General features: G+C 37.5%; 2 protein-coding genes and 1 long non-coding RNA gene across 3 annotated transcripts; 2 read left to right on the top strand and 1 right to left on the bottom strand.

Moving 5' to 3' along the window:
- Positions 1-26,468: 26,468 nt before the first annotated feature.
- GABRG1 (gamma-aminobutyric acid type A receptor subunit gamma1) lies at positions 26,469-84,217 on the top strand. The gene is made up of 9 exons (XM_086889393.1): positions 26,469-26,752; positions 43,584-43,732; positions 50,990-51,057; positions 67,339-67,559; positions 70,307-70,389; positions 71,593-71,730; positions 71,858-72,010; positions 75,101-75,312; positions 80,226-84,217. The coding sequence occupies exons 1-9, from the start codon at positions 26,661-26,663 to the stop codon at positions 80,502-80,504; spliced, it is 1,395 nt and encodes a 464-aa protein (XP_086745519.1). The 5' UTR covers positions 26,469-26,660; the 3' UTR covers positions 80,505-84,217.
- Positions 84,218-107,505: 23,288 nt separating this feature from the next.
- On the bottom strand, positions 107,506-111,881 carry LOC111928053 (uncharacterized). Its single transcript, XR_002863892.2, has 4 exons — positions 111,714-111,881; positions 111,087-111,169; positions 108,377-108,599; positions 107,506-107,701 (listed from the first exon to the last, which is right to left on the bottom strand). It is a non-coding gene; the product is annotated as an uncharacterized LOC111928053 (long non-coding RNA).
- A 45-nt stretch (positions 111,882-111,926) lies between these two features.
- On the top strand, positions 111,927-114,817 carry LOC147652987 (uncharacterized). Its single transcript, XM_086890410.1, has 2 exons — positions 111,927-112,367; positions 114,396-114,817. Exons 1-2 carry the CDS (start codon positions 112,098-112,100, stop codon positions 114,624-114,626), a joined length of 501 nt encoding a protein of 166 aa, XP_086746536.1. The 5' UTR covers positions 111,927-112,097; the 3' UTR covers positions 114,627-114,817.
- The last annotated feature ends 23,637 nt before the right edge of the window (positions 114,818-138,454 follow it).

Genomic DNA, 138,454 nt, shown 5'->3' with positions numbered 1-138,454 from the left:
TGAAGTGTTATATTTGTTTTCCAATACTTTATCCATCAAACTATGCTGTTGAGGATGGGTGGAAGTAGTGAATGGAATAAGATATTACTTTGAACAACTGCTTTTGATATTCTTTATTAGATGTTCATTTTGGCTGAATTTATCAGTTTATAGGCTACTGTAGCTTAGCAATAGCACGGAATGCAATGTAGTACTTTACATCTATTAGAATACATATGCACCGTATCTATAAACTGTTAAAATGTCAGTTCCTAAACTGCACCCCTTCACCTTCTCCCCTCCAAATAGTCACTTTATTAGGAAAAATTTGAAGGCACTTTAATTTTAATGGAAGTGATTACACTAAATGTTGTTATACTTGATTAAAAAAAAAATAGTTAAAATAAAGTGGTCTCTGATTCATACATGGTTTGCAATTTCTCAGCTGGGCTGGAGTCAGAAAACATTTATGCATTGTATGACAAATCTACTTTAGTGAGTCACTTAGGTGTGAAAATGTATAGGACTTGGAAAATAGGCACTCCCAGTATAATAAAAAGAAATAAGGGAATGGGAAGAATGAAACCAATAATTTTGAAATTAAACACCAATCAAATATGCACAGTAAGAAACTGCATGATTAATGTAAGTATACTTAACCTTGAACATCAATGTCATATAAAATCTTCTGGGTGACAGTTTACTTATTTAGTAGGTTTCATAGTTATAAATAATTAAAGAAGATGATAATATTCTGTAATTTGTGACCTTGTTTTAACTGGGAAAATTGTTACTTTTCTAAAATGTAAAAGAAATAACTGGATTTATGTTTGAATGTGTCACTGCTTGCTGTTGAAGAATATTTATTAACCACATGCAAAATATTGCTTAACATTATCTTTTTGTACTTCTTATTAAAGTTAATTTAAATATAGCACATTTTGTATTTTTGTTTTTAATGCTTTGACAGGACAAATATTTAATTCCCTTCATGCCTTTTCTCTTGGGACCTGTGTGTGGGTTTTTAATTTTCTTGCTTTTAAACAACCCATTACGGCCTCTATGAAGGTGCTTTTTTATTAAAGACAGTATTTCCCAAAGGAAACAAACAATATATTGGAAAGAAAATATTCCTCATCTTCGTGAGAGTTTAGCAGATGCCCTATTTGTATAATGAGTAATATAATAACATGAGGTATATAAATATCATGTATTCATATTACAAATGGCAATGTTTCATATTTTCTGAAGGTTATAAAGCATGTTGCTGCTGGGTATACAGTAACAACCGAATGATGTGGAGCATAAGAAACCTCCTACCAATTTAATTAGTCAGTGGGAGTATATGGGGTAACAAAGCTTACTTAGAAGCAAACAAAAGACTATACTGTTAGTAAGGTGTGGGTTTGGGTTTGGTTTTTTGTTTTAAAATGAGCCTTCTGATTCCAAGTCTTTCAGTGGAAAAGCTATAGATTTTTCTGGGATGACCCTTTCTTTTCCTGTAAAGTTGCATGGTCTCACAAGAAACAAATAAATGTTCTTCATGGATGATGAAGAACATGACATCCTTCTGTCCAAACTGGAGAGACATGGATTTGAGACTTGGTATGGGTAAGGAATTGGCTGGATGGACACAGACAGAGAATTGTAATGGCTCAATATCCAAGTGGAGGGTGGTGACAAGAGGTGTCCTTCAAGGCTCTGTTTTGGGATTGATGCCCTTCAATACCTTTATCAGGGACACAGACAATGAGATCCATGCACCTTCAGCAAGTTTACCAATGACACAAAGCTGAGCAGTTCAGGTGACACAACAGAGGTAAGGCATGCCATTCAGGGGACCTGGACACACTTGGGAAATGGGCCCATGAGTTTCAGCAAGTCCAGGTGCAATGTGATGCTCCTGGGTTGGGGCAGTCCCAGACATGAGCCCAGACTGAGGGAAGGTGCCATTGACAGCAGCCCTGCAGAGAAAGGCTTGGGGGTTCTCATGGGTGAAAATATGGCCATGACCCATCAGTGTGCTCTCACAGCCCAGATGGCCAATGGCATCCTGGGCTGCATCAAAAGCAGCTTGAGGGAGGTGATTCTCCCCCTGTGCTCTGCCCTGGTGAGACCCCACCTGAAGTACTGTGTCCAGGTCAGGGGTCCTCAGCAAAGGAAAGACACAGACGTATTAGAGCAGGTCCAGAGGAGGCCATAAAGATGCTCAGAGGGCTGGGACACCTCCTGTGAAGGCAGGCTGAGAGACCTGGGTTGTTCAGCCTGGAGAAGGGAAGGCTATGGGGAGATCTCATAGTGGCCTTTCAGTACTTAAAGGGGACTTATAAAAAGAGGAAGAGGGACTTTTTACATGGGCAAATAGGGGTAGGAAAAGGGGCAATGGTTTTAAACTAAAAGACGAGATTTAAATTAGGTACTAGAAAGAAATTTTTTTACTCTGAGAGGGGTGAGGAACTGGCACAAGTTTCCCAAAGAAGTAGTGGATGCCCCACCCCTGGAAGCCTTCAAAGCCGGGTTGGATGGGACTTTGAGTAACCTGATCTAGTGGAAGGTGTCCTTCCTTGCCTATGACAATTTATGGAGTGCTGAGGGATTAACAGCAATGCAAAAAATCATCTAAAATGTAGTATATTTTTTTCAGGAAACTCTTAATCTAAAACTCAGACTGTAATGAATAAGGATGTAGTTTCAACAATGTGTTTTATGTATGGATGAGAAGCAAACAGGGACCTAAGTAATATTTGCAGAGTAGACAAATCATATGGGAGAAAAGAACCATTTAAGTAAATCCAGCACGGAAAACATTTTGAACATTTTGTCCTGTGCATTTGCAGTGGGTAGGAGTCAGACTAAAAGTGAAAGATGAATATTCATAACATTTTAAGCATTGAAAAGCAACTCTGCTTTCAAGTTTTTTGCAGATCTTTTGAGACCCTGGTAAAACTTATTGAAGGGGAAGGAATGTGATGTCTCTTCAACTTTCCCAAGATTAGCAGCACTTTTTGCTAATGTTGAACATGAGTGACAAATGCAAAGAATGTGACAGTTTTATGAAGATTATTGATTTTTAAGAGCAACATATTTAACTGCTGCAGTCCCTCCCCACCACCCGACTTCCCAAATCAATTGTTAGTATTGGAGGTAGTAAGAACCAGCAGTAAAAATTGCCCTCAAGTTGTGGCTTGACACGGTGCTCTTAAACCTTTCTGATGGAACACATTTTCCTTCCTTCTTTCTGTTATTCCTTTCTACCACTGCCACCTGACACTAAACAGGTTAGTGTTCTCAGAAGTGACAGTGGTGGGAGTTTAGAGTCAACCATTCTCTCTCTCTCTCTCTCTCTCTCTGTATATATATATATATGTATCTCTCTCTCTCTCTGTATATATATATATATATGTATAAGGTCACTATAGGTAGATTTCAGCTAATTCCATTCACAGGCCCAAGCAGCTGAAGTGTAGGCTTGAGAGAGTCCCTTGGTAGTTGATTCTGGAGAGAAAAGAGGTCCAGAGCATTGATTTTTCAAATACATCCTTCTCCAACCTCAGGCAAAGTCCAACTTGGCAAACAAGTCAAGCCAAGGTGGCAGGAGGCCTGTATAGATAAGTTGGCCTTGACTAAACTCAAATATAAAAAGGTGGAAGCAGGGCTGGATGACCTGGGCAGAATATAGAGATACTCTGAGTTTTTAGAGAGAGTCACAGGAAAATAAAAGTCTGAGGATGGGAAGAAAGCAAATATTACTCCCACCTTCAAAAAGGCGTAGAAGAAGGATCAGGTGACCTACAGGTCATCTTTACCTTAATTCTTGATTGGTGTCTTTGTAATGAAACAAATACTCTTGGAAAACATTTTCAAATGTCAAATCTTACAGACAGCATTGAACTCCATGTGTGTGACATTGCAGGTGAAATTCTGGTATCAAGGAGTGTATGTTTTCCAGCAGGACTGGTAGTATAACATTACTGTTAGGGTGCTAGGATTTTTTCTGATTCTGCAGAAGCCTTTTTCCTACATTAAGGAGATTAGGAAAAATTAGCTGTATCTCTTGCATTCCCACAAAAGACAACACAGTAGGCAACCCTTTGCCATTGCCCCCTTTCTTACCTTGTATGCTGATGTCTCATTTTGCCTCAAAACAACAGTTTCTGTTCCTTGCAGCTACAAAGAAAGCCTCTGAAGTGTAAGCTCAACATCAAAAGATACAGCACTCCCTGAATCTGCAGACAATCTGACTCAATAGATCACTTCTGAGAAGTGCCATTTTAGTGTGTTGTGGAAAAATCAGTTAATCATTTAATTGGTACTCCAATTAAGACAATTTAAGTAATTTGAGCATGGAAGAGGGTTTGTTTCCTCTGCTAGGCTACAAATACATATTTTTAACTTTAGTGCTTAGGAGATGGGAAAGAGGAAATCATAAAATAAGAGCCAACTGAGATGTATGCAGTGCTACACTATAATGAATCCAGAAGAACTGAATTTTGAAGGTTGTAAGGCAAGGAAGGACTTATTTAGAAGTACATTCCAAAGTTATAAAGCTATAACTCATATTAACAGTACAAACACCTGCCCTTTAATAAGGACTTTTTCCCATGGTAGAACACATGCTAGAATTGTAGGCCCATTTTGGTGTGGTTAAGGACAACTCTTTTGCCCATCACAGAAAACCAGTGTATGAGAAGACTTTTCATGTGTTTCATGACTTTAGTAATTTCTTCTGCATTGAATGACTAGGTCTCTTATAAAAGTTTGGTATCTTTCGTTTATGACTCTAAAAGTGCATGAAACAGTCCTTTTAATGCTAAGATGCTGCAACTGAATCAATGTTTTTCCTGCTCTGCATTCTCCATTTTCACAATGAAAATGTTGAAATTGTCCTTTCACTTCTGTGGACAATTCATGGCAACAAGACAATTTCTATTTATTGTGAGCTAATCACAATGTCATAAAGAGATGACTACTTAAAATTATTGCTTTTCTCTCTACTCACACATCACACTTGTTGTTAAAGCCTAAGTATTTATGTCTGAAGTGTAATTGCTTTGTTGACAAATTATAATAATGGCAAAACTTTCAAGACCTTTGAGCATGATGCACATATCAATATTGTTGTAATTATTTCAGTGTTGATGAAATCATGATAATCAATGATAAATGAATAACCATAATGAAATGAGAATCTGATATGAATATATAATATTTTGTTAATTTTAGCAGTAGATTTGTGTTATGCCAAGAAATATGTCTCAGCTTGATTTCCCTCACTAACTCCCATTGCAGATCTTCTTTCTTTCCACTCAGAGTTTCTACCTGGTTTTATTGACAGGATTTTTGTTTTTAATAAAGATGATTAAACTATTCCCTTTCCACATAGAATTATTATTTCTGACATTTATTTTTTCTATATGTGTCAGCATTTAATTTCTCGCTGCAGTAAATATTCCTGAATCCCTTACACCTGCTCAAGCACCAATTACTATATACTTGCATTGAATTCTATTTTTCAGTTACAGTTAACTTTTTTCATCATGCTAAGTGTTGCAATCACAGACTAATACTACTGTTCAGAACATTTGTAAGTGTCCTTCATCAGAATTAATTTTGATCCATGGTGAAGGAATCTTATAAGTTCCGAATCTCTGATTAGTAAATGATACATATATTATTCACAATGATTAATGGTTTAATTTGCAAGTTCATTTATTGATTAGAATTTCTAAAATGTAGACCACATGTAAAATCTGAAACAAAAGCCTATCTGCCTAAAGATTTCTTCAGTAGGGTAGTGGGTCATGGCATATCATAATTATGTATCTACATTAGAAAGAATTACTACTGAGATGATGAAGTCTGCTTCCTGTCTGTTCCTTGAAGAAAACCATAGCATTTGAGCAGGAAATTAAGCGCAGCATTCTATTGCAAACAAGCAAGAGGGCTGGAGTGGCACAGGGAAGTAAGCATTTTTGACCTGGTGAGCACCTGACCTTGTGATATATGCGATGCTCCCATTTTTAATAGTCTACACGTTAAATTTCATTTAGAGAAAAGATCCAATCAAACATTATTAAGTACTAATCCTTCACCTTGTGTCTTTTTAGCTCAGACCTTTGCTTGTATTGCAGAGCAAGCCCTCCCAGGTTGAAGGAGCCTGGTGTGGGTGGTATTCCTTCTGAACTTCAGAGGCTTCCTGTCATGGAGCACGTCAGTGACCAGAATACCATCCTGTTCCCTAGGGAAGGCCCTAGGTAACCCACATTTGTTAATGGTGCAGTGACACAAATGCAGAATGGGATTCTGTTGAAGCAAAACCCCTTGGTACTTGCGTCACTTCTGATTTGCCCTCCTGCCCATATGGTGGTGTCTTTCCTCAGGTAATCCTGTTTAAATTAATGGACCTCTTCAAAAGCACTTTCCTGCTTGGTGGGCTGTGATGGCAGGTCTGCTCTGCATGAGTTGAATGAGAGTCTCATGCTCTGTATATCCCTGATGCTCACCCTCTCCTGGTACAGCTGCACCAGGGGAAGGCCCATAGTTGTCTGCTATCTGATCTGCTCTTTCATAAGCTTAATTGCAGTCCCAAAGGAAGCACAATGGCATGCAGACAGGATGAGGCCAGTGCTCTGTCCTCCCATTGGAGTGGTCCATAGCAGGGTCTTGTGGCAGCAAAGAGGATGACTTTCCATAGATGTTGTAACAAGAATTGTTTTCAAACTACTTAATCCGGGATCAATGCCAGCAGTTAAGCCTGAAGGCATTATCTAACCTTCAAGGACCATTATTTTTTATATTTTGCATAAAAGCTTTTAAAATATAAAGAAATGTTGGGGCCATAAAATAACCTGGGTATCTGTTAGCAGCCCTTTGACATGGTATCTCAGTGAATTCTCTTACCCCATGCACCATTCTCTCCCCACCCCCACCAAATGGATTATTTTAAAGAGCAAGAAGCTATAACACATCTGTTGTGTGGAACAGTACCACAGGGATTAAAAGAAAATGAGATATGCAAAGCATCTAAAAAAATAATTACTTTAATTGAGAAATAATTGGAAGGAGAGAAATTGTTCAAGTAGAATACTTCAGGATAATGACTCACACTATTTTTGTAGCAAATTACAGAAAGAAATCTTGGCAATTTGGCATATTATTTGTATGTATGAATATTATGAAGAGATTTTAAAATTAAAATCCTAGAAAACATTTGTGTTTCTAATCCAAACTGCCTCCCAGTCTGACTTACCTTTAAAGAATTGATGTCTATAATTTTCTTTTGCACTTCAGAAAATCTGACACCATAAAGGAACATGATTTATCCATACATCTGTTTTAAAAAGCAGTTCAGCAAAAAGCACAACAGACATATTTCTTGCCAAGCTAGAAATATGGTCATTTCAATAAAGTCTTAGATTAGGGTTAAAAATGTAGTTTGCACAAAGCACATCGTATACACAAGCATGGGAACTAAGTTTCTCATTCACGGGGAGCACCTATAATAAAAATAAGTGAGTTAAGTCTTCCATGAGGGAGATCACTGGTTTTCTCAGGGCAACTTTTGAAGTAATCATCCTTGATATTTAGAAAAATACTGAGAAAACCTGTATAAGTTTTCCATCTCACCTGCTCATGCAACTGAGTAATACTCTTTAAAGAATAAAAATATTTAACAGGCACCTGGATTTCAATAAATGTTTTGTGGGATAGGAGTATGTATTTTCATTTCATGGACTATTTCCCTCATTGTGAGTCAGAAACACAGTCTAGGTAATTGTCATTAGTTAGATAATTGGGGAGTAAGTCAAAGTTATCTGACACAGAAAGCATCAGAATGTGAATATCAGTACCTGTACTATTTGTGAATAATTTAAAATTAGTAGATAAGTGTTTAGGAAAAGTTACTGCTATTTTCAACAGGCAATATTTTGAAGTGACTCATATCCTAATGCAATCTCTGAATAAAAAGACCCTTGACTTAATATCTTTCCTCAGGCATATGAAGGTGCAGATGTGCAGCTCCAACCTGAGCATGTTTCCCTCTGATAGAGGCCTGCATAAGAAAGAAGTGCAGATTTTTTTCAGAATTAATGAAAAAAACCACTTTTTGTGAGTTTCTCTTCTTCTATACTGTTTTCTTCCCCAAAACATTAATACTTGGATGTGTTTTTTATTTGGAAGCTATCCCATTGAGATTTTGGAAGAGGGGGCTGTAGCAGATTTGACTTCATACGTAATAGGGAGCTCGTGTTGCAGATGGGTTTTAGAAAATCTTCCTCTACTTAAAGTGTCTCCCTTACCTCTCAAGGTGACATGTTCAAGATAAAGGCACTTGTTATTGTGTTTCAGCTCTTTGTAATTCATGCGCAAGGCAAGGAGGGTTTTATCAAAAGAAAAATATTTTAGTTTTGTGCTTTTTTTTCTCATAGCAGAAAGTCAGACAAACAGAGAGGTATTCAACTTGTATTTTTTCAAAGCAAACTCGCTGAACACTTGAGGAAGATTACCTTTTTACAAAACCATTTTGTTCAGATTCCATTTGGTTTAGGGGTTTCTGTTTGCTTTTGTTTTTTCCTAACACAGTTCATCCCACTGAATTTTTCTTTAGTTTAGTTGAAAAGAATTTTTCTTTAGGATCAGACTTTCCCAATTTTTTATACCTTCAAACTTTTCTGAAAATAATTTGCTTAAATTCCATTCATTTTGTGTTTGGGGGGTTGTTTTCTATTAGATTTTGTTGGTGTTTTCCTGGCACGTTTCATTCTAGTGAATTCCTTCTTAGTGAGATTAATTTTTCCTTGTATTCAATACAGCACCTCATGTTTCTTTCTGTAAAAGTGTGAGAGCTTACAAGAGCATTTCTGAGTCTCCTATCTCCCCTCAAGCCCAAGGAAGATTAGATTCAATGCACCTCTTATTCCTGAGGCACAGGACTCTGGGGAAGTAACATTTTTGTTTACAGAGACTTCTGCATGCGTCAGAGAGAAGTCAGGCAAAACAACAGGCAAACCTCAACTACATAATACCCTCTGCAGATGGTTTGAAGGTATGAAGGCGTAAGCATTTATAATATATGTAAAGCCATAATCCTTTCCTTAGCTTTCCTGAATCATCTGAGAAATTCTGCCTGGTTCCTGTAGGCTGGCTCAGCCACTGGCTCAGGGAGAGGATATTTAGAGGTTTTTGGAGCTGCAGATGGGTGCAAACAGCAGGTGACCCTCCTGTTCCTAAAGGGCAGGGAGGGAACTGCCAGCTGCCAGGGTGTTTGCTGTCTCCTCTCTTTCCCTTGCAAACTGATTTAACCTGTGCAGGACAGGATGCAGGGTAGTGTGACCCCTCCTTTTGCAGCAGAAGAGAGAGCTTGAGTAAGATGAAATAGCAGCAACTATCCAAAAATCCATGAATTACGGTGAGTTTGCTGGAGACAGTGGGAGAACTTACCAAGACATGAAAGAAAACATGCAGTTGGGTCAAGAAGATCCATATCATTAGATGTTTCTTCCTACAGAAACCAAAATTTGCTCAGAAAGGGCCTAGAGACAATTCAAACCTTTATTCATTCCCAGAAAATCCCACATTAGCACTCTATAATAAAAATGATGGAACACATTTGTTGTGTTAATAATATAGCCAGGTGCATTAGAAGCACTTTTGGGAATAAAATTCCCTCTAGATGCATCAGATGGAAGCAATCACTTTACTTGGTGTATTTTGGCGAAGTAGCTTGCTGTATTTTTTCCATTGAGAGGCAAGTGAGATTGTTTAAGTATTGGAATAATGTGGGAGAAAATTAGAATTGTAACAAGTGTTAAATATCCCTAAAGGAACTTCACGGCTCAATAAACTCACAATATTTTTATAAGGGGTATTTAACTTAAATTTATTTAAGATATTTTTTACCTCTTCCAACTTGCATGGTGTCTCAAATTATTACTGAAATATTGTGTGGGAGTGTAAAATAATTCTTGCATATTGGACTGATCTCCAGGGAATTCTCTTAAAGCAGATCACATTGTAGCTCTTGATAAAGTACAGCTCAGAGTTTTACAATTTTCTTTCCTTCAGTATTTCCATTCCCACTTCAGTTAGTATGAATTGCATGAAAAATAATTTTATCTTGTTTGCCCTTTACCTTGCCTCACAAGAACTCTTCCCACTTATTTTGCATGCACAAAGAACACCTCTGTACTTTCTTGTCTGAGCAGGAAGAGTGAAATGGTCCTATCACTTCCTTCTCTAGAAATAATAGCAAAGAAAGGTCAACCTCAAAGTCTCATTTCCTCAGACACCTCTTCTTAAGTTTGATTTTGAGATTTATGAAGCTTTTGCTAACCCAAGAGGCTCTTTCCTCCAACATTATAAACCTCTTAGGACCATGCAGTGCCCTGCTGCCTGTACTGCAGCCATGGAAGAATAATTGCAGGGGTACTGTGTCACAAACATAATTCCTCAGTTCTGTTACATGTTTGTATTGTTAGTAAATGTACTAATGTGCTGATGTTAGTAAATTTACCTACACTACTTGCTTGAATTTTAGTTGTGTTTTCACTGGCATGATCATTTTATATTTATTGGCAAAATAACATTTCTAGCTCATTGTCTGTAAACAGTTGTTTTGTTGGAATGTTGGGGCTGCTGCACAATATCCAGTCATCACAGCATCTTCAAGATATTATGTTTAAAGCCCAGCTGGTAACTTTGCAATTAATTTTAAGTGAGAATGGTTTGTTTTCCATTAGAGAGGCCTTTACACAGCAACAGGTGGAGTTGGGAGATGACTAAGCATTGGCTAAACCCAGTGCTGGGTACTGTAAACGATAAGGGAGCACAAGCAGCTTTTCTTATCCCAGACACTTTCATTCAGTGTAGAAAAATGGCTTGAGACATAGATTCATACCCAGGTAGTGACTTTGCTCTGCAAGTGCTGTCTTAAAGTACTTATCTGTCTACTACAGAATCCAGGAGTTATTTTTTTCCTAAAAGGACTTCTCACACTTAGATGTCATTTTAGTCTTGAAGAACTGCTACTTTAATCTGCTGAATGCTGGATCATCCCTAAGGGATTTCAGGACACCACTTAAAGTCAGCTTTTATAGGTCTTTGATTCTTTATGACTAAGAGAGTATTTTGAAGTAGAAAGAATGTCTACAAAGTAGATAAAGGGAAAAAAATTAAACATTATGCTTAGGCAATTCAGAATGGGGAAAGTAACAAACACATTAATAATTTGCAATATTTAATCACAAGCTACTGAGTTACTCCTTTTGAAAGAAATTTCCTGAAGATATTCTCGTTAAAAATTATTGATTTATGTTAGGATGCAGATTATTTAAGAACTGTGCAAAGGAGTCAGACACATCAGACAGGTAAAACGACGTGAATTCTCTGGAAAGGGCTTTTGAAAGGGTTATGTATTCAAGGGAGGCTGCTATATATTATTAAAAGAAGTGTTGTGGTATACAAAATTGTTTGTTTTTTAGTAAGTCTGTATTGGTCTGACTTGCTATGATTTTTACATGGGATTCCAAAAGTTCATTTCATTAACATTTATCACTAATTTATAAATACTCGTTTTATGTAGTATGCCTCTGTTAGTGAAAAATTATAATTATACTCAAACAAACATCAAAGACATAAGGAACATTCTTTCAGTGCGATTTCCTCACAGAAAAGTCTCAGAAATGTTGTAATTTTAGACAGAAGTCTTCTGCAGACAGGAGAAAGTAGGACTTTCTGTGCAAAGGGAAGAGTTTTATCTCAGGTCTTTTACAGGAGCATTTGAAGAGAAACTGTGAGTGGAAAAGACAAAACATCCAGCCAGGCTTGCACCAAGATGGGATTACATATTCTTCAGCACTTGCAGCAGCTGGAGCGTGCAGGCATTCCAGAGATGGACAGGACGTCAAACTGTGTCTGTATGAGTGAACTGAGGATATGGGTAACGTCTCAGTGTGGGACACAGGGCTTTAGGGTTTAGCGTGTAATTTGGAAAATAGTGTGATTTGGGACCTACCCTCAGTGCTGGCAGCTAGCTAGTGCTGTGAAGGCTTGTGTCCCTCCCTTGATGTAGCTTGTGGCCTTACCCTATCCCTGCTTGTTTCCAGAGAGTCAGGAGTCCTAGGACAGCCTGTGGCAGAATTCCCACTGTTCCCATTCTGATTGCTGTGGCATCAGAAGTGATGAAACATACCTACTCACAGTACGTGCCTTCATATATGCACAGCCTTTTGTTAAAAGAAAAGCTGTCCTATTAATTTGTCTATCATTACATTGGATGAACACGTAAGGAAGAATAAATAATACATGAGATATGATACATAACTTCAAAGATCAGTGCATTCAAATTACAATTAAGGGTAAGGTAGAAGTCCAAATGCTTTGTGTAGTGTGTCTGCTCTATTGAAACACATACCTCATGCAAACTCAGGAATTTATAGTTAGTCCAATTAAAGTATTAGAAATCTAATCACAAAATTATTTTAATCTAACTACAGTGATGCTTGCACATACAGTTGAAATTAGCCAATTACAACAATTTCCCATTTAAAATAAAGTTGTTGAACACAGATTTCCTAGTCTCTTTTACACACCCCTCTATTTTCCTGGGTCAGTAGATAGAGGGAGTTACAATTAAGCAAAATATAATAGGGGAGAGTAACTGTACTGTAGATCCAACATCTGAGGTGCTTCACTGACAGGAAAATGGTGGTTATAGTAGGACTTCCTCCTCATCATTTCTGGTTTCACTTGGTGTGATATTTATGTGTTTGGTAACAAACTTATTTGCTCTTTCTTCAGTGGTCTGAAATTTCCATGTTATCATTGGGTTTTAGTATATATAGTGTTTTCCATGTCTTAGATACTTAACTTTTGCTGCCTTTGTTACCTCTACATCCAGTACTACCCTGATCTGCAGCCCTAAGAGTTCTGATGCCATCCTGCTCTTACACTTTTAAGGCCCATTCTGCATCTTGTCCTTGAATTTTTGGAGACCAATTTCTTCAAAAGTCTTCTTTTTCTTCAAAAGCTGTTCTTTCCCAGTAACGTAACATTATATTAGCAAATCCAGTCAAGTGCACAGCCTCATTTAAGGGTAACTCAAGGGTTCATGTCACAAAGAGGAATGCTCTCTGTAAGGGCACACCTATTTGTGTACTGATATGTTTTGGTAATTACTTGTTATTAATGCCTATTAGTTATGGCAGTATCACTGCTATGGAAATTGCTTTACCAGAGGAGGAATTTAGTCACTAGAAATGGAGTAGCAATTTAAAAAGTTTACAGTGTGTTACTTTTGCTGTTTATGACTTGTCAGCATGAGTTAGTAGCTTCTAGAGCTAAGGGCAGATTTGAACAGTTGAACTCAAATCCTCAGTGCACTTTGCACATTGTCAAAACTGTGTAGGATTAACTGTGGAGTAATTCCTTTGGAGTGCATTGCATGTAAAAAATTCATTGGTAGGTAGGACTGGGGTGCTAATTCTAACTCACTGATTCCAGCTTGTTGTTATTATAACCATGATTTAATTCTGGTCAAAAACTTTTGTTGATTCAATCCATTTATGTTTTGCATACCGTGGTAAATACAAAGCAACTGCGCTTAATCTCTGCGTTGCTTGGAATTTTTCACAGCTTTTTCAGACTTGGTGAGGACATGGTGTACTTTCAAGTTTGTATGCTTTCTCCAGCTATTTCAGCTGCTCTAATAGAGTATCTTACATTTGTTTCCCTCCAAAAAGACATAAATTGATACAACAGATGTGTTTCTGCTATCCTGCGTGGTAGAGCTATATGGGGATAAGGATGAAGAATCTGCATGCAACATAAGGTTTCAGGCCTGCAAGCCCAAGCAATAGTTTGGGATCCCACATAAAAGCAGAAATCTGAAATTTAAAGCAAGACAAAAGTTATTGAAAAGTCACCATTATTTAGAGATATGAGGGCCATAAATATTTCTGTAGCCAAGGATAAAGGACTAAAATGGAAATAGCTCATGAGTGGAGTGTTGCAATGGATAGCTACATGCTCTTCAGAAGGGACAGACAAGGAAGGAGAGCTGGTGGAGTACCTTGTATGTTAGGAAATGTTTTAATTTTGTACTATTTCAGTGATGGTAATCACAGAATTGAGTGTTTATGGGAAAGAATCAGGGGAAGGTTAACAACGCAGATGTCCTGGTGGGAATCTGTTATAAACTACCAGGGTGAAGAGGCAGGTGAAGTATTCTGTGAGCAGCTGGCTGATGTTTCATGATTGCTAGCCCTTGTTCTTGTAAGGGACTTTTAACGTGCTGGAAGTCTTCTGGAAACTCAACACAGAGGAGAGGAGGCAGCCTAGGAGGTTCCTGGAGTGTGTAGAAGGTAATTTCCTGACACAGCTGGTGAACAAGCCAACTGGGGCAGGACCCCATTAGACCTGCTGTCTACAGGCAGAGAAGGGCTGGTGGGAGATGTGGTGGTTGGAGGCTGTATTGGACACAGGGACCATGAAATAAGAGGGTTCTTAATTTTTGAAGTAAGAGAAGTGGTCAGCAGAACCTCTATACTTCCACAGGGTGGTCACTGGCCTGTTGAGGTCTCTGGTTCAGAGAGTCCCTTGGGAAACAGACATTAACAACAAAGAGATCCAGGAAGGTGGGACATACTTTGAAAAGGAAATCTTAAAGGTGCAGGAGCAGGCTATGTGCTGAAACACAAACCATTGTGGAAGACTGGCCTGTCTGAACAGAGGGCTTTTGCTGGAACTCAAGGGAAAAAAAGAGAATTTATGACCTTTGGAAGAAGGGGCAGGCAACCCAGGAAGAGTACAAGGATGTTGCTAGGTCACATAGAGAGAAAATTAGAAAGACGAAAGCTCAGCTAGAACTCAATCTGGCCACTGCTGTGAAAGATAATAAAAAATGGTTTTATAAATATATTAACAACAAAAGAAGGGAAAATGAGTATCTACATTTTTTATTGGATGTGGAGAGCAGCACTGTCACAAGGATGAGGAAAAGACATGAGGTACTTAGGTACGCCATCAGCAAGGATGTATAATGCCTTCTTTACCTCAGTCTTTAACAGAAAGGCCAGTTATCCTCAGGACAACATCTTTCTCGGTTGGTAGAAAGGGGACAAGGATCTCCCACAACCCAGAAGGAAGTAGTTAGTGACCTGGGCTTCTACCCAGACACAAATCTATGGGGCTGCATGGAATTCACCTGAGGTTACTGAGGGTGCTGGCAATATGATTTTCTCTTACTCAATAGGAAAATTACTGTTAAAAGGCACCACCACAATTTACAATGTGGGAGTAGTGCTTGTGTGCATTGAAGTGACTACTTTTTCTGACCCATTCATTCCAAAAGCACTCCAGCAGTGCAGTCATGACTCTGTACTTAGAGCTGAGAGAACAGGACCACTGCAACAGAGTGCTAAGGCATATGTGTTAATAAAGAAATGTGGTAGCTTGAATAATTTAGGATAATACATACAATTCAATTTTAGATTAGCACTTGGTTACTGAAACAAATTTTCCTGATCTCAGAAGCATCTTTCAATTTGTAGACATTGATATTACTGAGGTAGTGCCAGCCTGAAGATAATCTATAACTTTGACTTAAGCACTTTGCTTTCCAAACACACCTACCAGTAAACTATACAGATGAATTTTAAAAACTTTACTTTTTTTTTTTCCTAGATATAGATTACAAAAGCGAGACTGTTTCAGAATAGTGATTTTTTTTTTTTACCAGACTGCTTCTCAAAGGAAAATTTGACATTATTTCAGGGAGCATTGCACTCTTATGGGATAAAGCTTATTGTGCTATCTTGAAACACCTCTAAACAACAATAATAATAATAAAAATAACCAACCGTTAACAGATGTAAGGTAAGATGATATTAGGTACATCTAATAACACATCCTGCCATTTTGTATTATACAAACTCTATTTAGATGAAATTTAATATTTGGATTTATTTTCAATAAATTCTTAATCATCAGTGGCTTGAACAGGATTATTAACTCATCTGTCCTCAACAGCTGCAGTGTGCTAGGTCACAAGTTGTCACAAGTCTTGAAGAGCTGTACAGTTGTGATTAGGCAACTTATTCTGAGTCCAAACAAGAAATAGGTGCTCCTGTTTAACAAATTCACATGAGATTCCAGCCAGAATACTTACTGCTAGAAAAAGTCTCCATCATCCTGAAAGTGCTAGTTGCTTTAATTCTTAAAGACAATTAGTGTTTAATCACCATAACAAAACTGTTCTGTGGTACCAAATTTGACAAGGGACTACACCACTGCTGCTCAAGAGTATTTTGCATTTGCAGTAGGCTCTGGCAATCCTTGTTTTTTGTACAGGTATGAATCACTTTATCTGGGCTTGCTGCTTGGCTGTGACTGTGACCCAAAGCCAAGAAGCAGCAGGAATATGTGTTTTCCATCGGTGCAACATTCATGTCTTGGGTCTGGCCAGGATGGGGTTAAATTTTTTCAGTAGCTGGGACGGGGCATGGCCAGGGCCAGAAGTGTTTTGATACCACATCACCTTGCTGCCCCAGGTGAAAGGGACTCTCTCTTCCCAGGAGAAAGGGATCCTCCTGCTTGAGTAAACTGTGTGGTGGATGGAGTGGTCTGGTGTTTGTTTATTGGTGGGAGCTTTCCATGGAAATTGTTTATTTTTCTTATGCCTTTTATTGTTTTTCTTGTTGCTGTTACTGTTTGCTTTCTCATCTCCTTACTGTTTCCAGTAAATTGTTCTTAGGTCATGAAAGGGGTGGAAAGGGAAGCAGTACGTGGATTTAGTGAGAATGCTGAATTGGAGAATACCATTCCTAATAAACAATCATTTATTACAAGGGGCAGATCCTATTTACTTATTAACCCAGTATGTGGAGCTACAACAAAGATGAGAAAAAGAAAAGTCTCCCATTCTTGCCATGATTTCCCAAGAGAGCACAGCTGGACTTCAGGTAATGCTCACAATCAGGCTATAAATGTCAAAACCTGGAGGCAGGACTTTATCAGATGAAAATGTAACAATCTACTGGAAGAAATTTATGGAATAAGCAAAGCCAAGCAAGGTTCATGATGGACACAGGTTCTGCAGAATGACAACACTGAAAAGAATGGCTGCCTTTATATCTTCCTTTCTTTTTTTGTCTTTTCATATGATTTTCCATTCAAACCCTACACTTTCGACTAAGTGGACTTTGTGCAACTAGCTCAGAAATTTAATGAGGTAGTTTAAGAAATGATACAAAGTCTCTGATACTACAGTGGCTACTTTGAAAAATGTCTGGGGTGAAAAAGGTTCAAGTTGGAAAAATGGAAGTAGGGGTATAGTCCTATAATGAAAATAATCTTTTCGTAGCAGAAACATTGTGATGCAGGAAGAATTGCAAATTCTGCTGTAAATAGGCATCCAGATCCTGGTGTTGATCTGGAAGGAAGTAGGAACTGTCATAGAATTTTGAGTTGGAAGGGACCCACAAAGAGCATCGAGTCCAACTCCTGGCCCTGCAGAGGGCATCCCCAAAAGTGCCATGTGCCTGAGAGAATTGGTCAAACACTTCTTGAACTCTGTCAGGCTGCTGCTGTGACCACTTGCCTGGGGAGCCTGTTGCAGTGCCCAACATTCTCTGGGTGAAGAAGCTTTTCCTGTTAGCTGAGCTAATTTTCCCTTGACTCAGCTTCAGGTCATTCCCTCAGGTCCTGTCACTGGTCACCACAGAGAAGAGATCAGTGCCTGCCCCTCCTCTTTTCCTGTGAGGAAGTTGTAGGCTGCAACGAGGTCTCCCCTCAGTCTCCTCCAGACTGAACAGACCAAGTGACCTCATCCACTCCTCATATGGCTTCCTCTCCAGACCCTTCATCATCCTCATGGCCGTGCTTTGATGTTCTCTAATAGCTTTATATCTTTTTTATATTGTGGTGCCCAAAACTGCATGCTATGATAAAGATATATGGAAGATAGATCATGGAAATTCCTCAGCTCTAGGACACTGTCAAACTCTGCACAAATGGCAGCTTCTGCTCTACACTTGTCATAAACCTGTGGCACGCTGAGACTGGCAACTATTAACTTACTGCAGCCTTTGCAATACTTTCTAAAAAGTAAAAGTGTGTGTCTGGGTGGACAATGTTTTTCCAGGAGCTAATGATAATTCAATGAGAAAAAAAATATTAGCAGTTTAAAATAAATATTTTAAAGGAGATATGAAACAAAAGAGACAAGAAAATTAAATTATATTTTATTTCATTAATCAGACTAAATTAGAATGATTTTTATAAGACTTAAATTCATGAGCTTAAATAAAGCTGTTTTACATGGTTAATACAGTGTGATCACTGAGGTGAAGCTTCACAAAAACATGCAATGCTTTTAACAGCTATTAGGGAAATCAAAGACTCTGATATACAGAGTGTCATTTGCAACACAGCTGAAGCAGAAGATAATATAAGTATCACCAATCTTGTCAGTGGTATTATTTTAAGAGATGCTTTCAAGAGAACGGTTGATTTACTCCAGAGAAGGATCATTCTTAAGAATAGTCATCAATAATGCAAACCAAAGCAGCTATTTCATCAGTCTCCAATCAAAAGGGTGAATTGGTATTGATAGTCATAACTGATAATGGCCTTCCTTAGAGCATATGATAAACCACAGGAAAATTTGTCCACTTTCAAAAATAGTTGATTTCTCTGTTATTCACTAAAATTATCTCTGCACAGCAACATATTTTTGTCATGCTAGAATAATGAATTTTCATCATATGCAAATGCTAAAATATGCAAGTTGGTGATTAAAGACAACCACAGAAAAAAAGAGTTTGTCTAGGAGCAGCAGACCTAAGACTAAGGGTCTTCTAGTCCTATTTTCTGGTATTGTTTGAGAGAGAAAATTATTCTTTTTTTGGGACATATTTAAAAAAAATATAAAAACCAAAGCACTTTCATACTGAGGATGCACTGAAATAGTTTTGAAAACATACCATGAAATATGTATTTAAGATATTGGCAGACTTCTGCATTATGACACAGTGGGATATGCATATATTCTTTAACCTCCATGATATCCCAGTGCTATTGAATGTTTATATTTATATATAACATAAATATATATAAATTTATATATAATAATGCTCATGTTGATATTATCCACAAATTATTTTTGATAATCAACAGTATTTACCTTATACAGTCCAGTGAGGACCTGTCATAATAGACTAGTTTTCCTTCAGTAATTAAACTTGGGAGAAATGCTGATTTTACATGATGTATTCTGACCCACACCTACAAATGTAGATAAATCTATTGACCTGACAACTGAGTTTACACCAAGGTGTATATTGTAGGACAGTTCTATCTGATTGTGTAGTGAATATTCAATAACAAATATAATAATCTGAAGCTCAGCCAGATCTCTGTTTATTTCTGTGGTAAGCACAGGAGATACTTACGGCTGTGATATGTTGAATCGGTTTATTAAACCAATTTTGTTTCACAAAGTGTAGCATAGTAACCAATAATTGGAAGATGGAAAAGGGATCTTAAGAAAAATGGAGATGTAAAAGAACAAATTAAGTTCAACTTTATAGACTGGAAAAGGAAGCAAAATACAATCTAATATACCAAAAAGAAATCTCTAAATATCTGAGACTTTTGTTAGAATTGAGAGACTAGAGGTCAATTAATAGCAATTGCAGAAGTTCTGCAAGCGACATAATATATTGCAGACAGAGTGCTAATGTTCTGGCCAGAATGATTTCACCCTTCCTTTAGATTGCTATGGGATACTGTTACCAAGAGTTTAAATTGTCATTCTGGAGAAAATGTTTTCCAATTATCAGACAGACCAGCCTTTTTATCTCTTGTGCTTTGCAGATTAAAAAACTTATACTCTAAGGAGGATTGCTCAGGATAGGGTATACTGAAAAGCCACTTTCAACTTTCAACAAAGGCTGAGCCAAGTATCAGCTGAATCTTTTTGAAACTGGAAAAAGTACAGACCATGGTCTTTGCCTGCCCCATTATTTTTCATTTTCACATGTCTTTGTCCTCCTGATCTGGCTGGAACAGTAAGTGCTCACAGAAGTCAGGTACAACAGCTGCCCTGTTAGCCTCTAACAAAATAAGACCAGACAGATAATCAAATAGTATTCTCCCAAGAGCATCCTATAAGATGTGAAATTATTTTTATTCTTAAACATTTGAAGTGAATTTTCATCGTAGCTGGAGACAAGAGGAAGCAGCAAAAAGAAAAGATTTCTTTGCTATGGGATTTCAAAGTATGGGTGAAGATACATCAAACATACATTGGCACGCTGTTTTGCCATGATTCATGCCAGGGTCCTAGTCCTCTAACAATTCACTGTGGCTTTGGCAAATACTGGAGTGAAATAGAAGCAGATCTTCAGAGACAATCTGTTGGTACTGAGAACCCAGCAGCCACAGCAAGTGTGGTTTGGAAGGGATTTACTTTAGACTAGCACCAATCTAGTTCCATAGACAGAGGACTCATTAGTGCTGGAGCACAGTATATTCCAGCAGTCCTGGTAAGCACATCCAGAAAAATGCTGCAATCATTCTCATGTACCTCATGGCCCACTTTTGAATTGAACCCTCCTCATTTGCATTGAAGTGCCAATGTAAACCATGCAATCCCTGTACATTTGTGCCACTGGGATCTACTGGGTTGAACTGTGTCACTCCCTTGACAGGGAAAATGGAGCACAGACTGGAGAAGAGTTTGAATAGTGCTCACCTCCTGCACATGACCTTGGGTCTATCCAAGCTGGATTCAACTTCCTAAAGTAACTAGAGTGCACCTTGTTGTGCTAGTCCTCTGTAAGACTCCTTGCCTTGTCTGCACATACATGTGCCTCACGCTTGGAGTACCCCTCCTCTCACCAGTCACCATGTTCCCTACCAAGGTCAGCTGCCCTCGAGGATGTGTCTTGAGAGATGGTAAATCCAGGCTCCTGAGAAATTCAGGGTCCTAGTCTCTGTTTACTGGGAAAATGTCTGATAGGTGAGGGAGAAGCAAAGTTAAAATTGTGCTCTTAGGGTGAAGAAGAGTTAGGGACTGTGGACTTCTGCCTTGTGAAACAGGAAAGATCAAAATGTATTTATTTGCTTTTTGCTGGCTCATGTTGAAAATAATTGAAAGTCGAGTGAAAAGCAATAGTGGCAGACCAAAGGGATGTTTGTGGTTTGAAGTTATCTTTCTGTACCTAAGCACTCCAGCCTAGTTACCATAGACCTGTCTACAATTCAATTTGTTTTTCATTTCATCCTCACTTAAATGGAGAGGAAGTGTAACATTCTAAATGTAAAGGAATATCATCTTATATGCTGTAACACTCATCCTGGATGAAAAGATAGGTGCAATCTTCTTTCTTCATCAGTTTTTCTCTACTTGAGATTACCTCCCTTGCCTAATTTTTAAGTGCAGCTGAAGATGTGTGTGTGTTAGTAATCATTTTAATGAGTAATGTGAGTGAGCAGTTAAATCAATATATTTGAGATGAAATCCTAATTAAAATAGTATTTAGTTATGAAAAGTGAGAATTTTATAATTTATTTTCTATTAAGATGTTGATTGTTTCACTGAAAGCAATTATTTTGTGATTCAAATCACAGGATAAAAGCTGCACTGAAGTTACATTTCTGCGTCTTTCTATTCTCCTCCTGTGGATATCAAACCACCCTCAAGTTTAAAGCCCCTTTTAAATAGACCAGTACCAAGATGTTTGCATTAGTTTTCTTTATTTTTGTGATGTTTTTTACATTTATTGTAGCACTATGCTACTATGCTGTTTAAGATTGCTTTTTTAATTTATATTAAACATTCAGGTAGGATCAACCATGATGATGCACATTTAAAACCACATTTTCTGAACTTCTGTAAGAAGAATAGAACTGTTTTCATTTGGGTTACGGGTTCCAAATAGCATGCATTTGACTCTGTTATTATGTTTGTGTTTACTCAAATGCAAGCACACAAATGATATGTGTGTACTTTTTGAAAGTGTCCCTGCCCATGACAGGGAGATTGGACTAGATTACCCTTAAAGGTCTTTTCCAACCTAAAGTGTTCTTTGATTCTATAAATCTAAGTTGTGAGGTGCACAGAGGAAATTGTTTTGTGAATACACAATTAAGGTCTACATATGCAATTTTGTGAAAATATCGCTGTGTAAACTTATCCTTTTGAAGACATGACTGCAGTGATCCTTGAGCTCTTGCTGTTCTATATGCTTATTTTTGGAGGACAGAAAACCATAATAATTTGTTCTTCCATCTCCACATGCTGGATAACTTTGCTCTCAGCAGGGTAAGTGCTCCTTGCAGAACCTCATGAGAACCATTAACTTCCCTCAAGCACAGTGAATGAAGATGGGCCATCCACTAAGTCTAAGTTTTCAAAGCTCTTATGTGCTCAAAATGGTATGCAGGCAAACAAATCTGGCATCAATTCTCATATGTTCCTGTCAGGGAAGTAGCTGTATCCAAGAGAAATACAGCAGATGTAGGATGTCAGCTATGCAAAATTAAATATGAGTGTTTTAAAGTTTCTCTGTGGTCCTGAGAAATTGAATTGTGAAGAATCAAAATGTTCTTCAATACTAAGTGTGAAGCCTCCCAGGTGAAAAATACAGTGATATTTGCTCTTTTTATATTAATGTGGCAGATTTTTTCATCTTCCCTCTATTTGGATTTCAGTTTTAAGCATGAAAAATCTTTTCTATGTCCTTTTAGATGAATCACAGATTGTAGGTACCTTGTGGTTGAATAGGTGGCTTCCAGACTGCAAATCAAGAGCTTGTGCTAAGTGCCTTTGCTCCTTTTGTAGTGCATGAGATGAGGTATATTACTATGGAATCCAAATTAATAATTACACTTTTAAGAAATTAAAGAATTGGTGATCTAGCCTGGCTGTGTTTTAGAGGCCTTTTACTTTGGGTTATCCTATTTTGCACTCCTTAAATGTGAAGAGTAGAGAAAGTTTTCCAGTGAGCTTGGGCAGCATTTAGGTGCTGAGCTGCTCAAATTAGTGTTCCTCCTGTTTGTATTGGTACTCCTCTACAGTCCTGGAGAAATTTCAGTTAAGTCTGAATACATGTCTTCTCTGGATTTTCCACTGCTAGGCAGTAGCAGAGCTGACAACTGAGATGTGATTTTACATTTAGGTACCTACAATCTTAACCAAATTCAACCCATGAATTATTTTTCTTTTTTTCATTTGTCAGCATGTTATCACTTCCCATTTTATAATTTACATTCTACACTGTGATGATTTAACTATATATTCACTTTTTTTCTATAGACTTCACCAATCTGAAACTCTCATCTGCAAATTTTTGTATTTCTTCTCTTTGAAACCATTAGTGCAGTAAGTAATCAGTTAAATGCAATAATCTCAAGAATAGATCTGTAAGAACTCAACTTTTTAACATGGAAATTTAATTGCTGACAGTAGTCTCAAGCAGTTTCTGAAAGATGGCCTTACTTTTCTACTGACTCCAGAACTATTCAGCTACTTTAACAAATTCCTGATAGACTTAAAATGGTTTTGAAAGACAGTGAATTATGAAGCTCTGTTCTTCTATTGATAGACTCATTAAATATGACTGAAGAAGATAGAGACATGGTTTTTTACAGAAGCCATTCTGGCTTGTTCCTCCTTAATAATAGCAGTGATTTGAATCCCACAGTTTTGCTTAACTTTGGTCAATTTGACATTTCTGAAATGATGTCTAGCAGGTCTGAAGTGTTATGATTGACTCCTTTCTTCACCTTGGTGGGTTTTTTTAAAAGATGATCTTCTTACTTCCAGCATCAGAAGGTGTTTTTAACTGGGAATTTAAATACTGTTTTTAAGTTAGCTCTGCCAGTACCAAGCAGAAGAGAAATATCTACAGGCCTTAGTAACTAACTCACTATCTTTTAGTGTATTGTAGTATATTGTAGTATTAGTATATCTAATAGTGTATTGTCCTGTATCATTATCTCCTTCTTTTGACACTCAGCTAGGCAATTTTCCCAGGTTTTCCTTGATATTCCCTTTTTTATTTTGCAATTTCCATTTATTGCTTCTTTTATTTTTGTTAGGAATACACACCATCTGAGTTAATTTCTTTCCCTTCATGTTTTCTTCTGAGAAAAAGTAAAAGATGTTTTTGTTATTTTCTGTTCCCTGTTTGCTTTTCAAAACTTTTATACCTGTTTCCCATCTAGTATTTTACTTAATCATGGAATAATTTCTTCTCTAGTTTTTAGAGGGATGGATTTCTAATTGTTTACATGAAAGTACAAGAAAAATTCAGATTTGGGACTATCTGAAAGCAGCTTGTCCTGTAGTCATCCTTAGTTTCATGTCATTTGAGAAACATCATTGGTGCTGATTTTTATTTTAAATTTAAAAATAATTTAAATTTTAATTTATTTTTATTTTTTTTAAATAGTACTTCTATGTGCCTTAGTGTTCTCAACCCTGAAATCAAACGAAAATTTCTATTTCTCACTATTTATGCTACATGTTATTTTAGCTGTGATCTTCACTCTTTCACTGCTAGCAAGCTGCTGATCTACACAGGGGTGAAATTAAGATTTTTGAATAGATGCTCCAAACTGCTCATGTAGAAAGAAGATGTCTTGGAATCCTGTAAGTATATTTAAACTTCTTATGTCAAATTTTCACATTAGTCACTTTAATTGCATATCTTTTAGTGTCAGGGTGGAATTTTATTGACTGGTAAAGAGCTTTAATGATTCCATAAACATCAGAATGCAAAGACATAGGCATTCGTTGCATATTTTGCAAAACACAGTCAATTTGACAGATCAATTTATAATAAACCTAAGGACCACGGCCATTTTCAGGGCAGAGGGACTTCCCAGAGAGAAAGGGACTTGGGGGTGGGCTGTGCTCATTGCCTTGCTGAGGGGGACAGCAATCCTGCTTGGAGCTAGTGCCACCAGCTGCAGCAGAGGAGCTGCTTCTGCACTTTGTAATGAGTGCGTGTGCTCTCCTCTGAGCTCATGCCTTTGCCACCGCGCTAGGATGCTGCCTGCTGTGTTAATCCACCAGTGAAGAGACCTCAGGTCACGCAGTAATATGTGCCTTTACCGTCTGCTAGTACCCCCAGGTCTGCCTATTAATTTTCAAGTCGCTGAATTTTCATTTAATGTACTGCAGCTCTCTGAAGCATGGTGAGCTTCTTTAACCATTAAAGCAGTAAACTGTATATATAAAATAATAACCAGATGATGATGATATGTTAGGAAGACAAAACATTGCCTTTCATAGGAATAACCACTGGATGGGTGATTATTTACATTTCTGTGCAGTGACAACTTGCCTCGAATGAGGATGATGATGATGATGATGATGTGAAACGGTTTGCTACTTCCACCGAGAACCCTGTGCACAGGTTACTCCGTAACTGCCCTATAGAGAGCTGCAAACAAGGGCATCTCCGGGGCCAGGGATTTGGGTTGGTGACAGCCTGGATCCGAGAGAAGAAATACGCGTTATCTTAGGGCTGGTCCCTCCGGGACGTGCCCAGCGGTGCCCAGGGCCGGTCAAAGGCTGCGAGGGCGGAACTCTGGTCCCCGCCGCTGCCGCGGTGCTTTTGCTGCCTCGGGTTGTGTGTGAGTGTGTGTGTGTGTGTGAGTGTGTGTGTGTGTGTATGTGTGTGTATGGGTGTGTGTGTGTGTATGGGTGTGTGTGCGGGGTTGCTGGGGGGCATGTCTGGCTACTTTCCCGCCTACGTCTCCCGAGCAGCCGAGAGGAGACAAGAAGGAAAAAATAAGATAAAACGCCGTAGCCTGGCGTTTCGCACGCCCTGGCGCATTTCCCGGCGCGGCACCGCGCATCGGCCGCCTCCCCCCGCCGGCGCCGGGCGCTCCGCGGCCGCGCAGAGCCGCCTGCAGCCGCCGAGCCTGCGCCGCGCAATTCCCGCGGCTGCCCTTGCGCGTCCGCCTGCCTGCCTCCAGCACGGCTCTGGGGACTGCGGCTGGAGGGGGGTGCTCCCTCTCCGGGGGACGAACGAGGGGATGGCGGATGCCCCCTTCTCCGCGGCTAGGGCCGCCCCCCTCAAAATCTCCGTCCTGCCAGCCGTAGAGACGCGCAGTGGCCGCGGGTGTCCGCGCACATCCCCCGGCGCTCCCGCTCCCGGCTGCGGGGCTCCGCTCGGCTGGGCGGACCGGCTGCCTCTCGGAGAGTCGCCCTCTGAGTAGCTTCAAAAATAGAAATATTTAAATGCATATGTGCAGCTTTAAACACATATTAAACATTTTATACATTTCGCCTATTTATATTTATATGTATATATATATATATAAGGTCTATTTCATTTCCCTCTTTGGAGAAAAACACCAAATCAATGCCACCCTTTCTCCCAGGCATGTTTCCCTTCTAGTAAAGGAGGCTCCACCTCTGCTAGGGATTGATTCGTCCAGCAGTTTTTAGGATAATTTATGAAGCAACCTGATGAGCCTATTGGGCGACTTGCTCCGTCCTTGCAGAGTGGGTTTCTACCTGTTTGGGTGTTTTATTTTATTTTTTTTCCCCCCTTCCCCTCCCCTCCCTCTCCCTGCCGTGTGCCGGGGGGTGGTGGGATTGGTAGGGTCGCTATTTCCCAGCCTCTCCAGAGAAAACTCGGCCAAGGGAGAGCGCCTTCAAGCTCATGGATGCATGGGGGGGCCCCGCGCCCCGCTGGATCCGCCGCCGCGGGGCCCGGCTGCTGCTGCTGCTGCTGACCGTGCGGCTGGGGAGCGGGTGAGTACGGCGGGCACCCCGCACTGCCCCCGCCGCCACTCGCTACCTGCGCATCGCTCCCCAGCCTGGGCTGGGCGCTCCGGCCGGGGCAGGGGCAGGGGCAGGGGCCGGGGCAGGGGCAGGGGCAGGGGGCAGGGGCAGGGGCAGGGGCAGAGGCAGGGGCAGGGGCAGGGGCAGGGGGCAGGGGCAGGGGCCGGGGCAGGGGCAGGGGGCAGGGGCAGGGGGCAGGGGCAGGGGCCGGGGCAGGGGCAGGGGCAGGGGCAGGGGGCAGGGGCAGGGGGCAGGGGCAGAGGGCAGGGGCAGGGGAGGCGGCGTGTTGCGCGGCCAAACTTCAAGCAAAATAGGTGTCGGTGCTGCCGCTGTGGCTCCCGCGGGCGGCTGCGGCGGGAGCCGGCGCCGGCAAAGTAAAACTTCAGCCGCATCCCACTTGTTCGCTGGGCGGGTTGTTGAGGCCAGGCTCGGCTCGGTGCTGGGAAAGGTCCCCCCCGTGCCGAGGGCGGCCCGGCGCACGGAGCTCCCCGCGCCGTGCCGCCCGTCCGCGGCGGCGGCTGCGGGCAGGGAGAGGGGCAGGAGCGCGGCTGGCGCTGCCGCTGTGCCGCCGCTGCTGCGGGGCCCCTCCGCCACAGCGGGACCCGTGCCCGGCCTCCCGCACCGCCCCGGCTCCCGCTCCGGCCCCTGCGGCGCTCGGGAGCGGATCGGGCTCACGGGTGGGATGGAGCAGGGCAGCCGCTCAAGTCCCAGAAGTTGGAAACGCGCGTTTTAAGGGAGAGTTGGAAAATTGAGCTGCAGACCTCTGAAGAAACAACAGTTTGGTACAGCTGTGTACGTATGTTGTTAGTACCCATAACAACGAAAAGCAATGTGATAATTCAACTCCATTAATAACGCAGAGCTAATGTGCACCATTCCACAGGTTACACTCAGGAAATTCACAAAGCAGCACTTTAGGTATAAATAAAGGGTATTTGACTGTTGCTCAGTGTGTGTTTCTTTTAAATGAAAGACGAAGTTATCATTCTAGAGGATATAAAAATGTAAAGTGTAAAGGCTGGCAAAAAAAAAAAAAAAAAAAAAAAAGGAAAAATGCTATTAAACATTTTTTTAAAGTCTGTCATTCTCTTGTCCCCTTCCCCATACTGAATGATGATTTATCAGTCTCTGTGAGGTATGTTCTCGTCACATCTCTCATCTTCAGAAGGCTGCTGTGTTGTCCTAGTAGAAACACCACTGATTATACTTTTCTTAACCTGCATCTTTTAAAACCTTGATAAATTATGGAAATATTTTTCAAAGGCATTGATGAAAATGATACCAGTGCAGCTGTGCATCTTCAGAATGTTTCTTAATGATCATAGTGTACCTCAGGTGTGAAAGAAATTATCAAGTGGTTTGAGAGAAAAGAATATGCATGCTAATTTATCAGTTCAAAGACTTAGTTACAAAGGAGGACGACTAGCTAAAAAAACCAATTTATTTTGCTTGCTTTTCAGACTGTGGTTAGGATTATAAAACTAGATGTAGATTATTATGTATGCATCTCATTAACATTACTATTTATAAATAAGTTGATAAGAAGTGAGAAAAAGAGGTAACTTACATTCATTGTTTTGTTCTGTGTTCCAGGACATCTCAGATAAAAGAGAACCTTTGGTATGAATATCCATGTATCTGAATCAACTATTTTCAGCCTTGACTTTTTTTCAGAGGCTACATGGAAAAATGGTTTGAAAGAATTTCCATTCCCCACCCCCCCACCCCTTTTTCTCTCTTTCTTAAAGTGACCTGAAATGGACATGTGTTGCAGATCATGATTCTCTGGTATGTAGTGCATTGCAATTCATGGGTGTTTGTGGGGAGCTCAGTCTGGTGCTCTTTAACAGACTGCCACAAAATATGATGGAAATACTATTTTTCTGCTTCTTTGGATGCCTCTCTATATTTTCAGCCCAAGATTTTCCTTGAAGCTCAAACTAAAACACAGGAGTAATGTTTTTTCTCAAGAATAGACCAGGCTGCACCAACTCTGCCAGTTTTTCTAAAACTGTCTTGCAGGAGCCAGTCTGCCTTTTCAACACATACTTTTAAAAGGATGCAAATGGCATCATTTTTAGTATGCATGTATACACAAAGTGCTTTGTGCTGAGTATGAGTAAAGTTGCTTCAGCTGTAATGAATGGAGCTAAAGCTTATGCAAGGGCACTGGAGGTTGAGCCCAACCAAGAGTTTATTCTTTTAAGATACTACCCCAAAAGCTGTTCCATGACATGACACCAAACTTTCCACACCAAAGTGTGGGAACTTTCTCCCATAAAGCAGTTGTTTACTCCCAGTTCATCATCTTCAGCACTAACAGATCAGAATGGCCAATGCACTTGATTTAATTTCATGAGTTGGTATTTTGAAGGACTACTTTTGTCCATAGCAGATATCTCTTTGGTAGCAGAAATTGGGCTGTGAGCCTTTCTACAAGATGTGTGCAGGGAAAGAGTACTTACCCAGCAGTCACTGCAGCCCTAAATGTTAGGCAAACCCATTATTTTTTGTTGAATTCAAATAAACAGATAATTGATAGGCAGAGCATAAGAACTGACAATATAATTAATGTTATTTTCTTAGTTCTAGCCATAGAGGTGCACCATAACAGTAACATTTCTTCTAATTTATACTTCTTTAAATGGTATGTGCTGGTCAGCATGCCTTAAAGTATATTGTAAGCTTAACTTAATTTTGGCCATATCTTCCCTTTCGTTTTGTAATCTGATGTTTTAAGAGCAATTATAAATGCTCTATTGAAATGCAACTGTCAGCAGGTACAAATGCCAACTAATATTTTCTTTTCAAAGTATCTGGTAGGAAGATATATAATACAGCCTACATTTTCTTCTCATATAAACTCCCGGATCAGAGTTAAGCCTGTCATAACAATGTTGGTTTCTTAGTGCTTGATAATAGTGATTTACTGTTTCATTTGAATATCTGTGATGTTTATTCATTATTATCCTAACTCTTGTGTGCTTTGTTCATAATGTGGCAACAAAGAACTTGTTATTCAGCAGTCCCAGTGGTTTAAGATACAGTTTATTTTATTGAAAGTTTGTTAATATTTTCTTTTGTTGATATAAAGTTTAAAGAGACATAAATATTGAGAAATATATTCTTTGCACATAATCTTCTTACAGTGATTTCAAGGAAACCTTCAAACTATGTCAGTCTGTTAAATAAAAAAAGGCTCCCAGGAAATTGGAACAAATTTTCATTTACTTTTAACTTTCTGTTTGTTAAATATGTCTGATATTAAAAATGCACCTTTGGCACAAATTCAAGCCTTTTTGAGCTGGACAGAAAAGGTTACAGGTGAGCACTTGTTGCGCTTCTTCAACTTCTTTTTCTAAATACATTAAGTCTGTCTACAGAGTAGATTACTAGGGGATCAGGGGAACAGGTGATTTTTCTTTGAAGCTCTTGAAGAATTGTGCTAATCTGGGTTGAACAGAACACCTAGTAGGTAGGACCACTTAAATGGACTAGGTATAAGCACTGTTTGAAAGCTTGGTTTGGGCTATCATATATGTAAACTAAGAGTCAAGTATGTTGAATTCACAGAAAACCAAAAACGATCATCTCAAATCCCATTTTTGTAGTACCATTTATGACAGAAGAGAGCAGCACTTTTTGAATTACCTGCATAACTCACTCTTGCACTGCATCTTAAATTGATCATGTGCATGAGTAAAATAATGATATCATAACATACTAGGTAAAGAGCAGCAGAGACAAGTACTAATTATAAATGACTGTAACACACTGACAGCCTTTCAAAGGCTGGTCGATGACAGTGACACTAACTTTTATTTCTTAACAATTTCTCTGAACAGTAATAATTTGTACAGAATAATTCAGATGCAATTGAATTAATCTGAAGATGACACAGAAGTCCTGATTTTACATTTTTACATGTGCAAACATATTTTAAGACTGAAAATAGTGTGATGAATTCAGTGGCCTACAGGCCTATGTAAAAAATGGGTTCTATATGTATATATACATATAAACCCAAAATGGTAAGTCATGGAGCAACATTGAACTAATAGAGGTAATTACAGAGACTAGGAAGGTCATCAGGAGTTCATCAGAACAGAACTTATTTCAAAGGAGAGGGAAATTTCAGTGATATGGATATGATAGAAATAAATAGTTTCTAAAATATGCTTTAATTGGAGATTTTCCAGTCAGTAGGATCTGTTGAGATAATCTGCTCTTATATAAGGATGTATAAGAGGCTAAATAAAACTGGGGAATTTACCCTGGCTTCCCTGTCAGGTTTGCTCCTTCAGTTTAACCAATTCCCTGCATACAGACTTGATGAGTAGGAATCTGATGAAATATTATACAGTAATCTCTAGTCTGAGGTTTCTCTGGTTTCCAGCCAGTGGATCTCCCGTTCCCAGTGCAACCTGCTACACCTGGCTCAACCACTGGATTCCCATGTCCATCTCTTTGAAGGGGAAATGCAGGTCTTCTTTGATACTCTGGTTCTGCAGGGTAGCCTCAAGGTATAGACCAATGGCTGCAGCTGCTCTACAGGAACAGAGTGTGGTCTGCATCCGTCTGCTCTTCAACAGGAAAACCAGTCATCAAGGCTCTTCCTTGCTCTGATTGCCTCTGACAAGTTTTGCCCCGACAAGAACACAGAGCATCTCAAGTGAATCTTGAAAATTCTTAAAGGAATCATCATTTTGGTCAGAAGACATCCTGGTGCCTTTCTCTTTCCAGCCTAGTCTTTCATGGTATGTTGTAGAAACCTCCTCACCTCTGGGTGACAGGAAGCTCCAGTGCAGTTAAATTCCAAGTAGTTGTAGCAGGATGAATGATCTAGTCCAAAAAATAAAAGTTCTATACAAATGTGTCACAACTGGAGACACTCTCTGCAGAGTGGAAATTTCCACAGAATTGGATTTACTCATGCTACAGTCACATGAACTAATCTTCGAAGCACATCCCTGGTATATGTAGTTTAAGAGACAACTTGGTAGCCTCTTACATTTTCCTCTCACATAGCAAAAATGAGATATCTACATTTCTTCCAAAGATATTTAATTATTTGCTTAACCAGTTTAAGCCCTTTCTATTTTTTTTTTTGTCTGAAAAAGAGATACATACAGAATATTGCTTCACTACTACTTCATACTGCTCAGATACTCTTTCACAGGATTAACTCCAATACTGTTCAGGTGTAACTCATGTTCTTTTTGCTTTCTGCTTTGGTTGTCAAATCCCTTTCTGTGTCACTACACTAATTTCTGGTAAGGTGTGAATTGCTGATTCTGTGTTTCTAAATTTATATGCAGCAATTTTTCTTTGTTTTTGGGAAGACAGACAGACATAGTGGATAGGAAAAATCTGAGGTAGAATGAGATACATCCCCTTTAGATTAAACGATTTGATGTCTCAAATTGTTAATAGTTTTAATATGGTTTTCTTCTTGTTTAAGGCAGTATGAGGTATGAAGTATTATTATAAGTAGTAATGTAGTAGTATTGTCCAGTTTTTCTTTCTGAATAAAGTTCAGCTGGATAGAATTTCTATTAGTAAAATTTTGTAGCATCAAGTGCCCATTTCTTAGGTGGTAAACTGTCAATGTAAGTCAGTACATTTTTTTCTAATTTCATTGTCCAGTGTTAAATTTGTGTGACAGAATAAATTATGCAGATGTTTTTTAAAATAAAGTGTCCTCAGTGTTTTCTCTGGAGGAGAACAGTTGCCATATCTCACCATACAGCAATTGGATATGTACTGTGTTGTCCTAGACATGCTGCAGGTGACCTATCGACCTGTACCTTAGGTTCTTGCTTGGCCAGGGAGGGCCATCCAACTGATGGCCTGTGGGTTGTGTCCAGCAGGGACAACTCTGACTACCATAAATTTTAGTTGCCATCTAACAGGAGGTGTAATCCTCCTGTTTTAACGATAGCTGTGGTGTGTAATACACAGTAAGTTACATCACAGAAGACATAATTCTGTGCATAGAGAGAGAGAGAACACAAGCTTTTGGTTACATGGTTTAGGTATTTCCATTAGTCCTTACAGAGCATATTTACCTTTTTGTACAATTATTCATTAACTTAACTGACCTTTGGTTTAGTCCATAATTGCCTAATTTTACACTAAAATTTCAGTAGAACCTATTCATTGTATTTCTACTGGGGACACATTGTCATTGCCTAATTATTGTAGTTGTATGGCTTTTTCTGTAATTTCAAGCCAGATTTACTTATATGCAGCAAATACATTGTGCAATTCAATGCAAGTCTCTGATTCTGTTGCTGCTTCAGTCTGTGCATATTTCTTTGGCTCTTGTGGGAGGAGGATGGTACCTGCTCACATGTCTACTAGAATTTGGGACTATTTCAAATAAGTTTGGTTTTTTGAAGGGTTGCAGTAGATTTCTTGTCACCTGAAGATTTTGAAGCAAATATGCGATGAACTGTGTTAGAATAAATGTTCAAATGGATGTGTTGAAATAGCATCAGCTTAAATGACTGAAAATGCCTTATAAAGGATTGCTCATTTGATATATCCTTTGAGATGCTGGTGATATTTTAAGGTGGAAAATTGACTTTGCAATTTGCTGCATTTTATAGTTAGTGTGGGATGGCATTTAATTAGGTTAACTGCTTTTTATTGAGGTTATGGTTCTCAGCATTCATTTATCAAAGGTTTGTTTTAAGCCTAGTTTCACTATGGAAAGTGTATCTTTGATCAAAGCACTTAGCCCATCAACAGTGTATCTGATCATTTTGAACTTGATGGCAATTTACCTTTCATCAGCCAAGTGTAGATAGTGTGTGAATGGTGTGATGATCTGTGGCACATGGATTTATATGTGCCTGTCTTTGTGTCTTTGTGTGATGATCAGTCTGAAACTGCCAGGAGATCTGTTACTGCTAAGGTTAGTACATGTTTCACATACCCAGAGAAGTTACCAATGCTGTGTCCTTCCTTAGCAGTTTGGGGATATTTTGACCTTTATTTAATACCTGTTGTCTCTCTTCAGTTACCTACTTAGGTTCTAGAGTTTGTTTTGGTTATCATCTTACCTTCTGTTAAAGTTTTCATTTGCTTCCTGCTGTTTGATCTAGATGACCAGTGGAATATGGCTGTTTACATTTTAATTAATTGATTGCATGGTATGGCCAAAACCCACACCAGTGAAGAAAATAAGATTGCACCTCAAGTCCCATGTTCATTGTTGAGCCCCTCATTACAAGAAAAGCATTGAGGTGTTGTTGGAGTGTGTTCAAAGAAGGGCAATGGAGTTGGTGAAAGGTTTGGAGGTTAAGTCCTAGGAGGAGTGGCTGAGGGAGCTGGGGCTGTTTAGGCTGGAGAAAAGGAGGCTCAGGGGGGCCCTCGTCACTCTCTACAACTACCTGAAAGGAGGTTGTAAAGCTGGGAGTCTACCTCTTTTCTCAGGCAACTAGAGACAGGACAAGAGGAAATTGTCTCAAACTGTGCTAGGGGAGGTTCAGGCTGGACATTGGGATGAATTTTGTGACAGAATCCTATAAATTCTGTGAATTTGTTCCCAGAAAGGGTTGTTAAGCATTGGAAGGGGCTGCGCTGGGAGGTGGTAGAGTCACTATCCCTGGAGGTGTTGAAGAAACGACTCTGTGGCACTTAGTACTATGATCTAGTTGACAAGGCGGTGATCAGTTAAAGTTGGACTTGATGATCTCAGAGATCTTTTCCAAACTAAACAATTCCATGATTCTGTGAAAAGACATCATACAGCATGTTCTGCAAGTGTGTAGTCAGAAGATGAAATAATTGCTGCAAGAAAAGTGAGAAGTGTATCCTCTTTCTTCCTTTTTCTGGGGTGGAACAAGAACTGCTCAGAGCATCAGGAATAATGATTTTAACATAATGTTTCTTGCAATTTTTTTTCCATCTTGAAATATTACTTTTTTTACCAAGTTCATATGTTTGCAGACAGGACTGCCGTTCTGAGGGAGCAGGAGAGCCTGGGGAAATGGGTTGACAGGAACATTATAAAATTCATCAAAGATGAGTGCTAAAGTCCTGCACCTGAATGGAAGGTCTTCCTCAGCAGGACTGGAGCTAGCTGGTTGGGGAGGAGCTGTTCCAAGAGGACCTGGAGTTGCTGCTGGAGAGCATGGCACCTTGGCAGTGAGAGGGCCAGCAGATTCCTGGGCTGTGGGAGCAGGTACACATCCTAGAAATTGAGGAAAGTGGCTGTCTCCTTCTGCTCAACACCTGTGGAACTGCATGTAGATACTGCATCCAGTTTGGAGTTTAAACTGCAGGGAGCTCAGGAGTGGGCTACCAAGCCTGTCAAGCAGGAGCCTGGACCTGCCCTAAGGGGCAAGGGCTGATCTAAATGGAGAAAAGATGATTTTGTGTGGGTTCAGCATCAGCCCCCAGCATTTACAGGAAGACAATCCAGAAAACAGAGGTAGGCACTTCCTAGTGGTGCATGGTAAGAGAATGAGAAACAATGGTGATGAATTGCAACAGGGAAATATCAACTAGGAGAATAATTAAACAGCAGAACAAGATGCCCAGTGAAGTTTTTGGATGTCTTTCCATGGAATTTTATATACCAGCTGGATTAGGCAAGCAACCTGGTCTAAATTCAGTATCAGCCCTTCTTTGACTAGAAGTAAACTTCTCAAGATCCCTTCTAAATTTTATGTAAAAACTAAAAATTTCTCTGGAAAATTGCAGGAATCAGCTTATGCTTTTTGTTTTGTTTTGTTGCTTATGCAAAGTGCTTGCTCTCTATTGTGTAGGGGGTTGTAGAAAAAGGTAGTTTTCTGCCTCAGGTCTACGAAACTGAATATTTCTTCATCACATATGGAGGTAAAGAGATGGTCAAAGTATGATTGGTATACTAATCAAGCTGAATATGTTTGAGAATCCAGCAGCTCTGAAGTGATGTGGAGAATTACCTGTACTTGGCTAGACAGATGTGAGAAAAATTGTCAATTGATTTCTGGAGTGCGGCTTGATAGGAGTAGTTATACTGGTCTGAGCATATCAGTGTTTGGATGAACTTTCAAGGGGAGAAGATAAACCTTGTATTATGAGAGAAGACTGACGGATAAAAAATATCTGAGATGCTTCGAGTCTTTATGATAAGTTTCTGAGAGCTGTAGAATCCATTTGAATTAATAGCATTTGACCAGTGTAATTTCAAACAGTATGCAGCATTATGTGAAAATTGACTTGGAGAAGAACAATTTGTGTCGATCTCAGAACAAAATTGTTCTCCTGGAAGATAGCTTTAATAGTGTCTGTTGTTCTTATTGTTGAAAATTCACATTTCTATAAATATTCTTTGCAGTCAGATTGTGTCTTTATTAAGTGCTCAGAGCTAAGTCTGGTTGTACTGTTCAGCAGTTTTGGATTAGTTTTTAGTACATAAGTGTCACAAAGATGTTGAAGATTTTATGAGAAACGTGATAATGCTTTTAAGTGCATGTATTACTGGGATTAAAATTAGTTGGACGGTAGTTGTTGTGTGTTGGAGAAAATGTTTCATATCTTTCAGGATGTGCTTCAAGGATGTAATGACTCAAAAGATCTTAATCACCTGATACTTGTGATATGAATTCAGATATCACAAGGTTAATAGTCTAAGCACTCAGACTCATAGGCAACAAGTTTTGTTACAGGGAGTGAACACCATAGGTACATGTTTTTATTCTGTTACTGCTATGATAATTTTTTTTTTTCCAACAAAGCTTATTTAATGTAAGCTGTGTAGTTTATACTTCTAATCTAGTGTTCAAATGTTTCTGCATAGGAATTCCTATTATTTTTTCCACGCTTTTCCCTGATAATTAATGTCCAAATTAATCCCTTCACTAAACACTAAGTAAGAAGAAGGGAAAGGAGATGCAGGGCAGGGAATTATAAACAGCCAGACAAATATAAAATAACGCAAAGAGCACAAAGCACTGTGTGTACTCATTAGAAGAATCAACCTAACAGTAAGTGGTCAGTGTACAGGAAAAAAGATGCAGGGAATAAGTAAAATATATTTCAGTGGGAGAGACAAATACATTTTGACACACAAAAAAATATGCCCAAGTCTGGAAAGGCAGAAAGGGTGAGAAATTGTTGAGAACGTCGGATATGGAGTGGACGGGGGGGAAAGAGACTTTTGCCAAAAGACTGTCTAAACCAGTTTAGGAAGGATAAAGAGGAAGGACTACAACATCAGTGGCTCTATATCCCACAGGACTGAGAGGAGTAAGTAATGCTTTCTGGAGACATATTTTTAGTAGCTGTATTTTTTTGCTTGCAGTTATGTTTATTTTCCCAGAAATTTTCTGCAACACATAAAGCATATCAGTGAAGATAGTGATGGTGAAATGCAAAAGAGTTCACTTCCACAGAATCGTAATGGAACTGATGACTATGAAGTCAGCCATAAAGTCTGAAAGATAAGTCTTGAGAGATGTTTAAAACATTCACTACTGACAGCTATCAGTGATAGTGAGCTTTCAAGGAAGTCTTTTGTAGAAAAATGAAATTGAGTTTTATTTCAGCAGTCATGACTATGTGGTCCTGCTTGTTTTTGCTACTTGAGAGTAGTATTTGAATCCATGAAGGAGTCCCAGTAATTTCTCAGCTTCTGAGGATACTACAAATCTATCTGATGTCCATGTTTTATCTTAAAAAGATTCAAGAACATATTCAATTATGTAATTTAAATTGCTGACATGAGAGTAATTACTCATTGCTTCCATGTTGAAGTCACATTTTTCTCTATATTTACGGAATTTTGCTCTGTTCCAGGCATTTCTTAAACTTATCATCCCTACAGAGTTCAGATTTTCATCTAGACCTGGTCCTATGCCTTTTCTCATTCACATGACACATGACTAAATACTTGCTTTTTTATCTTCTGAACTAGAATCTTCACCAGCCTCTGTACAAATGTCTGACTCTGTGTCAGTGACCATGTTTAGTTTTCAGCAGAGCTTTAGCTGTTTTTTCATGTGTGAATTTGGCTAGGTCAGGTGAGCTCTGACCTCTCATTGATGGCACCATGGAATATACTTTATCACACACAAGCATATAGTGCTTGGTGTTCTGGAGCAAGCTAGTGTCTGGTTAGATGATCTGTTGGAAAACTTTGTGGGAACCTTACCTGTCTTGACTGACTTGTTATGAAGGCCAGACTGGTTAAATGCACTATTTTGACAAACCTGTGAACCACTATTGTTGCTAACAAAGTAATCTGTCATATTTACACTTCAAGAAACATTACCATTTTTCTGAAAGCTGAGAGAAATAGTTTGGTTTGTGGTTTGTGGGTTTTTGTTAGGTTTTTTTAACTCTTTTTTTTTTTTTAAGTAATAGAAAATAAAGGTTAAATTGTATTATACTTAGACAAGGGACATACCCTGGGGAGCACAGCCAGTACATAACAGCTGTTTTACAACATTTTTCATCATTTAGGTAAGTGTCACTGTGCCCTACCCCTTTGTTGGTAAAACTCCTGAAACAACTGAAGATCTTCAGGTAAATGAAGTAGCACAACTAGCCTTACTGTCTTCATTCACATATGTAAGGCAACTAGGAAAAAAGTGTGTTTATTTTAGCTCTTTCATCATGGAAACACTCACTTTCCTCCTTTTTTGCTTATGTATTAAATAATCATCAGAGTATTCCTTGTGCAGAAGGATCACTATCTCCAAACAGACAAGGGCCACTATGAAGGCTGTCTAAAACTCACACATACCAAGAGCTTGATTGAGTTGCCTGTGCACAGACCTGAAACTTCAGCACAGATAACTCAGGTTCCCTGACAAGTATCTGCTTTTCCAGAGGTCCACAGGTTCCCCATAAATCAACTGGATATCCTTTTGTGTGTTGGATAGGAATAGGAGCCTGGGAATGGACAGCTAAATTGATGCTTAGCTATGTTTAGATATTCTCACTATACCTGTACTTCTGTGTGTTATTACTTTGACAAGCATAATGCAAATAGCAGTCAGAACACTTTCACTATATTAATTTTTCTTCCAGTTAATTGCATAACTTGACAGATGTTAATTGCAACACAAAGCTCACCTAACTGATTTTTCTCATATTTAAAGGAGAACAAAAACCTATGACGTGAATATCTAAAGTTGCCTGATGTTAAAAAGACTTTCTTAGTTCTTAGTCACTTGTGCCCAAAGATTTATTAGCCATGGTGAAGTCTTCAATTAGTGTAAGAACAGAGAGCATAATGGGGGCACATTTCACCTAGTTGCTGTTAGCTGTGTACATGCAGTTTACTGTTGAGTTTATGAGGGTAGCTGAAGTGTTACAAGAAGCATCTTAAGAAGTGAGGTTTCTTCCTTATTTATAAAATCATCAAGATCAGAATTAGCACCTGCATTAATAGATATAAAGTAGCACTGTGCAATGGAACAGAAATGTCTTAATGTTTGATGATGTCTTCTTGTCTAAAATCATTATCTCTCCAGACATTCTGAAAAAGACAGTGAGTGAACCTAGCTGGAACAAATATATTTTACAGTAAATGGAGAGATGATCAAGTATTATGTTCTGTATATAGTGAAATAACCTTTATATGAACTTGGAAAGGAAAAGAATTCCTCTTTAATTAAGTTTGCCTTTCTTCTTGGGGTTGTGAAGGAGACGGGAAAGTGCCACCGTTAAAGTGGGAGTGGAGTTAATTGACATTAATCTTCATAGGTTTCTTAGATTTATTTTAATGGCAAAGAAGTAAAAAGGCCCTCAACCTAAGGTAACAGTCACTAAATAATTGAATGACATACCTGAATTTAACATTTTATTTTCTGGTTTAGAATGAAGTTTTCTGCCTTCTGTCATTCCTTCTATCCCATTCCAAACCATGGAGAAAATGTTGGAGATGCACAGAAACATGATAAAAGATTAACAGTTTTCACTGTTAATCTAACAGTGTTAGATTTCAGTGATTTCTAAAGTGAGTGTTTCTTAATAGAGCATGGTCTAGTGAGCTGGATTAGATCACGATAACGCCATCTCAACTGATTCTGCCGACTTGGTACATCTCAAGGGATCTCTATCTTTAAATCAAAAGAATTCAAATCTGTTTAGCATGACAAATATTGATAATTCAGATTCCTGGAAGTGAATATGTATACAGTACCTGTCCTGTTGCCTCCACATGACTAGGTGCTCTTTTGAGAGAGCTTTGTGCAACTTCCCCCAAACCAACTGGACTGACAATTCAAGTTGGCAGGTGGTGTGCTCTGCTTCACTGGAGAGTACAAAAGACTTTCTATATATTCTGGTCACTTCCTTCTTCCATCCAGCATCATTCTTTCTTACCACAGTCTTGTTGCTGCACATCAGTGGCAGTGGCTTAGGAATCAAATCTGTAGAACTGGGTGCCATCAGCATTTCAGAGATATTATAGTCTTTTTTACACATTTGGTCATCTTGGGCACATTTTAAAGAAGAATTAAAAAGATGGTATTCAGGTACCAGGTATTCAGTGAGATGGGTTAATCTCAGTCAAAAAACTTCTTTTCAGAAGTTTTCGCTTCTGAAAAGGCCAGTAAGATAGGAATAGAGTAAGAATAGCTGTTTTCACCATGTAGAACAGCGATAATTCAGGTCTTCTGCACTTGGTTGCATTATTACCTGATTCATGTTGGTTTGTTTGCCAGTTTAGCAAATGGGTTAGTGAATCACAAGTTCTTGTTGGCCTTGTGTACTAGTATAAAAATCAATTGTGTTTCTTTTCTAGCAGTTGGCACTTTTGTCAGTGTACAGTATTTCCTAGCTAAAATCAAATAGTTCCGTGTACATGGTCAGAAATGCACATTTTAAACCAAGACTTGTCAGACACTAAGTGAAGAAATGTTGTCTCTAATGAAACTGACTTCTTAAATGGATTTATTTACTAGTGTCTGGAAAATTGCTCTGATGTTGGGATGGAATTTTTGCCTCTCTCTCTGGAATTGCATTAATAGCTTTCTGTAACCTGCCATTGTATACCTATTTGTAGTTCAGAGTTTCAAAATTGGAGGAGGAGCAGAGGTCCTCCAATAAAATAAGAGAGAAAGTAAAAAAAATTAAAATGAAAATTTTGAGTGTGGGTTTTTTTTTTTTCACTTTTCTTCTTGTTAATTTCAAGATTATTTAAATACAGTAAATAGTAGGAAAGAGCCAAGTGGAGATCAGGTTGCTCAGAGAGGTTGTGCAGCTTCCATTTTTGGATGTCTGCAATACCCAACCTGATCAAGCCATGAGCAACCTGCTGTGACCTCAGATTAAGCCCTGCTTTGAGCAGGAGGCTGGAGTAGAGAGACTTCTCATGATCTCTTTCCAACAGGATTTGTCCTGTGAATCTGTAAATAAAATTAAGGACTCTTTGAAATGTCAAGATATTCAGAGACTGTGAGTTGAGGTGCTGTAGTTGTAACTCCTATTTGGTTTAGGTGGTGATAGCATGACCCCTTGTACTTTACATTTTGGCCAAATCTTAGATGTTCTTAATAGTATTGTGGAGAAAAACATTAAAAGCAGAACAAAATAGTGTCACAATCACTTCAAATTCTCTGCAAGTAACTGGGGTGATCCAGATAATCAGGTGTCCTGTGCTTGTAAGGAACTCTGTTAATTTTACTGTACTTTCTGCTGTTTATGGGATGGAAGACAAAAAGAAGAAGGTCAGTTTTATGGTGGTTATGTCTCTTTGCTTAGAGAGCTACTTATAAATTAACTTTTAACTCCTCACCATTTTAATGCCTCTGGGAAAAGGCTGGGATTGCCTCTGCACTCTGAGCAACTGTAAGCTAATTTATAAAGTAATTAGATGCCAAAAAGTGCAAGCAGGCCATAAATAGATATATTAAAAAAATGCAAAGCTGTGTGGCAACAAAACATGAAAGAGATGGCAATAGGTAGCTCTGAGGGAAAAAGAGTGTACATTTACAAAACTTATCTTCCTAGTTTTAGTGCTCCCATTAGTGGGATCCTGCTAATGGGAAATGTTAAATATTTAATAACTGACATTTCTCTAATGTCTATGTAGTGCAGTAAAGATTAAGTATTTTATGGTGCATTTCAATTTAAAAGAATGAAAGAGCTTTTCAGGCTGTTGCTGACAGGGGAAGCTGTCAGTGAGCCTTGTATTTAGACTGTGTATTACTTTCTGCTATAATAGACTCTTTCAACCTGTTTGCAGCAAGCTAGGTATGAAAGCTCTGATATCCGAACAGTGCCTTTTGTTCATCCTCTGGGAACCTATTGAGCTGTGGCAAGGTTTCTGTCACACTTCCCAAATTAAGCAGGCATGCCAAAACCACTGAGAGTTTCCACAGCCATGACAGTTTTGATTTTCAGTGAGACTTGCTAGTGTTATCCAAGAGGTGGTGCAAGGCCTTTCTATTACCGACTGGTTTGAGCTATTCCCACAAAGGACTGAAAAAAGAGGCAGTCATGCCTTCTCTTACTCTGTCCTCCCTGACTTTTTCTGTCCTTTCTTCACGTGTAACATATGGGTGGTCTTCTTTCCTGTAGTAAATTTGCTGAAAATTTCCACTCTTAATTTTGAGGGCAGCATATGTCTGTGTACTTTAGAAGCCCTTAATAAAGCAGTAACATTTTTAGTTTCAGTGTACAATGAGAATTGGCACAAGAATAGTAATTTAATTCCTTTCTTTTACTGGAATATTGTACTTGTGTTAACATTGGATCTGATTTATAGGGGCTTCATATTTTCAGTAATTGCTAGCCAGTGCCCATTTGTGAAGGTAGGTTGTGTGACTGTTAGTTACTGCTATCAGTCTCATGCACTTTGCTTGACCTCAGACCCATAGCAGTTCCTTGAAATAAACTGGATGAGTAATATAGATTGCAGTTTTAAGCACAGGAGGAATACTGAAGTCTATACTCATTTGATTGAAATGGAAAGAAAACTACTTTCAGGCATTCTTTGACCATTTGGTGGAAGTGAATTTGCGGATGCAATGCAGATATTGCAATTTTGTTTAATGATCTAGGGATTAACTATCTATTAACTGCTTAACTAATTAAAAGATAGGTAATAAATGAATGTGTAATTATTTTCCTTGTACAATTGTTTCATCTTGATAAAATAGGAAGCTAACCAATGGTCTGAAAATGGTGTACCATTCCTTTCAGTTAACTGTACCATGTATACATACAGATGCATGACTGACATGTGTCTGCAGCTTCTGCTAATGCTAATGCTTAGTTGTAGCACATGGATGTAATGTTTGCTTTCTTAAATGTGAATGGAGTTGAGTAAGTAGGAAAGTCTTATTTTTTTTACAGCATAAAACAGAGGCTACTAGGAAGGAGATTCTGTTGATGCTCTTTTAAGTAACATACAATAGGTATGCTATTATGAAGAATAAACATCTCTTAGAAATATTAGCAGCATCACTTGAAAGAGAAATGCTTGTAGGGAAAAGCTTTGGAATTACAAGTTTGTTTCAAAACTGGAAAAGGCTGATGATAAGATGATGCTTGCTGCTGCTTTTATGGGTTTGACTCATGGCTTGAGATTTTCTATATGGGTGATGTGTAAATGCATCTATTGACACACTCTCCACCACTATTAAAAAAATATAGGTAAATATATATATATTGCAAATAAAGGCCTTCTTCTTTCTTTTGGCACCAGAATGCATTTGTGTTTTTATAAACTATTCTAAATAGTGTTCAATATTTTATCTCTTTCCTCTCCAGCTCCTGTGTAATTCAGTTTCACCATGTTTTGTGTTTTTCCCAATTTTTTTTGTTTGTGTTTCTTTTTAATGACACAACATAGAGCTGATAAAGCAGATGATGAGGATGACGAAGATCTAATGGTGAATAAAACATGGGTCCTTGCACCAAAGATTCATGGTGGTGATGTAACTCACATACTGGACTCCTTACTTCAAGGATATGACAATAAGCTTCGACCAGATATTGGAGGTAAGTTCATAAAATTATTCAGTGTAATAGAAAATATGAACTAGAGATGGTGTGCATTTTGTCAAAGATGGCAGAACTATGCTTATTGCAATATTTAAAACTCAGTATAGCAAGCTAAAAGAAGTTACAAAATGGAGTAATTTTCTAGAGCTAGTAAAAAAATGTTCTGTGCAAGATTAGACTTCATGTCCTATTTATAATCTTTTTTTTTTTCTTATGGAAAGTACTGGTTTTGGGGGACAGAGAGCAATCTGTAATAAATCACTAAAAGGCAATTATAATTTGCTTTGTTTAACAAAGATCTTTTGTCAGAAAAATTGTAGCTATAAACCAGCCATGGTCATTTCAAAAATTGATCTTAAGTCTGTAGGACTTCATTAAAGAATTATCCCTAGACATTTTATTCTTACTGTAGGAAATGCATTGTGTCTGTTCTGAGAAAATATAACTCAACTCAGTTGTCTTTTTCCCTTAGCTTAGATTTTGGAAAAAAATTCAGGAGTCTAAAAATATAACTTAGGACCCATTTTTTCTAGTGGAATATAGGAAGTAAAACTGCATTGCTGTAGATCAAACTTTGCAGCTAGTAGGAAGGCAATTTTGTCTTTCAACAGTAAAGCATTAATTTGCATATAACTACTAAGCGTATATATTTGGAAGAATCTTGTTTTGAAAACAAGTAGTACATGAACACTTGCCAGCTCCTGTCTACCACTTGCATGCAGGATCACATAAAGAAAATATGTTTTCTCTGAGTTTGTTTCCTGAAATGTGAAGGAAGAGGTGGAGGACATAAGTAAGATGTACCTGGTATTCCCTATCAAAGGAATGCCATGTAAGTCTGTAAGCTGCTTATATGTTAAACAAAACAACAATCTAGACCTCTTTTATTTATGTAGGGGAAGAAAAAGACTCAATTTCAAACTGTGCATTTTCCTTTGAAAGCTTCTGACAAATTGTTTTCTTTCCCAAACTTCTTAGCTCTGTTTTATTGATGGCTGTTATCTTGGAGATGCTAAAAAGCAATAATTTTCTCCCTGTCATAGTATAATCACATGTGAATCTCACAAAGTTTGGTTTGTCTTTTCTTCATGTTCATTTAACCGAATTACTAAAAATACTTGGACAACACAAAAAGTCCTCCAGCATGTTTTTCCTTAAATTCTCAACATGTGACAGATGTCTAGCTTACTGTTGGTTTTGCCCCCTGTTAAATGCAACAGACAGAAAAGTGATTATGAGGAAATAAATTGTCTCTTCTAGGATTCCTTCTGATGATTAGCTTGTAGGTGGGGATGACAGGAAAGAGAATTCTTTTTCGCTTCTCTCCCCATAAAACTTACAAGTAAGTGGGGAAAATACAGAGGAGGAATTTATTCTGACATGTCAAATGCATTTAGATGGGCATGGAAGAATTTTGATGTAATTCTTACCTTTATTTTTCTGCTTATATTCTTAGTCTTGATAGGACAAAAACTGTCATTTTTTTGAGTAACTCAATGTACAACTTTTTGGATTCAAAATATCAGTTCCCAAAAGAAGACACTTAGTTCTACCTTCCCTCACATAAATGTACCCTTTCTCTTCTCAAAAGTTCTGTACCAATCTGACCTTTGCTATCTGGGGCCTACCTCCTTCCACTATACTAGAACATAAAGTTCATGAATTATCAGCCAGAGTAATGAAAAAAAACCACTTTTCACTTGGTTTTGAGGAGAGCAAATATTAAGTATGATTCTGCCACAAGGAAGAAATTTTGGACAACATAGGATGAAATTTCTGACCTCAGGTGAAGGCACTGCATTATGTCCAGTTGTTTGGGAGCTGCAGCAGATATCTGACAGACAGAAAAACAAAATCAGGCTATATTTTATTCATCTTAGTCTGGTTCAAATATGTAGATAAAATCTGGTGTCAGATTCCTTTCTTCAGAGTGCATGGCAGTTCTTGGACAACAGGGTTATTGAACTGCAATTTTCATTATCTTTCAAACCATTAGTATCCCACAGAACATTCTTATGATAGGATTACAAAGCTCATTTACAATAGCAACACTTTTTGTTTTGAACTTGGACTTTTTGGATTTGAATCCCAGAGCAGGATTTTGTTTTCTTCCTGGTGCTGACACAGAATTTCAGCATCTCAGAGTGAGATAAGAGTTTAATTGTTAAACATGCAGTTAGTTGAGGGAGATGCTAAAGGAGAGCCAAATGAAAATTGAAACTTTGGAGGCAACACTGAAATATTATAGGGGAAAACCACTCTGTTATTTTCTGTTTGTCTCATATCCATGATTGGGTTGTAATAATTACTTAACTCCTACCCTTTGCAATGTTCAGTAATCTTACTAGTCTTTAACTCAATTTATGTAGTAGGCTTGAGGTGTGTGGAGCATAAATGTTCTAGCATTCTTCTACTCAGTATGAAGTAATACAGTTATCAGATAAAATCTCCTATCTGTGGTATAAATACTTTTAATTAGAGATACAACCTTGGAGTGTTGATATACTGATATAGCAGTATTACTCTCACTGGAACATTACCTTTTGGCTGCATGATTTTATAACCACACTTCTTTAGCTCTATTCCTGCATCAAAGTAGCTATTATTTCTGAACTTTCCTTTTCAAAGGAAAGAATTCTGGCTGCTCATTTTTCAGCTCTCTCATCTCAGGGTCACTGTTATATTAATATTATCCTATCAATGTATAGATCATTTTTTCCAGGAGTGATGTTTGTGTGGGTGAAACACAACTGCTCTGTCTGGAAATGTAATTAAAGATAGATAACAGTCATCACATATCTACAACTTTAGTTGTAAACTTCAGTTTAAGACAAGTAATCATTGATGAAAATTTTAAGAATGGTGGGAATTTAAGGATAATTGCTCACGGATGTAGAAAAATTGGATACCTAGGGAAATTTGGATAGTTGTTATTGCCCTATAAGCAGGGTGTGGGTAAATAATTACATCTCTCAAGTGCACTAATGTGAATAGTCATGTTCTAAGAGACATAAAGAATACATGGAAAATACAGGACTTTCAAATAGAAGTGCTATTTCTCAAAAAAGGTATCAGAAAGTATTCTGCTGAACAGGTGCTCTTAGTGTAGCAGCAATGAAAATACAATATAGGCAGAAAAGTAATAAGCTCAAACTGAGGCCTAAGGAATTTTAGATTTTTATATATTTTTCATATATTTGTAAGTTTGCAGAGGATGAATACATAGTTTTAACTTCTAGTACTTCTGACCTCTCCCATAGCTTAAGAAACTCTTACTAATACATTCTTGAAATTCTGTTTATTAGTCTGGCAAGGACACTTTGTTTTGCACCATGCGTTGAAGACACAACAACGTGGAGGGCTAAAATATATGGGGTAGGGGGGAGGCTCCAATGGGGCAGAACCCCAGGGAATTACCTAGCAAACTGTTCTTCCAATTGGGCAATATTTGTTAGATATACTAGTTAAATAACTCTATAAAAAATGTAGAAATACTGTATCACATGTGCATGTCACCGTATTGTGCCAACATGAAAGCTTTAAAGCTTTAAAGCTTTAATGGCTTTAAAGCCATTAAAGGCTTGCTTTTACATTATCATTTTAATATTGTTTGTAAAGGTTTTGAGTTTTATTCCAGGTAGTGAAACAACTAGAAAAATACTAAGGAAAGAGAGAGAGAGATGTATTTTGAATTTAAGAATATTTTCCAAGAACTGAAGAAAATCAAAATACAAGAGCAAGATGTAGAAGCATATATTCAGGGAATGTTGAAGGTATTGGATGTGTCCACTGGATATTTAATCATGGAAATAAAAAAAGTGGTGGGCTAGGAGTATCTGCCAAACATGGATTTCTTTTAAATAGAAGGGTAAAAAGTTTGGAGAACAGGGTTCTGCTTTCATCAAAATCACTTTGAAAAAATTCTTCAGAGGCTGACCTGGAAAACTGCTGTAGACACTTCAGGCTGAATTTTCAATATAAGTAGCCATGTAAGCAATAATCTTAGATAGCTGATTGTGAGAATTTTATTATTCCATTAAAAGCTGTTACAAGTTGAAAGACTCTTATTTCTAAATGTGGTATTCACCTCATTTATTTGCTGAATAACTGCTTTATCGCTATAGGTGATGCTTCTTTAGGCAAGTAATGAGGAGTTATAGAGAACATGCTCAAAGAAAATGAGCCTGGATGAAGTTACAAAAGTGGTCTTAGTTAAAGAGCATAATAGGTACTAATTAAAAACAAAGGTGATGTGACTTAAACCTTCAGTACAAAATGAGGGCATTGTGGTAAACTATGGGGACTGGTTAGTGAATTTAAGTGGACTACCATGCTCCTGATTAATGTATTAAAGAAATGGATTGGAGGAATGAAAATAGCAGTATTAAGAAACAAAATGTGCAATGTTCTGGACTTCTACAATAATGATAATTATTTCTGTCAGGGGATAGGTATTTATAGAATGAGAATAGCTGATAAGAAGAGCTTTTAAGTGTAGAAAGAAGAGATATATCAAATATCAAATATATCAAAATATATATAAAATATATTTGATATATAAAATATATCAAAAGCTGAAAACTGAGCCCACAAAAATATAGGCTAAAAAACAGGCACTTCGAATGTCAGGGGCAATTACTAAAATAATTTGTCAATGATTGAGGTAGATTTTTATTACTATGATTTGTCTTATGAGGGATAAACAATTTTCAAAATTTTTAGAACTGGAAGAAGTTTAGTCTAGTGAAAAGAAGTCAAAGCAGGAAATCAGAAAGTGAGTATATCTCTCTAGACTGGGCTTACCAAACAGGTTCCCTGTGTGCTTCAGCTACATTAGAAGCTGACCTTGTGGTCAGCTGCTCCTTTGTGCTCTTCTTTCTCTGTCTCCCCCTCCCACTTGAATATGCACTCTGTGTCCTCTCACCTTCTTGCTTTACTCTAGCCTGCATCAGACTGTCTTTCAGTGTAAATATTTAAAGTGTTCAAGCCCTTTCTCTCCTTGTTTAAAACACTGCTGTTCTGCACTTCATGCAGAATGTGTTAAATAGCCTTTTTCCTACTTGTAGTGTTTTCAGGGCTGATACCAAGTTTTAAATTAAAGTAAGAAGCAGTCAGGGTAGGAAAATCTTCTCAATTTGTTCTTAAAGTATCAAGAAGGAATTTTCCTCCAGCATTTGTCATTTTCATGAACTCTTATCACTTCTAGTTCAAGAACACAAGAAGTATTAATTAATTAATCTTTCTAATTCAGAAGTACATTTCTCTGTACCATACAGAAGAACTAAGGTAACCCTTCAGTATAACTGGACTTGAGAGGGGAAAAAAAGGAGGTGGAGGGGGAAGAATCCTGTGAGCTGTATTTCAAGGTGAGAGATTCTTCACAATGAAGTATTCAACATTACTTGAGGAATAAGGCAAGATAAACTTTGATCCATCTCCTTGTGTTCTGGTCTAGCAGTGGGGCTGCTGTTATAAAAAGCAGGATTGCAAATTAAAGGAAGAGGACATCTGTTTGCAGAGTGTGATGTATGTTAAAAGGATCACATTACACATATGACAATATACACACATTATAATCTTTTTTCTCACTCTGTTTTAGTCTGTGTGTATGAGTTCTTGTGCTGTCTCCCTTCCTTTATGAGCTTTGCAGGAATTTGAAACATTTGCAGCTCAGAATCAAAGAATAACAGAATTACAGAATATTTTGAGTTGGAAAGATCCATAAGGATCATTGCAGGAAGTACTTATTTTTCCCCCAGGAAATAAATTGGTTTCCAGAATTTGTTGAAACTTTCTGTGAAGCATGCAGGGGACAGGATGGTGATCAAATGACTCAGTGCTCTGTGGTCATACAGAAAATCCTTTGTGCAGCCTCACTAGTGTGTCTTTCTGTCAGATAAATCTGTTAACCAGATTTGGAATCACGGATAATTTTGTCCCAGGTGAACTTGGCAGGACAAAGGTATCTTGAGATATTTAGGAATTGCATCTTCCTGTCATTGTAGCTGGCAAGGATGTCAATGTTACAGTCTTTCTTTCTGTATGTCTGTTTGAGTTTTCAGAAATTTGAAAAATCTTCTTACTCAAGATTTTAGGTTTGTTGTTAAACACTTGGGCAATCTCTGAAGCTTTGCTGTATTAAAAAAATCAAATCTGATCACCTAGGGTCCCTCTCCAATGAAATCAAAAAGTCTTTTTGTTTGTACCTTCCCACTTTTATATCTGCAAATTGAAAGAGATTTTTTTTGATTGTGGCATGTCATAAAATGACCAGCAGAGCTCTATTATTATTATCCCTCTTCATTCCATTGGGTACAAGGACATAAGTCCTCTTGTGCCCACATTCTGGTTCTCCAGCACAAAGTAGAAGAAAATTCTTGGTAAAATTATGAAATAAAAATGCATCCTCTCTTTCATTTGTATTCTTTCTTTTGCTGTATGAACCAGTTAGGAGAAAAAAAAGAACTATCAGAGCCTTCTGTACTTCAGGTGTGCCTTTCATGGACACTGTTCGACTTTGCATCCTTCTATAAATGCACAAAATAGAGAGTATAATCTGTAATGGAATATATTTTTTAAAGTTTTTGGTCTCTTGTCTTCACAGTGAGTTTCCCTGTTTTTCATAGTTTTCTCTGTTTTTAAATAAAATAAGTTTGTTAATGTTTAGCTTTTAAATTACTTTCATTGAAGAGCTTTCAATTTGGTGTTTTAACCAGTGTATTAATCAAGCCGAGGAAAGAACATTAGTATTCTCTAGGTGTGCTATAGCTTCATGAATTGAAGAAACCTGTGGTGAAAAGTTACTTTATATCTGTTACACATTCTCAGTAGAAATTGATAGAAGACACTTCATATTGATCCCTTGCAGCTGATAAACACATTTGTCCCAGACCTCATGGTTTGTTGCATGAAACAAATGTTCCAAACTTGTTTTCTGTTTAGGATTGTATTTTTGTGTTGGAAGTCAGGTTTGGTTTGGTTTGGTTTTATTTGTTTTTCCTTCCATTACTTTTTTTATCTATGTTATATTTGATCAAAAAACACAGGTGGAGATTGCATTATGAACTAAAAAGTTCAAGCTGATCATTCTAAAAAGTCATATGCAATAAGGGAGCCAAGTCATATATGATCCTTCACAAAATGAACAAACCAGAAATTTAATTATGCTGTTTTTTTAGTTAAATAAGTTAAATTGCAACAACAATGTACAGAGTTAATTAAATACGTAATTTTTATGGTTATTGTTTTGTTTAGTGAGAACTACAGTAATTGAAACAGATGTCTATGTTAACAGCATCGGTCCAGTTGACCCAATCAATATGGTAAGTTCTGATTATTGACAGAAAACATCATCTGCATGTTTCTATGGGTTAATATTATGAAATAATTCTAATCTCATTCAAATGAGTTTCTTTGTTTCTTACTGTGTATTGTTATGCTACTGTATATGATTGTAGTTATTGCAGAGGTACATTTAGTCTCTCTGAAATTGTTGTAATTTTAAAAATACAGGTTTTTTATTTAAAAAAAGTGAGGTCACACTGAGTACATTGTATCAGGTCCTTGTTTTAGTTTGCATTAAACATTTCCACAATCTTTGTGTACACCTGGTTTATCTCTGGCCTGGTTTCCTGGAGCTACTCTTCAGAGCCTAAGAAAAATAACAATTGACAAAGCAGTTGTGAACAAAACTATTTTCAGTGAAGTGATCTATTGTTTGTTTGTTTTTTCTTCAAATTCGTAGAAAGCAAAATTTGAAATGAAGTCTTTTGCCCTTTTTCCATTTAGTTTTCTGTGTCCTTTTCAGTGTTTGTGTGTGTACATGACTGGTTTCTTAGAAGTTAAGAAATGCATCTGACCTTGTTTGTGATACACCTGCTGAGATCTGACCTTTCTGTTTGGTACCAACACTGAAGTAACAGCACTTATGAGGAAATTGAGGGCGTGGTAGTTTCTTAGTTCTCTTAGACTGTGTGTTGTATGAAATGGTGGAGGCTTTAGAAAGGCCTTTTGGCATGACTTCTTCCCAGGACTAAGATGGGGACTTTCCCTCAGGTGATTTTGGGTTTACCTCCTCTACTTCCTCCCTACAAATTTTCTGACAGTATTGAATTTGCATGGCAGAGAAGAGTTCTGTTCAGAGGCTGGAGTGTGCCAGTGCAGGGGGCTTCTGAGCATTTTCTGACAGTGTGGTAATTCTCAATTACTATTAAGGATCTTGTGGTTTAGATGTATGGCATCGTGTGGGGGTAGAGAACAGTGACTTTCAGTGATTGGAAGCCAAGCAAGAAAAACCAGTGGTGCTTGGATACTATGGAAAAAGATGCAGATCTGTGGAGAAGGATATTCATTCTAGCATAGTGATCTAACCAGCTTAGGGTTGTCATTACCCTGGGGCTGTGGCAGGGAAGACCAGGACTGTATGTAATGAAATGTGTGATAGAGCATAAGAGTGACGGAACAGGGAACATTTTCCAGCTTCCATGTCTAGTGTAAGTGATGTCTTTGTTTTTGTCTGTCTCCCTTCTGCAGACTTTCTCTTTTGCTTCTCTCTGTTTAATCCTCTTCTGAAGGAAGCAAACTGTGGAAGCCTACTGTGATGATGTGTAAGGAGGATCTAGCAAGTGGTAGACACTTCTTTTCCCAGTAACCTACGTAAGCTCTTCAGCCTGTGGCCAGTATTGCACAGACTGGAACTACACACGAGAAATGCTTACAGCTTCAGTTTTCTAGTTTTAAAGGGCCAGCACATGGCTGGCTTTGCAGAACAGCTCTGCCCCGTCTCCCATGCCCTCCTCTTTCCTCTGCAGCCACTGGGCAGTCTTCCAGCTGTGGTTCAACTATGGAGCAATGATCTCTTGTGTGCACACAGCTTCCTTCTGCTCACTCAGCCCAGGGTCTGGGAGTATCAGCCATGGAACTATTGCATGTCAGTTGTTTAGAAGTGTCTCCACTTCTGCTAGAGCTGTGCTAGAGCTGGGTGGTGATGTCCTTGCTGTGCTGCTAGTAAAACCCTAGCAGTTTTACTAGCATAAAAGCTAGTCATAATAGCTTATAGTCCAAGGTAAGGACTGGCATCCTACTGAAAAGGCATATTACTTCACTGGAGAGCGGGATCCTAATAGTTAATAAAGGATGTTTCTCTCCAGCTTTCTGATTTCTCTTTAAAGAAAAAGAATGATGAAGCACAGTAAAGGGTAATAAGGTAAATGTTACTAAGATATAGAACTTTAAAAGCTATCCTATACTTTTTAAAAATTGACAGAAAACTACTTAGCAATTTAAATTACAGTCTAAAACTACTGTGGCCTTCATGAAAGGGCAATTGCTTCCACTGGGCTTGCACTTCAAGAACATGACTTTTATGAGCATCTAACCTCAGTACAGAGATCAAACCTTTGTAAAAATAAATAAAACCATATACTTGAAAATAATTTTATTAAGGTTTTCAAACAAAAAAGAAAAGTTTTTATTCTGGGAAACAACAATCTCAGCAAAATAAATAATAACAATTTTTTTCCCCAGTAAGTTCCTTTTATGTGAGCCGTTGATTTCATTAGGAAGGCACTTTCCCTGGAGTCAATATTGTTTGAGATTTTTAACCAATAATCCCAAATTTGCTTCCATTTCAAGGGCTGTCCTTAGCCCCTAATTTGATCACTTAATAAGAGAATACATTTTCTGTGATTTCCAGTCCCCATTGGATTACTAAATTGCCACATACATTAATTTATTCCTGGCAAATGATGTCCTTTAACTATCAAGTTTGGATACAATATGGGATGAAGCAGAGGGTATTTTTTCTGACAGTGACGCTGAAATAGCATATCAAAGGAGTATGTTTGTCTGAAAGCTTTAGAGAACATGTACTATGAGAGGAAGCATTTGGTTTTTTAATTGTCTATTTTTCTCTTGCTATTTGATAAACTTCCACTTCCGTAATTGAGGTCTATGCGTGACAGTCACTGGAGGTTGTTTTTGAAGGCTGTTGTATTTTGGCTTTTACTATTTACCAAGATCTACACAATTTTAGATTCTATATTCTGAATTCACCCCATGATTAAGATACATTTTCCTAGAGCTTGTGATCTCTTCATGCATCTGAATCCTGAGTAAACACTTTAAACAAGTGTCTGGATCAGTAGAGTATTTAGCCTTATAATACTACATCTAAAGATTTTTGAATCTTAGAGCTAATCTGTGCTAGGCATTGTGCAACAACCATGTGAAATGCAGCTAAGTGCCTTTACGTGGCACATTCAGGACTAGCAGGGTATCAAGCCCAGCCAACATGGACTTGTGAAAGTAAAGTCCAGCTTGACTAACCTGATCTCCTTCTATGATAACATTACCAACTTAGTAGACAAGGGAAAGGCTGTATTCTATTTAGACTTTGGTTAAATATTTGAAACCCTCTCCCACAGCATCCTCCTGGAAAAACTGGCAGCTCATGGCTTGGATTGGTGGACTCCAGAATGGCTGGCTGGAACCAGAGAGTTGTGGTGCATGGATCTCAGTTGGCAGCCAGTTACTAGGAGTGTTCCCCAGGACTCGATACTGGGACAAGTTCTGTCTTTATTTATGATCTGGATGAGGGAATCAAGTGCACACCCAGTAAATTTGCAGATGACACTAAGCTGAGTGGGCATGTTCATCTGCTTGAGAGTCGGAAGGGCCTGCAGAGAGACTTGGATAAACTTGATCAATTGGCCAAGGACAGCTGCAGAAAGTTCAGTAAGGCAAAGTTCTGGGTCCTGCATGGGAGTTGGGTTACAGCAACTCCATGCAGTGCTGCAGGCTGGGGGAAGAGTGGCTTGAGAGCTGTTCAGCAGAAAAGGACTTGGAGGTGCTGGTTGTCAGCAGCTGAACATGAGCCAGGGTGTGTGCCCAGGTGCCATCCTGGCCTGTAGCAGCAGTAGTGTGGCCAGAAGGACCAGGACAGTGGTTGACCCCCTGTACTCAGCACTGGTGGGGCTGCAGCTTGGGTGCTTCAGTTCTGGGTCCCTCACTTTCAAAAGGACATTGAGGTGCTGGGGCATGTCCAGCAAACGGCAGTGAGGCTTATGGAAGATCTAGAAAACATATCTTAGGAAGAACAACTGAGGGTGCTGGCTTTGTTTACTCTTGAGAGGCTCAGGGGGGAACCTCATCATTGTTAAACTCCCTGAAAGGAGGTTGTAGTGAGGTTCTACAGTGCCTACAGTGGGAGGACAAGAGGAACTGGCATCAAGCTGAGGCTGTTAACATTCAGATTGGATATTGAAAAAAGAAATTCACTGTTTAGATGGTCAAGCATTGGAATAAGTTGCCTGGGGAGGTGGTGGAGTCAGCTTCAGCAGTCACCTGGAGGTGTTTAGGAGGTGTCTGGATCGTATGCTCAGTGATGTGGTTTACTGGTTTAGGGGCTACAGTTCTGGCCTGGTGGTCAGACTTGATGATCTTATGGCTCTCTTCCAACCTTGAAAATTTGATGATTCCAAGTGCATTTTTATGAGCAAAATCTTGATCCTCAGTAGCTCTGCAGTGGTCTAGGGATTTCTTTACAGAGTTTAGATAAGCAGTGGATATTTAGAACCTGTTTTTACTGTATGTTGAACACTATAAATAGAATATTAGGCTTTTACTGCTTTTTTCCTTCCAAACTAGGGCCAAGATAAAAAGCAACCATTGTTTGGTGGTGATACAAGTAGTAGAGTCTGATATATGGTCTCAGTGCAAAAATGCATGTTGATCCATGCTGCCTGTTAGTCTCATTAGCTTTCTCAGACCTGTATTCATCCCCCAAACCCTATATATTCATAAATCTGCAATGTTTTGTGCTACTGGTGCCCCAAGCTGTCCAGGGGAGAACCACATCAGCACCACAGCTTTTGGGGCTTGACAAGCCTGTTCAAGTGCATAAATCAGTTGGCTGGGAGAGGTGTGGCACCCCTCCAGGACATTTCTGCCTTCCTTAACTAAGATATGACCTTTTCTTGTCATTTATGTTTGATCAAAACTCTTATGACAAAAAAATGAGAAGAATTTTTTGAGAAGGACTGCAGGTGCAGCTCCTTAAGTGATAAGAAGCAGAATCGGATCATTCTGTCAAAAATGATGAGCAAAGAGAAAAGTTTATACTTCCCCTGTATTTGATGTACATTTACTCAAGTGTCATGTAGTAAACAGTTAGAAAGAAGCAGATTGTTTCTAGAGAGATGCACAGACATCATGACTGATAGACTAAATACTAAAAGAAAGTTCTCTACCAGACTGTCTATATCTGTCTGTATAAAACTGAATATACATATAAATATATGTTTACAGAAATAAAATTATGTTTTAAAATTTCTTTGCTTTTTAATGAGTTTCTAAATCATGATTTAACACTTTGAAGCACTGTGATATCATTGACATTTAGCTTGTTCGAGTGCTACTAATTTTTATTTCCCTTCCTGTGGATAAGATGATACTCAGTATTCCCTTTTTGTATTGATTATTGGAATTCGCGGTTAGAAGGCCCAACCTGAAAATTCCACAATAAATTTTTAAGACTGCACTTCACTACAGCAGTTCAGTCTCCTTGTTATTTTCCAAAATTTCTCTTCTGTGGATAATTCAGCTTTTGTCACATGATCTTTGCTTATTAACCATTGAAGGCTACTCTGATCACAGGTTGAAGCCATACTTTGAAGCCTACCACTCATATTTTTAACAGGAGAGCTAAAGCACTTAGCAAATCAGATCTTCACAGAGTATACAATATGCTACTTTGGTAGGCAGAAGGCATGGCCTGGACATTGGTAGGATACAATTTTTCTTGTCATATTGTACTATTTCTGACTTTATGTAGAATGTGATGGTGGTGAATTTTAAGTATCCTTTGACTTCTAAATTCCAATTCATTCTCTAGTTGCAGTAACCAGCTGCAGGTTTTTTATTTTTCTTTTTCTTTTTTCACGGTATCCAAGTATCAATGGGATCAGTGTCCTAATACAGATTGCTCAACATTATTGCACTTGTGGAGGATACTTTGTGGGCAGGCATGTCACTGCACTTACTCTACTGGTCACTAAATTTGTAGTGAGGGTTTGAAGGTCTGTACTCTTACTTTACAATGCAATATAATTTACACAAAGTACACAAGACTATAAGTAATCATGACCTGAGGATATATTATCTGAATGTACCCTGAGATACAATACTTAAAGATTCACACTCTTTCTGTGCATTATTCTGTAAAACAACACAGTTTAAACTCTGGTTTTGAATTATATTAAATGTTGTGTTACTCAGTGATACTGTATTTAGCAAGGCCCTGTTCCTGCAGATACCTAGTTAGTTTACATGTGTGAACATTGACTTCACATGTCACATTGACTTAAGGATTTAAAAAACACTATAGAATAAAATCTAAAGTAGGAGTTGTCTAAAGGAAAGAAATTAACTCTCTCTCTCCCCCTCCTTGTCTGTTACAGAGCTGTGTGTCTAAATGAGCACAGTTCCACACAAGAAATCTAAACATAATAAATCAGTGCTATGCAAATGCTGCAATAAAGGTAGCATTTCAGGACTGGGTGAGCACTGCTTGTCATGGTTTGTGAAATGCACCTGAAGCTTATCCTGGAGGTTAGAATTGCTTTCATTTTTGAAGACTGTTTTGAGGAGAACCACTGTCTCTATGAGCTTTATGCAGACTGACTGATAGGAAGATTGTGAGGCATGCACTTTGGCCCATATTTGAGAATTTATAAGGTTTCCTAAAGGTTATGTGGATTCAGCATGCAAGCAATGGAAATTTTTGGAAGTCAAGTATATGCACTTTGTGCAAATTGGCTTAATTCTCTTTCAAATGGCAGGAATTCTGCGATCAAATTGTTCATAAAACAGGAAAAAAGTACCAATGGGTCTTTGAATATTATTATGTTCCTTATTGTACAGTATCTTCTTTGAAAGAAGTTAGAATTACATTTTGTTTCCCAATGTACACTTTTATTTCAATTAGGGAAGATAGATTCCAATCATTCTGGTGCCTGTCAGCACTGTGAGAGATCATGGTTAATTGGCTTACTCAGATGACTGTTTGAGATTGATGGACACTGTTCATGTACAGCAGCTGAGTAAATATTTTTTCAGTAGCCTTGAGCATTGTGGTTTTTATTATGGAATATACTTAAAAAAGTCAAACCCCATATTTCTGCTGTATTTCTTGTTACCATCTCTAGTAACTGAGTAATACTTCACTAGTACAGCTTCATGATTGTTCCCTTTTTTTATTGCCCAAAAAGATTAGCTTTAATTGATTAATCTGGTTCTTGCAGTTTCATTGCTGCTATTGGAAAATAGCTCTAAGCTTGTCTTGTTCAGAGGGATTTGGCCAAATATGTGCAATATTCTGCCCATACTGGGACAGCAATTCCTTTGTTGTTCCTTTGCAGTTCCTTTGGTCCCAATTCCTGTAAACAATTTGAAGGGAATGGTGAAGGGTGAGGGAAAATGCAGTTACTGTACAAGTGACAAATGTTGCTGTAGCCTTCTGAAACCAAAGCAGAGAACAGACATTTTTCAGTCCCAACTTTAAACAGCATTGAGTATTTTTTTAATGTTTTCAGCTGCAGTTTACCAATTGTCCCTTAATAGGTATGAAGCCAGGAGAGGTACTGAGAGTTCCACACAAGTCACTAGGAAAATCTATGCTCTTTGCTGTATAGGATGGTCTTATTTCCACATGTGATATAATATCAGTGCTATTATGTAAGGCTGCAGTCTTTTTGTGCTGTGGTTGGTTCTTAAATTTTAGATTCGTTCATGCTTTAGGAAATACTGGTTTTGTATTGTACCATTGCATCACTTTAGCCACAGTTGGCATGGCTGCAGTAATGATAATAACCAATATAGTAATAGTACTACTACTACAAGTACTGTTTATTTTTACTTCACTCCCCTGATTTCAGTAGAGTGTGCCAGCATACTGATCAGAAATCCTATTTGTTTTGTCTCAGATTCATAGCATTCACAACCAGAGCAATAATCAAACTGCCTCTGAAGCACCTGAGATTTCAGATGCACGTGCTCTGTATTTGCACAGGGCTGATCTGTGATTCTTTAATTTGTTAAAGAAATGGCAGGAGTGCTGAGCTGTGGATGTGAATAGGGCTAGACAACAATTCTGAAAAAGCTTCCTTTTTATCTGTGGTCAGTCTGTCAGTGTGTTGTGGTAAAGTTTCTTAGTTTCTTGTGTTCCTAACAATTGATCTATTCAAGTATTGATGTGAGTGTATTTCTTAAAGCTTTTCCTTTATTGCTTCTGCACAGTATGTCTTCCATGGTCACATTATCTTCTCCTGTGCTCCGTTCCTTCTTGGAAGTTTCATGCACAAAATTACCTTTCTGTGTCAGTTGCCTGCTATTCTGTGTCTCCTTTTGTCCAGATTTGACAATTGAATTTCTAAATTCTGTCTTGTCTCACTCATATGTGTTCACAGTTGTTTTGTTAGCTCAATATGGCAGAATCACAGCTTTGAAGCTTACAACTTTTCACCTCTTACACACTCTCAGTTGCTGTGAATAATCATTATTCTATGCCATTGAGGACTGAAATCTAAAAATTTTCTATGATGTGATGGATCTTAGAACCAGGAGTAGGGTCTCAGTTTTAGTCTTGCAAATTCTGAACACAAAGGGATTTTGTATTTCTTTATTTTTTAATCCATCACATTAAAACTCTTGTCCGAATTCCCATTGTTACACTAATTTATGTCTGTAACCTTTCCAGTTGCCATTTGGCTCCACTCATATTATCTAGAGACGTCCTGTAGGAAGAATTTTCCACTTTTTCTACTGACTTATCTCTTGCTCAAGTTCTTCTTTTGTCTTCTCTTTCATTGGATCTCACACATAAACTGTTCCCTTTCACTTTCAAGGTACTTCAAAACCTGTCCTCAGCGATTTTTAGTTGGTTTTTTTTTTTCCCTCAAGAGGCCATTTCCTGCCTCAGATCTTGCTGGTTTCTGCTCCCATACTTTCAACTTTTTATATCAATTTCTCCCAAGATGCCCTTTATGCTTGAAAGAAACTTCCTACAAATGTCTGCAAAGCCACTTGATTGTTTTTCTGTTTCTGTTTAAACTCACTTTTCCTTTCACTCATTTACTATTTTTCCCCCCTCTGTGAAGGTTACAAAATATCACAAAGAATTAAGCTGGTGTTGTGCTAAAGTTTCTATCTGTAATTATGCCCCCGTTGGCTTTCCAAATCTTTCTTTTTATGTTAAATTCAAGCCATAAGCTCCTTGCAGAGGTTATGTATCATCTATAAGCAATTTTGAGTGACTGCATAGTTCAGTTGGGATCTGAGATGATCTAAACCAAGACTAACATTAATGTAAGTATTACATAGCACTTCATTGAGAAGGTAAAGGTATTGACTAGTATTAAAGCTAACCCAAACAACACTTTTCTCTCTCTTCTCACCCCAAAGCTGCACAGACTCTTTGTCTGTTCTGAGGTATAGTTTATCATTACTTCCTGTGCCCTAATATCCTGTCCAAATACTTTGTCTTCTTCATCTGTGTTGTGTCCCTTGTGTCTGCACCTAAGAGAAGATCCATTTAATTTTTTGTCTGTACCTCTTATCTCTGTGCCAGCTATAAGAAAAATATTTTGAAGAACATTACACACCTGTTCTTTGTTATTAATTCTTTATCTGTCTGTCTATATGGACATAACGTCGTGCTTCATACTTGTTGAATAATTCTGCTGGCCTGGATTTGAACTGGGTTTTTGAGAAGACAGGCAGAGGGTGGCTTTGACTGTTGCAATAGCTTGTAACAGCTTGTTGCTGTAGAGGTTGACCTCAGCAATGGCTCTTACCACAGAGGTTTTCATGGCCACCTCCACCACTGTGCACCAACACAATGTGCTGTAATTCACTGCCCCCTACAAGAGCCACTGTCAGGGTCTGTCTTTCACATCTGGGTGCTTATTTAGAGCACCATGGAGAATACCTGTTTAAAACACTTTTTCTTGGGCTATTTTGAAGTTTGTCATTCACCAGCATACAGTACATGCTGATTGAGATGTTGCCTTTTTGAATAAGAGTAGTGTCTCTATTGTAGAGGCTTATCCCCATAACAGGTTATGCCCTTGAGACCAGTAAGTAGAGGCTCCTTTTAGGAAGTTTTTGATGGCTGTACATGCTTTTATATATTCTATATCTTGTATATGTATAGTATAGCAGATGATTGATGTTTGGAGCTGATTTCTGCCTCATCAACCAGAAAACCAAATAGGTATGCTATATTTCATGGAGGATGATGTATTTTACAGGAGTTGCAGAGTAGAAACCAGACAAGTCTGTTTGCTATCAGTGTTTGGATTTTGAACCATGTACATTAAAGGCCAAAGAGTAACTGTGTAGTTAGTCTTGCTTTGAGAACAGTTGCACCATACTGAACAGCAAAGTATTACCTTCACTAATCAAGGGAAGCTATAAAACTGTGTATGCTTGAGTAATGTACGGCTTTGTTGTTAAAGTTGCTTGTGAGTCCAATTTTGGCTAGAATGTCTCTAATTACAGGAAGGTAAATGTAGCTGCTTAATTTAGAAAGTACAGTCAATGGAGCTGATAAATCACTACTGACAATCTCTAATTCAAATACTTAATCCATTTATTCGTGGGTTTTTGATATATATACATTTACATATATTTGGTGGTTGGTTTGTTTTTATTTCTGTAGGGGTTTTTTTGTTTGCTTGGGTTTTTTTGTTTCAGGTTTTTGGGATTTTTTGGTTGCTGCTGTTGTGGGGTTTTGTTTTGTTCTGAGTTCTCTTCTCTAGTTCTTTCTAGAGTTTAATGTTTGTCCATGAGAGCTACTGGCTGAAATATTCAATTTTCTATTGAAAAGTAAATCAAAATTTTTATATATTTTCTACCATGAGAATGTAAATAGATTATGTATAATCTTACCTGCTTATGTATAACTTACCTGCTTTCTCTCCTTGTGCTCTCTTCAAATGACCAAAATCTAAGCTGATGAAACAAAAGCATAGATTTTATTGAAGTGCTTCAGTTACTTTTCTAGCTAATCTTTTTGCTGTTGGCAAGATTTTAATGATAGTTTGTAATCTAGAAAACATTGAAATAAGTCTTGCCTTTTATTCATATTGTCGTTTGCATCTGCCAATTTGCATGTTCAAAATAAGGACTAGATTAGCACAGATGCCAAATTATGATGTGAAGAGTGAGATTTTTTTCTGAATTGTGACTATGTTGTACTCCCTCACCTTCTGTAGATACGATTGTTATATTTCCACTTACCCTGTGCATACGTTCTCATAGCATCCTCCAGTGTGATTATCTGTACAATTATAGCAATCTGACTGATTAAAAGGCTCTGGAAGCAGACACTATGCACTTCTGTTCACTGCATTTCCTGCAGCCCTCAGCTCCTCCGTGGCTGCAGTATCATTAATGTAATATTACGGGTATGTATCAGAAGCACTGTGGTTTGTTGGATCTATTAGGTTTTACCCTAAGGTCAGTAAGTTCAGATTGCTTTACAGAGTAAACTAAAATGGTTTACTAAACCAAGAAATTTTACTTTTGCTTTGGTCTCAGTCATGTGGATTAAGTTCTGAAACCATCGTTGACCCTGAAGCAGCTCAAAAAATCTCTTTAAAGGGCTTTTAAAGTAACCTACCACGGAGAGTAGCCACATTTTCAACATTTTGTTAAGAGAGGTTATACATCAAGGATAGGTTAAGTATTTTAATAAATTACTTTATAACCCCTTATTGATGTCCAAAGAAATTTGGGTGAGGGAAAAGGTAAAGGTTACGAGTGTTTATTGGCAGCACCCTGGGAAGATGAAGATAAATTGGCTAATGCTCAATGCTTTATTTTGTGCTTACCTCTTAGGAAAGCGTGTGGTTACTGATTTTGTCTATTACATTTTTTGTTTTTAAAATCTTTTCATCAGAATACTAAATTGATATTTGGTTTTAAATCGTATCTCTTATTGTGGAAACATATAGACTAGTGAAATGCTTTCTTTAGTTTCCCCTTCTTAATTTTTTTCCTGAAAAATTCCCTGCCTCACTGACATCCAATTCCAGTTTAAGGAATTAGAATGCTGAATAGAATGATAAAATAACTGAAAAAAGTGAAGTCATGTCAACTTGTTAGCTGAACTGCTTTGAGGGGCTCCATATGAAACAGATTTCAGAATGTGCCATTACAGGAACCTTGAGGTGCCCTTCACACAAAATTTTGAGTCTGGAAGAACAGCTGGGGTGAGTTTCTGAACAAAGATGAAATGATAAGAATATGTTTTTATTCATTTTTCTATGAAATTCAGTGGTCATTAGCTGCATTGTAAGTCTGTAGTTTGCATCAATTTTTTTAGTGCTGAGTTTGGTTTTGGGACTCTTCCTTGATTTTCTGTTTGGCCTCATGAAACTAGGCCACTTTCTCCTGTTCTCAAACAAGATGTGTTGCATTTAATGTAATCTAGCCAACAATTCAGCTACTTGTTACTTGCCTTCTCCACAATTTTTTTATTGTGGGATATCAAATCAGTTGTTGGACTGTCAGGAAAAATATCCGAGAATTCTTTTTTTCTTCTTTGTTAGATTTTTTCCTGTCCTTATTGATATTATATTGGAATTTGTGCGATGCAGTTTATAATGAGAAAGAGTTTTGTTAGGTATCTGCCTCTCTTTCTTTCACAGCTTTCCAGTAAAAAAAAAAATAAAAAAGAGCAATCCACTGACCTATTTTCAAGTCTGACTGTAATTGAACTGTTCGTGACAATAAAACAAAATGCCAAACAATGAAACAAATGGCAAAATTTCATGACAAAATATTGAGGATTCTATTTAACCCCTTTCAATTGCTGTTCCTGCTTTGTTTGAATATTTTTATTAAATATATATATAATATTATATTAGATATGAATATTTTTATTTATATATAAAATGACTTTCACTCACTTTCACTCAGGCTATGAATCTGTTTGTCAATAGTCACAATTTGTGCCATGCCTGGCCCTTTAATGGTAATCTGTGATTAGTCACACTGTTCCCACCCTTTGGAATTCGTTAAGATCTTTTAGAGAGGAAAGAGATGCAGGAGGATTGAAGTTATCTGTAAATAATTGGGCAGGTGGGCACTTTATGCCAGCTGTGAAAAAAAAGTGCTCAGTGATTAAATCAAATGCCAAATATGAGCCAATATGTGCCATTGTTCTTGAACCCTGTGAGGTTAAATATGAATAACCATGCGTTCTGCTATGGCTGTGACTAATGCAGCCATAGATGGATTCACTTTATTCTACATGGCTATTTTGTCATTAGTTTAATTTGAAAGAGAGAGTAGTAAACCAATTTTTATGGTTGCACAGTGGCATTAAATGGTGAGTTTCATGAAAGACTTGTAGAAGTGATAGGAGTGTTAATTTTAAGTTTTCTGAGGAAACAAGGAAAGCAAAATAGTTGACTAGAAAGATTTGTTGCACTAAAAAAATATTATAAGTAATCTTATAAATATATGAATTTTGTTGCTGTTGTGCTTGCTTCCACAGTCTCTGAAAAAATGAATGAGCTTTTATTCATCTTGTTTTAGAAATAAAGTACTCTCAGAAAAGACAATATGGTGATTTTTCTATCAAATTTTTAACAAATTTTAGGGACCCAGATTTCCCTTTCTTAAAAGGAAGTAGAAAATATTTTGAACTAAAAATGTGGTCCCATGTAAGATGCATTTTGTGAAGGATATGTGGCACCTCAGGATGTATTATGGACCCTCAAAGACAGAGAGGTCTCAGGGAGGCATAGTATAAATAGATATGCTGAAGAAATAGGCAGTAGTGTCACCAAGGCTGATGGTAGAAATGGACTAAGTGTTCTTTGGTGAAGTCAGAGCACTGTCTCTGAGTCCCTGCTGAAGAGCAGGGTGGGCTGCTGCTGCTGCCACTCACCATGAGTCTGAAAGTCCATGTCTTTCAGGTGGGATGAATGGTAGGATTATGCCTGTAGCTGGCTGATTCCTGAGGGAGAGGGAGAGACATGTCTGAGTGCAGAGGTGTGAGCTTATCAATGGAGGGCAGCTCTCTTCAGGTGTGTTACAAGAGGCTAGAACTTGGATCTTATTTGATATTCAGCAAGCCACTTGGAAACAAGCAGTTACTAATTTTCTGTTGTTAAATTATTGTATACTGGATTAATAATTAAATTATTGTATACTGAACAGTTATAAATATACCATGAAATGTTCTTAAGGGTTTTTTGTGTTTTGTTTTTTTTTTTTCCAAAAGTTTTCTAAACAGGACCTCTAATATATGGCATGCTGCTTTCATCTGGGATAGAACTAAGTTTCTCCTTAGTAGCTGGCACAATGCTGCTGTTTGGGTTTAACAGGATACAAACTTATATATTTAATACTGAAAGGTAAAAGAATACAAGCATCTGAGTGTGCTGAGGCCATTCACTTGTTTTTTGTGTTCAAGATAATCTTCCTTTTTTATTCTAATTCATTAGGGTGGTTGGTATTCTATGACAAGCTGCGTTTTCTTGCTTGTATGGATTTGCCTATAATAACTGATAATTTTTCTTCTCAAACCAGGCATTGCTACTGTGAAGTAGCTGCTTGGAGTTGAACCTTCAAACTCAATCTTCACTTTTTGTACATTTTATCATGTCTGTTGATTTCGCTCACTGCTTTATTTTTCTTCTTATTTGTACTGTAAAGGCAATGCATAAATCTTTGTTCATTCTGTTCCATTAAAGCCCATTAAAACACTTCTCTGGTGCATTGCCTTGGGCTCTCCTTCTTTGCTACAGCAAGGCAAGTTTCATTTTCAGTTGTAATCACTAGAAATGACCACAGAAAGCTGAATTTTAAGGTTAAACAGTTCCAAGGTTTTCACAGGTATATGGAATTCTGTTTACAGAAAAAAAAAACAAAATAAAAATCAAGGACTTGTATTGACCTGTATAATCTTTCTCTGATGGCAGGGACTCTCAAGAAATATGCAGAGTTTTAGAACAAAGTCATCTTAAAAATGCATTTTTTGTAGTCTTTTTGTTCTCTCTGTCTCTCCACTGTTTGCCTCATGCATTAGTTGTTCAAAACATTTGAAAAACACTGAATTACCACAGTTCAGGTGATAATTCATCTGCCATACATCACAGAGCAAGAGGAAACCTCCCTCTAGTATATCTGTTTCCTGAACTTGCACTTTCCCATCTGGAGAGGTGAGAAAATTAAGAGAGATTAAGATAGTCCCAGAATATCTGCCTTGTAGTTCTCAAGGATGAAATGCCAAATTTCTCAAACTTTGCTGAGAGATGGGTGGTATCAGTTGCTGAAATTAGTGAAGAATCTGTAACTTTTACAGTTGGCTGCTGTGGTTGCTTAAAAGGAAAATGAACAACAACAACAACAAAAATCCACTCCAATCAATGAAGCCTTCAGCTTTTATTTAAAAACAGAATGGATTGACTACATGATGCATTTTTATTGATCAAGTAAACTACTGCTAACCCCTTTGGCTCAAGCAAGAGTGTGAACACTGTCTCTTCCTCACTTTTGCCTGTCCCTTCAACAGCTGAGAGGTGAACAACCAGCACTGAGTGTTTCAGTCTGGTCTCCAGCTCTTTCCCTGCAGGGGAGCTGCTGAGTTTCTCATGGAAGCCCTCATGGTGCAGCTGTGCAGGAAAGATCACATCTGCCATCGGGTGGTGAGGCCAATGCCATTGAGGTCGGAGTATGGTCTGACAACATGGAGAGCTGCTGCTTTACCTCTTTGTCTGAAGGGCAGAAACAACTGGCTGGATTCTTCAAAAATCAGAATTCTTTTATGCAGCTGTATTGCTTATCTCTCGCAAGTTCTATTGTGTCAAGAATTATTTCATAAATAGGGATTTCCTTTTATTTATTTATTTTGTTTTTCACCTTTCTTTTCTGGCCACAAGTCTACAGATGAATTTGATTTCTATTACAGAAGGAGCTTCCTTGAGGCTTTAATAAGTAAAGTGGAATTTCTTTAGGGAAATTTCCCTCCTGTCTGTGATTATGTATACTTTTGTGTGTATGTTGGTAGGTGTACAAGGCAGATGGTAAGAGATAGTTCTGCAAACTGTCATATTTAATTTCCACATATTCGTGAATTCTTCATAATCTGAAATTTCTTGAAAAATGTTAAATTGTGTGTTGAAAAGTGTGGGTGAAAACATAGAAAGCTTGCTTTATTTGATTCTTGAAAGATGTAGAATATCTCCCTTAACAAACAAATAGTCTAACCCTGAAGTAATAAGGTTGCCCTTAAATTTCTGTCCAGGGTGCCCCGAGGTGATTGCACTGTGTGGGAGCCTCCAGGTTACACTGCCATCACGTATCTTCTTCCTGAAGTACTCAGTGGGTGTCAGGGGAGAGGAGGTGGGGACAGAAGGCTCTGTGCATCTTCTGTCTCTCTTTCTGCGTTCACTGGCTGCTGGCTGCTGTGCAAATGGTAACACCAAAGAAAATAGAGGAAGTGGCTTCAGATTTATATATGAGTCAAAAAACAGTTGGCTTGCAGACTTTGGTAAATGTAAACATAGATATGGTTGTTTCTCTGTTTTTAGGAATACACTATAGATATAATTTTTGCCCAGACTTGGTATGACAGTCGTCTAAAATTTAACAGCTCAATGAAGGTGCTTATGCTGAATAGCAATATGGTTGGAAAAATTTGGATTCCAGACACTTTCTTCCGGAACTCAAGGAAATCTGATGCTCACTGGATTACAACTCCAAATCGTTTGCTTCGAATCTGGAGTGATGGAAGAGTATTGTACACTCTAAGGTGGGTTTTTATTATTTGGGTAGGAAAAAACCCAAAATCCTGTTATGACCAGGAATATGAAAATAATGAATACAAATCAAATTCCTGGTGTCTCTTTCGTTATAGACCACAGGAATTTTCAAGGAGTTGATTAAAGAAGAAAATAAAAAAGATCATTTGATCATGAAAAAGATGAAATTCGTAGTATTGAAATATAATGCAGAGATGATTGCCTAAGGACAACTGAAGGGGATAGCAAATTTTCATCTCATTTAGGTACAGGCAAGATTTAGAAAGGGGTGTTAAATAGTATATAGCATCATGGCGGTCTCTCATTAATATACCCAGATAAATTAGTTTTGGTCTAAATACTTCATAATCTAATTTCCATATATTAAATTCTTCAAATAATAAAAATTATAAGAAGTTTGATTAAAGCTAAGGCCCCAGTCCTGCATGTACTTCACAATGTATTTAGGCTTGCAAGCTATTAAAATCGACAGAGCTGTTCATCCAAAATAGGCATAAGTAAACATGTTGGTGATAATTCTTCTTGGCATATGGGAGACTCCTGTGCTGCTTTTAAGCTTAAGGCTATCTGTACTGATTTTTGAGTCACTTTTCAAATAGTTCTTGAAAGGCTGTAGTCTACAGAAAGTATTTTAGGGTCGTCTCTGTCATATTTTTTAAATATACCAAAAAGGTCTTGAAATAAGTCAGGAGCTGATCAAGAAGTAGTCTATGCAGAGGTTGCCATAAATATGATTTTATTATTAAGACCTTATTTATTTATCTATTTAAAACAAAAAGTGGCACTTTTAATTACTTTCTTCTCAATCATTTATGCTGTGTTCATATGCAGTCTATGTTATATGAACAATTTATAAATTTCTCCTGTATCGAATGTAAGAAGAATTAGAATGCTTTACAAGGATTCTCTTCACTGAGTTTTTTCCTAGTATGCATCGTTTGAGAGCATGCAGACATCTCTGAAGAGCACTTTTTAAATGGTTTATTATGCCAGTTGTTTATAAAAGCCTCTAGAGACCCCCTTCTGTTGACATGCCAAGTTGTTTTTTTTTCTTATTCTAATTAGCAATGGTAGAGTCGTACTTGGACTTTACCCTTCCATCGTCCATTCATTTTCAATGCAAAATTTCTTCTAAAGAGATTCAAAGTAACAGAAGGAAATAAATATGAGCAAAAAAAATCCCGTGAGCCCTCACAGAGCAATAGGTTAGAATTACTGAGTCAGAGTATGAGAAATAAAGTGCAACGAGCTGGTAACAGAGCAGCAGAACAGGCTTTCACCCAGTGCTGCAACGTGCAAACATCTGTATGGGCAAGGATAAGGCCTGAATTTAACCTAAGGGAAAATAACATGGAGAGGTTCATATCTTGCTTTTTGAAGGAACAATAATGTGATCTGACAGTGTTCCAGGTTTGTGGATTCCTCTGTATCACTGCTCTTGCTGGTAATTCAGGGGGCAGACGTGGTGGAAATTTTCAACAGCCTTACTGAATCTCCTCTGAGGGTAGCCCATGGTCTGTCCATTGCACCATCACTGATTTCAGATCTACTTGTGGTGCTTTTAGCACAAGGCACAGCTTGTTTGCTTTTTCTTTGAGTGGTTAACTATCCAGAAATTGAAAGTGGAAAGTAAAGGCAATAAATGTATAAATCATAGTTGACAAATTTGTAAAGCATCTCCATAGTGATGCAAGTATTCTACTTAAAAGTGTGGGGACTCTTCCTTCCTCTCTCCCACTGTGTATGCTAAGAAATACACTTTTCCTTATAAACCTTTGGTCAGGTCGTAGCGTCAGTTTGTGTAGCATAAACACTTTGTTCAGAGACTTTTGATCTGAGACTATCTGGCAGCACGTCTGAGAGTCTTTTCCCATCCCTTCTTGTCTAATATATAAGCACTGTACACAGTCAAGTATGTGAACATTCTGGCAATTCTTAAAGTTGATTTTAGAAGACATTCTGACTTTCTAATAGTGTTGCCAAGAAAGGAGGAGGTATTTTAAATGCAAAGAAGGCAGTTTTGACTCTAGCTCCTTACTTGGCTTACTAGTGAAAGGTAACAGAACCAGGTTTTGCACCTACTGCTTGGACGTCCTGTGAAAATCCGTGATAGCATTTTTAAAAGCAGGAAGTGATTTAGTTCAGACAATTATGAGTCCTAAACTGGTTCTAAAATGTTTATAAATTGAGAATTGTTGAATGCCTTAGACATTAAATATGTAGCAACATTGTCTGCTTTTTTCTATCCAAATACTGTCTTCACCAGAACTGCTTCCATGAGTATAGAGCAAGTCCAATGTCCCCCACAATTTTTATATTATGTAAAGCCACAAGATATGATGCCAAATGCAATTTGACTTGATAAATGTGTTCTACAAAAACATCCTTTATGTGCTATCATAAGCTCCTCTCCTTCCCCTCTTCAGACCCTACTTTTTATCCCCTATTGTAGAGCTGAGAGGTGCCCCCAAATCAATTGAAATCTTTGAAATGGCTTGAAATACAAACTGAAACAATACAGATCCTCAAGTTGCATGAAATAATATTTCTTGTTCTTTGGTGCTAATGCTGGATGTTGTTTTTCTGATACACAGGAGGCTATTCATAATATCCATTAATTGGCAAAATTTATTTCTGTGCATGTTCTTTACTCTGTAGTTTAAAGTGTCTGAATTCTTGAGTATAACCTATTTTCTCCTCTTTTTTTTTTTTTTTTTTCCTTTCCTTTTCTAATTAGGTTGACAATTAATGCTGAATGTTATCTTCAGCTTCATAATTTTCCTATGGATGAACACTCCTGTCCTCTGGAGTTTTCAAGCTGTACGTGGTAAAACACTTTTTTGTCCTCTTTACATTCAGGCTTTAAATTTACCTAAATTTTGGCATCAGGAGAGCAAATGTTTATTTTTTAAAGCCTTGCAGTGAAAGAAAGAGCTGACCATTCATGTTTTGACTAGATTTATTGCATTATTTAACACGCTAATGAAGAAGTAGAATCACATACATTTTTTCCTACTTTAAAATATTCTTATTGCTTCGGAGTCTAATACAGTGCCTATGCCAGTTAATGGAAATGCATTGTCCTGGATAAACTTTGTTTTCTTATGCCTGCAAGACTTGACAGCTTTGAATTAGTTCCATATGGTATACTTAAAAGGAAAAATACTATATGTCTTCTTTAGCCTGCTTCTGTAAATGCTGAATCAGTATAAGAAGTCCTTTTCCTTTCAGTGGGACTTACTTTGTATGAGCAAAAACACAACCTTCAAGCTCTGTTTTTTTTTATGCACACTATATTTAGAAAGAAGTAAAAAATCCTAGGGAGCTGTGTTATTGTAATCATGGAATCATTAAGGTTGCAGAAGAACTCCAGGATCATCAAGTCCAACCTATGACTGAACACCAGTTTCTCAACTAAACCACAGCATGAAGTGCCACCTCCAGTTCTTGAGCATCTCTAGGCATGGTGACTCCACCATCTCCCTGGGCAGCCCGTTCCAATGCTTCACAACCTTTCAGTGATGAAATTCTTCCTGGTACTGAGCCTGAACCTCCCCTGATGCAGACATGAGGCCGTGTCCTCTCATCCTGTTGCTGGCTGCATGGGGGAAGAGGCCAACTCCCATCTTGTTACAGCCTCATTTCAGGAGGTCTTCCCTAAACCATCAAATTATATACTAATAAGTGTCTGTACTTTTAAGCTCTTTCTGATCATTTAATGATAATATAATGACACTTATGGTTTAATAGTGATGATTCTGAGCCAGTTTTTTTTACTGGAGTTTGAGAATACACCTTCTAAACATTTGTATTTATGTGGATTTTGATCTTACATTTACCTAGGCTTAAAATTGAGGCCATATATTTTCTGGTTAAATTTTAAATGTGTCAGGAAGACTATAGATGGTCTAAGATCTACTTCATTTATACCTCTGGTTTAGTTTATAAGTAACTTCAGAGATCAGAAAACATGCTTTGGTACATTCTGTGGCTGAATGTTTGATTTGTTTTGTTTTATTCTAGATGGATATCCCAGAAATGAAATTGAATACAAATGGAAGAAAACCTCTGTTGAAGTGGCAGATCCAAAATACTGGAGATTGTATCAGTTTGCATTTGTAGGTCTACGAAACACAACTGAAATTTCTCATACCTTGTCTGGTAAGGCAAAGTGTTGAGTTTTATTTTATGCAATATCTATTTATATCATGACTAACAGATGAAGATACAACCAAAAACCATACTAGATGTCAAATAAATATTTTTATTCTTTTTTTTTAATTTTTAGGTGATTATATTATTATGACAATATTCTTTGATCTCAGCAGACGTATGGGATATTTTACTATTCAGACATACATTCCTTGTATACTCACAGTTGTTCTTTCATGGGTGTCATTTTGGATCAATAAGGATGCAGTTCCTGCAAGGACTTCTCTGGGTAAGAATGTCTTTTCTTATCCTTGAAGGATCTGGTACACCCAAAGAATACAAATGGTGCAGCAGGGAGTAAGTTAACCACAGTTTATTCCTCTTCAGATTATGATCATTCTCTCTCTTGAGCTGCATCATTGGGAGTAGGAGAGTCCTGCTGTAGCTGCATGGCGGAGTTTAAGGAAGCAATACTGAGCATGGAGATCCTGAACCAAGTCTTGTGGTTCTGCTGTTGCTCTCATAAATACATTTTATCTTCGTTATGTATTTTTTTTATCATCTCCAGGGACTGTCATGTGGCAATTATTAGTCTGACAGTTAGCATCATGGAACAAATGAAGTCATTAGTAGCAAAAATGGTGAAAATCTGCTTTGGTTTTTTTTTGTTGGGCTTTTGTGTTGTTGGCATTGGCTTTTTGGTTGGTTTTTGTTTGGTTGTGTTTGGGGTTTTTTTGTTTGTTTTTAACGGGATCATTCAATTATTTTTGACCCAGGATAGGACAGAAAATTTGCAACTGAAGTTGCACTTCAAGCAGTTTAGCCCATAATTCACAAAACCACTTGCTTTCTCTATAGACAGTACTGAAGTGTGTTGCAAGTTCTAATACAAAGATAATTCTGTGTTAGTGTCATCTTGGCTGACCTGTTTAGCATGGTGTCAGTCTGCTGAGTTTGATGTTTAGGATTCATGTGCTGCCTTGGAGAAAAGTTGTAGTTCCCACATAAACCCTGATAAATGGGTTCACAGAGTGCACAGGACACAGCTGTGAGCTTAGCAGGGACAGATGCTCACAGTAGAACCAGTGACAGCAACCTGATCTGTTCTGGGGGAAAGCTCAAGAGCTGCGAGTTGTGTCTTAGGAAATTAGACATGTGGGTTAATTTTCCTCATCGGTTATGGATGATAACTGTGAACACACTGCTCCCACCCTACAAGATCATTTACTACCAGAAGCATGAGTCTACACTTTGATTCCCTGCCTTTCCCACTGAAACTGGACCATCAGCAAGCCTGCCACATTAATGAGTCAAGAGAGATAGTAAGCAAAAATGAGCATGGCTCAGTAGACTGATGAAAAGGTAAGGGAAGAAAATCTAAGTCTTGGATCCTAACTTTATGTTATTTGAAAGTATTGAAAAATCTAGTGAAGAGAGTCTAAGTCTTGAATAAATAAGTGAAAATTACTTTTGATAGTTTTAGAGCTTGATGCAGAAATCTCACCAGATTTCTTTGACTGACTGATCATTGAGCATCACTGTGGATTCTGACTAGTTACAATACAATAATTATAACAGTAAAAAAAGTGTTCTCTTAGTATCCTTCTAGCTCTTTGTCCAGTTTTTTCTTTTTAAAAGGTACTTTTTATATGCCATGAACCTAGAACTCTAATGTCATGTTTAAGCTGAAGTTTTCAAGCTCTCACTTCAGTACTAGACTTCATCTACTCCAGATGAAATACAAATATTTGTAATATCTTATTTACAGCTCCCTGCAGGTAACTTTGAACTCCTTTCTTGTAAACACACAAAAGCCATCACTTGACAGATTGTAGGATGACTTTTCTTGCATGCAAATGTTCTGGAGAAGGAGAAAGAGAGTACCTGTCAAATGGACACAATTTTATGGAAAGAGAAATTAATACAAGAAAGCCAAAACTAAGCGAGGTTTGTTATGGCAGATAACTGTTTTACTGTTGAAGGTTTGCTCCCTCTGACAGCCCCATATGTCTTTCACATAGCAGGAATTTTTCCAAGGCTGGAAAAATTTGTGTCTCTTTTTGTCCTCTCTGAAAGGAAGTCGATACAGGGAATGGAGGGTGGCACTTCCCACCCGGAGGGTGTGTGGGGTCTGGTACACTGAAAAGGCTGGACCTTTTTCTCTCATATGTATTGGAAGATTGTGGTTTCCCAGAGCAAAAGTTCTGAATATTTAGCTATACAGAGAAATGCCAAATCTATCTTTAAAAGTATCTGGTGGGAGAGAAGAACTTTGGAAGAACTCTGTGGTTATATGTTTGCCCTTTTAGGCATGCAATTTCATTGGGAAATCTCTTGGAAAAACAATAGTGCCTTCCTGCTGCAGAAACAGTCCATATCAACCAGTGATTCCATGTTTTGATTTATGAGCCATAGACAGCTTTAGCCTGGTGCAGTGCTTTTTTTGTTTGGTTGTTTGTTTTTGGGATTTTTTTTTTTGGTTTTGTCTGTTTTGTTTTTAATAATCTTGTGCATGTAGATGACAAATTATTTGTGTGTTCAAGTACTGCATCCAAAAAGAAAGGTCACACCTTAATTTTGGACTACTATGTAAAACGCTTTGCATCTCCCTGAAACATCAAATATAAGAAGAAAATGTTAACACCTCATAAATGCTAAACTAATGAAGGGTGATACAGTTGAGATTTTGAACACATAGCTATTAAGGCCAGTTTGTTCTTTTAATTAGCTTGTATGTAATTGAGTCAAGGGAAACATTTTCTTTTACTTAAGACAGCGTTGAAAGCATATCTGGTAACTTAGACAATGAGACCAGAAAGCTGTGAATGACACCAAATTTGATTTTCTATGTCTTTTTCAGAAGCAGAAAACTGGAAATATTATTCAAGTTTGCTGTGTTTACCAAAAGTTTGAAATCATTGATTAATAATGCACCTTTTAGTTCTGAATGCATCCTTTTTAACATTTTAATCTTTTGATCTAAGGGACTTGTGCTTATAAAATTTGTGTGCTTATTTGTACCTGTTTTTCTACTGTATTTATGTGCACATTATATGTCAGATTTATAAAATTTTACAAAATTAGTGTCATTTTTTATTTGGTGTGTGTTGCAAATAGAAGGGATTTAAAGGGTAGGTGAAATGTGCTGCTTTCTCTATGATCCCATGGAGGCTGCTGCATCCATAAGGGTGGATTCTTGCTCTAGCAGCAGTGCACATGGATGTAATCAGTGGTGAACCCACTGACCCCTCCTGTGGGTCAGTTCTTATCAGTGAATTAAGGGCTAATATGATGACTTTTTTCTGTGACAATATGATTGATTACCTATGCATTTCCCTCTTTCTGTCTTTTTTTCTTTCTTTCTTTTTTTCTCAAACAGGGATCACAACGGTGCTGACCATGACAACGCTGAGTACAATTGCTAGGAAGTCACTCCCAAAGGTTTCCTATGTGACAGCAATGGACCTTTTTGTTTCAGTTTGCTTTATTTTTGTGTTTGCTGCCTTGATGGAATATGGCACCTTACATTACTTTACCAGCAACAGAAAAGGGGACAAAGGAAAAGAAAAGAAGGCAAAATCTAAGCCATCAGTAAGTTTAGTCAAACAAGGAAAAAAAAGAAATGCAGAGTGTTTTTATTGTAGGATTAATTTTGAAAGACTGCTTCTTAGGTAGAAAAGTTAATGTTTAAAGATAATTAACACTGATATTTATTTTTTTCATTTTTTTGCCGTTGGGGGCTTATACTAATTGTGTAAATGCAACTAGTGAGCAAAGGGTTTAGATGATTTCATATATGTGAATGAGGACACATGAGCCTAAGGTGGAGAGTGGTTTGATAAATATTCCATGCCCTTGCTGCTTCTATAACTGCCCATGAAGTGTGTGTCCACAGAGATGGTTTTGTAGGGGCACAGTGCTTCTGAAAACAGCACCTGGCAGAGAGCCACAGCTAGAACTGTAGCAGTAAAGATGATGTGAATGGAATGAAGGTTGAGGATTTCTTTGGATCTGCATCACCTAACTTAAGTCTTGCGAAGCTTTGCGAAGGAAAAAAAAATGCTTATTATTCGCCAGTATTCTGAATCCCACTATAGAAATTCTATCTTAACTCTTTTCTAAATTGGCTTCCATGTTCCCTTCTGGTTAAATAAACCTTCTTCTTTTACAAGTTGATGTTTTTATGGTAAACCTCCACACATCTCAGGTTCAAGTATTATTCAGTTTTAAGAGTCTTTCTTTTCGTGTAGTGAGAATACTGTAATTTCCAAAGAAATTACTGTTGGAAGTCACTGCAAATATTAAAAGGTAAATTTAAAGTAAGAAAACATTAGAATAAGAGAAAGGAAAATGTTATAAAGCCCCTTTCCAAATCATCTCATCAAAGGAAGCAGGAGCATACCTGAACCATAATACCAGTTGCCTTTTCTAGATGAAGGCTGAATACCAGCTCTGTATGAGGTGAAGCAGAAATTGATATGAAATTACAGAGTTTCAGATATGGAGTGTGGAAATTGTGTTATGAACCATATCCATTCTGCAACTCTTGTCAGCAAGAACTGGTGCCCCCATTCTAAGCAGCACTGCTGTGGGCCCCCCTCTTATGCGAGGCTGCTGGGGCTTGATGCCAGAGAAATGAGATCCCTTAGGATTCACTTGGTGAGCTGGTCCAAGGGGATCAGCTGTCTACTTAGGACAAGGCTAGTGGTGAAGTGTTAATTCTTCCCTGTGCTGCCTTGGTCAGACATCACTCTGACCCTCAGGGAATCCTCAGGGATCCCTGAGGATCAGGGAATCACAGCCAGGAAAACTGGAAAATGGAAACCTCCAACCTGCCTCCTGTTGGAGTGGTGGAAACAATTGTGGGCACAACAGAAGGGTGGGATGCAGGCTTTGGCAAGGGCCACAGCTGAGTTATGAGGGTGGAAAGTAACAGAGGATGTGGGGCTGTCGCACACCAGCACGGCAGATTAAATTTCAGGTTGCTGCTGCAACGAGGTCTCAGCAACACTTGATGAACAGGGAGCTGAGTCGGTCTACTCTTGGCACAGCACAGAGAATGCAAAGATATCAGCAAGTACTGCTTTATTCAAACCAGGCAGATATTAAAGACCAGCTGCTGACAAATCAAAAGACACTGAAGTAGTTTGCAAGTATGCTCTATTGAATGAAATAATGACACTTTGCAGAATCTGTTCACACGTCACCCATGTGTGCAATAATCTGCCAAGTGCTTTGAGATTTTCAGTGCATGGGAAAATTTTAAATGTAGAATAATGACGAGATAGAAACTATGCAACTTACTGAATAAATAGCTGGAATTTGCACTAAGATTAAAATTAGCAATATAATACTAAAAATGCTGTTCAGTTGTGTTTTTCTGGGTTCTTAAATGATGCTTTATATTTTTAAGAAGTTGAACAAAGAAATCTTTTTTCACAAAATTCTTTATACATGTTAAGGCGATAAGACCATACAAAAATAAGAGATTATGCTAAAAAATAAAAGGGAGAATTAATATATACTTTAATATAATATAATATTATAATTTATATAATTTTTATATTATATATATTATGTATACATATATATAATTTAATATACTTAGATGCAAGGATTGTAATTTAATATGAGTTTTTCTGGTAATGTTTTATAAAAAGCTGTGACTTTTCTTGCTCCAAATAGAGAAGGCATCTAATTAGTTAATGGGAAGTTATATCATTACAAATCCTTTCATTTATTTTTTTTTTCCTTTTCTTATTCCCCCGTTATTTTTGTCTAAGTCTTCCATTAATTCTTTTAGTCTTGCAGTTATGGATATGAAACTCAAAAAACCTCAAAGTTTAATTTTAGAAGTCAGTTTAATTCCTTCTGAAAACTCATTTACAAGTGATTTTTTTCCTTGGGAATCTTGGCTTGCATAGATCTGCTATTTCTCCTGCAAAATGCAATAAATGGTTACTATTCCAGGAACTGATGCCAGTAAACCACAATAAATGATCTTGTGAAAAAAAATTGTGAGATTGTACAAATGATAACAGTAGTTTTATCTTAGAAAATATGTGCTGGCATCATTCAAGAAAGGTAGTATGAATTGGCTTATGCAAATCCGCTTTAGTAAGGATAATGAGTTTGGGCAGGAAAGATTAAACTTAATTAGTTGTGGATCTTGTTCTGATCATCAATTCACCTGAAATGAATGTATCACCTGTGCCATGATCTCCACAGACAATGGCTTTCTTTTGTACTTGTATTAGTGTTATTGCAGAATAATTGGGGCTTGATCCTATCAGAGTGTATTATAAATGATACCACAATACATGGAGTTTTATCTACGGTTTCAGTAGGCATATCCATAAAAAAACCAGCATGTACTTCTATATCTACATGTTGTGGGTGTTTCGTTGTTTTGGTTTGGGTTTGGGGTTTTTGGTTTTTTTTTTTTCAGTTTCTGCCAATTTATATATAGACATTTTCTTGTGAGGTGTTGGTCTTTTTTCCTCTTTTCCCTCACATTACCTCTTACACACACTTATATATTTCCTGTAGGTAATTAAGCCTACAGGATGACTGTGTCTGCCTCTCTCAGGCCACCTCTTCAGACTTGTAATTCAGTAGCCACCTCCAGTCTGTGCTGGTGATGTGAACAGTGGAAAGCAGTACTGTAATTTTTTCTTCTCCCATGGTGTTTGTGTGTTGAGGATTCCTGTTTTACCCCACTAGTAGAAACAACTCATGCCATAAATCTTACATAGGCAGCAAAACCAACAGTGAGAAAATGTTTGTAAAACCAGAGTAGGTGTGAATCAGAAATAAGAATCTTTCCCTGTTTATCTTCAGCAGAATAAAGATTTTTTTTCTTAAGTTCAAAAAATTTGAACTTATTTTTCATGTTTTATAAAAATAAGCCCTCTTTGCAATGCCTCAAATTAGGATAGAAGCATGCAACTCCTGTTTCTTGGTACTGTCAGTATTTTATCATAGCTGAAAATAATAATGAGGTCTGTTAGGATGATGTTTAGCTCCCTAGGTCATCATGTATAATAAATTTTGAAACAACAGTGTGTGCGAAACTTTCTCTGGTAAAGACAATGCTTAAATAAAGCTATTTGAAAACATGGTGGATACTGAACTGCATTAACACCATCCCTTGGGATATTGTGTAAACTGCCCCTGAAGCAAAAGAATGTTACCTTAACAATGTATAGAGGTCTGTGTACTGGCCAAAGTAATTCCCAGGAAGAGGGACAAAAGTGGTTTAAAGCGTAACAAGAAGCTAAATGATGGCTTGCCACTTCCCATATTTTTTTCATGTGTTTTCATTTTCTATCGTGTATAATTGGTTAAGAGAACTTAAATATCCAGTTAGATTTTCTCACTGCTTCCTTTCCTGCTGGTTTATGCCCTTACATGACAAAGTATGAAGAAGAGAGAGAACACATATAAGAGTATAGTAAATGTAACCCTTCTCTTTGGTCTGAAGATTTTAGAAGAGATGCCAAGTGTGGGTTGAGGTGGGGTAAGTTGAAAGGGAATTGTAGAATAGTTTAAAACAGCCATGAGATTTAGAAAGAGAAGATAAAGGAAGATGAAAAAAAGAGAGTATATTTTGAAACAATTAGAAAAACAAGGCTGATGTGTATAAAACTGTGGAGAAAAAAAGAAATAAAAGGGGGAAAGGTGGGTTGTGTAAGTAAAAAGAAGATGGAAAGGGAAAAGTTACAAGTAAGGGAATAGCAAACGCTGTATGTACTAGGCAATAAGCCACCCAGATTTTTTTCAATGAGAATTATATTACACTCTGTTTTTATCAGATACAAGAAGGTTTTTATACCCACAGAAAGTGAAAGTAAGAATTAAGAGCTGAATTAATCAGTGACTTGAGTGACATTCTCCTAGGGAGTCATGTCTTGGATTTTAAAGGGGGAATGTATTGTTTAGGGGTTTAACATCTGAGGGTTAGATGGTGTAGCCTGGCCTTACATGTCTCAGTCTGTTAAACTTCACCAGTGATACTGTGCTAAACCCATTTGGTTTTTTATTTTTGTGAAAATGTAGCTTCCAGAAACACATCCAGTCTCCTTCTAAAGACTCCAAAAGATGGGAGGACCATCATTCCTTTGTTAGTGATGATTATAGCCTGCTTGTGGACTTGGTTGTGACCCAGTTGTCAAGAAGTGACTGACTTCAAAATGTTTGTCTGTGTTGTGTAGATGGGATCAGCTAACCCTGTCTGTGTAACTAATTAGCTACTATTCCCAAATCCTAGCACAACCCAATTTTCACTGTGGCAGGTGAAAGTCGTTCATGATCTTTTGCCTGCATGTGCTAATTACATACAGCAGTTCATAATTTTCTAAGCTCCCCAAACTGTTTTCTTTAATATAAGAATTTCTGTATTTTGTACTGAAGGTGATTATATTACTAGAGAAAGCCTATGGAATTATTTAATGTGAGGATAAAACCACACAAAACTATATTTCCTTTTTTTTTTTTTCCTTAAGAAACCATCTGCAATTGCTGTTCGACCTGGATCAACACTAATTCCAATTAATAGCATTAATCATCTTCCTGAACGTGATGATGATTATGGATATGAGTGCCTAGAAGGAAAAGACTGTGCTAGTTTCTTTTGTTGTTTTGAAGACTGCCGCACAGGATCTTGGCGACAAGGAAGAATACACATCCGTATAGCAAAAATTGACTCCTATTCTCGAATCTTCTTTCCAACTGCCTTTGCATTGTTCAATCTTGTTTACTGGATTGGCTATCTTTATCTGTAAATTTCAGAGGTTTGACAAACGCAGAAAATAAAAATACTAATTGAATAGTTATTAATACATTTAACTGAGCAAAGATTAGAGCTGGTCCAAAATGACTCAATTTGTTTGTATGCTTTAAAAATTTGAAACAATGAGAGGAAATATGATGATGTAGTCTCCCTCTTGTGATCAACTGTAGAACTGATACTGGTATTTTGAAGAGGTATTGTACTGGTATTTTAAAATAAATATCCCTAAGATTTATCTTTCCTGAACACACATACATTTTTTTTCCAGCTCTAAGAAAATGCAGAATCACAGGCTATGCTATTTAACTGGACCATCCTACCTAAGCTTTCAATTTTAATCCTAAATGATAACGCAGAAGGATTTTGTAGCATCTCTTACACCTTTACAAAGAAAGCCTTAATTAAATGGGATTAGTTACTCTCATCCATTTCATCCATATGGTGATGATTTTATTAATCCCTAAATTTAAAAAGTTGAAATGGAACATTTCTCTTTTCAATCAGCCATTTGTTCTCTCCAGTATGTTAAAAAGTGTGATTAGATGATAATTAATCAATTCAGATTTATACAGAATGCAGATACTAGAGCAGGAAGGAATGGATATAGCAAAATACCCAAGGATAATTCTGAGCTTGTCTTATCCTGACCATGGATACAGACTTTTGGCTTTCAATCTTAGATTACATTTATATCTGTTCTCCATTTCCTGTTACTTCACTATTGCGAGTTCCCCGAAGTTGTCCAAGAGATCTACAACTTTCAGAAATTCTTATCCAGCTGCCATTGCTTGCTCATTCCATGGAAAACAGACTGGTGTTGGCCAAGGTTCTGGCCATTAAGCATAACGACCTTCACATTCTTAGTGTTGGAGAAAAAGTCATAACCCTACATTTGGAAGAATTTGTATCAACAGAAGTTGGAAGGCCTGTAACAGTGCTATGGTCATTGTACTCAAAATCACTGTGTGAAATCCCCAGTCCTAAGAGCGCGGTGTGTGATTTGGTCCACTTTGCATACAGCCTGGTTTTGTAGATTTGGTTTGCTACTGCACAATGCTGCTCAGTCAGCCAAAGCCAAGTGGTATTAATGTATAGAATGTGTGGTATGGATTGCTGGGTAATTACCTTCTTGAAATTTGTTTGTTTCTAATGGAAAAGATGTGTTATGGAGGGGGAATTAAAAGAATCCTTATGCATTGTAGAACCTTCTCCAAGATGGGCTACGTCGCCCCAAAACCATAGGACCAGTTCTCCATCCTTTTTGTGGTGAGAGCTTTGGTAGAAATCCTTCAGTAGTAGTCTTTCTGGACTGACTTTTTGGTGTTGACTATTGCTGGCTGACAGCATTTGATATTTCATTTCTATTTCTAAATCCATCGTCTTCATTATGGAAAAGTGCAGTCTTTCCTCCTTTCTCCAAAAGAAACTGGTCTCAAGTGAGCTTGCAAAAATCGCTGTAAAATTAAGATATGCATTAAGTAAAAGTCAGCATTACACAGAAGACCTTACAGATCTTTAAAGAGGATTAATGGGATTAGCATTTGGCTGTAGGTAAGGATGTTCAGTACTAAAGATAAAGACATGATTAATAGCTAAGAATAGAAAATGTTACATGAAGGGCTGCCTACTCCCCCCAATATTTCTGTAGAATATGCTCCCTCCTCTGAATTTCTCATAAAGGATTACTGTATTTATAGTCTAGTTGGTAACAGGCGTAGTAATATATGATATACAATACACATTTCAGAGGAAATGTTACTCCAGTGTTCAGCCCCAAAGTTTAATAGAGAATGTGAGATAATGTGTAGTTGTACTGCAAGGAAGTGTGACAGAAGATCCAATTTTAATGTAAACTTTATTTCAGTGTTTAGCTGATGAAATATAGGAGTGGTTGAGAGAAAGCCCAGATGACGAGGATGGCTGGCATTATTTGTGGTACGAACTTTCTGGGTACCAAGCTCTTCTGACTGTTGGACTGAGCATAGAAGTGCAGTATCATTAACAACAGTGATCTGCTATAATTTATTGGTTTTTTAGAGTCTCTTTTTCACAAAATCTTCAGTCCAAAAGAAACATGTCAGTTTTAATTCCATAATGTAGGTTGATGCTTTTTGACAGTATGTTGAACACATTCCTCTGTAGGAGGGATGAAGGTAGCTTCAGCAGTATGTTGGATACGTACTTGAAGAGCAGAAAAAATATGATATGTGCTTGAAAATCTTGCTCTGTGATGCAAAGCCCAGATTTAGTGTGTTCCTGAGCTTCATTAAATTCACCTTTAAACAAAGGAAACTTGACACTTCACAAGAGGAAATACCAGTTTCACAGCCTGCTCTTCTCTGGCTCATCTAGTTAGCTTTTTCTGTTCATGTGGTTGTCAGTTGCCAATCAGCCTCCAGTGACTGAATTGGAGAACAGAAAGCATTCAGAGCTGGAAAGGGATGGATAAGAAGTCTTTCATCTCTGTTATCTATGGAACGATGTAATGGAGTATTAAAAATATTGGATATTATGGCTATTTGGCTTATGGATACACTTGCTTCTGTCTGTTGACAAACTTTTCTGTGTACTTCATTTGTTTCTGATGAAATAATTTTAGTTTCTCATAGTACTATGAGCGCAAATAGGAATGAGAATGCAATGAACTGTAACACGACATGTAATAAATATGTTATTTTAGTCCCATGTATTTTTTTTCTAGTCTGCATGTAGACACTTGATTTCAAGAAATCAAAGTGATACTTTAAAAAAATAGCAAGAAACAAACAGTATAATTAATTGGAGTTAGATGCTGCAATCATTTTTAAAACTTCCCTGGATAAAAAGTTTGTTTACTCTTAGTTGGGATGACATTTTTTGGGAGTCATATTTTTCTGACCATCACTGCACAAGCACACACTTAAACATATTCCTAACTAGTACTGTTATTAGACCAGAATTCAGAAAAGAGAGTGCTTATGTACTGTCATAAAGAGTGATGCTATCATGAATTGATGACATTAACACATGCTTAATTTGCACTAATTTCAATAATGAGTGTTCAGTAACTCAAATAATTGAACATTAAGGATGTGAGCCAGAGCCTTTTCAATAAGAGATTTTCTTATTGAAAAAGAGGGACATAAGAGGAGAAATTGCTGTAAAGACAGAGAGTGAAAAAATTCTAGGAAAACTGTTTTATACTGCACTTATCTTTGGCATCTCTTGAAATGTATTTTTCAAAAAAGAGACTTTTCCTTGATATTTCTGTATTAGTGTTTACCACTTGTCTGTTTTAGTAGTGAGTACAGATCAGTGTGTTATTTTTTGGTAAGGTTCTGTCTATGATTGTACCTCACTGATCTTCAGTGCATGTCTTTTGTGTCTGAATGAATCTGTTTTATGTAGTGGCAGTGCAACCAAAGCATGAACTCTGGGTAACGTATTTTGTATTCACACATTGATGTGCTTCAAAGACTTTAACCTTATCCATTTTTCTGTCATTCAGAGATATAGGATTGTGTAAGACTTTGAAGGAGAATCACCTCCAACAGTATTTTTATAATTTCCAGTTCTTTATTTGGTATGGTAGTAAAACATTTGTTTAAAATTGATATATGAACTGTGCTTTGTAATTTGTGAACACCTTGCAATTGAAAGTGAACAGGAGGAGTCTGGATTTAAATATCTATCTGCCTAAAGTAATATATGTTTCATTTAATTGTATCAGTCATAACTTCTGTCTACTGTTTCCAAATAGATAAGAACTAGTGCAAATACATTTTTCTGTAAGTATAATTATTTTTTTAGAATTCATTGTAATTTCTCTCACTTATACCTTCAACATGATCTTTCCTGTTTATGAAATATTATTTTATTTTTTAGTCATTATAATAGATACAGAAGATAGAAACTAATGTAGAATTCCACAGCTGAACAATACAAAGCCAGGAATCAGAAAGAATTACTGTGCTTCTGCTCCTGAAAAAGCTCAGCGGATGTCTACATGCCTCATGAATGTGCTGGAGGGGGAGACTGACTCACATGGAGAGGCAGAATAGTCTCCAGGCTGTAGAAAAGGCTTTTGCATTGGTTCATGCCTTGGATTTGCTACACAAGTGGTTCAAATGGAGGAAAGGAATAGATCTGTCCTCTCATTTTCAGTGATCTCTTGTTTCTGCTTCATTTCTGTCAGCAGCAGCAGTTCTAATGCTCTGTTGCCAGATGAAACAAAACCTGAAAAATTATCTTTATTTTACTCTTTGTTAGTATTTCACACAGATGGGTGGGATCATCTGACTGAGCACACAAGATTATGACCAAGTTTTTCTCCGAGACAGGTGGTGGGAGTTTGTAGCTGGAGGATGAAGGATGGCTTCTTGTGATGGGCATTTTTCATTCAGTTAAGAATCTGCACTGAAAACTGGTGGGAGGAAAGGAAACAATGGTATGAGGGAAAGATTGATGGTGGCAGTGATCCCAGAATCAAGTTACATGGATCTGAGCAACTTATATTTAGTTCATAGGTTTCTCTCTGGTATTTGTGATAATGCCTTGATTTCCCTGTAACATAATTAGATATTTTTAATGTTTTAAACAAAAAGGAAATTGTCTATTTCCTATACATTAACTACAGACTGAATGTGCAATAGAAATTTATCTTGAGTGAACATTCTGGTGAAACGTCAGACAGAAAACAGAGATCAGATTGAATGAGAAAAAGATTTTTTTTAATCTACATTTATTATTAGAGATAAAATAATTTTTTAAATTACTGAGTATTTATAAGTGCAGCAGGCACTGGAAAAGGCCTAGTCCCCAGTTTAAACTGCTGTTAGTCCCCTCAAGGGCTAAAATATTTGGGAATAGAAACCTGACTCAGACTGGACTCAGTTATCATCCCCTATTTCCATCAGAAAGTGAGAAAGATGAACTGTGATTTTGTCAGACATGAACTAGGGTAGCTGGGGTGCTCCAGGGAGGTTGGTTCCTGGTTAAAAGGAAGGGCCATTTCTGTCTGAGACTGTAATTTGAAACATTCTTTCATCAAAAGATGGATCTGTGCTGTGACTTCACAAAAAAAGCATCCCTGCATTTAATATTCATCCTTGCACAAGAACAGTTTCAGTGAATTGACTGTCCTGCCATGGGGCACCGAGGTATTCCCTGTGTGGTGTGGAAGAGTTTTGGTGGCACTCCTGGGCAACATGTTTAAATCCTGTCACAGGGATCAGTCACAGTTGTGTTTTGGATGTTATTGTGCTAGTGAAAAGGCAGTAAATAAACTTTTGATTTTACTTACTAGTAAAACTCACTGAGAAAGCCAGAGGGGTAATGAAAGCTTTGGTGGAAATCTCAGATGGGCCTTGGAGCCAGGAGATTGGCTAAAACTGAAGCAGGCCATATAATAAAGCCCTTTTTACCACAGATGGGTCCTGTTCACTAGTAATATATTGATTCTGAAAAAAAATCTCTGAAAGCCTCATGGTATTTTATGGGGAAAAAAACCCTGTCAAATTCTTATTCCCCTTCCCAGTGACAAACCTTGCTTTGCCTGCACATTTTGCTTATGGTACATCAACCTCACTTAAGCTGTGTGAGGAGAGCCATGGGGATGTAAGACAAAAGACCTGCAAAATGTTCTACCCTGTTCTTAGTTTCTTTTCTTAGTCAAGAAAAGAGGTTCAAAAAGGTAGGCGTATGGCATGTGTAAATGAGGACAATTTTTATACTGACAACAGGGCCTGAGTCCCACTGACAGGATCAAGAGGGATGAGATTCTGCTCACAGTAATAAGGCTTTTCTTTTTTAATTCTTTGTAGTAACTACTTTTCTATACATCACTGCAGGCCTACCTGAGATTAAAAATATTTTTCAGGTTGGAAGTAATTATTTTGTGTGTTTCTGGCTTCATGCAATGTCTTTATCATCAGGGTTTGAGCCTTAAATTAAATTAAAATTAAAATTAAATTAAAAAGGAAAGGTTTAATCTTGAAGTTTCCTTGTCCAGGCATTGCAGGTGGACATGTCTTCTGTCAAAAAATGGAAAAGTGATTTTCAGTTGATCCTGCTGAGGAGACAGACTGGCTCCCTAGGGTGGCATTAGGATTCCTATGTCTTTTAGACCTGAGAATGTTGAAGGCTGTTAAAAGCAATGACAAGTACTGCCTCCACAGAGGATGTATTACTTTTGGCAATTTGATATTTAAAAACAAAATCCAAAACTGTTACCCTGTGTGGAAAATGAGGATGAGTCATCAATTTACTACAGATATATATTTCCCATTGAAGTGTTTTTCTTCCTTAGGAAGATGGTATAAAGGAGTTTTTTGGCTTGTGAAATACTCAGATAAGAGGTGATGGTCACTTTCAACAGTAAAGTCATGTTAGTCCATCTGCCCAATGATGGCCTAAGAGCAGTAGAAATGAAAGCACTTGCCCTATAGTTCAGATTTTCCAAGATAAATGTGGAAATTTGCATATTCATAGGCCCAGTATTAATATACCATCTTTGTTCATACTTCAGTCACTGATAAAAATATCAATGGTTTGTGCATCTTCACAGTATCTTTTGTATTTCCTGCTGTTGTTCACTATAAACACTTGGACTCTTTGTCTGAACATGAAGAGTTGTGTTATGATACCTCTAATTACTCTTTAAATTGCTATAGAATATACTTCAGAATCTGGTAATCTCATAGTGATTCCTTTATTTTAAAAATAAAATATTTTTTTGTTTAATTTACTTAAGCAAATAATACTGCTATAATTTATATTTTCCTACATTAGAGTTTTGTAGACAATTGCAATTTATGGTCTAAACCATAAATTTACAGAAATATCTCTATAAAATAACACTTGTTGATTTATGATGTGTCTCAGGATTTATTATATTGAGGGTTCAGTATTCAAATGCACCCTTAATCCAAATGTCTGTCTTGGCATCTGTAGTTCACATAATGTTTCAGTTACTCAGACTTGGCACCTTACTAGTACATCCTTGTTTTTTATTAGTTGTTAAAAAAATGATGATATTTTTACCTACTATGCATTTAATTTGATTGAATTTTGGCACCAATGGACAATGTTGCAATATTATGCATCAGTGATCCTTTTAAAGTTATTTATTAATGCCCTTGTGGATAACTTACTGTAAGAAATATGGAACATAAGATAAATGTTGTAACTCTCTGTGCTGCTTCTAAAGTTTATATATAAAGTTCATGATACTGAAGCAAATTTATTCTTCCATTTCAGTTTTCCTTCCAAAAACATCCTCAGTTGTGTTACTATTATTAATATTAATATTATTATTAATATTAATATTATTCTGATATTTACAATTCTACTTAGTTATTTGGTACTTTTCCAAAAGTCTTGGAATGTATTCATCCATTATTATATTCAATTACCTGGAAACATCAAGGTATCCTCAGTCTTTAATGTGATTAAGCCATGACTTCAGCATCTCGTAAAATGCCATAATCTTTTGTGTGCCATGCCAAAACTAAAGCATTTTCAGGTATTAAATTGAGTTTTACTTGCTTGAAAAAGTCTGTCTGTAGGGTTATAACGAAACACTGATATCATCATTTTTATATTTGACAACGTTATTAATGAGCATGGCTCAACCAGAAGACTTCAGAGACAATAAACAGATGATGCTCTTGGCTAAATCCCATGTACAGCTACAACTTTATGGATGTTATAGAAATTATAATGGCAATGGCAACAACATATATATAAATCTGTATGTAGACTGGTAAGCAAGATTATGAGAACTTATACATCAGTTTCTGATTGTCATTTTAACAAGATTCCTTCTGCCAATAAAACTTATGTTCTAAATGTGACCAAAAAGGTCCTTAAAAAACCCACTTAGATTTGTACATTTAGAATGTAGGAGTGGTTCAGAAGCTTAAAGTAATTATGGCTGTGTCTGATGGGTCTTGTAAAATTGAAAATTTTACTCCTTTTTACTGAAGAAAAAAGAGAGAAGAGATAGGCAATGATATCACTAAAGGAAAATATGGAAATACCATCTATGTGAATAGTAGATTTTCATATATATATATGTAGGTACATCTGTATTTGCAGCATAGATGGAAATGCTCACCATTTTCAGAACTGTTGGTATCATGGTAAAAGATTGACTCAGAGTTTCGCATATTTTAGTATACTCTTAGTTTTGAATGCCTCATTTTCTGATATGCAGTTTAAGACATGAAAGGAAAACAAAAATCAGATTTTCATAAGTTTAGCCCTTTTTAAAAATTATCCCTTGAGCATTCAGTGTCAAGTATGTAAAAAAAGTAACTAGGCATCTCTGAGTGTTTTAAATAAGATTGCTATAGAATGGTGCAGAAAGTTCAATTATGGTTCAAGGCTAGAATTTTGTAGCCTTTGGGGGAATTTTCCTTTTTTCTTTCTTTTTTTTCTTTTTTTTTTTTTAATTTTCTTGACATCTGGGGAGATGTGAAAGCAAAGAGAGGGATTTCATCCTATGGTTGATTGGTTTTGTTTTGTTTTCAGCAGCATAGCTCATGCAGAATAGCATATCAGCTGCTAAAAGCTGATTTTGTTGAAGTGCAAACGAGACTTTGAGACTGCTAACAGGAATACTAGTAACAGGCTCAGGAAGGAGATGTGGCCCTCATGATCAGAAGAGACTTGGCGTCACAAAGCTTTGGAAACAGAAATTCTGAAGTGAGATTATGAGAAAGAGTTGGATTATAAGGACCTCTAGAGAAAAAAAAATCTCAGAAACCTTTTGCCAGAAGACTAACAGTGGTTTGAAGGATAGGTTTTACAGTTCATAACTCTACTGTGAATGTTAACATCTATTGAATTTTCATATAAATGTTGCACTAGTCCTTGTGCATTGAAAGGAAATGTGCTTGCACCCTGGTGCATGGTTCATACAGATGTTACTAAAATGTAATCTGTAATCTTCTAAATGTAAAACTCTGAAAGCCATAGTCTTAAAAAAAAATAAGTTTATACCCCACCATTAAATAACATGTGTTCTGTGCAAAATGAATAGATTAGATGTTTGTGTGCTGATGTCTCTTAAATTGAAAAGAATCAATTCAACACTGAATTTTGTAAAGCAGTTGTAATGCATTGTTTTTACTGTATCTGCTGTGAAGTTGATTAGTTACACTGTGAAAAAATAAATAGTGCCTGGCTACTTACTTTCTTATGCTATTTATTTTCTATATGCCATACATTCTTTTCTCTGACAATGTCTTTCTTTGACTCTGTGTTTTCTTGACAATGGCCATTCTGGTGGAAACAGTTTTATACACTGCTCTGATGTACATCAATCCTTTATTTTCTTTAAATTTTTCCTTCCCCTCCTTCCTTTCCCCTCCTCTTTCCTTCCTTTGATAATAATGTAAAAACCATACCAGTAATGCCATAACAAAAATAAAGCTCTGGACCAAAAATTCCACTTTTATGAGCCATTTTTTTTGGGACCAGTTTTATAACTAATGAGTATGTCCTGCTTGAAACTTCCAAGAGGAGTGGTCCTACTCTCCCACACAACCCTTTCACTTCCTCCAGCACTGGTGGTTAATACCATTCTCTTTCCCATTCCAGAATCCCCCATGGCCATGATGTGTGGCTCCGTCTACTTTGTTCTGTCATTTTAGGAAAAGTTGTAATACTCTAATAGATGTGCTTCAGGTCAAGGAGCAGGGTTTATGCTGAAGCAAATATCCAAGGGAAAATCACTCCTTATTTTCCTCAAATCCATTTGGTTCTCTGACCTGACTGTCCTGCCAGAGGACCTGCCTGTAAGTGTTATCTTCCTCATGTAGTCAGTCCCAGAAAATACTTTTAATGCATTCTAAACTGGCTGTGGAAAGGTGATGAAAGAGGAATTCAGTCAATGTGAAAACTCTGGGAAGAGGGTCAAAGATTCTTCAAGTCTCTGGAAAATGCCACAGATTTCTGCAGCCTCTTACATACCTTTTCAGATTAAATTTAGGAATCCCTACATTTCCTTTAGTATTTTATGTTCTTTTTTCCCCTGGTAACTACCTCCAATATCATGTCTTGACCATTATTTAAATTATTAATATCTTTTTCTTTAAGATTGTTGATGTCCTGTCCAATGTACGTACAGTGAAAAGAACTGTGGTATTTCACAGCAACAAACCTCTGAGTGCAAAATATTTTGAATGGCTTTTTAGGTTAAAAGAATCAAACCTCTAGCTTCTAACCACAGTACTGTTGATGAATGAAGGAATTAGGCAAAGCCATTACGTACAGACTTCGAAGCAAAATCTGTCATCTGTATTTTTAAGGTAAATATTTTTCAGTATTACTGTGGTGAATTTCAGCTAGAGGTGCCTGTAAGGAGCTAAAATCACTGATTTTCTCATGGAAAAACCAAAGTTTATTATTTCCTACCAAACTGAGACTACTATGACTTGGGGCGACACAAGCCTTGCTGACTGAAGTTGCTACACGTCAGTGCAAAGCCAGAAAAATAAAGTCAATTTTAAGAGTTCCCAACTACTTAATCTTATTAATTTCTAAAATAACCTTTTAATTTGGAAGAATTAGCAAACAAATGTCATAATAAATATTTCTTAGCAATATCCAATTTTATTATTTGCTAATAATATCTGCAGTAGGAATTAGATGTCTTCTAAAGTGTATATTAGGAACTCAAAGTGTGTAAATGAAACCTGTGGGTATTGAAAAGTCCTAGTCAAAAGAAATGACTGCTGCTTTTCAAAGTAGTAGGTAAAGCTCTAGGGCATTCCCTCTCATGCCCTAAGGTCCTAAACAGTGTTTTTTTGTGAGAGAGTAACCCAGCCTGCATGCCCTATGATTGCCAGCAGAGCTTCTCTTAAAGGGTAAGGGGAACATCTGTGGTCCTCTCACTTCTCTTTTGGGGACTGTGAGTATTGAAGTCATTCCATACAGGCCAGTGAGCAGGCAGAATATGGTAACAGTTTTCAGACCTGACCAGCTAATGTTAGGCTGGCAACTGAATGTCTCATGATCAGTACCAGTCCCACATGGATTGTGTCAGGTCAGGCACTACTCTTCTGTTTTCTTATGTGTTCCATCCCCTGAGAAACACTACAGGTTTCTTCATCCCTTCTCCTTGTTTGGAGCTTTGGCTACCATCTTCTCATAACTTTCCTCAGCAAATCTGGTTCTCAGTTCTTTTCCTTGCATTATAAATCATTGGTGTTTTCTAAACTCCCACTGTACTGTCCATCCTTTTACCATTTTCTTCACCTTTGTTTTCTCGTTTTCTGTTATTGCTGGGTTAATTCACACATTCACAGCGAGAATTATGGAGGGTGACAGATGACCACTGTGAAAGTGATGCTGCCATAAAGAATGAGGCATTTCTTCACACACCACCAGCAGTCAGACAATGCAGTATATCAGCTTCCTGCCTGAAGAACACCTCAGAGACTTTTGTCTGGCATAAGTCATCTGATAAGAAAGAAAATAAGAAGTAGATCTTTCTTCACATTTGCCATCCTAAGGATGTCGTAAGACAAAAAGGACCAAACATGCTTAAGAATGATTTTTTTTTGGTTGTTTATTACATGGTCCTACTGTTGAGGTCAGTGTCAGCAGCAGAGCCTTCAAAGGTGGTTGGGTTCCTGAGTGCTGGGAATTTCTTAGGACATGTTTGGGTGGATAACCTATCAAAAGTTCAGATACTTTTGTAAGCTTCCTGCCAGCAGTACCTAAAGAAAAGGGAGCACCACTACCTCAGCAGTGACCTTATTTCCCTGCTCCTAACTCTTATTTTCTATAGAGATCCCTACAAGAAGCCCTAGGGGCTGTGCTCGGAGCATAAATCAAAGGTTAGATATGAGCCTTAAAAGTTAGAATTCACAGTTGTCCTTTTCCTATATTGACACTGAATCTTCAAGACTCAAATATTTTCTGTTTTATTTGAGATAAATAAGTAGGTGTGTCTCAGTTTATATCTATAAGCTGTCAATAAAGCTAATTATAAAGCTGTTAAAATTAACATTGACTTAATGAGTGTAAAGTACTCAGTTTTTTTGTAAAGGATTTGTCAGAAAACTAGAATAAATTATGTTTTTGAACTTAAATTTAGAGAAAGATGCATCCCCTTAGTCAGAAGTATACTGATTAAGCAGATGGGTGATATTTCTGTGCCTGGAACTTTCCTAAGGTAAATAAATCAGTAATTAATGAAGAAAAATCCTCAGAATTTTCCAGTCAGGGTTCCCCTCAGGAAGTAATGAGCAGCACAGCTATCTGACTAGTAAATTCTGAATCTGAAAACTCTTTGGAAAGAGGTGTGAAGCTAAGAACTCCGATATCTTTCTGTTATTAATGATAATACACAAGAGTAATTTTATCCTGCTTATCTGTTGCCTGTTTTGGGTCTGTTGCTGATAACAAAGCATGCTATCTTAATAATGGGCTTATTTGTAGTTTGTCCTATAGGCAGTATTGGAAGACTCTAAAACCTTCATATTGCAGTAAATTAAGCTGTAGTCACAAGTAGAGCTCATCACTGCCTGAGGTTTGAATGAGTGGGAAAAAAAAAAAAATCCTGTCAGGCAATAAATAAAGTTAATAGCAAAGTTTAGTTGCTGTAGTGAGATTGCTGATCTAATTTTATTTAAAAGTTGACAGGACCAGAGTCTCTGTGTAAGACAGCATTGCTCCTCTGCAATCAATAGAACTGATTTACAGCTGCAGCTGCAGGACCAAAATTATTTTATAAATAAGAGCTGTGTGTTCTGATGTGACTGAGAAGTATAACCAGTGTTTTGCATCAAAGCATTTGGTTTGGAATTACAGCTTTCTCAGCACAGTAAAGTCACAGTGAGATCACATGGTCATCATTAAGACTCATCGGTGAGCATCCAGCACTGTTCCCATCAGAACTACTGATTCCATGCAGTCAGTTGCACTGAGTACATACATTTGTGGCTTTACAACAGAGTCACCTCTGCTGAGAAATTATTTTGATTCTCTATATTTGGAATTTCTACAGTAACATGCAAAAGGGCTTTGAAATATAATTTAGTAAAATATTTTCACCAAGTAGCATTTGTTAGGCTAGAGATTTTTTGCTGCCTTCTGATAACCCAGAGTGCTTTAAAATTCTAACATAATTATTTAACTAAATGGGAAAATCCTGTTAGAGACAACCTTCACATTTCCCAGCAGCAACAATGAAGATAAATGTGAGTGTGTTATCGCCACAGCATTCCAAAAAACACATTAAGGGAAGTGATACATCAAAGCTGACGTGTCCTACAGACTGCTGGGGATTAGTGGTCAATAACTGGGCAGCAGGGCCAGAAGAGTGCAGGCAGCCATGACTGGTGCCCTCGCTGTCAGAAGCAGTGCCCTGTAACAAAGGCAGCAGTTAGAAACTTGCAAAAACTTGGAAGCTGTGCAGATGCTAGAAGTTGTGTTCCTGGATCGTTGCCATGTATGGCCACGGGTCCCACCTCAAGCTCCTGTGCTGTCATGTCCCTTAAAGGAGGACCCCCGTGAGAAGAAGGTGACTGGGCACCCACAGAGGCTTCCCCTGCCCCTTCCTTCCTGTGCCCCTTCCTGAGAAAATCACTGTTCTCTACTGCATATAACTGAGTGATCCCTCAGCCCTTTGGGCAAAGCTATCAGATCTTCCTGGAACCCTGGAATGAGAGGCTTCTGTGCATGTGTGTGTGTGTGTGCACATGTTTTGGGTCATTGTTCTTGTCCATGTGGTAACAATATTCCTGATGGGTACACCAAGCCTCTGACCTGTTAAATTACATTGCAGTGTCTCTGTTGGTGACCCACTCTGTGTTTCTTAATTTTGGGCATTTGCTTTAATTGCACATTTTATTTTTTTCCCGCTGTGAGGTTGTTTATATGTGCTTTAGTGACAGCTCTGCATTTCAGTTTGCTTCAGTCTGAAGCCTTTGAGTTTTCTCCTCTCAAGGGGCAAACCTCTTAATATCTCTGTTTAGCACAGAGCCAGTACAAACCTATTGCTGCCTTAGGAAACAGGGCAGGAGCCACTTTGCAAGAACTTGATGAAGAACATTGGTGTGATTTCCACTTATTGCAAAATCCCAGTGCTTAAAAAGAGCTTAATGAAAAGAGGAAGAACAGTTTCTTGAATGGATAAATGGTAACAGGATAAGGGACAATGGTTTTAAACTGAAAGAGGGCAGATTTAGATTGGATGTTAGGATTAAATTCTTTATTCAGAGGGTGATGAGTTACTGGAAAAGGCTCCTCAGGGAGGTTGTGGATACCCCATGGAAGGGGCAAAACTGGCTGGCTGGGGCCCTGAGCAGCCTGGTCTGGTTAGAGTTTCTGCCTGTGGCAGAAGGCTGAAACCTCTCTGATCACTGAGAGGGATCTTTAAGGTCCTTCCACCCTTAACTGTCCTGTGATTCTGGGATTTAATTGTAGTGGAGAGAACCCACAACAGAAATATCCTTAGCTAACTCCTTCAGGTTAGAAGATATGTTTGCTAATGCTGAATGCATATTTGCCCAATGACTCTGTAGTAAAGACATGTTTATTCTTTTACAAGCACTGTTTAGAGAATATTTTACACTACTGTGTTTTGAAAGCACAGGTTCTTTATTCATGATATAGTTCCCTTTTTCTAAACAACTGCTGATGTTAAAAAATACTTAAACAACTAGATGTTATAAAGTAATTATTGACTTTCAAAGTGATGCAAGTTATTGACATTCCACTATTGTAAAATAGCCTACATGGCTAAAATGCATCATTTAAGGGATTAAGGGCATCTACTACAACTCAATTTCTGATACCTTGTAAAAATTTATTAAAAGGTTGTGACATTTTTGCATTATTTTTAATAGATTTTTTCTTCCATTGGTTTATATTTTGACTTTGTAAATGTTTTTCTTACCTTCAGTCCATTATTCCTGCAGGGTCTAGAATCTGGTGATACCACTGCTTCCCATCTCTCACTTATATTAGAGTTTTTCGTGATTTTGTTCTTTTTTGTCTTCTCTTCCTCTCCCTAATACTACTTTTCCCTTTGGGAAACTCAGGTGCAGCTGCTGAACTAGTACTCAAAAAACTCTATTAACCTTGCATATTTCATTTTGAGCTATCAGCCAGGTACGTAAAACAGCTCAACATTTCAGACACACAAATAAAGTTCAAAGATAGATAAACAACCAGGGCTGGACCAAGAATTTACAGCCTACTATTAAAATCAAATTTAAATCTTGGAATTCTTGTTTTATAACAAAAAAGGCGCCTGCTCACTCTCATTTGATCCTTGCTTCTCAGAGGGACAAAATGGATGAGTTCAAAATAAAATATGGAGTGGTTAGAAGAACTGATGTGAGTTCCTTGTGAGCCATTGGCATTGTTAGGAGTGCTATGCCATGCTCTGCTGAGATGTGCCTTCCTGTCATGATCTTTAGTACAGCTGGGCTAATACTTCTTCCCCAGAACTGAGTGTAGTTGAATCCTGACTCATTTCTGTGATCAGAGAGAGAAGGGAGACTGGAACAGGATCCAAATAAACTCTTCTTATCTGGTGATTTCTGTGGGCAGGAGGCCGAGGTGGACAGCTGACCTGGTCCCAGGGGTCCAGACCAAGGCTGGTGGTGTGCTGCAGGCATATCTGCCCCATGGTGCATACACAGCCTCACTGATAACTGCTCTGCTTAGTGTGAGTCTTCCCAGCATCTCTGCTTTATGCAGCAGGGAAAGAAGAAGCTTTAACACCCAACAGGCAGACTTCGCTGTATTGCTCCAATCTCTCCTGTGAGAAAGGTAGTGATGCTGTCTGCTTCAAGACTAATGGCTCACAGGCAGGAAGGAAAGTATTATCTTTCTTCCCCCACACCCACCACACAGTCCATAGCGGCTTTTTCTCAGGGCTAGTTGCTGCGGTACTTCAGAATGAAACCAGAAATTAGTATCTGAGAGAATATCTATAGCCTTGCTTGGTGAAAAACTTGCACTGTTAATTTGGCAGAATACCTCCTGGCCAGTGCTATCACAGAACACAAAATCATGTATTTTACCTTTCTCTAGGGCAAGCTGTATTTTTACTTATGAGTTTGCCTCAGTTTTACCAGCACTGCTGTTTCTTCTCTTAGTGTTTTATCTTGCTTGTCACCATTTCACTTTCAGACCGCTGCTCTTAAAATACCAATCAGACAAGTTCACAACTGTACATTTTAAATGGATTGCAACAGAGGAGTAAATGAAAATTTCTGTATTTGAGGCCTTTCCCACCCTTAGAGGCTCTGGACCTCATGGAGAAGGCAGAAAGCTTGCACCAAACAGGGATTAACCTTTATTTGCTTTGCATTTCTAAACTTTTTTGTGTTCTCAATTAAAAATATTCCCTTTGAAGGCTTTCCCTCATGAAACGGATTATTGCTTGCCTGAAAAATAATAAGTAGCTGATAATTTAGCCTGAAAATAAATAGACCACTAGTTCATAATTCATAATACAGCAGGGAAATTATAGTTGCCTGCGAGGTAATCCAAAACTGCATTCTAATAGCCATTATCCCCTTTGGGAAAAAATGTATGAAGGCCATGTTTTACCTGGAGACATCTTCCTTGGGAGGTGGAAGCAAGGTGGGTTCCTCCTGGCTCCTTTTATCTACCCAGACAAAGCTTTCCAGGAATAGTCTCTTCACAGTTTCTTTCTACAGGGGAATTTCCTAGAAAGAGGAAGTGATAGAAAGCAGGAAGATTGAGATCCAAGCACTGGAGGAGATAAAGAAAACTATAAATGCCAGAGGAAGACATTATACCTTTCAGTGCGTCCTCAGACGATGTGCCACCAAGAGTGATGGTGAGTAAAGTTAAATCCAGTTGGCATGGCTTACTAGTGGTGCTCCTCAGGGCTCTGCAGGGGGAGCTGACAGGCTGGATTGATCTGTAAGGACAATGGTATGAGGCTCAAGAAGGCCAATGCCAGGTCTTACACTTGGTTTACAACCACAAGCAGCACTACAGGCTGTGGGAAGAGTGGCTGGAAAGCTGCCCAGCTGAGCATCTGGGGGTGCTGGTGACAGCAGCTGAACATGAGCCAGCAGTGCCCAGGTGGCCAAGAAGGCCAATGGCATCCTGGCCTGTGTCAGCAATAGTGTGGCCAGCAGGAGCAGGGCAGTGTTTCTGTACTCAGCACTGGTGAGGCCACACCTCAAATCCTGTGTCCAGTTCTGAGCCTGTCAGTACAAAAAAGACACTGAGGTGTCCAATGAGGTTGGATTGTATCCAGGGAAGGGCAACAAGGCTGGTGAAGGGATTGGAGCACAAGTCTTGTGAAGAGAGCTGAGGGAACTAGGGGTGTTTACCCTGGAGAAAGGGAGGCTTGGGGAGAACCTTATCACTTTCCTACAACTCCCTGAAAGGAAATTGTAGCCAATCTGGAGGGCAGTCATTTCTTCCACATAACAAGTAAGAGGACAAGATGAAATGGTCTCAGGTTGCACCAGGAGAGGTTTAGATTGGGTATCAAGAAAAACTTCTTGATAGAGATGTTTTTCAAGTATTTAAATGATGTGCAGAAGTGACACTTGAGGACATGGTTTAATGGTGAATGTAGTGGGTTGATCTTGGCTGGATGAAATACCTTCTACAGCTGTGGGGAACTAAGCTCACCCAAAATTACCAATTTTTTTTTGGAGCTGCGCTTACAGACACTGATTTAGCCAAAGCTTGGTGCAAGAACATCATAGAACTAATTAGAAAGAGCAATCCATTCTGTATGACCTGAATGAAACCATCAGCTGGGTTAAGTCTATGGCTTGAACAGAAGAAAACAAATAATGGAGTCAGGAAGAACTATTTTGGACCTTAAAGAGTTTACTTTGAACTTAAATTGAATTGCAATCTCTTTGTAGGCACTAGATGATTTTTTTTTAAATTCTGCAGTTTACAAACAGAAAAATAAAGGTATGGAAATAAAACATAATTATTAAGGAAGACTTCCTTTAGAATTGAAACTGTGCTATTTGGATAATCTTGTGTACAATCCTGCTGAGGATTACCAAACTGGTTTGCTTTGAGTCTTGATCATATTATTGATTGTTTCAACCTTTGGAAGTAAAAAGAAGTTAATTAGAGACCTGTTTAGTCTCAAAAAATCTCAACAGGGAAAGAATCTCAATTGCTTTTGAGGCTTCTCTTTGGCACTACTGAAAATGCCTTAAAAATTATTTTTTTAATTCCAATGGTAGATGACTTGTTTGTCAAGTAGGTTACAGCTGCTTGGGACTGCCTCTACCTAGTAGACAGGACAGCTGAGTCATGCTTTTGCTGAATTACCCTCCGGCCAGCAAAAGATGTTTCTAAGTCAGAGTGCCATCCAGAGGGAATTTGGTATGTGTTCTGTCTTTTCTTGGGCTGTGCTAGAATAACAGTCTTGCTCTTTCTGAGGTGGAAAGAAGAACATGCTGTACTTTGAAAAACAGGAACTTAAGAGAATTGCTACAATCTCATTATGGAGACATCTGACTTTAGCAGATCGTTCCCATATTTCTGTTAGGAGTTTTTATGAGACTGAAGCCGGACACTAAACAAAGCACAGAAATTTAGGTATTGTGACATTTACACAAGTGAATCAAGCTGTGAGGATATAGTTTTGGAAAATGATGGCTCTTGTTGTTGCAGCATGGCCAGCCTTTGTTATTGATCTGCAGAACAGCCTTCCTGACATGCTATTTCTGTCACTTGTATAGCGGAAATCCTAGTAGCTCCTTTGAAATGTTTTGGGGTTTTTTTGTTGTGCTGAACTATCTGGTTATTCTAAGACAACAGGTAAAATGACCCCTCTGTTTCTAGTGCTTCTGGAAAAAATGGTTGTGTCTGTGGTGGGTTAGCTTTGACCAGCAGTTAAACTTCCACACAGCTGTGCTTTTTCAGTCTCTCCTCCTCAGCCAGCAGAGGAGAAAGAAAAATAGGAAGGAAAAATAGGAAGAAAATAGGAAGGAAAGGGGCCCAGATCCCTTGCCAGTTACCATCACAAACAAAACCTAGTAGACCTGGGGAAAATGAATTTATTGCAAATAAAAATAGATGTCAAATTATTGATTTGGATAAGAGGAAATGAAACAACAAACATTAGACTCATACCTGTCCTTCCCCCTTTTCCAGGCTTTCCCTCACTCTGTCATCCAGAGTCCTTTCCTTTCCCACCAGGTGGTGCAGGATTGTGGGGCATGGGTGGTTACAACAGAACATGGTTCCTCTCTGTTGCTCCTTCCCATTTTTCCTCTGCTCTGGCTTTGTCTCTTCTAGGGCTGCAGTTCTTCAGGGTTATCTACTTAACCAGGAGTACCTTCTCCTTCTCTTCAGGTCTTGGTGTTCTCACTGCTGTGTTTCACTCTTATCTATCCTCCCCCACTGCCTATGTTTTCTGCTTTTTTAAAAATACATTTTCACAGAAGTGCCACCAGCTTGTCTTGTGGGCTCAGCTGTGTTCTGTGGTGGGTCTATTGAATTCCTTCCCTTCCCTTCCCTTCCCTTCCCTTCCCTTCCCTTCCCTTCCCTTCCCTTCCCTTCCCTTCCCTTCCCTTCCCTTCCCTTCCCTTCCCTTCCCTTCCCTTCCCTTCCCTTCCCTTCCCTTCCCTTCCCTTCCCTTCCCTTCCCTTCCCTTCCCTTCCCTTCCCTTCCCTTCCCTTCCCTTCCCTTCCCTTCCCTTCCCTTCCCCTCCCCTCCCCTCCCCTCCCCTCCCCTCCCCTCCCCTCCCCTCCCCTCCCCTCCCCTCCCCTCCCCTCCCCGTCCATTTTGTACTGTGAAACAGTCATGACTGTACTGAGACGATCATTCTCCCTCTTGAAGTCCTCCAGAACCCAAGGATGGTTGTAGAAACCATCCATTCCTCATCATAGGAGGTTAAAAATCAATTATTTATTTTAAGCAATGACAGTTACAGTCTGAAAATGTAGTTTTTAATCACATTATAGATAATTTTCACTGAGTCTCAGTGATTTAAACCACTTATTTAAATCAGTGATGAACTGCAAATTCTGCAAGTGTAATTCACAGTTTAGAGGTAAATTCTGAGAGTCAGTGAGCTGCAATCCTGTGACCAATTTATATATGCTTTTCATACTATTAGATCATTATAACTGCTTGAACGATGTGAAAAACAACCATTAATATGAATCTACTGCTAGCAAAACTTTGCAATGAAGTCTGGTAACTAACTCAATTTTCTTTTGGCAAGAAGAATTTAATTTATACCACCTAAATAATTTTTTCAGACTACGTTGTTTTGATTTCTCCCTGTAGATGCACGGTACTTATCCTGCTTTATCTGAGAATAACATCTTTTATGAGACTGAATTTACTGTTTTGAAGTCCTAGGCCCCTTTATAATATTTGCTGGTATTATTAAAACATAAATGCAAAATTGTTGCTGTTCAGAGTACAGCAGCAGGGAAAGGCCAGGCTGTTGATCAGTCTGATGCAGAGATATGCTGACAGCAGAATATTTATTTACCATTTCTAATTCCTAGTCTGCCCCAAAAAGTGCCATTTGTTTTTAGCAATGATTCAAGCTGACATTTGCATCACGTTGCATTGCATTAAGCAGCGTTATGGTCTGGAGAAATACTAAACTATGTAGGTAGAGCACACAATTTAAAAGTGCAGCTCCAAATGAAAGACGTGGCTAAGGAAAGGCCCTTGAGGTTTAGCACGGCTGTTGGAGGAAGGTTGAATGGAATTTAGTCTATGAGGACCGAAAGACACCATTTCAGAAAGATAAGTGGTCTCATCAACTCAACCAGAGCCCAGAGCTACTTTCTGAGGTGCTCAAGTTGATTAAATCTGTCTGAGAGTCTTTTACATGCATGCAAAATGGTTATTTTCTGAAATCCTTGCTAATGCAGTTATAAAAATGGTCTCAGATATACCAGCACTTTTTTTTTTTGTAGTTTGCTTTTATGGCTTCTTTAAGCCATAAATCAGACCAAACCCAAAAATACTACCCTCTGAACTCCCATCTGACCTCTAACCAGATTTCCATATTCAGCTTTGCATTAGTCTCAGCAATCTAGTAGAAGGTGAAAAATCTCTTTTTCCATCAATGCCTTGTTCCTTTATTTCTATGGAAGCTTGCCATCTTCCAGCTGGCTTTATACTGAGCAGGTCTTGTTTTTGTTATTTGCCCCTGTGTTTACCCTTGGAATTATATTTAAGAAGCTCTAGCATGAGCTGTAGGGACCTCAAAGTAGTGCAGTGTACCAGGTAAAGTTACTCAATGGTAAAAATGTGCTTAGATGCTCAGAAATGTGTAAGTTTAGTGAGGTTTTGTAGGAAAAAAGATCCAACTTGGCTCAATGGGCAGAAGTTCAGAAATTCACCAACAATTTAAGCATTGGCTAAAACTGCTCATTCAGAGCTCTGTATTTAGGGTTATGTCAGATGGGCAAGAACAGCACATACACGTATCAAAACTCGTGTGACAAACTGCAGAACATGTAGTAGGCTTTCTACCTCTTGTACATCTCCAGTTGATGACCATACTGCAGAAATGGGTGAGCTGAAGGCAGTGTGTTTTGCCTTTCTAGCTACTACTGTCACCATCTCTGAGCATCATGACCACTAGATCTTTGTCAACCTCATTCTGAAGATGACCTGACCAAAGTAAGTCAGAGTGGTATCTCTACAGCTGAATTTTGCAACAGAATGTTTGAATGTGAAACAGAGATCCCTTCCTCTCATTTCTCCTTTTCTTTCCCCAGACACATTTATTTTCCGTCTCCATCTCCATTTGCATTCTGCTGACTGGCAGACTGAGTTTATTTTACAAAAATGCTTTACTTTTCTGATTGAAAAGGTGGCAAAAAACCCCTATCTTTCATTGGCACAAGTTTGCCAGTTCTTGGCAAGGCTTACAGGATCAGGGACCAGACATTACAAAGGATTAAAATTCCTAAAGCAGGATTCATGCAGACATTTAGTGATGAAATCCAAAATTGTGACCTCAAACTGTATCTCCTTAATCTTGAAGCTGTCTGAAATGACTAAGACTTAATTTCTGTCAGTACAAAATCTATTCTTGGACTGATGATATATGTGTGCAGCTCCACAAATTCTGTTCCCAGATATATTTTCAAAAAACCAGAATGTCAGAGGACCACAGTATTTCAGCACAGCAGAAAGGTACTTGTTCTCATTTTCACCTCTGGTTCTGTTGCTCTGACCTGTACATGAAATGCCATCAGATAATACTGCCTACTTCTATTTAGGAAAGGAGCATCAGGGGAGACTTGATGATACTGGAGAGTCCTAAAACTGTATTTCTTTTTCAGGAGGCTTAATTTATGTTGATTTGAGAGTCCTAGAGATAAAAGGTAACAAGAGTAGAGTAAGGACTCTGAAAAACAGTGATGAAAGTGTTCTCTTCAGCCATTTTAAGTGCTGTGGGCCAGGTCAGCATACTGGGCTTGAAACCTAGTCTGTTCTTAACTTTTTTTACTTTTCAGTTATCTCTGCCACTCCCATAGTGCCCACAACTCGACTGTAGACTTGGAAATGCAAAGTATATCTTGAAAATTCTTCTGCAATAACTCTCATTATGGAATATAGTTATCTGAATTTGTTGGCATGGTGAAGTTCAATTGGACTGTTTAGAAGATAGTTTTTCTGACTGTGATAAAAAAGATGAATTTAGCTCCCATCAGCTGTGAATTCCCTTTACCTATCACAAGTTTAGGAGGGCAAAACTACTCTCAGTCTCTGATTATGCAGAAACATCTTTGCTGCAACTGAACTGCAAAGACCAGTTGGTTCCACAGAGATTCATTTGTGTCTATGTACCAGCATACAGATAAAGACATCTGATAGAAAAAAGACAAGTGGTGCTATTTAAGTGCATATTTCTCTGTGCTTATTTTCAATTACTAAAAATAATAATTAGAAGATTGTAATTGCTGGAATGACAATGGTATTGTTATTTAATACTTCCAGTGGTCTTGCACCAGTAAATTTCCTTTCATGTCAATTAGGTACCATGGAAAAAAGGGAGAAGAATGTTTAACAATGTGATTCAAGTATAAAATAAAAAAATACATTCTTAGACATTGTCAACTCAAATTAAAACCTGACTGAAAAAGGAAAAACTATGCTTATTTGGAAAATGACAGCAGGTAATAATGAATTATCATAAAAGAAGAGACTGCAGTTAAAACTTGAACCTTGATTTAAAATTTTCTGACAAATTATTTTGATCCAGTTCATGGTTAATGGTAAAGTGCTAAGGAAAACTTGTAAAACACCCTATTAATTAGAAAATTTGGAAAAGCAGTAAAGTTTTAAATGTTGTATTAAAGTTCAGATGAAAGGAAAATGATTGTTGTGTGTTCTGGAGGGTGCAGAGGGCTGTGATTATTTTATGGGGTTTCTTTTGTTTTCTTTTCTTTTTACTAAACCAATATTTCCTGCAAAGAAGCTCTGACTTTGAGCAAATCTCGTCATATGTGAAAGCATTTTCTCACCAATAGAATCAGTGTTTCAGCCTTCTGGTAAAATGATCACCACTTGGACATTGATGGTGTTAAATTCACCATTCTCTCATTGGCATTTGAGTAATGCCAACTCTTCACTGAATCTGATGATGGGGGACCAGACTGTTCAAAACTGACTGGAGACTTAGCCAGCTGGCTCCATCCTGTAGTGAATAATGGGATTGGTCATTCCTCCCTGTACCTATCAGCACTTCTGTTTGGAATGTCTTCATCTGATAAGTATGAAACTTTTACACTATATTTTTCAGTTCTTCTTAATAAGTACTTTTATATTGGTGCCTATTTAGAACTTCTCCTCTGTAGTTTGTGTATGTGTAACAAAGTGACAAGGCACATGAAGGAAAAAAAGAATAAGAAGTCCTGTAAATTGTGTATGTTCCATTGGTGGCTGTAGAATAAAGGAATAAAACAGTAAGAATTTTTTTTTTTTTTTAATTTTACTATCTACTATTTGGTATTAAAATATGTGTTCTAAATTTACTTTAAAGTGGGAGCAGAGCTTTTTCATTTTATAAAGGCGAATTGTTTGTCTGCAAAACAGACAAAAGTTTCTAAGTTTCTAAATTCAATACCCTAATTTCTTTGCTCCATGACATTTTCAAAGAGCAAGTGGTAGACATGGTAATAAGCTCTAATAATTCATCATAGTTGAAATTACATTATTTAACACTTCAGCACTAAGAAATCTAGTAAAAAAAAGAGAAAAAGCCTTCAGTGTTTCTCAGAATGAGCAAAATGCTTTTGGTATGTGGCAAGTATTATGCTATGGTACTTACACTCTGAAATTGAATCAGCTCTTATTCTCCTGCAGAATCTTACTTGAAATTCAGATGCTTAGAAAGATGGTCTGTAGAAACAGAGTAGCACAGATTTGTGCCTGTCATTCTGCACTTGTGCCACAAGTAATTGTTACTGGGCAGCTGAGTTAGCAGTAGAATAAAACCACAGTTTTCAGAAAGAGTTCTAGGTAGGACGCCTTTGAAGCTCTATCCATGTTACTGAAAGAACAGTGAAACTTAAAGCTCTCCTTAGATGCTATTAACAGCATTTTTTAAACTAAATTTTAATCTTTGATGTTGTTTCAGTTTACTATTGACCATGAAATTACTGATGCATTGCTCAAAGGAAGTGCTGTGTCTTGGGGTGGAGGGGTAAAAGGCACGTTGTTTAGGTTCTTTGTAAGAGCAGTGGCCAGGTTCTGTACTCCCAGTGTGTAGCCTCACAGATGTGAAGCTGGCACTGGTTTTCTTTGTTCCTTTTCAGAATTTATCTACGGCCGTCAGCTGAGATGGGCAGATTGTGCATGCTGGGTGGCATATATTATCCTGCATCATGTGTGCCTCAGACTTGCTGGAAAAATGGCCTAGAACACATAAAAGGCCAACTCACAGATGAATGACAGCTGGCTAAAACTGAACTCAGATGAATTTGGATTTGTTTTGAATTCGTGCCCTATTTTTGTTTTCTACTTGGATTCTTCATCAATACTAAATTTCCCCCTGTAGATACTAGAGTAATGCTCAGTTCTTCCTGTTCTTATTAGGAAACTGACAGAATGAGAGGACACAGTCTTAAGCTGTGCCAAAGGGTATTAGGAAAAAGCTTTAACAGAAAGAGTGATAAAGTATTGTAATGGTCTGCCCAGAGAAGTGGTGGAGTCACATCCCTGGATGTGTTTAAAAAATGACTGGATGTGGCACTCGGTGCCATGGTTTAGCTGAGGTGTCAGGGTTGAGTTGGACTCGATGATCTTGAAGGTCTCCTCCAACCTGGTCATTCTGTAATTCTGTGTGTGTGATTCTGTGTGTGTGATTCTGTGTGTGGGAGCAATCATGTTTATACATGAAACTGCTGCTGGTTGGAGTGCAACAATAAGCTGTGTCTGAAGTCATGTGTGCTTACAAAATTCTAGTGCAGAGCACCAGGATGAATATTCACAGAAACAAAAGACTAAGACTATTTTTTTACAATACTTCCCCTATTTCTCATCTATTGACAAAACATTTTCTCAGTCATAAAGGTCAGTATCAAATCTAGGCTGCTTACAGTGGATGGAGTCTTCTCAGAAGTGATGGAATAGAAAGGAAAGAGCCATAACTTTATGATGCAAACTGTCCTTTACTTTGCCTTGGCAGCTCCAGTTCATTAAAACAATGTTTTCATTGTGATCTGAGTCAATAAGCCTTGGTACCAGTAAAACACAGTATTCATCTATTCCCCTCAGCAGTACTGTAATGTTTATTTATGACCAATCAGACTGCTTTGCAAAAGGTATATTCATGCCAATTACATGCTGCCCATTGCATGAAATGCCTAATTAAAGTTTCCTGTATTAATTTTAGCATGATTGAAGTTAGCTTGCTAGCAGACACAAAGTCAGGAGCACTCCAAGACCTATGTAAGTCCCAGAAGGTGTCTGAAACATATTTTTCTCTAACTCGGTTTGGATTAAGCCACTCTGTAAGCCACAAATTCAGAAAAAAAGGTAGGTCTGAAATCATTCATATGTAGAAAATAAAACTTTAAACTGCTTTTATGTAGCAGAGCATAACATCTTGCTTTCTTTGATTTTGTTGCTAGTTCTCCTAGGTGTGCCCGTAATTTCAGAATTTCATGTTTCATTGCTAATATTGTGACTTGGCTGATAGAAAAGCATTTGGCAATTTGCATTCAGTTACACAACAATTATGATCAATATAAGCTTAAGGAGTGACCCTGTGCAAGTGAAACTGATTCTCTGTTGTTGTGCACTCTAGAATTGGAGAACATTTGTGAAGGTGAGCTAGTCCAGATACATATCATTATGGTGGCAATAAGTGAAACATTGAGAATTTTTTTTACTTTTCTGGATTTTATAAGGGATAAAGAGGAATTTTTAAAAAAGTTCTTATTGTTTTAGATTTAAATATTGCACCTTTAAATATAGCTTATATAGCTAGAGATATCATTCATCCTGATAAGGCCAGAAGAATATGAATTGAAATAATTTGCCTTTGTTAAAGTGTCCATATCCCATTGATTGTGCACCAACAGTTATGTAATACAAGAAGGGACAATTAAACTCAGTGGATTTAAACTATTTTATCATATTGGACTATATTATGTGGTTTGTGGGAAGAACATGACACATTTAGTGTAGTAATAACAATTTTCCAACTCACAAGTCATTTAAATGAAGATAGATCTAATAATAGTCAGCGAAAGTGGCTTTCCTAAAGCTCATACTCCATTTCAGTTTCACTGCCTGGAGCTTATGAGGGATGACATTTCAACATTCTCTTTCATGGCCTTTTCAGGAATGAAGCAGCATCTCATTGAGATAACTAGAATATGCTGCAAAGAGTAGATAATGGTCATTTCTGGGATGCTGCAGGTATGAAGAAGATGTTCTCATATTTTCTATGCTTCTTGTTGAGGAGTTGAAAATAGTGAAACTTGGCTTTTCTTTACGTTTCATTACCAGTCTGACAAAAAGGCACACCAGTCATCACCATGTGCTAACATTATATACAACTTTTTAATGCTTTCATTAATACCTTATAAATACAGGAGAGGAAAAAGCAAAAAATAAGCATGAAGATAGCTGAAGGAACTCAAAAAAACCTGGAAACCACTCTTGGAGGCAGATGTTCATTGCCCTTTATCGTGAGGTCTTGAATAGCAGTTCTCTTAGGTTATTTGCATGACATTGCTTGGATCACAAAGAAAGGAAAAGAACAGGAGTGATGTTTTCATGGTCCTGTTTTCAGCAGGAGAGGGTTCAGGTTTGCAATACATGTGAAGGGGCATGGCCAGGATCCTGATATTATTGGATGCAATCTCACATCGTTGCCAGGGCGGGGAACAGGGACTCTCACTTCAGGGGATAAGGACATTCCTTCAGGTGGAGAAGACCACGGGAAAGATCCCCCCAATTTACCCCTTTAAGCTGAAAAAGGGAGTTGAAACACTACAGCTGAAGAGAGCAATTTTGCACCTAACTGCCGAAGATTGGAACTGAGCTTGCAAAAATGGGTATTTGTTTATTTTGGGGGGATTTTTGTATAAATCTTTTCTTTGTCTTATACATTTTGTTATTAATATTTTTGCTGTTACTGTTCATTTTCTTATCTCATTGCTGTTTCAAATAAATTGCCCTTCTCTGAACCCATGATCTTTGCCTTTTGTGTACCCAGCTGAAGGGGGTAAGGGAGGTGAGTGAAGGTTATAGTGTGAGCACTAAATTGGAGAATGACATTACAAAACCATGGCCCTTGGTCATTGAAAATCAATAGAAATTGGAAGTAGGAAATAAACAAAATTGAACTTCCAAGGAATGGCCATCAGTATTCTAAAGCATCAAAGTTAAAAATGTGTTTAGACCTACCTGACTTGTGAGCAGTGTGGTAATTGTTTGCAGTATGTTAATTTTAAAAGGGAAAAAGAACCAGGATTCATTTTTTTATGTAGCACAAAAATGGGCCATGGAGGAATTGTTTCCAACTTCTTGAGACTCAAAAAGGAGGGGAACTTTCCAATAATAAACTGGATGTCTTCTTATCTTTCTATAGGCAGAAACCAAGAATTTCTGAATTCTTGCTCCTTGGTACCTGCAGAAACACCAAACTCTGTTGTATCAGGTTATTGTAGCAAGGACATAGATTTCACTATGAACAAAATATAAACCACTTTTTCATCCTTATCCTCTCCCTTCACAAATCTATGTCTGCATATATCTAAGCATTATACATTCACAAGATGTCTTTAGATATTGTCTTGAAAAGAAAAGAAATCATAGATAAGTCAAAACCTCTTTATAAAAGCAAATGCAAATTTTTCTCCCTAATACTTTGGAAGTGTTCTTCTCTTGTTGAAAGACACAAGGCTGGTGAATACAAAATGACCCTTCTTTTATTAACCTCTGTAAGGGGGATTTGAAACCTAAGATAAAAATATTTCATTCAATTTCTTCATGTTAGAGCTAATCTTCACAGAGATATAGTTTACTTTTTACTTCTGAGGTAGAAGCTGTATACTCCCTTGGAAAAAGAATTATTATTGCAATCACTTAACAGTGTCCACTTGCCCCACGCTAGGAATTCAGATTTTTCTCAAGCAATATTTTTCTCACAAGCAATCATGGCAGGAATTACTACAAGTGAAAATATATACTGGGCTTTTTTATTCTTTATGAAGGGGAAACAAATGGTAATATTACCTGCTTTACTAGAAAATGGGTCTCTCTTTCTTTAACTTTCAGAAAGTTAAATCACCCAATCTGATTGCAATAATTAATTTCATCATGATAGATTCAGCACTCAAATTTCATTAGGCTATGTGTTATGTATTGTCTAGAACACTTTAAAAATTAAATGTGCAGAGAATGTGTTTTTTTAAAAATAAATGTGTCTATACACATATTTATATCAAAAAGTCATACAGGAATGAAAATGATAAAATTGCTTTCCTTCATGAGTTGAAACAAAATGCATTAGTTTTTTTCCCTTTCAGATTTTTTTCTATTTTATTTTTGTTGTGTGAAAATACCCTCTGTGCTGAAGGTTGATACACCTTATTTACTCCTTTAAGTTGAAAATATGAGCTGAAATCCTACAGTGGAGGACAATAGATTTGTACTTAACAACAGATGATTGGAACTGAGCTTCAAAAAAAATTTCTATGCATTTTTTCCTAAGTCTGTAATTATTAAAAACCACAAATGATTGCAAAACCCAGATAGCCAAGCATCCATTGTAATGATATTTTTGTCTAGAGATTTTCACAAGCTACCATAGTAGCAGAAATATTTTTGACTTTAATACCAGCTGTAGGTCTTAGTATCAGGCAGAACAGTTACCAGTTCAGTTCCAAGAAATTTTGGGGTTAAAAGATACCACTGGACAACATAACAGATATAGGAGAAAAGGTAGGTTTTGTAAGGCTATGTCTCCATTAACAAGTAGTTTAGATTGACAGAAGTGGTTGGAGAAGCGTTTGTCCCTGATGACCTTTCAGCCATATTCTGATCATCTTGGAGGTGATACAAAACAGCTCTTGTCTCATATGTTCTTGAGCTCTATTTTCCAGTTTGGTTTTATACAAAAGAAGAGCATTGAAGACACTTTCGTATCTCTCTACAATGCTCATCAAGGTGCAGCAGGTGGTAGTAAGTATGAGGTTCAATTCCAAAGTGCAATCCTCAAATTCTCTAAAATGCTTATAGAGATGCATATTGTTTCACCTTTTAGTGTGTGCTGACTAGATCTTGTTAATGATACTCTGTAAAACTGAGACGTGTGGATGTTAATTTACCAGAAAAAAAATCTGCTAATCTTTTCATAATTTTATGAGAAGGCAAAGAAAACCCCATAAAATTACAGGTACAGTTTTTCTCTATAAAAGGTTAATTTAATGCCAAAGATATAAAATAAAGTTCTTTGAAACCTCTCCTTATATTCTGAAGATTTAATGAACTTATCACTGGCAATCAAAGAGAATCTACGGTCTAATGCTCCAGTAAACCACACTATTTGTGAATCTGTTTGTGAAAATTCCTACTAAACTCATATTTAAGTGTTGAAATAGTGAACTGTGCTATTTCTGAATGAGAACAGACTTACAGCATAACCCACACTATTTGCTCATCTGAGATATTATTGAATGTGAACAGAATTGATGATGCTGAATTTTTCTAATCAGAAATTAAACCTAGCTGCACCCAACCCCTTTGATCTCTGAGGACTAGCTGGAAAACAAGTGGGTTTATTTTCTGCCAGATTTCTGTACCCTAAACAAAGCCATATGCTGAATTATCTGGACTCTTAGGATGTCATAAAACTGTAAAAGGTCTTCTACAGAAAAGACATACATGCTTCTGAGTCTGATTTTTGATCCTTTCTGCTCCTACTAGAAAGTCCCCAAAAGCTTGTGTCTTGAATTTTCTACTTCACTCTAGGCAAAGTAGCACGCCTTCTAAAGCCATAGGCAAATGCCAAAAGCTGATTTTTAGATGTGGGATTCTGATTAAAAAAAATTCTGCAAAGGAAAGCCTTTTGATTTCTTGGAAAAAGCGACATCATTCCAAGTTAAATACAAACCTTGGACTCATCATGCTTGCGTCAGTGCCAGTCCCACTCACTATGGTGCCTCCAGAGGCCTTGTCTATACCCAGAAAGATCAGCTGGCAATTAAAAGCAAGCAAACAAAACTGCCTAAACCAAGAGTACACTTTTCATACTCAGAGTATGAAAAATGTTATACATAACTTTAGCTGAAAACTGTTTTACACTTCATTTTTTCACAGAGGCTGTCTTGGCAAGTAGACTCCAAGTGAAAGGTATGCTAAAGAATTATGTTCTCAACACAAAACCAAAGGTATATGGTGTTTTATCTTCAAAACAAATATGGTTTTTTTGTTCAAAACTTAGCAAAATACTCCCAAAAATAATAAATAAAAACTTCTTAAATATTTGTATGGATTCTTGGTGTAATGTTACAATTTAAGTGGCAATATTAGTATACATTTTTTCTATTGTTTTCTACTGACTGCATTGGAAACAAGATTACTAGATATACTAAAAATAAAGCATAATGTTGTTTTGATGAACTAAGTGTTTCTTCAAAAGAAAGCTATTTTTTTTTTTATTTCCAGTTTATGTTAAATTTCAGCAAGCTGGCTAAGCAGGCTGATTTCCTTTGGGTGATGTGGAAATTGCAAGGTTTACCATAACTTTGAAGTAAGACTGATATCATTAGGGACTGCAACATCTCTCCTAGGAGGAGAGGCTGAGGGAGCATGCTCATCCATGATAGATTGGTTGGAGCTAGAACATATTTAAGGTACCTTCCAGCTCTAGACTGTCTATGATTCTCTGGTTCTATGACTCTATGATGTGTAAGAGCTGGAACTAACCGAGGACACAGTCAACATGCAGGGTTTGTTTGCTGCCCCCCCATGTCTCCAACTGTGATGTAGTAGAACTTGCTACACGCTCAAGCAGAAACTGCTGCCTGGGGCTTAAGAACAGGTCACCAGAATGCCGACATGGACATGCAGCACTCTCTGAAGCGGCTCGTTTTGCTCTTACTACATCAGGGCACTTACAAGCATGAGCAATTGCCTACTTTCTCTAGTTGCCTTCTTGCCTGGAATAATCATCCTTTGTGGCTTGATTGCTTTGGTCTGCATTGTGCTTTTCGGCACCACACCTGCTCGTGGACAAAGGAAGACTGTCAAGAAGTTCAGGGAACCAGGAAAGATTGGATGTGATATCTGTAATGTAGTTGCCAACCCAAATGTACCTCCAGAAGACATTGAATTTGCTATAGGTGATTATCTAGTCAAGGTGGAGAAGGGGATCAGTCCTGACTCCAATGTGGTGAGTAGCAGGCTTTTTATCATCATTATTATTATTATTATTTTTACTATTTCATCTTCACCATCATAGTGATAGATTTTCTTTTATTTGGTTGTTGCTGTTCCAAGCTCAGTTTAAAGTGGAATTTAGCTCTATTTTTAGTCCATCTTGATATGTAGGACAAACAAGGGGATCCCTTTACAGAAAGTAGTGGAAATTATTAATATTAATATGTTGTTTCTTAAACTATGAGCTAATATCAAGAAGTAGTTAATGATGTCATATATTGTTTATAGATTATAAATTTCCTTTGCAAATATTTCATCAGCTTTGATTTCAAAATTGATATTTGTATGTCTCTGAATATGAAGACAGGCCTGACAAGTCAATTTGTGTGTTTAAAGATAATATATTTATAGCCAGATTAAAATACTCAGTGCTAGTCTCTTGTATTTCTATGTGTGTATATATATACCTACAAATTTATATCTTATATATGTATATATATGTTAGAATGTTACTTTTTTATATATAGAATTTAATATTTATTTTAGTGCTTGAGAAGACAGGTTCATCTACTCCTTTTAAGAACCCTTCTATAAACTTGCCATATCTTTCATCCTTCTATTGGAGTTGTTCTCTATTCGTTAATAGTTTATGGCTGGAAAAAAAAGGATGGTGATATTTGTATTGTCAATATTTTGTCCAAATTTGTATTGTCAACAGTATGAATATTGAAAAAAAAGAAAAAAAATGGTACTGTTTATGTAAAAATATACAGCTTTTTTAGTGCAAATTCATTTGGACTTCATCCATCTTGCACCACAGGTTGTATCATCTGGTTCCTTCTTGCTCAGAGTTCCATATAATGGAAAGAACACAAATCTGGGAATATTTACATATACATTCACATGTATGTATGCACAGACATCTGCATCTATGCACATGTACATGTAGTTACACACACGTGCACACACACACACACACACACACACACACACACACACATATATATATATATATATATATATATATATATATATATATAGTAGATGCTGGGATCTAGCAGTGCTGGCCAATTTTTAAACATCACCTTCGTTCTAAGGACACAGGTGCAGGCAGTTCCCAAATGCTGGAAGTCAAGCAGACAAGGCAGAAAGCATTACTTATGGCACAGAAGCCACTGCTTCATACTGGGTTCCAGAGATGGTGGTTGCATGCCATGTTCATGTAATGAAGCTGTCTCATCTTAATGATTTTACAGTGTGTAAACTTTGAATAGCTATCATTTGTAGGTACTGATGTTTTCTATAATGATGCTCTGTAAAAGATAATGATAAAGTTAAATCTTTTCACTTTTAGAACCATTTGTGGTAATGTAAGTCCTTTAGACAAACAATAGAAGTACTGTTTCTGGTCCATTTGAAACTACTGAGTACATTATGAAAATGAATAGGAGAAAGTTAAGCAGCAACAGTAGATGGTAACTTTGCAAAATAATGTGGCTTTTCTGTGTTTATATTGCGCAGAACTCTGTAGATAAAAGAAGGGGAAAATAGCCTGGCATAATGAGAGTGGGAATAGCTTGTTTACTGGTACACCCTATCTAAATATTTTTACTGGAAACTGCAGACCCTGCTAGAGCTTTTTCTGATCTTTATGGTTTTTTTGTATGTGCAAAACCAGATATGACAGAAATCCAGTTGCAGATTGGATTTTTAGATGCTAGCACAGTATTAATTAAAGTAGGTAGAATAAAGGCAGTGATCAATCTGACACATTTTAGCTAGAAATAATTGAGGTGAGGAATATAACTGATGTTACCAGTACTTACCAGGCATTTGTCCACCCTTCTAGAAATGAATGCTATTATTTCCTTTTGATTAGAACTGTAAATATAACTATGTTTTGAGAATCAGTATTGAATTTCAGTAAGACAGGTAAATGCTCTTCTTCTGGGCCATTACTATCAGCGTACTGAAATGAACCTGATTCTTATTAGGATTTTAGATTTAATTAACTTAAGTTTATTTCTTTTCACTTATAAAGTGCCTGGAGATGTTTCCAAAAGAGCAGTTTGTGCCTGGCAGCAATGTACGGCAAGTACAACTGGTGACTGATGCCCAGGAAGACAGAAGTTCAGATGAGCAAAGTTATATTTTGACTTTCCAGTACTTGCAGAACTCTTTACAGATCTTCCTGGAGAGAATTGCTGGCACTTCCCAGAAAAGAGGTGATGTGACATCCACCACCATCACTAAGAACAGAAAGTCCAAGTAGGCAGCAAAAGACAAGCCAAGAAGGCAGCAAAAGTGAAGTTAAAAAGAGAGAACCTACCCTGTTTTCAACTTGGCAACTTGCCCTTCTACAACTTGCAGTGCAAAGAACCTTCTCTCCTTTGTCACCTAAGAACTAAGCTTGCGGGTGTGCTTCTCACTGCTTCATTAAAAATTCACTGTGGTTAACACTCATACTAGATGTTTGGGTTTATTTATAGCTTTTTATGTTTAAATGTGATACACTGACATTGTTGGTATAATTGAAAACCAAATTCATTGTTTTAACTTCAGTGCAGAGGAAACTATGGGGAAGTAAATGCTTTTATTTTACATTTCCATTTGAGAATTAGAAATACTGATTAAAAAAAGGATTTTTTCTTAGTGTTAGCAAATCTAAGTGTCCATCTATTAATTGATGCCTGGACAAAAATGCCCAGTGGCACTTGTTAAAATGGAGAAATGTAAGTAACAGGTGTCCTAGTAGAATAGCTGACACTTATTTTAAAGCCTACACTTACTGTTCTGACATAAATTTGACATGCACCTGTTATTATTGACTTGGATACATGACTGCTGTGTCCTTTGTTTCATTTTTGGAGACTGTCTGTTTTTTCACCCTAGATATTTTTTCACGATAATATGTATATATATATATATATATAAAATAATGTATATTATCCTTAAAAATGAATGAACTTATGGGGTCATATCTGTCTTGCAAGTAGTCACCAGTTAGGTTCTGCAGACCTCTGTTTTATGACGAATGCTCCTCAACCTCTTCATAGATCAGTTGGATTCAGGATCCAAAAGTATATGAAGTAAATTGACCAATGATAATAAATTAGGAGGAGCTGTTGACTCCTGCAGAGAGATCTTGACAAATGAGAAGGCTGGGAATTCACCAGTGTGTGGGGAATGAGATGATGGAGAGAAGCACTGCAGGAAGGGACCTGGGGTCCATGGCAAGGTGACCATGAGTCATTGTGCCCTGGCAGCCAGCAGGGCCAACCCTGTCCTGGGGGGCATCAGGCACAGCATGGCCAGCCGGGCAAGGGAGGGGATTGTCCTGCTCTGCTCTGAGCTGGGGCAGCCTCACATCAAGTTCTGGGGGCAGTTTTGGGTGCCACAATATAAAATAGTCAAACTGTTATTAGGGAGCATCCATAGGAGGGCAACAAAGATAGTGAAGAGTCTGAAGGGGAAGCCATATGAGGAGTGGCTGAGGTCACTTGGATTTTTCAATCTGGAGAAGAGGAGACTGAGAGTTAACTTTGCAACTTCCTCATTAGGGGAAGCAAAGGCACTGATTTCTTTTGTCTGGTGACCAGGATCCCTCAGGATCTGAGGGAACAACATGAAGCTGAGTCAGGGGACATTTAGGTTGGATATGAAGAATAAGTCTCTTCACCCAAAGTGTGAAGTTTCTTCAGTTGAACACTGGAACAGACTCCCCAGTGAAGAGATCAAAGCACCAAGCCTGCCAGACTTAGGCGTTTGGATAATGTTCTCAGGCACATGGTGTGACTCTTGGGGTCGTCCTTTGCAGGGCCAGGATTTGAATTGTGATGGTTCTTTTGAGTTCCTTCCAACTCAGGGTATTCTATGAGTCTATGATTCATGTAAGATACACATATGTTAGCTCTGGGTTTTTTCCACTGCAGAAGGATTACATTTTTTGGTGACAGATAGAGGTCCAAGGAATGTATGAATGCTGTTTGCTGTGGACTGGTACTAGCTTTTATTCTGTTACCAGGACCAGCAAAATTTTTGTAACCTACATTTTTGTGTATCTTAAAAAAGGTGTTTTGTTTCTTTAAGTTGGTTTTGTCTTTTGTTGACCTTTTAAGTATCACTGAAGAATTTTCACATAATTTAAAAGACTCTTGTATTAACACTCAGATTCCAACTTCTGTGAAAAGAAAAATTCATGCCAGGAAAATGAAAGGATTCTTGATTAAAAATCTCATTTTAAAAATAAACGCCTTCTCAGATGTGTGGGAAATATACTATTACACTTCTTTTTGTTTTCAGTAATCCCTGGGAAAATACTAGTTCAGATTGATTGCTAGGTTATTTAAGATCCTGAGCTATTAAAATAGTGTAGAACAGATACTGCTCTGCAATTATATTCACATTTGTTTCCTTTTAAATTTAAAACTTTTTCAAATATTAAGACTCAATACTGAATTACTGAATGAATTAATATTAAAATAAGGAATGATTTTTTTTCCTCCAGAAACATTTTGGTACTCAGTGAAGATTGTGTATGCAAAAGTTTAAACAAGTATTTAAAACCATTAAAATCAGTACACACCATTTTTCAGTCTCAGAGAGATGTTAAGTGAGGAATTTCACATTACTTTTTTTTCTTTTTTTATGGTTGATCCAACCTATCAAGCCTTCTTAGATCTGCAGTGACTACATTGTCAACACTTCACCACCTCACTTTTCTGTAGCTGGAGAAATACTGCAATGAATGTCTTCCCCCCAGTGCCCCAGCCTACCCAGTCTCAGTCATTCATTCTCCTCCAGCAACCTTTAGATTCCTGACAGGTGTCTTGGTTTCTCATTATCTTTTTTGTATTTCTTTCTTTTACAATTCTTACTCTTTGCCAGAAACTGTCAAGGAAAATGAAGTGTCCATAGAATCTTAAAATTGCTCAGTTTTGTAAAGACCTCTAAGACCATTTAGTCCAACCATTAACCTCATGCTGTCAGGTCCCCCACTTTACTGTGTTCCTAAGCCCCACATTATTAGTGTCATGACAGTTATGCACTTGGTATGCTGCAAAAGCTCAAAATTTGTTTAGATTTTTTTGGGTTGGCTGGTGGTTCATTTGCTTGTTTTAGTTTGTGGTATTTTGACCTTTTTTCTCTAAGATACCTTAGGTATGCAAAAGTTTTGAAACTTTCTGAGCTGCACACAGACTTCAGTACAACACTTGTCTCAGAAGTATAGAATATAGTAGGTATAACACCTTCTAAAATCTTTTTATGTGAAGAAATGAATCCCATGCTGACTCCATAATTGCTTTTGTAAACTTGAAAGTATTTTTGAGGGGAGGTGGGTGGAAATGTGAAGAGATGAGAGGTGGCTGTCAGTGCTAGCAGTGAATGATCAAAAACGCTTTCCTGCTGAAAGATAAGCAAGAGGTGATAACAGTCTCCTCCAGTGTGCTGACACACTAACCTGATTTGCTTGTGACTGACACTGCAGCAACAGAAAATTAATCACAGATTGCTGAATATCTTGCTTATTCATCAGGATGTGGTATGCAGAGATATCCATTTTGGACTGTTCACTGCCTATGAATAATAAGATCTTTGAAAAAAAAAAGTAACTTACATTTACCTCAATACTAGTATAACTAGCCAGTATTGAAAACCTTAATGATAATTGTTGGTTAACCACACTTGGAAATGGCCCCAGAGAAAATGAAAGCTAGTACTTAAAGACTCTTCTTTCAAGAACAAAGATTGCACCCTTTTTAAAGCAACCTACTTTACTCTGGTAATGTGTCAACGTTTCCCTCAGGGACTTCATGCTTCACTTTGCTTTCCTTCTCATTCATTCAATAAATGCAGAGATGAACATATAATTATGTATATATTATACATATTCATAAATATATAATTATGTATGTTATAAAAAACCTTTTCATAAGAATCTGAAAATACCTTGATGTGGGTAATTTTTATAATTTTATTGAAGTTATGCCTCCCTTTCTGATTATGAGAGATAATGGTTTTTGTTATGATAGATTAAAATATTGAAGAGGTTAATCTAATGAAAAAGAAAAGTTATTTAATAAAATAATAATTGAATTCTAGATGAATTCTGATGTGTTAAATAAAAGACAACTAATTCATAATGTCTAAGACCAACACTAGTAATAGAAAGAGCAAGCACTGAATAAAAACTAACCTGTGGTAAGAACAAAACTGGGTCTATTGCTTTACCAACTTCTCAGAACTGGCACATCCCAATTTAACTTCATTTACTATATCTGATCCATAGAAAAATATTCCTAATCGTATGTGTATTTAATCAGAATCAAATAGTTTCAGATAGGTTTTCAGCTATGCCAGTTTGTAGAACATAGGACTCAGACTATTTCTCCTATCACAGAATATCAAACCTTATCTCTGATTTGGCTCATAAAAAATGCAGAAACTGCCCTCTTTCCCCTTTGTCCCTTACTTACTGCCCTCGAGCTTGATAGCTGAAACTTTGCCAGGATGCTAACAATGTGTGCAGCTCTAAAAGGAATAGCAAGATTATTTCCAGCCTAAATGGCAAGTTTCACCAGGTCAAAGCTGTTATTAGGGCTGTTAGTACTTGCAAGCTTTGATTTCCCTACAAGGTATGTATATCACTGTTTTACAGAGGACTTTCTTATCTTTCTCTTATTTTGTCTAATTCTCAAATAATTTAAAACTTCAGAAAAGGGCTTTTAAATTTTTTTTGTTATTGTTTTTATCTTTCATAATTTTAATATCAGTGGTTGAGATTTTTTTTAGTGTTAGAGAAAAAGAGAAACAACCTAGGTAAATTTTTGACTTTGACCTTTATCATTTATTTTTAAGGCTTAAAGGTGCCACAGGAAGGTACATGCTATGCTGACTCCCTGAAGGCAGGGATGCCCTGCAGAGAATATTCTGTGCAGTCTAAGAGTTGGATTCAATGATCCTTGTGGGTCCCTTCCAACTCAACACATTTGATCATTCTGTGATTAACCCCTGGTACAGTGCATCATCTCTTCTATTAGACAGCTGAAGGATGACTCAGTAAATTTAACTAGAAGAAATTACACAGTCATGACTTGGATTTGGGCAGTTAAAGCATGTTAGTAAGGTCACTTCATAAACTTTTTCTCATACTTTATCTACATTTCTGCTCAATTCATGACATATCACATAATTTTACTCTTTCACAGACAAATAGTTTCACATGAATACGTCTGAATTCATTTTTTAATGTGTTTCATGTCAAATGAGTTGAAAATAAATGTAGAATCTCCTTGTATAATCTCTGGAATTTGTAAATCTTTAATGGATATTAAAGATACTAAAGAACTTTGATAATGCAGGAACTCCACAGATTTTACTGCTACCACTTTTTCTTTGTCCTACTTATTTTTATTCCATTTCACTATATCTTTCCTAAATCCCAGAAGGTAAGGGGGTAGAAGGTGTAACCTTCAGCATTCATGTCTCTGAAACATTCAACCATTCAGCTTCTCTCCCACCATGGCTCTTCTGGATTAAATGAGGTGAGTTTGTCTTCTTAGCTCTATTAGCTCACTTTATTCTAGAGGGATTTGATAGATCTACACCTGGGGCAGGAACCTGGTACCCTTCAGGATTCCAGGACTTCCTGGGTATCACAAAGGCAGGACTGGACATTAGCATACAAGAAAGTAATATCACATAGAAATTTTATTGTTGTGGTGCTCCTAACAGAGATTTTCACTTAAAAGTTTGTCTCACCAACTACCCCCCAAAAAACCTTTGGGATGTAGAAAACCTGACAGTTTGAATAGGGCATTGTTCCCAGGTTTTGGTAGCAGACTCACTTATGTGCTGAGAGCACTGACAGGGATTAAAGAAAATAAGTATTCCAGTTACTTTGTTCATTCTGGGGAGAAACATTCAGAGTAGTAAACTGTAATTTCATTTTGAAACTTGACTATCAAAAGCTGAGGTCTGAATTTTTTGTTTGTGATAATTAAGGTTGGTAAATTGCACAGTAATTCAGATTTCACAGTTATTTACACCTTGGGTAAAGATCAAATCATGTTGTTCTTAGACAAAACCTGTAATAAAATAACTTTCTAGTTTTTCAATTTTAACAAAACCTATAAGAGATTGCAATAAAAGTTGCAATAGAATATAAAGAATAGCTAGAAGTTTCCTACTGCTACTTGAATTTGTTGATTGGAATTATTCTTTGTTTGAAAAAAAGAAAAAGGGATGCAAAACACACCACAGCTCTCCCCATGGATATGCTTTTGGCCAGTGCCTTTTCTTTTTCAGTTATATGTCAGTCTGCCTCAGGGTTTGAGTAACAATGACTTATAGGACTTTGCAAGGTGAAAAGGAGATTCTTTTACTTATTGAACCTAATGGCAACTTTTTGCTAGTTAGAGAATTTTTTAGAAACATCTTTCCTTCTGGAAAGTTCTAATTGTTTCTGTCCATAACTCAAACCTGTCTGAAAGACATAATTATACAGTAAGGTACCACTGTGTAGCTTTATGTTTCTGTACAATGGTATTTTTAAATGAGAGCTCAAACTAATACCAGAGTTATTTTTATCCAAATGTCTTCCTTCCGTGTGTCACACTATTATAAGTAACACTAATATTCGAGCATAGTGCATTGTATTTAAAACAGGGATAAATCATTACAAATACTCAGTTTTTTAAAAAGGGTTTCTCTGTGCTCTCTGTGCTCTCTGTGCTACTGGGAGTGTATTTTCAAGTACATGGCTGTGCAGTGACGCACACATTCTTGCACGTGGGTTACCAGTCAGAGAAAATTATCTTTACATTGCAGTTGGGGAAACTGAGCTAGAAATCACTGTGACACAATGAATATGGAACAGCAGAATTTAATTTTGAATGCCATTCTAAACTTTGTTATATTCACATTAAAAAACAAACATAAAAAAAAGAGAAAATAACCCCCCAAAACCACCAGGAACTGTCCTCATCCAAGTAGGACTGACTGCGGACACGGTTGGCCACCATGGGAAACAACTGAAAGCAGGCAATTTAATAGGGTACTGGAAAAGCTGTGCTCAGAACTAAAAGTGGTTTTGGGCTGCACTTTCATCTGGCTTGATTTTGAACATATTTTTGAGAGAAAGGAAGCATTTTTTTAAGCTTGGCAGCTTTCATGGAACTCACATGTGGCTACTGAGTGATCTGAGCAGGATAATAATTTGTAGATATGGTACATCATTAGGAATGACAGTGAGTCAGTCTGTAAGCTCTGCTTTCTGGCCACCTAACATTTGAGGCAGAATTGTTATGCCTCCCTGAAAACAAAATTTATCATCTTTTTTTTTTTTACCCCATAAAATAAGTGCAAGCAAACAGTACATTGTTAGGAACAAGACAGTTCAAAACTTAGAATTTTTAAACTCATAGAACCAAGTGATAAAGGCAAGTTAAATTAAGCAGAAAATGCTGCTGATAATTTGGGCCATGTAGACTTGATAAAATTAATAAAGTTGAAATAATCTGGAAGCCTTTAGTTTCTGAACAGGAGCTTTATTTTCCCCATGAGAAGCCATAATTTCCTTTAAATGTAATTAATCTTATCAGGTCACTTTTAGTTGCAGCTCAGTTACACCACTAGCATTAACTTGTGAACATCTGGAACAATTATTCCTTCCTCTTGGCTATCAGTGGGTAGTACAAACCGAAGGGAGGTGTTACTAAATTCACCAAGCAGTATTGATTATATACTCTACATATGATTCCAGAAGCATGTGGGAGGATGTCATTGCCATAGTGCTCTACTGCAATCAGCAAACAGAATTAGATTTCATAGCTGGCAAGGAAATTAGCTGGAAATTTAGAACCTGCTAGATTGTAAGAAGGCTCTTAGTAATCTAAAGTGAAATCTTGGTATTAATTTAATTAAAATATTTTTTTCTACCCTTCTAATCCAAGGTATTCCTTTATCTTAGATGATGTGCATTGTTCTGAGCATCTGCCTCTCCCACACTCCTCCCTTTACAAAAAGACCATGAAAAAGCTAGAAAAAGTTCAGGGAGGGGCAAAAAAAATGAGAGAATGATCAAATATATGGAATTCTTTTCTACAGGGAATAGGTTGGAAAAATAGAACCTCTTGCTTAGAAAAGAAATAGTGTAAGAAACTAAGTAATGACCTGTGAAAACATACACATCATGGCAAAGATGCAGCTCAAAATTTCTCCTGGTAAAAGAGCAAGGAGCAAGGAGACAGATGAAACTGTCAAGAGTCTTATGCAAAAGGAACTGCAGGAAGTTATTCTGTCCATGATAGGTAGGTGAGATGCAGAGCTCCATGACATGACATGTGGTGAATGTTAAAATTTTACATGAGTGCAAAAAGCCATTAGGCAAATCAATGAAATCCAAAAAGACTGTAAAATTCAGTCATGTATTTTTTCACAGAGTAAGTACCTGAGCTGAAAATATTGGAGTCTCAGAGAGAGTTCTGGGAAAGCATTGCTGCCCACTTGGTTGGTCCTAGAATTTTCCCCCAACATCTGCTCTTGACTACCATGTCCCATAAGAAATATTATGCAGAGGGGCTTTGCTTGGATTCAGACAGTAATTCCCATTTCAAAATTTTAAGCCTGTTGCAAGAAGTATTTTTGGGACTAGAAAACTATAAATAATGCTACAGTCATAGAATATCCTAAATTGTGAGGTCCCAACACAACCATCAAAGCCAACTCCTGGTCCTGCACAGGACATTGCCAAGAATCACACCATGTGCCAAATGCTTCTTGAACTCCGTCAGACTCGGTGCTGTGACCGCTTCCCTGGGGAGCCTCTTCCAGTGTCCAACACCCTCTGGGGCAAGAACCCTTATTCTAATATCCAACCCAAATCTCCCCTGACACAAATTTGGGTCAATGGCTCAGGTCCTGTCACTGGTCACTACAGAGAGAGATCAGTGTCTGCCCTCCTCTTCCCCTCATGAGGATGTTGTAGACTGCAATGAGGTCTCACCTCAGCCTCCTCTTCTCCAGAATGAATAGACCAAGCGACCTCAGCTGCACCACAGCTTCCCTGCAAGGCTTTCACCACTTTTGTTGCCCTCCTTTGGATGCTCTCTAGTACTTCAATATTTTTCTTACATTGTGGCACCCAAAACTGCACACAATATTCAAGATGAGGCTGCCCCAGCTCAGAGCAGAGCAGGACAATCCCCTCCCTTGCCCGCTGGCCATGCTGTGCCTGGTGCCCCCCAGGACAGGGTTGGCCCTCCTGGCTGCCAGGACACTGCTGCCTCATGTTCAACTTACATTGACCAGAACCCCCAGGTCCCTTCCTGAGGAAAAACAAAGGTCTGAGAACACTGCCTCAGTGTTCCTATAAGGTTGCCAAGTTACTATATGCTTTATTATCTGCTTACAGAGACATTTGCACCTCTGCAAGAATGGGGAAAATAGGTCATCAGACTTGAAATGCTAATCCAACAGCTTTCTTAAGTTCATAATTACAATTGAGGAGTAATTATTAATAATGTAATACTACAGGTAAATTATAGGACTGTGAACTGAGTCAGTATCACACAAATTTTGTGCTTTATTAATAATGAGGGGCATGTTTAAATCAAATGTATAAGGCTTGAACATTGCTTTCTGAGACATCTCAGCGTAGGACATCACTAGAAAAAGAATTGGTGAGGGAAGTTGTCCATTCATTATTATTGAAGAATCAAATCCTCCATTTCATATATCCACCTGATACGTTCTTCCCCACCTCTACTATATGCTGTCTTTGAGACTTTAAAGGAAAAATTTTCTTTTCAGAATGATCTCTGACTCAGAGAGTGCCTGCTAGGTCACACAGGCAGCCTGGGTAACATGCTGAAAGAGGTGTGGGGTTTTTTTCTATTTGAAAGCTTCACAGAATTCCAGAACATAAAGCATGATTCATTCTTCACTTTGCAAATTTTAATTAGACAGACCCTTGGTATGTAATGATGAGTTTTACCCTTCCTGCTGCAATCCATCCTTGCTGATGCCTTGCATTCATGGAAATCTCATTATAATCCTTATACGTTTCACATCTGGTTAATTGTCATGGTGTAAGCCGCAGCTAAGCACCACAGCTGCTCCCCACACACTCCTTCCCTGGTGGGATGGGGAGTAGAATCAGAAAGAATGTACAAATTATAGGTTAAGAATGCTTTAATGATTGAGATAAAATTTAAAAAAAAATAAAAATATCAGCAACAATTACAATAAAAAGGGAGACAACACCAAAGAAAAGAAGATAAATAAAGTCCAAGGTAGACAAGCCATGCACAATACAATCACCCAGCACCTGGAGACTGTTGCCAGGTCCATCCCCAAGCAGTGACCAATCAGCAGTTCCTGGCCATTCTTCACAATTTACATACTGAGCATGACATTATATGGCATGGAATATCTCTTTGGCCAGTTTGGGTCATCTGTCCTGTCCATGTTCCCTCACAGCTTCTTGTCCACCTGTTTACTGTCAGAACATGGGAAACTGGAAAGTCCTTGACTTAGAGTAGCCACTACTTAGCAACAGCAAAAGCATGAGTGTGTCATCATTAATCTCATGCTAAATCCAAAACATAGCCCTGTACCAGCTGCTTGAACAAAAACTTACTCTATTCCAGGTGAAATGAGGACATTAACTCAAAGCAACAAGCAAAAAATTAATCTTTGGATGTGATTCTAAATTCTGAAATTTTGGACAGATTTAGAAGCAATGTAGTTTCAAATGAGAGCATGCAGATCAACATCTCACTGCAATAAAATGGTCTCTTCTTGAGTATGTGGAGTTGATTTCAGAAATGAAGATTTTGGCATTAAGAAGAAGCTATTCATTTCAGGCTGACTACAATAAATTGGTTCAGAATGAGCATTTATTACTTCTGGGAATAGGAAGCACTTTGTATTTATTTTATGCAAGGCCTGAATGAATGCTTGTCCCTTCCTGAAGACACAGCACCAAAAGGAAAAGAAGTTAAAGCTGTCTAAAAGCAAGAAACTCACTGTTCTCTATGTTTTTGCCAAGGATTCGTGACTGATTACAAGTAATACCTTGTTTCTGATTCTCTTGCAGCCTAGAATGCCTTCCAGGGTGAAGCAAGAGGAAAGGCAGGATGTATCATGTGCCAATCATTCTGGCTGACACAGCAACTTTATGTCAACTTCTCCCAGTGCATATTCCATTATAGGTATCTGAAAAGGCAGAGGAAAGATATCCAAACATTGTGCAAATGAGAACACTGGGGACATCTGTGATTCAAGTTCACTGTGAGTTTTGTGTGCATTTCTACTCCCATGTAACAGCCTAACTAACCTGATGTAAATTAATTTTTCACCCATTAAAATAATGGTGTAATATTGAAAGGTTGACAATACAGAGACATTATCTATCTTGTTTTTACTCAACAATCTCCTGATTAATACTTTTCTGCTCTTCCTCTTTCATGATTAACAAATATGTGTTTATATTTTAGGGTATTATCTCCTGGGGAAAGAAAGAGGTGTTAATATTAGGAGACATTTGGGTAAAGTGAAAACAAAGTTCTAATAACCTAGAAAAAAGAGAAAATGTACCTGCCATGCACTGCTACATACAGAAAACAGGATTGCACCTGGTGCTTCTGAGTGCCTGCAAACTGCAAATAATACTGAAAGTTTTCTCTAGCAAACCCAGTGTGCATATATACATAAAGGTATCCTTCTGTAGCAGCTGCTGGAATGGGTATATTGGCTTTACATTCCAAATGAGATTATTTATTGGAATTTTCTGTACTGCTTGTGGATCAGTTGTAAGTAAAGTATTAAGATCTGTTATTTTAAGGTGTTAAATTTTTAATACAATGTATCACTTGCCAAATATTTTATACTATTTCAGTGGTGATTGAACATTACTTGAGATAAGAATCTCTAATTTTGAGGTAGACTTGGAGTAATTATTTTTGTAATGGTTCATTTTATAAGGACTACTAAAGAGGAGGAAGCACAGTTGTTTCATGTTTTTTAAAAAGTATTAACATTGTTGCAGTCTTAACTAACATAACTTTTATAATGTTGCTATGATAATGCTTTAAGAATTGCATTTGGTTTTTTTGGCACATTCTAATTCAGAAGCCAGTGGGGCTATCTCTAAACTTATAAAGTTTTCTAAAGATCAGACCTGGATCTATGTTTGAATTAAAGCACCTGCCAATAACAACTATAATGGGTCGGTCACCTTATTTTCTTCTGCTTTCTCTTTCCTCCATCCCTTTAGAGAATTCATGATGAGTTTTACACTGTGCTAGCCTTGTAAGGCTAGTACACTTAGACTTATCACCTAACAAATCTGTCATGTACAAATTAGCCTGAATAGTAGCTATAAAATTCAAAGAAAATTCTCTATTTAGATCATAAGTCTTATATATAATGAATTAGAATTGCATTCAATTCCCTAGGATGGAAAGCAACGTTAAAAGGATGTTAAAAAATAACTACTGACATTTATTGATTTTGCTAATCCATCTGATTATTCATATAATTTCTTGCTAATCAATATTGCTAAATTTAAATAGTAATTCAAATAAGATATAGTGATCTTTAAGATATAAAACACGCTCCACAAACTTAGAAATGTTCTGATAAAATTTGCCAAACATTCTTCACACTGTTGGAGAATAAAAAAAATCCAAAATCACATCTACCCTGAGATACACCATGAGTCACAGGCCTCCAGCCAGACACTGTATGGCTGAACACAGCCCTTTAGGACTTGCCATTTCTCAATCCACTGCACTGCCCACTCATTCAGCCTGCACTTCCTAGGTTGGCTTATGAGTGTGTTATGGGAAACAGCAACAAAAGCCTTCCTGACATCAAGGTTAACGTTGTCCTCATCTACCAGGCAGTCATTCCAGCATATTGCATAGGTCAAACAATATTTACTGAATCCATGTCGACTACTCCTGTTAACCTTCTTTTCCTCCACATGGTCAATGACATCCAGAATGAGCAGCTGTTCCACCCATGTACAGGGATTGAGGTGAAGCTGACTGTTCTGTAGTGTCCTGGGTCCTCCTTTCTGCCCTTTTGAAGACTGAAGTGACACTGGCTCTCTTACAGTCCTCAGGCAGTTTTTTCAGTTCTCCATGACCTTTCAAACCTGATGGAGAATGGCTTATCAATAGCACCTATGAATGTATTCCATCAGGGCCCATGGATTTGCTGTTATTGAGTTTGCTTAATTGATCTCTAGCCTTATCCTATTCTATAAAGGGAAACTTCCTTCCTCCAGAGATTCCTGGTCTCCTGGGGCAGGGATTCTTGAGGTCCAGACTTAGTGGTAAAGGCTCAGACCAGGAAAACATTCAGTAACCACCTTGTCTGTGTCCATCATAACCAGGACACCAACCTCATTTAGCAGAGGGATGACATTTTCTCTACTGTTCCCTTTCTTACTGATACAGTAAATAAATCCTTCTGGTTGTCCTTGACATCCCTTGAGAGCTTTCATTCCAAAAGGATCTTACCCTTCTTTGTCACATCCCTGCATACTCTGACAACGTTCCTATGTTTCTTCAAAGTGACCTGTCTCTTTTTCCATGTTCTGAGCACTTTCTTCTTCTGTTGGAGTTTTGCCAGAAGCTTCTTGCTCATCTGTGCAGGTCTCCTGACCCCTGATTTCTTACTTACAGAAATACACAGATACTGAGCTTGGAGGAAATGAAGCCTGAATACTAACTAGCTCTCTTCCAGAGTCCTAACCTGTGGAATTTCTCCAAGTAGCACCATGAAGAAAACAGCTCTTCTGAAGTCTGGAGTTGTAGTCCTACTTACTGCCTTCCTTCTTGCATGCAGGATCCTGACCACCACCATCAAATCACTGCGACCAAGACTGCCTCCAACCTTGGCATCCACAATCAGTCCTTATTTGTTAGTACAAGGTCCCTGTTAAGTTCAGATGATCAGTAAAAAGGTCTTACAAAATGCAGGATTGCCTAATATAAATACTTGTCATGAACTACAGGTGTCTTTTGGTTGTCTTTTTACTGCCACTGTGGCTAGCACTAGAGAACAGGAACCTTCAAGGTTTTCTGAGAAAGTAAACTCCTCTAATTGAGATTTTCTGACTTTGAGTATTTCTACTGATTGATTTTGAGTAACTGCTGCTTTTTCTATGCTGGTCAAGGGCGAGATTTTATGCCTGAATATGGTAAGAAAGTGGTGGTTCCTGGAAGCTAAAAATATGAGTATAAGCTTCAGAGGTACCCAGGTGACTTACAGTTTGTGTTCACAGACAGTTAATCCACAGAAGAGGAGGGAAATAATTCATAGCACCACTTTCTTTCTGGGCAGCTTCTAAATTACGTCAGAAAATCAGTTGTAGGTTGGACTCACAAAGGTTAGCTTTGGCCTAGCAAGGTTAATCTCCCAAGGCTTCTCTAAACTCACAGAAAGGAGATAACTTCATCTAGAGTGGGATTCAGCATCACAGAATGACAGAATGATATTTTCAAGTCTTGGAGTTAGATTGAAGAAATTAGTGTGGTGTAATCATGATGCACTGATTGGGCCATGAACACAAGTATTTACAAACCTGTGTTTTATTTTCATCCAAAAAACCCCAAATTCTTATTTAAAACTATCTCTTGAAATTCATGTTGACATATTTTTCACTGATTATGCCAGAGATTTTGTATGTTGTTTTGTTGAGAAACTCTGACAGACAATACTCAACTTTCTCCTTTACTGTTGAGATTATTTGTAAAATGTAGTTGCTCCAGTTTCCACTAAAATAGGCTTTTATATTAATTTATTACTATAAATAATAATTACCATAATGGCTACATACCTCCTTTCCATTGCAACAAAATTGTTCTATAATGTATATATTTATAAACACTGATCATTTACTGTTGTTTCACTCTAATCTCCTCCAAGGAAACTATTTACAAGAATCTGAGTCACCCTTGCCTTCAGGTGCCCTTCTGTAATGGTCAGAAATAAACAGATAAAAAGAAACATAGATATCATCCTGTAAAAAGGAGACACAGCTACCTATCACATCTGTAAAAGCAGAAATCTTGCTGCTTGGAAACACACAGATGAATAAATGACTGGGGATAATTACATTGCCAGCAACTGAATTTATCATGAGTCAACCAAAATGTCATTCATGTCTCAAAAGGCATAGTAAATTAAATCAGTTATAAAATATGCAGCACCGGTTAAAATGCTTAATTTTTAACATTTTGTGTTAAGTACATTGCTAAAAATCAATGTTTCTATCCCATGAAGTCCTTTAGAAGACAGGTGTCTTCTATCATTAATTCTTCAATGAATGTTTTTTTCTTCCTGTGAAAATGGCCATCCAGTTCTGTAGTGAACAACCAGTAGCATGATCAGCACAAAAAATATTTTTGAAAACTTAATGTATTCTTCCAGTAGCATGATCAGCACAAAAAATATTTTTGAAAACTTAATGTATTCTTCCCTTTCTGACAGCATAAATGGTAGCAGTTACAATTAGAGATAATAAGAAAAATGTTTGCAAAACCAACACTCATGTATCTCTTCTTCTCAAATGAAGCTTACCTTGAGAAACTAGCCCAGAACATCTTATATTCCAAGTAAACCCAAGCTAGATGATAATTATTAATTTGATAAACCATGAAGAAATAACAGAGACAAAACTTTATTATCTACCATCTGTATGAAAAAGTTACAGCTATGTGATTAGAGGTTGTAACAAAAATATCTGTGGACATTTGACAATAAGAGGCACTTAACAAACACTTGACAGATTATTAAAGCTGCTTTGCTAAAATGGATAAAGGCAAAGGCATTCATAATTAAAGCAACTGTTGTCCTTAATTATCCTCTAACTGTCTGTGTGTTAGATGTCCTGAGGGACAAGACTCTGGAGATGGGTCATTTTATTACTTTTATTATTCTTCTGATTACTCAGAAGAATAATACCTTTGTACAAACTAAAGGACATTCCAGTTTGGGCTAACCCTAGAAGACAGATATGTAGGCAGAACTTTGCTTCTTGTTGCAGCAATGTAGCATACAGGTCAGTAAGAAATGGGCTTCTCCTATCACTGTTAAATCATATGGTGACTTCTGCATCTAAAGCAGTGGCAAGCTGCCTAAGCAGAATAACTTTCCCCAAACTGTCATTATTTTCAAAGTGGATCTGATCTTGTCAAGCACAAGAGCATTACAGCTTGCTGCCAAGCACAAGAGCATTATAGACTGATGACATTTGAAATACAAAAAGGAGAAAGGTTTGTGTCTGTTCTTGGGACAAATCAACCCCCCATCACCCTCTCCCAAAGACCTAGTGAATGCCCTCTAAGAGTGCTCTGCTAATCTACCCAATTTGAGATGCACAGGGATTTAGAATATCTAAATCAAAAAGGATTAGGAGATTGCTATGCAACTAATATCCAGCTATCCCTTTCTTGTTCCCATTAACTGGTTAGTTACAGTTTAACTTCCAGAAAGCCAGTCTTAATGGGAAAGAGAGAAAGAGGAAATCTATCACTTCCTCTGATAGTTGTTTTTCCACTCATTAATCAGTATGAAAACTCTGTGTTTTCATACTGGATTTGTCTGGTTTTTAGCTTCCAGACATTGGGTTTTGCCTTTCTTTCTCTTATAGCTCACCTTAACAGAGATTTACTCTGTAGGACATTGTGAAGCCACTCACATTAATGGTCATTAACTTTCTTTTGCATAAATGGTAGTGATTAAATTCTTTCTATCTCCCTCAGGATGACATATTCTTTATCTTTTGAATACTTTTCAGCACCCATTGTGATTTCTCAGTAATGTTTTTATGTAGTGTGAACCCCTATTGCTACTCATCATGCTTGTGTTGGTCTTTTCATTATTTCAGGAGAAGTGAAAATCACTTTGCTGTTGCTGCTTTGTAATCCAAGTCATATTTCTTCTTTCAAAGTCATTTAAAGATATGTTTATAAAGCATATGTTTTTCACATTTTTTCAGTACATATTCAGCATTTCATACTCTTTATGTCTTGTTGGCAGCTGAAAAAACTGCATTCCGTGTGATTGAACCTTGTTTATCATTTCAGGAATATTGTCCTGTCCCTTGTACTTTGTCCTCACTACTATTTATGCTGCAACCATCCTTTGTGTTGCCTGCACAGCTTATATGTAATAACTGGGCTGTTAATTCACTGAGTATACATCAAATACATTCGAATACCTTTGGGTTGTGCTCTTCTACCTCACTTTTAATTACTATTTCTCCACAGATGTCAGGTACACTTTTCCTAATCATCTATGTGCTCTAACAGTGCTGTGCAGCACTAACATTTTAGTTGGCACACTGAATGAGGGTTTGTATTTAAACAAGGTGAACCATATACAGCAGACAAAAGAATTTGTTTGGAAGGGTTTGTATTTTCGAGATGTCTCAGTCTTTCCTCTTTCCCCACTGGCATAACTCTCTGAGCCATCCCTTTCTTCCTCTATCCCTTCCTGTATCTCTTTTGGCTGATCTTGAGAGCAGAAACTCATATCAGTGTCAGGATGATGATAGTAAGAGCCATTTCACCTCTGTCAGACACAAGTGCTCTTCCATTCTGTTAGTCAGATTTTTATCTTTTTTTAATATCTAAGGATGTAAAGAAAATAGTCCTTTCTTTCTTTCCTTTAGTAAGCTTGTACTAATCATGCTTGCTTTCCTCTAACACCAGATGAAAGAAGGTGGGCCCTCTGCCTTTCTGTGTCTCTGTCCCTAGGCAGTCCCCAACAGGCTTCTGTCTTGAACTTCAAAGGTTACTTCTCTTTCACATTAAAATATTTCCTCTAACTTCTTAATTTTCTCCTTCCACAACCCTCTCATCATCTTCCTTCTTTTGGTGTCTCCCATTACCCCTTTTTCTGTTCTCTTAGATTTCTCAGTAGAGTAGACATAAATGCTTCCCTCAGCAGGATTTGCAGTAGATGTTCCTCCCATACATGTCCATACATTTACTGCTTCTCACAATGAGTCCTCCTTGATTCCTTATCTAGGAAAGTAAAACACTAAAATCTCTTCAATGAGTAATGCCCTATTCCCATCAACCTCTACTAATAAACCAGAATTTCCTTTTGGTGAGATTGCAGAGACAGGAGACAGCCCTGCAGATGGGAGAAATCTGTGACCAGTGCATTCAGCAGGTAGCTATTACCAAGCTCAAAGTCACTTTAATGCTTTTTCTTACCCATCTTAGATTAATTAGTTTATTATAATGATCTAGGAAGATTCCAGCAGAAGAAGGACGTATTTTCCTTATCTGCAGGCTGCTGAAGAAAATGATTTCTGTCTCCTTTGTTCACTCTACTTCTTTCTTCACTGCTAATACCTTCAGCTATTTCTTTGCTTCTTTCACCTTGGGAAAGCTAGAGTGGGAAAAAATGGAGGGAACAGACTTCTGGATCAGAAAATGCAACAACACATTCAAGAGTTTTCTGTCTCCACATTTTTGGCCCCATTTTCTTCTGAAATTTCCTTTACTTAAGGCAGTCAGTGACTTCCTAAATTCACCACAAAATTTGATTTGGATCTTGGTTAAACTGAGCTAAACAAGAATTGCTCTTCATGGTATTAAATTAGGGGAAAATCTGGGTGACTGACATTAGAATTAGACTTCAACATTGTACAGTTTCTAATTTTCTGGTAAACTGGTTAGAAGAATTTCCTCTGAATTTTTGTAATCCTGGGAAAATCTGCAGTTGTTACTGAAACATAATTTTCTGGAAAATTTTACTTTGTTTGATGTGATATGACTGTTCTGACAACATGGCATTTCATGTGGGTTCTTTGTGACCTTACCCCAGGATACCATGAACCTACTTAACTTTAATTGAATTAACAAACATATCATTCAACATACTATTGTGGAAATAAAGTTTACTCTTCTTTTGTATTATTTTTGAATCTATAAAGTTAGTGAGTCCTTTTCTGGGGTAAATAAAGATTCCTAGTGCCAGGCAGGAGCAACGTCCATAATTTTGCTATCTGGATGTGTAATGCACTTGAACCGATTTCCAGTTTCCTATATTTGAATCACTTGGGCTCATGTGCAAAAATTAAACTAACAGCAATATTGTGTTCTACAGACCAGCATGATTAAAAGCAGTACGTATAATCAAAGATATGAGTCTTAATATGAAGCACAGATTTAATTTCTGTCCTTTCTTTCAAACGTACAATCTTGACATCTCAGACGTGCCACCAAATCTTAGATATGCCTTTCCTTACCTTTTTGCTCAATAGGTTTTATTTTGGTATCTGAAAATATTTCTGTTCACTCACAGAACTACTCCATTTTGACATCAATGGTATTTCCATCTCTCAATTCTAAGGCCAGCAGTATTTCTTTAAGTAGTGTGTGACATGTTTTTTCCTGCTGGAAAAAAAGCCAAGAGGAGAGTTTGCAATGTGTTTTTTCTTCTGAATCACACTTTAGATAAGTGCCTAGAATATTATTACATTTTCTGTGAAGTATAGATTTTCCTTCAAATGTTGAATTCAGTTATTATGAACTCATTTATGACTAGATTTAATATGTCTAGCACTAAAAGACTAAAAACTCATACAAAATGAAAGAAAATAATCTGAAGTTTTGCTTTAAGAAAATCAATGTTTACAAAACTCTCTACCCCTTTTTTAAAAAAAGAAATATTCTGATTCTGCATTTGAGGTAGTATTGGGAATAATATGCTTTAGAAAATTTAAGACATTAAAGAAAACCAGGTTAAAATCAGTATCATACCACCGATGTAAAATTGTTCAACTATGCACCATCATCTTAATAAAACTCTCAGTGTATAATTCTTAAAAACAATCCATATTCAGCCTTTGGTCTGGAGTCAAGACTGAAAATATCTTGCAATTTATTTTTATTTTTTTTTTTTTGTCAAAGACAGTGGTAGAATTTGATTAAAGTACATTTTTTCCCTGGGGTTGAGTTAGTAAGTCAGGTATCTGAGAGCTCTTATATACCTCTTATTTACCTCTGAGAGAAATCTCTTGATTTTTTTCCACTTTGTCACAATTCATTTTAGGTGATGTATTCATGACCACAATATGTCTCTTCATTTCTGAGATGTAATTTGCCATTTTATGAATGCATTCTTGTCCCAAATTTCATACTCAGCAAGATCAGATTATCAGAGTTATGGGATTACTGCATTAAAGGTACTTGCTTTCAGAACCTGAGTCTTCATCCTTCATACTTATCTTTCATTTAAAAAGATTTAGAAAATTCTGCTTGGACTCACTTGATATTCAGAGTAGTTTCTGATAACAGGAAAAAAAAATTAATGTTCTTTAATTAAAAAGTGATAGTCATACACCCTGTCCGTTCTGTTCTAGCAGAACAAAAATATTTTCTGTAATCTTGAAAGTCTTCTGATGACTGAAAAAAGTTATTGTGTGACAGAAGATTCAGTTTCCGAGAGCAAATTTTAACTTATGTACAATGTTCTTTGCTGTCTTAAGCAGATCATTACTTGGACAATTATCTAGAAGCAAAGTCATTCTCCTTTGGCATTGATTTGTGGATGGAACAACCTGCTCTCCTCATTTGCAAACAATGACTTTCTGCCAAATTTCAAGCCATTTATTTCTAACACACCTTCTCCTAATACAATTACTATGTTGCTACTTTTAAAGTTACCATCCGCTCACAGTGAGTAATATTATTACTTATTCAGCTGTGCTTAAATAAAATATGCTGGAAATATTTTAATACTTTATGTACTAGGACAATAGAAATTATGGGAATTTATTTCTTAATAATTTTTGGTTTTTTCCACTAACAGGGTGCTGTTTCAGAATACACAGCTAAAATAATGGTGCTTCCAAATGTAAGGCCTAGTTTCCAGTGAAAGTCTCACTGAAATTACCATTTTTCAATTAAAAATGTCAGAATAAACAATTTTACTGGTATCAAAACTGCATAGAGACAATGACACTTCTAGGGCTGTTGATTCATAAGCAGTCTGGAATTCTTAATTTAAATGATTTGATCTAAACTATTAAGAGTGATACTTCAGATATAGCTGTATAGTAACTTGCTATGTACCAGTGCTGTTCAGGGGAAATACTAAAGATGAATAAACCAGTGGCACTTTTTCCTGGCTGAGGCCATTCCCTCAGATGAGAGTAGGCCAGGCTGAATCTCTTCAAATTCTATTTATCTGTCCATACGAGAGGCATGGTTTCAATAGAAAAAAATCTTCACACTTTAGTATCTTCATTAGTATTTCCATATCCCTAACTTAATTGCAAAGAAACTTTTAAAAAGTTTTGTACTAAGAAAAATCTTCCAACTAAGCCCACTGGTGGTTTCTGCCAGAGAATGGTGTGTTCATAAAGAAACTCTTCTTCTAATTAGGAGGAGGAGGATGGAAGAGATTTCTCCACAAATCACTATTACCATCAATACTTTTTTTTTTTTTTTAATTAAAATCTGTATTGTGGCTCATCAATTACTAATGCTATTTGACCTTATTTTTGACACAGAAAGTGGTCCCATGATCATCATACTTTATTTACTACGCAGGAAATTGTTCTGCACAAGACCAGGACTCTCAGTAGCAGTATATTTCGTTAAGTGATTTTAGTTGTGTAAAATACAGTTGTTCTCCAGTGCTGTCTGCTCAGAATTCTGGCATCAGGGCAGAGCCAGGGCCATTTTTTTTAAACAGGCTCAATAACATAATGAGATTCATGGACAATGTTGCCATATGTCCTACGGAAGCTGGACTGTGATTCACTGCAGTACCTACAAAAATGTCAAAGCAATTTTCTGGAGCTCACTTGCTTTTCCCAGAAGACTGAGAACCTGTTCTATATAGGTTTTTTACATCACTTTACAAATCTGAAAATTTTCCAGTGGTGTATTTTTCTCCATAACTAACATCTGTCTCATAGAATTTCTTCCTTGTCTCTTCTCTAGGAGAAATGAAAAAGTGTGGTCAGTGGACTGTTTCTGGGATGATGACTTTTGTTACTGTTAGCCTAAAGTATCTGTGTTCTGTTTCATGTTTCTACATTATTGAAGGCAAGGACAAAATTATCTTTGCATGTAAGATTAGAAAGTGGTGGTATGTTTTCATTTGATATAGGAGATTTTCTACACTGTTAGAAAGTATTCCAAGGAAGGAAGATCCATATTTTTAGATGTACTGTATTGTTTCAATTTACCTGACAACCCATCACTGTTGGTTATCTCATAACTTTAAACAATCTTGTGAGTCGTCCTTTAGATGTCATGGGCTCAGATCATTAAATGCTCTGATTTTTATTTTTTAATTTGTTGGTGAATTGGTTTGTTTTATGTTAATTATGTCAACTGTATGGCAAGTATGAAATTTTAGGAGAAAAAAGAGTGAAGAATTCACCCAAGGTTTATGCCCTCATTTAAACAATAATGTTGGCTCCTGAAACACATTTAGCACTTTCCTAATTCTGCCAATGCTATAGTCAGTTCCAAAGTGCTGCCTACTCAGTGTAAGAAGAATTAGTGCAGTGTTGGTAACTTTCTTGAAAAACAAAAGAAAAATATCTCAAATAGAAGTTTAGTTTGCTCTTCTAATCTTGAAAGTCCTGTCATCTCTAAGCTATATATGAGTTGCCTTAAGTGATGTTCAGTCATTAAACTGAGATTCAAGACAGGAATGGGAAATGTAATGTTCAAGTAAGGATAAAAAAAAAGGAAAAACATTATTGTTCATGTAATTTCGGTTTATTGACTCCTGCTTTCATTTGCCCCACAAAACTCAAGCAAAACTTATGGACAAATCAAAACTTTCAAAGTATTAAACTGTGAGTTTCTGCTCTTTATTTTAACTGAGAACATATATTGGAATTTTAAAAAGTGCTTTAACACTCTGCTTGACTGTGAATGTCAGAATTAACTATGTTCTCAGATGATTTATAGAGAAAAGTTTCAGACAGCACAATTAACCAAATTTTCTTACGATTCATGTCAAGGCCTCTATGTCATCAAAAAGGCAAACTTTCATTAGGATCAATCATTCTGTGTTAAATCATATGCTAGATAACTTACCTCCAAGTCACTACCCAGAGTAGTCAGAAAGAAATAATCAAGTCTAAATGGAGCTAAAACACCAGAAACTCAGGCATACTTTATAAGGCCATCATATACTAATGAAACTCTGAGGAAATCTGAGGAAACCAAATTCTAAATCTGTTTGGAATCACTTTACTGATTAAAATGCATTACAACTTCAATACCTAGGTCCCCTTTCATCCTAATGGTAGATTGATCAGGAACTTATGAAGGGTCTCTCAGATTAAAATCATTGCAACTGTATGAAGTTTTTGCTTCAGCTATTGGTTTTGTACAGTATTATTTCTGTCTTTTTCTTGGTTAGCTTTTGTTTTCTACAAAGCAGTTTTGCAGAGCCAAAATTAGGTTAAACCCCATTAATGACAATATATCTAGAGCAGTTAACCAGTTGGAATGAGTTCAGTGTTGGAACACTCTGTATTTTACAATTGTTAAGAGCTGGCATGCAAGGAATTATTCTCCATGGAACTGAGATTCTCTTGGCAGCTTGCCCAGGTACTCCAGCACCTCACTTGCAGAAGGAAGACATCTCAGCTTTGCATGGATGTTTTCTGTACATTGTGGGCATGAACACACTGTCCAGAACGGCACTGTGTGCATGTATATTATTTCTGATTTTTTTTTAAATTTCTAGGGCTAGCTTACCTATCACACTGCCAGGAGAGAAATGCTTTTCTCCTATTCAGTTATCTTGAAATAACTCTTAATTCAAACTGCCTTCAAGGTAATATGTATCACAAAATAAGATTGCAATAGCTGAATAGACAGACTTGCTACAAACATTTATATAAGTCAGAGGTGGTAGAATGAAAATTCTTACTCCCTTATCCTTGTGACCTCACAAAGTCTTACCTTCTTCCACTTCAGAGGATTCTTTCTTTCTGCAGTCCTTAGATCTCCGATTGTGTCCAATAAGCAGCTTGAACTAGGGCAATCCTAAATTTAAAAAAAACCAACTTTGTATTTGCACAACAAAAAT

The sequence above is a fragment of the Cyanistes caeruleus genome, chromosome 5 (genome assembly GCF_971803275.1).
Source record: "Cyanistes caeruleus chromosome 5, bCyaCae1.hap1.1, whole genome shotgun sequence".
In the NCBI taxonomy this organism is placed as follows: domain Eukaryota; kingdom Metazoa; phylum Chordata; class Aves; order Passeriformes; family Paridae; genus Cyanistes; species Cyanistes caeruleus.
The sequence above is the reverse complement of the archived record's forward strand: the minus strand, read 5'-3'. Positions and strand labels throughout refer to the sequence as shown.

Excerpts from the sequence above, each read along its gene's own strand:
- LOC147652987 (XM_086890410.1), top strand. The coding sequence starts at position 112,098 with ATGAGCAATTGCCTACTTTCTCTAGTTGCCTTCTTGCCTGGAATAATC. Across the intron at positions 112,368-114,395 it reads TCAGTCCTGACTCCAATGTG|TGCCTGGAGATGTTTCCAAA; the intron begins GTGAGTAGCAGG and ends TCACTTATAAAG.
- GABRG1 (XM_086889393.1), top strand. The coding sequence starts at position 26,661 with ATGGATGCATGGGGGGGCCCCGCGCCCCGCTGGATCCGCCGCCGCGGG. Across the intron at positions 71,731-71,857 it reads AATTTCTCATACCTTGTCTG|GTGATTATATTATTATGACA; the intron begins GTAAGGCAAAGT and ends TTTAATTTTTAG. Across the intron at positions 75,313-80,225 it reads AGGCAAAATCTAAGCCATCA|AAACCATCTGCAATTGCTGT; the intron begins GTAAGTTTAGTC and ends TTTTTCCTTAAG.